Source organism: Falco rusticolus, chromosome 6, assembly GCF_015220075.1.
Source record: "Falco rusticolus isolate bFalRus1 chromosome 6, bFalRus1.pri, whole genome shotgun sequence".
Taxonomy (NCBI): Eukaryota; Metazoa; Chordata; class Aves; order Falconiformes; family Falconidae; genus Falco; species Falco rusticolus.
Window position 1 is genome coordinate 6,822,811 of NC_051192.1, and position 112,012 is coordinate 6,934,822.

A 112,012-nucleotide genomic window follows, 5' to 3' on the forward strand; every position below is an offset into this window, starting at 1 on the left:
CGTGCATCTCTCTTTATGTACATGCACAGTACTACATTATACATATGTTATCCTTCCGAGATATACGTAGTGCATAGAGATGTATAGGTACAATATGCATACCTCATGATACATGTTGGAATACGCCATGTAATAAGTAGCACTTGTCTTAATGTTTTCCTGTGTTACCTGTACTCCTTCCATCAAACAATCTCTGTCAGGGCTAACTGAAACTCCCCTGAGCCATTTGAATATTTAAAATTAAGCTAAAAATCCTCAAGCACATCTAGGAAGGTTTTTGAAAAGAACTACCATAATCTTGCTTGAGAAAAGAATTTACAATCTATGTTATATTTTGAACATGCAATGTGGGTGGTGAAATGTAGTCAAAGTCCTGAATGCCAGTTGCCACACTTCATGAGTTTGCCAATGAGACGGTGAAGACCCATCAGTGACATCGAATACTGTGATGGCCAATCTCAGCCAACTGTGATGCCACAATGTATGAAACAGACTAAACATAGCGTATAGCTCCAAACATCCCTATTCATACTGAACATCTTTCCAACAAATAGCACGGTTGGATTAGCTACCCTCTGCCTGCTTACTTTAAAAGCTGAAGTACAAGAATACTCAAAGATCAGACATTACAAATTAGTATTTTCCCTAATATCTGTCTGGCCGCTCCGAAAAGTAGAAGGAGGAAAGTGCAGAACCTACAAATGATCTATGCCCGATACAAGGAAGAAAATCCTAATTAAGTACGGTTTTTAATACTATGAAAACCTGAATGTCATACATGCTTTAGCTAATCTTCCAAATAGAAGTGCTTGGGTATCACGAGAGACCAGTATGTGAGACAGAAAAGACAGCGTTATTATGAATGCCTCAGCTCTACCAGACGTCTGTACGTACCCTTTGGGACATCGTGAAGCAATCTACAAGTACGTATCACTTTGACCTGCTCCCAGAAGCAAGTGCAGTGGTATTTGCATGGGCAAATACATAAAAGGAATATAAAAAATAGAAAATGACAGAAGTTGGAAGCAAGTTGTGAAAAGCGATGGTTTACATGGGTCAAAGAATATTCAGAGTTACCACAATGAATATGTATGTTTTTAGAATTTTTCAGATGCATTAAAATAGGTGATGATTCATGAACTGGATGAAGGTCAAGCTAGTGGAGGCTTGGCAGAATGTCCTTCAGGGCAGGTCATGCCCAAATGCCCCAAGGGTCAGGCTTGGTGAACAGCCAGCTTGTGGGAGCGACTGCTTCTGCCCGTAAGGACCTGGAATACGTGGATCCTGCTTCAGTTCCTTTTGATAAGCCTTTAGAAAAGAAAGTATCAGACCTCAGCAATACAACTGCTGGAGGTTGTAATGCGCCTTCTGACAGTCTAAGAGCAGATTAACTTTGCAATGGAACATTTTGAAAGGAAAGATAAAGCCTGATACCAAGACAGGCTGGTAAAGTACATTTTATGAAAAGAATCTGGGAGCCATTTGGAGAATGAGGGTTTGGAATCTCAAATATAAATTTGAGTAAGGACGCGTACATAGTCAGATCGTCACAGGGACAAGTGAAATGCAGTTTATAAATAGCTTAGCATGACACTCCATGACCATCCTCACTGCGTATATAGCAGCATGATGATAACTGTGTATTCAAAATCACTGATGCTGCTGATCAGGGGAAAAAAAGATTAAAATTTCCTTTTGCTTTGATGTTTGCATTCTGTAGAGGCAAACCGAGCACACTTTGGGACTTGTATTCACTTCTTATATATAGAAGTTTGCTAATGAGCCAAGACTTTTTAGAATATTCTTGCAGAAGAAGTAAGGAAATACAATAATCAAGACAGCAAAATCAGAAAGTGAAGTTGTACATAACTGAGAAAGGTCACCAACTGCCTCAGGACATGTCTGGATATCCTCACAAAACTGCCAGATTCCCTTAGGTCATTCATTGTTCAGGATATATCGATCCACAGGTTTAGATCCTGGGAACTGCTCAGGCCTTTCCCACATCTGTTTGGCTGTAGAACAGCAGCACACGGACCTGCAGTTTGCGTTTGTAGGAAGTGGGTTATGCTGGGGTAGGGTAAAGTACTTCATGCGCCGTGACACCTGGCCCTGGATCGTTGGATCAGACATTCCTCACAGCCTATATTGGTGCAGAACCAATAAAATTCTATTACAACTTTACATCCAGAAAGCCAAGCATATATGTTATAAAGTATTTTGTTCTCTTAGAGCCATTCAGAGGCTGACAGTGACTGGGGCCTTCTACAAAGCTTTCTCCAGACCACCCAATGGCTCCCGTCTGGCTATTGCTTCTGATTTTTTGATCCTCTTTCTATGGAGTCTAATCTTGTATTATCGCAATTAACGGGGATGATGCCTGGTCTCTGAAAAGCCAGCTTCCCATGTGAGGCGTGCTAATGGGGCTGAGCAGTTTGTCTGCCCTCAGGATGCTGCTTTCTATCATGTTTCTGACTTAATCTTTCCCAAAACAGATGAAATATTACATCATTCGTACTTCTTAAAAGTAGTGCTGTGTCAGATTGTACCTTTTGGTCTGGCATTGTTCTTCTGCAACCTATCGTGTGCGCCTGTGTTCATAAATAATATATCCACTTATGCATATAGCTAACATTTCTGTGTGTGCATGGGTTTAAAGCAAACACATAGACATGTAAAATACAAATCAATTTGATCCCCACTGTACTTGTAACACAGTCAAGTTCTTAATATTTTACAGTGCATATTCCATTAAATAACTAACTAAATTGATCTATGCTACAATATGTGTATACGTACACATTTCATGATGCCTGTAAATAATATTGTAAAGCCTGCTCACGCATCAAAAGACAGGTTGTTTATTTGTCTGTTTAAACAATCCAACGGTTTAACTCTTCCTATTATGTAAACAGTGGTGACAGCCGCTTTCAAGGAAGCTTAACTTCATTAAAAATAATAGTTTCCCATTCTAAAATCAATACTAATATATCGTAAATCCCCCTGATGACTCTGGCTTCCTTACATGCTCTCACATTTTGTGTATTAGGGGCACAGCACTAATCTAGATATCAGAAGATAATAATATGGCAATATATATAGATATAGATATATATTTAAATGTTAAAATGCTAGGTCAACTTGAGTAATGAATGTATTTCTAATATATGCTTCTTTCTATAAATAAAGGTCATTAATTTTCTTTGCAACATGGGTGCCTTATAAGACTTTGGTTGTATGTTGTTACCAAACTGGTAAACCGATTCTGGTTATCTTTAGCTCTAAATGCACTTGCGACTTATAGATGAAGCTTTGACTTTTTTGTGTTTTATACTGAACTCGTATTTGCAGTAAACTTGCAATATAATTTACCTTTAGGTAGACATTTTGAACAACTCATACGAAAGAAAGAATATTTGTTTTAGTGACAAGAAGGCTAGGTATACTCTATTCATTTCTCAAGCAGACCTTTATGAATCACTTTAGAAGGACACTACCGCTGAAGACTGAAGAGCAATATTTATCAACATTAAATAAAACATTTGGTGAAGTATGTATAAATATTTTTTCATATGAACATAACACAAAATTAAATAGTTCAGATACACAGACACCATTTAATATATTTCCACTGTTGTCAAAATCATCTGTAAACACCATCTCACACTGAATACAAAAGCAGCTTTAACATCAGTTCTGTGTTCACAACACTGATGCCCCTTTGTAAAAGAAGGTATTTGTTTTATTTTCAGCAAAATAAGAGTCTAAGCAATAAAAAAAGTTTTGGTCAGTTCAAAGGAGAATACAAAATTATCTTTCAACATGTAACTAAATCAGATCTAGAACAATAGTTTAAAGTACAATCCTTTCCCCAGGGGATCTCTGACTTTTATAAATCACGTTTGGTGTAGACCACGTCACAAATACCAGGAAATACTGGTCATGTCTAAGCTATAAATATTAAAGCCCTTTTAAATTTTTCTTTATCAAAACCTGCCAGGTTATAAATTGGCAATATCAAGTTTTTCACAACACCAAATAACCTGGCATTCAATAGATTTAGGTGCACTTCTCCTGATGATTTTTAAAACAGGTTCTGGAAAAGAAACGCTTTTTAGTGAGCATCCTTCATGTGCAAAACTCAAGCATTTCTTTTACACAAGTATCTTTTGCATCTGAAGATCACTTGGGCAGACAGTGCAAGCGGGGGGGTGGGGGGGTGGGGGGAGCTTCGCTGAGTTTAGACAGAAAATTACAACAAAAACTCTCATTGGAACCTGTGCCCAATGCTACGCATCAGATCTGAGCTGGCTCTGAGAAGGGTGCTGCATCCACATGGTGCAACTCAGACCAAGGTGTTGCAGCAGCTGTGCGTGCGCCGACAGCAGCGTAGCCTCCCGAGTGTGAAACAGGATTTCTGCTAATGCTTCTGCCCACCTAGTGCCTGAGCAACTCCCTTTGAGCATCAGCCCTGACAGCCCAGATGTGGGCTCTCGTCATCCTGCACCCTACCAGGTTAGCTTCATACTCTACCCTGAAGGTAGCCTTCCTTTCACCTTCGCATCTTTTAAAGAGGCGTGATCCCTTTGGGGAGAGTTACTGTGCTCAAGATTAAGGTTTTACTGGGTGTGTGCCCCATTATGAAACTCTGAAGACTGTTAGGTTCCCAGGCTATGCTTTGGTTCTCTCCGTTTGAAATGTGGACGTTATGTTTTGGTATCAAAGATGAATTTGAACTTCAGGTGGCAAATAAAAAAGGCATACATTTATAATACGATTTTCTGATTATGGTTTTTTTTTTCACTCACATGTAATCGTGATGGGGGGCCCTGTAAAACCTAGAAAAACAGATCACCTCTTTCCTGGTATGTGTGTATTTTAGAAGTGTGAATGTATGTTATGCATACATACACACTCACACACACACATAAGCATAACATGAGCTGCACACGTAGACACTCAGCAATCAGGAATCAGGGGTACAAGTAACAACACACCAGAAGAGTAGACAGGAAGCTCTACCTGGACAACAAGAAGCAATTTTGCAACCTATACAGTGTCTCAAATAATTTCATAATCCTGTTTTGCTAGCTTGCTACATCTGTATGTGACAAATTGAAAGCTGTTGGATTCCTCGGAAACAGAAGAGTTGGGCTAGCTAGATGTGCTTACCTGAGATCCCAGAGCTGATTATAATCAAAGAGCTGGGCAGATCAGTAATGGGTTTATAATTGCTATACAGCTTCTTGCAAATTTGTAGGAAAACTTTATTAAGTCTTTCATTCCTTAGTAAAAACATTGAAGTTTGTTAGTTTTTGCTGAATGCAAGACTTGACTTTTATAATAAACTGGATTTATTAAAAGGATACATAAGCCTGGCAGCTGCTTTTCATGTCTTGATGTTTAAATATTTGAATCAGCACCCTGGAACCACCCTCCCACCCCACCCCACCCCACCCCATCCCATCCCATCTCGTCCCATCCCATCCCATCCCATCCCATCCCGTCCCATCCCATCCCATCCCATCCCGTCCCGTCCCGTCCTGTGCCATCCTGTCCCATCCTACCCTGTCCCATCCCATCCCATCACATCCTGTTTCATCCCGCCCCATCCCATCCCTGCCTTGTTTGCTTTTTTTTTTTAATTGGTTAAAAAATACTACTCTATGAAGCCTCCCTAGGGATCCGCTTATGAAAAATGACGGACTGCCTTTGCTGATACTGCTGTTTACGTCGTTTTCGTTTGTCACACTGGCACAGCAGTAGCATCTTGAAAGTGTTTCTGAATGTTTTGTTACACAGTGCATAGCACATGGGGTTCACCGTGCTATTGATGTAGCAAAGCCAGTACCCCAGGTTCCAGAAAGTCTTGGGGATACATTTGCAAAAGGTGTTCACCAGAACCATGATGTTATATGGGGTCCAGGTAATGATGAAGGCAAACAAAATGGCACTGAGTGTCTGTGCCGCTTTCTTTTCTTTGATAAGTGACATTCGTTTTCGCTTTGTGATCTGACTTCTGGTCTTCAAGGCAAACTTTTTTGCGAGGGTTGCTTCCTTGAAGGACAAGGGCAGGGCTGCAGATGTCTTGGTCACTGATGAGATGCCATCAGAAGCTGTGGTTGTCTCTGCTGACCCTGGCTGAATTGGAAGCTTAGGAAAACTCTTTTGGAAATTTCCATCATCCTGAACACTTTTGGGAGGATGTAATTTTTTAGGTTTCTTTTCCTTCGATTCTGTGTCGGATTTCTGCAGTTCATCCCCTGACTCATGCAGATCTTCCGAGGAGGGTAGTTTAGTCGAATTGAGGATAGCGCTGTGACCAGGGAGCTTCAGCACAATTGAATAGATGGCTCTGGTCTCTGCAGCAATGTCTTCTTCATCAGAGGAGGCGGAATTTTCAAGGGAGGCAGCAGCATCATTGTTGTTCCAGCTGTCGCTGCTGCTGTGCTCTTGGTCCCCTTGGTCTGTGTTGGGTTCCCAGCTCTTCATTGTGAGCCAGAAGTGGCAGCGTCTGTATTTCCTTCGGGTGGAGCGTTTCATACTCTGCCGTTGCAGCTCGTAGCTGCTGCAGCTCCGGGAGCTGCCTGTCTGGTGTACGAAGCGAGCTGCCTCTGCTTCACTGCCCGAAGCCTGTAGCCCTGCTAACTCTTTGGTGCGTTTCTCGGTCTCCTTGTAGATCCTCCAATACAAAATACTCATAATGGTGACTGGCAAGTAAAAGGCAGCTATGGCAGTGCCAAAAGTGATGACAGGTTCACTTAGAAACTGGATGAAACATTCACCAGGAGGCACAGTCCTCTCCCCAACGAAATACTGCCAGAACAAGATGGCAGGGGCCCAAAGAACAAAAGAGATGATCCACGCTAAACCAATCATCACCCCAGCCCTTTTGGTTGTTCGTTTGGCTCTGTACGTTAGTGGCCTAGTGATGGAAAAATACCTGTCAAAACTTATGACAAGGAGATTCATGACAGAGGCATTACTGGCGACGTAGTCAATGGAGAGCCAAAGATCACAGGCCAAATTTCCTAAAGCCCAGTGGTCCATGATGATGTATGTGGTGAAAAGATTCATGGAAATAACACCAATGATCAAATCTGCACAAGCAAGACTCAACAAGAAGTAGTTGTTGACCGTTTTCAGTTGTTTGTTGACCTTAAATGCAACAATCACTAGGATGTTTCCTATGATGGTCACCAGTGCAAGGATCCCAGTGAGGAAAGCAATCAAAACTACTTGCCAGACAGCGTGTCCGCCCAGAGGGTCTTTGCTTGTGGCATTTAGGGACATGTTTGTTGAGTCCACAGTGGAGAAGGGAAAACTCTCTGTGGTCTGAGGGAAATCATAGCTGCCAATGAGTGACGCTGCTTCATCAAGGAGTCTCGGTCCATGCGAATCTCTCTTCCAGAAGGAGCTCACATTTGAAAACAGGGGCGAGGCTGAACTGTTGTTTTGCATGATCATTGTGGCTCTCTGACATAGTCTGCAGCAGGCAAAAAACAAACAAAAATCAAGTGAACGGGTGAAGATGGTACATATATAATCACCCTCATACGCACACACGAAATCCCTTTAGCACTTCGAAAGTGGTCTTTAAAAGCCAAGTTGTTTGTGACACATTCCAAGTCAAATACATACGTGGTAGGACTCAGCTTACAGCTGTGATTAATCTGAGCTCTTTGTAGTCATCACATAGTGTTTCCTTGAAAACATTCAGTCAGAGAAGAGCCAAAAGCCCAGAAGAATTTGAACCTGCAGTATATTAAATACCCACTAACTCTAATTCTTAATTAAAACACTCCCCGATGGATCTGCCCTGAACTTTAAATCTCAACAGGCCACTATCCTGGAGCATTCAAAAGCTAAATGCCAGACACATACAGCCACACATCCTCCAAGTTCGATTCGATGCTGGTCCCCAGTGCCACCCTGGCACTAGTAGAAAAGAGCCCCAGCCTCTGCTGCTTCTAGCTACAGTCAGTGACAAAAAATATTCTCTCTTCTCTCAAACTATGGCATCGGGGGGGGGTTGTGTTTTTTGTTGTTTTTTTTTTTTCTCAAACGAAAGCGTCATTTCATGAGTCAAGCTACTATAACCTGTGAGGCTGCAAAGATCTTTTCATTTTAATCTACATTTTGGCTACCTGATAAAGGCACTAAAAGTTCTCATTAGCACTTTTTTGCACATGCCACTATTCATTTTTCATGCACATTTTTATACTTGGACTAAAGATTTTGTGCATCTAATTACTTCAAAATGTCTTTGAGGCAACACGTTAAAATTTCCTTTGAAAACAGTCTCTAGAGTCAGGAAAAAATGTTTGGCTGATGTATGTCAAAGCAATCATTAAACACTTCAGGAAAAGAGGAAAGAAGTGTGAAAAGGATTCATGATTAAGCCTTCATACTTTTCCCCAAGTACTTACGTAAAATGAAGACATGCTTAGAAAGAGAATTTTGCATTTCCCTTATTTTATTAATTTTGGTGTTCAACTGAGTAGATTCATTGTAATAAACCTATTATATCATCAGGATGCAAGAATTCTAATTAAAAAGTCCATCACTGACTGTAAATTTTGATGCTGTCAAAGAAACGTACATTTGTTTTGTAACTGTGAATCCTTCGGGAGTCAATCTGTTATGGCATGAAATAATAACAAGGATCAAAATGCACTGGTGTTACACAAAATATTTATTCAAAAGAGGAGGGTTTGGGTTTGATTCCTTAATTAAATTCTAGATTCTGTTTTCCCTTGAACTGTACTTGGCTTTGTTAGTAAGCCATAAGACACTATGTGATTTTAAATGGAGCAGTGCCTTTGGCGTATGCAGTAAACAGACCAACAATCTCTTCCCTTAGCTCGTGCACAGAAACTAACACAACCCCCTCCCATATTTTGATATCTAGCATAAACGAGATATTATTTTTTCTATTTATTAATAGGAAGACAGGGTTACAATGATGCTGCCTTATTGTAATCTAATTCAATTTTATTGCATTCATCATCATATCACACAGGATGTGACCATAATAATAACATAATAATGACAACAGTAAATATAGCTCTGGGAAATCACACAGTTAAATTTAACTCTTTTCCTTATAGAAAGATGGAAAATTTGGAGCAACTCAAACCATTTATAAAAAGACAAATGGTAAGTAAACTGCAAACCAACACGGATAACTTTGATTTTCTTAAAAATGAAATTTTTATTTTCTTAAAATCCAAGTAGGTTGAAATTAAAACTACCTTTTATGAAAAAAACTTTTGACACTCCAAGTTTTCTTTTCTTTGCAAAGTTCATATGACAGAAATGTGCAGTTTTGCATAAAATTTTGGGCAAAAAAGACATTCTGAAAATTTGTCAAGCTGCTCCTCTAAGACGCTTCATATTTATTACCATTTTAATTGTTCCTTTCCCAAGAAAATCTAAATGAACTTTTCTCACAGAATTTCAGTCCTTGCCATCTATTAGAGAAGCTGTGGGACACAGCATTTTTATTTTTTTTCTTCCTCAAGATATACTACTTTTGACTATGGTGCTGGTGTAGCTCAGGTTACCCAGCATACAGCAACATGCCTTCACTGTTCCCTACCTTACTGTTTCAAAGAAGCTGAAGAGGTCAAATCTGCCCTGCGTGAGAGGGAGGCTCATCCCGCCCACACTATACAAAATGAAAGTCTGCAGAAAGTCGTTTGCAACAAGGCAGCAGAGGTCTGGATGAGAAGCACGGTCACTTGGTTTTTTATTCACACCCCCTCAGGCACACTCCTACAGCTCACTCCCTTGACTTGACCAAAGATGACTATAAAAACGCCTACAAAAATGGAGATCCCACATACTCAAATACTACAAATGAAGGCCCCTGGAAACCCTGGAAACAATAATGTTCTCCTTTGACAAAGACAGCACAGCAGTATTCAATTTTGGCTTGCCCCTTCCAATGCATGGGTGAAACAAACACACAGGTGGCTTGTGAGCAACCACATAAGCAAATGTGGACAACGCTCTTGCCAGCTCTTCATGGGCCAGGGTGGTTACTCACACCGGGGAAAAAATCTTTGACCCAAACAGGATTGCTGGAAACCATTGTCTTGCAATGTTTTACTGTCTTACTGGCATCTTCTCCAGAGCTGTCACACAGAAGGAGGTCAAAACCAGAAGAGTATGAAAGAAATCTGAAATAATTATATTTGTTAAATATATGCTGTAAATGATTAATGTTATAGGGTGCAGGCCTTCCTTCACTGACGTTAGGGACAGAGAACAGAGGATGAAATCCAGGAAGCAACTCCTCCACTGACATGTAAAACTTGTAAAACCCCTACAAGGCAACAGCCACCATAGTCAAGCATGGAATGAGAAGTCTGCCCGGTAAGTTTAAATGGCGATGATATCAAAATGCTGCTTTTTCATAAAAAAAGGCAAGCTGGTATCTTCTAATACACAAGAAAGTACCAGGCAGAAGATACTGATGAAGGGAATGAAATTTTCACTACAGGACACAGAATAAAAAAAAAAGTATCACTTTGAAGTGATGGTAGAAATAACAGTATTACTAAGGAATATAAATAGTTGACAATTTGGTAGTACATCTCATTTTCGTTGCATAACACAACCATAAACTAACCTGTTAGCCTTGCAAGTCCAAAAAAACCTACCGCATAAAAGACAGAAATATTCTTGCAAAATTAATATGTAAATGCTGCACTATCTATCGCTATGTCCATAAAACAATTGTGAATTCTGTTTAATTGCAGACTTTGAAATGGAGTTTCAATGTAAATTAACCAATAAATCCTTTCAGAAAAGCTGTGCTTCAAAAGACTTATCATGAGGGAGCCTGGGCAAGCAGTACTTCAGCTGCAGTCTTTCAGATGCCGAGCAAGTGCTGGAACTAAACTTTTATTTCTCAGGTCAGTTCTCCCATTCCTGGACTTCAAAGGAACTCCTCTGAAAGCCAATGTTTCAAGGAAAACCTGCACAGTCCTTAGTAGTCCGGTAACTGAGGAAGAGGAGAGACTGAGAGCAACCCACCAACAGCTCCCTACTGCCCAGCGCCATCCTGCAAAGCTGGAACTCCGCTTTTGAAACAATTCAGGCATTAAAGGGACCCCTGAACCTGCATTGACTGGAGAATCTGATAAAACAGAAGTGCTAGCAGGATGAAGGGACCAGTCTTTGTTATTCTGGCTCTTCTACAAGCCCCTGTAATTAAACCATTTCATTCAATAAAAAGTGTCCTCCATACGTTCATCTGCATGTAAAAAAAAAAACCAAAAAAACAAACACTGCCACCATCTTAACACACCAGAGCAGCGCAACTACATTTTCTTTCCTTTAGGAAGCCAAAGCAAACAAAGTTATCCATCATCTCCAAAACTGCCATGCCAAAAAATGTGTAGATGCGGTGCTTAGAGGCATGGTTCAGTGGTGGACTGGCAGCCCTGGGTTAACGGTTGGACTTGACGATCTTCGAGGTCTTTTCCAACCAAAATGTTTCTGTGACTCTGTGCATTTTCTGCTCTCTCTCTAATGAGTGCTACAGGGAAAGTGTCCTGAGTTCAAGACGAGGACAGCGTGATCTGCAGTGCAGCCGGCCAGCACCTGCCCAGCCCACCACGCGCAGCGGCAGAATGACGCGCGGGCGAGTGGGAGAGCAGCCACAAACGTCTCAGTAAAGCAAACAGTGCAGCACAGCCTGAGCGAGGCAAACAAGCCAAACTGTGAGATGATTATAGGTTTATATACCAGGATAAGAGTTTACAAATCACTGGTATGATATGCTACATTACAATTTCAAGCCAGGAAGTAACAAAAGAGAATTTTTTTAGCCCAAGAATATATAATTACTTACCTAAGATTACTGCTATGCTACTAAACTGTGGTTTGCGGGTATTTTGGTTCTTGTTTCTGCTTTATAGCAAGAGCTTATGAAAGGTACAGACGAGGGAATGGCTGTACAAACTTCCACATACAACCCGCCTGATGTACCTCTGCCCCCTGCCTCACTGGAGGGTCCGAGATATTAGGCATCCCACTGAGACCCATTGGAAAGGAAGGAGAAAGAAGCTGCAGAATGGTCACTAATTTCAATACATGGATAAACCACAGATTTGAAAGCCTGAATTTTTGCAATGGTCTAATTCATTGCATATTGCTCTAAATAGAAAGTAGGAAAAGCATTTCCTTTCTCTCTGCATATATATTTCAGCAGTTTTGTGAATACTTCACATTTCTGTTTATCAGTGTTTTTCCTTTCCTTAAACCTTCCTATTCACAAACCCTCAACCTCCATTTTTGCAGAGAAATCCATTTTCTTGCTGTCTTTAAAGACTTCCCAGATGTGTTTTCCAGGAAGTCAGATGGCACACTACGGGCTTGGCTACAGGTGGGCTCAAATGCAGTAACTCTTTACAACTGAAGAATTTCGCACCCCATCCATTTGCACAGACAAGAAAATGGCTTACCTTATATTTCCAATTTTTCCATTTTCCTCTGCACTGCTATTGCATACACATTAGCCTGAACATCAGAGAACTCCATGCAGTGAATTATTAAAATGTTTTCTAACATAAAGAATCCAAGCCTTTACCTAAACTAGCACATGTGCTTTGTTCCAAAAGTAGTATTTGGTAAAATAAAAATATGTATGAATTTTAAAGTTCTGCTGAAATTATTCCCAAGATTACATATAATGAATTTTCAAATAACAGTTTTTGTGTTTGTTTTTTTTTTTAAATACAATAAAGAATTCTAAAAACTTGAAACAAAGAAAAGAAGATGCAAGTATCCACGCTAGCCTTCATGGTTTTACATTTATTATATAGCAGATCACATCAGTTGCAGCTAGTGTAGCACAAGATACAGGATTCCTTATTAATGTGTATGTGATAACAGCAAGCACAGTGTTATTATCTGTGAACAGCAGCTCAGATTTATCATGACTTACTTATACTGAAGATTAAATATATTACACTGAATGCAGTTTTGCATCTTTGCAGAATGAGAGTCCTGAGGCACAGAAATCAATCCCATTATGAAATTCCTGGCCATTGTCTTACACATTCACATTAGACACACACAAGTAACTGATACACTTTTATACTTTTATATGTATGTACATATACACATAAGAATATATACATACAAATATATTTATCACATAATGTGAAAAAGTATGCACATATATAGTTGCAGATGAAAGTATATGTATATATAGATATATGTGTATATACACACACACACATATATCTGCGCAAATATATACACATACTTTTGTCACATTATTCCAAACACTGTTATAAGGAAAGACTGTATCTTTCACTAATTAGATACCAACTCGATATAGATAAAGCTCGGTCAAACATACCCCACTAACACTTCAACCCAAGCTCTTCCATTTTCCATGCATAAAGATGTTTTGCTTATGCTTACTAAAATTACTTAAGATCTAATGTCCATGCTTTAAAATTGCTTTTGTAGTTAATGAATTAGATTTGCTTAATATTTTCTTACTGTGTTGCTGCTGTTAGCGTGTGAAGCCTAGCATGGGCAAACTAGGAACTTGTTTCTTTAATCTTACGTGCTGTTTTTGTTACTTTGGAGGGGGTCTAGAGCACCTAATGAACAGCACCAAGCTCTGTGCCCTGTCTCCCTTGCTGCCCTGCAGTCAGCAGAGGGGAGCATCCCTCCGGGAGGAGAGGCAGGGGGATGGTAACTCAGGTGTTCCTACTGGGAGGCGTAAGGATGGCACACTGGGAGCACCTGTGACTGCCCACCTGACACAGCCAGCAAGTTCGGTATCTAAAGCTGGGCCATGCAACGAGCCTCTTTTATGCCTTAATTTGCCAGGTAGTTTTTGCCAAATATCTACCGTCTCCTTTACCTGGACTGAGACACTGCCCAGCTGTACCTGCAGCACCCACGGCAGACCTGGCTTGCTTACACTGAATTTGCTTTCACAACACTTGCTCTTCCAAACACCTTACTTATGTAGTATTAACCCTTCACTGAGGATTTTTATATTATGACAGAAATGTAGCTTTGAATACTAATGTGCGCTAATGGCCGGTGATTTCCGTGGAAAGATCTGCTTATTTACACAGCTACAAAAGAAAGAATAAATACTGTTACCACTGGGACCAGAAAAGCAAAAAAATCTCAGACACGCTGCATCTGTTCAAAAATCCAGATGTGTAATGCTGATCCCTTGCACATAAGACTCCCATTTAAGACTGAATTTGTTACATGAACGGTAAAACTCTCTTGCATAATTTTTCCAAACATGCCGTATATGACATACATCCTAGGCTGCACAGTTAAAAGGACAGTGACTTTAACAGATATCCACATTTACCAAGTAAAGTTCTTTTGTGCTATTTATGATTTACTTCTTTAGCTTCAGTGACCCGATACTCATTCACTCCATGGCTTTCAGTTTCAAAATAATCCTGTCTTGAAATCCTCTAAAATGATTCCAGGGAGAAGTTTCCAAAATGAGCTACTAATCTCAGTAGTGATATGGCCTAAGGGCAGCGAAGGTTTATCACGTGTAGGAGCAGCAGAGTTGCTGAAGGAGTAGCACTTTTCTCGCTCGGGCACGTGTGCTGGGCGGTTATTGTCTGAACATCTCACACAGAACAAAGTGAAACCTTCAAAAGCCTGAGCTTGGATGCTTCTACAATTTTTGAATGCTTGAAAAGCAGAGCAAATCAGGTCCTGCTGATTACAGTAAATACTGACTATCACCTAGAACAGTTAAATCTACGAGGTGTGCTCTTATGAAGAGATTATTTAAATTCCAGGCAGTTTCTCTTTCAGAGAGCTTTATTAGAATTACATCGCGTTTGTCCAACTGACACTGGAGGAAACGGACATGTGCTCTGAAATGTAGTGGGAATTCCAAACAGTTATGGAGAGTTTCACTCACGTTGAGCAACCCACTGGCTCTGCTGTGGGAGGCTGGGCTGAAGGGTTGGTTGCTACATTGAATTTAAACATGATATTAGACTGAGATGGAAGAACACCACCACCCACTGAATAATCTTGTTTATGCATGAGGGGTGCATAATTTATCCTTTGATTAAAACCTACCCATCTTAAAGACATCATTTCAATTTTTTATTATACATACACTTTTCAACATAATACTACTTCATATTTTGTTATATATTACAATGTTGCATTGAAGTCACGATCTAAAATTTCACCGTGCACTCTGCTATCTCTGTATGAAATACTGTCCATTGACTCCACAGATAATCCTCCCAATGAGGCATTTCAAAATCACATTAACATGTTGATCATGTGAAATAAAGTAATGGGAATTCTTACACTTAACTATGTTGTCTTCCTAGGTATTGATAACTGCCAGAACACCTTGAGTAGACATGGAAAAATACGTGCCTAGATAGAGAGAAAAAGATTTCAAGCCCTCTAAATGAATTTATCCTCTTTTACTAAAATGGCATCCTTCACTAAAAAATTAATCATGTTTGAGAAAATTAATATCAAGAAGAGCTTGTAACCAATGCTAGATAAACCAAGAAAATTTTAACTATCTTTGTAATCCAGCCTTACTTTCAGTAATCCTTGCATGCATTTAAAATCCATATTTAATGTGGATATTTGCCTTTAAGAACCTTTACAGGGAACAACAGCCCTCGTCAGAAGACCTCTTTACTATCTTTAACTAAACTGCTTTAAGAGAAAGTAATTAATTGTTTATGCTATGAAATTGACACATTTTTGCTTTTACTGTTTGCTCACTGACACAATATACCACCAGGGTAAAACAGAAAACAGTACAAACATTTTTCAAGTATCAAAGAAGACAGAGAGCCCAGACACTGAGCTCTAAAGAGGTTCACCTGGAACACTCTTCTTGATTTCATTTGTCTGCAAGAAGAAAAGGAAATGACAAAACGTTGTCAAGCCTTGAAACCTGAAAATGGAAAATATCCTCTTTCTGGAAATCCTTTCCATGGAGGGAAAACAAATAGCCCAAACTAAAAAACATAAATAAAACCTCAAACCACAGTTTTGATTTTCTACCTTTTCAAAAACAGGTTTTTTTTTTTTTTCTTTTGGAAAGTCATTTCATTTTCCGTCAACTTCAAGCTGAATCTCAGACATATTTTGACAAACTCTGCTGAAAGCAGATGAACTCTGCTTTGTTATTTATTTAGGGAAAATAATAAAAAATATTTGTCATTGCATCAAGGTCTGGCAAAGAGCTATCAAAGCCTCTGGTCCAGATGTCATGTTCATCTGCAGTCAGGTCCCATTATATGAAAGTTCTCTAATTTACATCATTTAAATGTATTAAATATCATGAGTTGAAAGTTCTCTTGAGTCTAGGTGAATCCTAAAAGGTTCTAAATTATACTATCGCTGACCACTGCGTTTTCTACCGTAACTAAGGCTTTGCATGCAGGTGCTATAAATGCAGACCACTTACTATAGCTGTTGGTGATGGATAGTTTGGCAATTTTACATAAGATGCAATAAAGTGACTTGAACACTGTTAGGAAACACTTATTAAGGGAAATTTATTGTTATTGGCTCTGGTGACTGAAATATTATTGCTATCTACTGTGGCAAAACCAACACTCCCACACTGGACAGATGGTTTACTTAAAAAGCTGAAAGAAAAAAAACACAAAACAACACACCAACCTGCTGAGAGGTTTCAGCTAGAAGAGAAAAACTGATCAGAAATAGCTATTAGCTAATTAAATCTATATATATATATTTGGACACTGGAACTATTTATACGGAAAAGAAAATTTTATGAGAGAAACTTTGTGTCAGAATACTACATTTTTAATCACATTACTATTTTTTTTTCTACATAATGCTTTAAATCATGCAATCATAATAATGCTTTAAAGCATTTTTGTTTGGTGTCAAATGAAGATTGGCACAGTTGGTCAGAAAATAATATTTTCATTGTATATATTTGTTCAATTGTTTTACTGAATAGAAATTCCTAACGTCTGAGATTTGGGGATATCCTTTCATACTGACAATTTAATCAAAGCATATGTGCTAGTAATTTATTAAGGAATGAAGCTACTGCCAGGGAATTAAAGAGGTCTGTGTGTGCCCTTTTTATAGATTACATTCCTTTAATAGTTATAAACAAAATGCTATGATATAATTGAAATGGAATATTTTTTACCTCAATGGAACACCTTGGTAAATATTATTTTAAAAAGGGAAAATTGTTTGTTTCAACGTGTCACTGGAAATATTTGCGCAAATACTGTTTCATTACTCACTGGTGTATTTTAAGTCCCTTCCCATCTGTCTAAAGGTGGATTTTAATCCCCACTAGGTGGCACAAGGGTTATTCAGAAGCAAAAGTCTGGACTGTAACAAAAGCTTAACCAGTCTTCCATAAATCCTGTGTCTTATACATGGAAATTATAACCAACCAATTTATATCTATTCCTTGATAGGGATAACAGCTAAAAGCAATGCAATCATCCAAATATTGGTCTGAATCAAAATAGTAGCCAAATTACCAAAAACTGTTTTGTGCTGTAGCTTAACATATCTTCTTGGGCGGTTTTTTTTTTTGGTTTTTTTTTGTTTGTTTTTTTTTTTTTTTCCCCTGGACTAGACATATCTGAAAGTCCTGGGGGAATTCTGTAACTTAATCAAAACGGCCCGTTCCAAACTGCGACCTCCTGTAGGCATGTTGCCAGGAATTTGTAAAGTCTCTGGGAAATTAGTGGTAGAAGGCACTGCAGATTTTAATGCCTGCAAGCAATTGCTTTTCACTCCAATACAAGTAAGTAAATAATGCTCCAATGTTATAATATTTTTTAGGTTTTTTTTTCAGGATTTGTTCTTTTCTTTTTTTGGTTGTTTGCTTTTCTAGAGTTACACAGCAAGATAAATGGAGACATGCGCAATGAAAATAGTCCTGACAGAAAGGGAGGAGGTGGTAATGAAAAAATTATTTTAAGTTATTCTACCCAAATGCCTGTTGGCAACCCCCGTGACAGTGCCCTCTTCCTACCAGCATTTCACTAGGTTGCTCTGTATTTATTTGCTTGAATATCTGCCTTTTCTGCCTACTTGAAATATATCCCAAGAGTTTGAAGCTACAGTCTTAAAAAAGACATTCTAATATAAAGAACACACATTCACAAAGCAGTGATTTTATTCAGTGTCCAGCATGGACCTGCCCCAGCGGTTAATCACAGTTGCACAGCAGTGCATGCGTTTCTGTAACACCTCCTGCCTTATGGCTGTAGTAGTTATGTAGTAAAGGGGGCACAAGGCTGAGGAAGAAAAAGGAAGGTCGCTTAAGTAAGTTAAATGAGGTACTCAAGTGTATTCCTAATTCTATCGCAGGGTTTCCACACACTGTAGGAGGAGTGACTTATGCAGATCTTTAAAATAATATCACCTTACCTTAAAAAGATACTGCAAAGCTGAATTTAGTAACTCACAGGCATTCCTCAACTTTATATATCTGCAGTTTTGCAAAATGAACACTCTTGAACTGTATCTTTGCAAGTTTTCATCTCAATGCTTCTAATTAAAATAATTCCACCAACAAAAAAAGCCATTTTTCAATTCAGCCACTATATATTCATCTACTACACTACAAGTTTTCTTCTCGCTATCTAGCTAACACACTCATGATACTCTGCACTCCCTCTTTGTTGCTGCTTCTGAGAATTCATGCATTATGACACGGCAAATAGAAAGACATGGAGATACAATTACATTAGCTGTAAAGGTTGCTATCTAAGTAACAGGATTTTGCTTCTAAAATAAGAAGGTAAAGTGGACTCACGATTATTTGCATTTGCTCTTTCAAGCCTGTAAAACCTGCATTTTGCAAACACATTAGAGTCCAGGATAATCAACAAAAAACTTAAAATCAGGAGTCCCAGATAAATTAGAAGGAAAATATTTCTCCCAGCTTTGACAGGGTTGCTCAAATGGCAAGTATTGAATACGTTACTTCCACAAAAGAAGTGGAAAGCTAGTAGAAAGAGAAGAATCTGCACCTAGAAAAAATGCCTCCTTCCCTGAAAGGTCAAAGGAATTTTAATGCTTGAACTATGAACAGGGATGCATGCTTTCTGTGGTTTCACCGAGTCCCATTGCCCTAAAAAAAGAATTATTAATGATTCATTAAGTATTTCCTTCATTCACCTGCCTTTATCTTCCAGCTGACCCAGTTTTGTGCTTTTGTTTGCCAGTGGTCTGTACTTCCAGGTTGCTGTGGGTCTATCTGGCCACCTATTCCTATTTGGTTACCATTCAGGAAGTTATTTTGTTTGTTGTTTTTTTAACCTTTCTTGGCAGCCCTACAGTGATCCACGTGGGTAAAAGCTCCTAGGACTGAGAAGTCTTAATTAGGTAAGTATCTGCAGCAAACCCCAGACAGACTTCAGATGAGGTAAATGGATTTGGGAGTTCTGCTGGTGGACATCACAGCAAGGGACAAATGGAAATGTCAGTTGCTGCTCTTGGTACCGTCCCCTCCCATTTCTTGCAGGATGGGAGGTTTGCTGTAGCAGGCCCAGTGTAGGCTCTGCCTCTTGCTTGCCTACGTGACCTGAGCAACAGCTCCCAGTGCTGGTTTCAATTCATTATTCCCATCCCAGTTTGCAAGACTTGTGAGCTGGTTCCCTGTGTCGTGCTCAGAAAGGAGCTGGTACTGCAGTGCCGCTGTGTTCTTCTAAAAAACCTGCCCTGTGGGGCAGGGGTTGGAGGGGAAGAGGTGCAGCTAGGGTTTGTACCCAGGGCTGGTGTACTGAAAAGGGGAAAAACAAATGATCAGTGTAAACTGCACTGTGCCGGTGAATGCTTGTGTGTTAAAAGCTCCCGGAGCCCTGCACGAAATTTCACTGTACAAACAACAACAATCTGGATAAAGATAAAAGGAACACAGATTATAAAACACAGAGGAAGGAATGACAGAAGGTAAAACAACTGGATAGGTAGGGCATGGTAAAAAGCTTATTAAGATGCAATTTGATAACCCTTTATGGGAACCTGAAGTTAGCATGGAAGGCAGGAAGGGCATGCAGGCAATCATTTCTTTTGGGATAAGGATTCCCATATCTAAAAGTAGCAACAAAATCACTTGAATAAAAAGACATTTCCATTTGTTGGAGCAGTGATTCTCTGTCATCAGTCTTCCCTCTTCCTATGGTAGCCCTCGCAGCTTACTCTCGAAGAAAGCGAGGCTGGTATAACCGCAGCTATAGTTAGGAGTCCAGGTATAATGGAATGAATAAGTCAAGAACAGCTAGGGCTCGTAACCCTCTTCTACAGAAATAAGCATGTTCAGTAATTAATTATTCAAAATTAAGCAAGAAAAAGAATTGTTTGAGAGCTGCTGGAAAAAAAAATGCCTCCATCCTAAGGAACCTAAACTTTTGTTTGACACAGCAGAAATACAAATTCAAAGAGTAGGAAGGGAAGAACAAGGTTTCTGTTAATAATACCAGAATTTTACAGAGCAAGATGAGTGCACAGAGTTGTTTTGGCATACATTATAAACAGATCAATGTTTATCTCTCATATGTGTGACAGCAAAAATACCAGCAATAACCTTGGTGAAGACAAGTTAGAAGCCACACAGCCACCCAGACTTTCAGGAAACCCACACCTTCTGTTAAAAAAAATGCATTATTTTCAAAATCCCTCACCCAGTTGCTTCAGTTTTACACCATTTCAGCTGAGGCTGAGATTTAATCACAGATGCTTGGTACAATAGAATGAAGAACACAGCTAAAAAGAGAATCAGGTTCCCAAAGAGACCAGGCGTTATGGAGGAGCCAGTGACTTGGCACAGCGAGCTGAGGCCAGGTGAAGGCAGACAAACATGTGAGCCTCTGAGTCAAGTCCTTCTTCTTGCCCCTCCGGCTGCCGCAAGTATCCCAGCAAATCCACCATGCTTGCTCCTGAAATACTCATTGCATGGGACCTCTTTGATACAGTATTGTTTTATGAAACAAAGGAGGCGGGGAAAACTCAGTTTCCACAAAGCAAGAAGACATTAAAAACGACAGATGAGAAGAAGAAAAGCAACTTGTTCCCATGCCTATTCTCTCACAGTGAATTGCTGTAGCAGAAGAAAGGCACAGATAAGCAGTGGCCCATCTGATAAAACGATCTCCCCCAGTGATAGCAGGAGGCAGCTAAGGGACCGGCTCTGGTGCCGGCTCAGCTGGGAGCCCTGGTGGCTCCTTGCTGCTTGGGGAGCAGCTGTTGCAGAAAGGGAGCGAGTGTACAGTATCCGAAACTCATGGGCACCAGGAAAATGCACCGCCTGGAATTATCCGTATGTGCATGAAATACAGAGGGAGAGGGCATGTGGAAGGAAAACTGGAGCTGGCTCCTCAAGTGGCTCTGTGCTGACATGTATGAGACTAGAGTTCACATCCTGACTGGCTTCTTTATCTTTACTCTTTAAGTGACATTCATATTTTAGTAATAACTAGTAATTTTCATGGGTCAGCCCAGAAGTGATGTGCAAGGCATAAACCATGTTATTATGAAAGAGAACATGTGGCTATTGTGTTACATTTACAAAAACCTTGGACTTCAAGAAGTCAAACACTGTTGCATCGTATGATTATTTCCAGCAATAGCCGGGCAAGACTGAACAGTGTCGGAATGTGCTGGAGCCGCTATATTTATGCACAGTGTTTCCAGCAAAGTAGGTTTTGATTTTTTTATAATCCTTGTAGCTACAAGGATTCTGCATCCTGAGCTCTTCTGTGCACTTCAATGTATTGTTCTCAGATGTACAAAAAAAAAAAATAATAATACACCATTCCCTGCTTTGCTTCCTTTGGTAGTGCTGCAGCAGAGCTCAACATTGCTTATATACAAAAACGTCTATGTCATAAATCCCTCATGACTCTACAGATCATGAGAAATTTCACATCAGTGGCCAGTTAAAACAACACGTACCCCTAGTCTCCCAGGAAGGAAGTAGTTCTTAGCATTTTAGGTTTATGGTCCAAGAGAGCTCTTGGTATTTCTTTCTAAAAACATTAAGGAGATATTTGAGGGCATAAAATACAACATGATGCTCAAGCTCCACCGAAATAAATAACAGTGTAAACATGGTGTCCAACCTGCCTCTGCCCTAAAGGCTTATCTCCTCTTCAATATTGGTTATATTGCCAGTTCAACTCTGTTCAGACTGTTTCAACAGTATGAGCTTTCAAAGAAGACATATTAGGACAAGTTCACTTACATGAGGAGGATGGATCGTTTTCCCTGTAGCACAAGGTAACTAGTTTGAATTTGTAACCGTAAACTGAACCGTAGCTGTGAATAGGAATGCAGGACCCACATCGCTGTAGTATAGTCTGACCAGAGAGGGCAAACAATGACATGGTGGTGCGGTGGTGTAACAGCTGAAAGTCATGTTTAAGAGCTTTTCAAAGTTGAGGCAGCTCAGTATTCCTGTCCTGCTTGTAGGTGGATCCATAACCACTGGCTGCTGGCTCCCTTCAGAGACCAAGTACTTACACCAGATGGACCTCTGCTTCTTAAGTCTGCACAGCCAAAATAATGTTTTGGGGAGACATAAAACTAATTTTGCATCAAACGGGTAGCAACTCTGAGCAGAGAGCGAACAAACAACACTGCTCTGGTCCCTGAATACAATTGTTTTAAAACAATAATGTACATTACTTAGCATCATCAAAGCATGCATTATTTATCGATTTATTTATGTTTTAAAGGTGCATTTGGTCTACATTAGGTCAGAACCAGCTATCATGTGTATGGGCACCTCCAGTAGTGACAAACTCCATCATATCAGATTTGAAACATTATCGGGGGAAAAAGTAAGGGGGATCAGCCCAGGTGAATGGCATATGAGGGAGCTTTTATAATTTACTTTGTGTCTGCACCACTGAAGGATTTAATTGAAATGCTCTATCATCAATATAGCACACAGCAGGATTTTCTGGATTTTTTGTTGTACTTATCATCAAAATGCTGGATTTCCCAGCCATTCTCAATAGTATGTGCCAAAAAATATAATTTCTACCTAAATGCTTAATGAAAATTAAAGCATTGGGGTACCTAGCCATCACTGAAAATGATCTATTGATTTGAACAGGCATTTAGCATCCAGTGTCGTAGCTTTTTAAAAAATCCTACCCTTAATCACAAAACATGGCCCAGTTTCTGAGATTCAGATTATCTGCATTCCTACTGTAGTAAGAAATTATGAATGCATACAGGAATTCCAAGATCTTGAAGGAAGTAACACTAACTTAATTATTGACACTTAACAATACTAATTGTTGCCAGAGAACTGGTAAGAGCTTCAAAAGGCAAAATGTGTCCACAAGGGACAGTTCTGGATCGCAGTCACTCTGCTATGTATTAATATTTACCTTCGCTTTTGAAATGGAGAACATTCAATGTAGCCTGTTTTGATCTGAGCTTGCTTTTCCAAATGTCTCTGTTTCCCCACCTATCCCTCTCATTAACCTTTATTGCTGTTTCATGATGTTTTCAGCTGAAAACATACTCATAGAGTCAGTATCCTCCAAGCTCCAGTTTATTAGTGAATACAACTAAGCTGCAACTCTTTAGGTTCCACGTAAACCTATCAATATTCCCATGCTGGCTGTGCTTTCAGCTGCAGGAGAAATGTTCTACGTCTGCAGCTGCAGCGTATTAAAACTAAAAAATGAGGGGTTTGATGGCACTTGCACATTTCTGCCCTTTCATCTGTCCTTTATCACTCATTTACTCACAGGAGGAAGTGACTTTTCCTGCCAAGGTAGAGGTAAATTGTGTCAGACGAGGGCAAAAAAGGAAAAAGATTCATTAGTGTACCAGAGGAAACAATTTCTGAGATGCAAAGTGTCAGCAGAAATCAGGGCTTCTACTGTTTCACTCCCATGACCTTATTCAAAATGGCATAATAAACCACATGCTTTTTGCTATTAGAAATAATTTTCAAATTATAGGACCTAGATGAATTACTGTTTCACTAGAGCCTCTCTACTCATCAACACTTGTTTTTCTTTTCATAAAGCAGAGGAAAAGCTTTTCTGAGAAGTAGAAATAAAAATGCGTGTTCTACTTGTAAAAATGTGAGAGTTGGGCAATAATAAATGCTGATGTAATTGGAAGTACTGTCCTTAATTCCAACGCTGCAAGATTTCACACTCAGTTTATTTCAACACACTTTATAATTTCAACTTTTTTTTTTCCATTTGAGTAATTTAGCACATTTGAAATGCTTCTTGCCTCTCTTATTTTGTAATGCAAAAAATAATTTTAAAAAATAATAAAAAGTAAGATTGAAACAAACCTAAATATTATTTAGACTGCAAAGACAAACTGGAGACATGAATGCACATGCAAGTTTGCTGGCATGGGCAAAGAGAAGGTCAGCTGGAAACGGGGTGCACACCTAACCCCTGACATAAAAAGGAAGAAAGAAGTTACCAGTATCAGAGAAGGGAAACGGAAGACATTTAAACTGCCAGCCATAATAGTCTCTAATACAGCAGAGTTCGAGGGAATGACGGGGATGTGGCTTACAGGGCGCTCACCATCAGAGATTCAGGAATATTGTGCCTTATACAGTGCACAAAATGTCTAGAGGTAATACGCCGTTTGTGAGCCCTTGTTACCCCAAGGAGACGAAAGGCTGGGATTTTACTCTTCGCTCCTGCCAAAAAGAACCAGGTATGACAAGCCAGCGTGGCAGGGTCTCAGGTGTGCAGTCTGAACTCCCGGGTGCTAACGTCACTGCTTTCAGCTGGCTGCGCTGCTGGGAGGGATGCTGTGCGGTAATTGTCACAAAGGAACTTCCAGCAACGGGCCTCATGATACGGCGGGTCAGAATTCACTCGAGACTGTCAGAGATGTTTGCTAGGGTTTTTTTTTATTTATTCACTGAAACTTCTGGGCAGAAATCAAGGCAACCAGAAGAACAGGAGATGAGACCTGGAAGCCACGAATCTGAGTAACCACATCTCAGCTGATTGCACTTAGAGCGTCTTAATCTCTCTGTCGGAGGCAGGGAGCACCAGATAGCCTAAAGCCATAGGTGCAGAGAAAACCAGCACTGCTAACAAAACACAGGGGGGTAATGGATATGCACGCACACGGAGCAGGGTTCTGGGATGCCTCATTTCAGCCATAACTGGAGAAAAATTCCATGTGTCTTTCCCTTTACTACCCTTTCCCTTTAATATATATCATTCATTTTCCTGGCTGCATCAAGTACTTGATCCTCTCCAATCTGATTTGTATCAATACTATAATCTTCACTCAAAACTGTTTTTCAAAAAAAGCAGATACATCAGTATCAAATAAAAATGTCTTATTGCAAACCTAGGGAGTTTAAAAAAAAAAAAAAAACTCTAGCAGAAGGTCTCTTCAAGGCAGATTTTTCCATCAAGTAATATTCACTTTAATTGAAACACATGAAATGCAAGCAAATTCATATTACTTAACTGTCTAGTAGGTGCATATTATAAGTGGGTGGCAACAGTTCTTTCTCTAGAAGTTACTTTTTTTCTTCTAACATGTAAAGAAATTTCCAAATAACTCAACAAACCATTTTGGTTTCCTTGAACTTGCAAAAAACCCCAACACTTTCCAATAAAAAGACCTGTTGGAACATCTTTCCCTGTACATATTTAAGAACAGAGCCCCTTGTGTGTGCATGTACACACAGACAGATTCAGTGCTGTGTGGTTAGAGAAGTCAATACGCTGCTCTGGGCTCTGTTCCTAATGGAAGTCACCGGTGTGTCATTCTGTAAGTCACATTAATCCCTCATTTTTATAAATGGGTATAAAATCCATTTACCTAATTGTGATGTCCAAGTCCCAACTGAATTACTCTGTATGACATATTCATGCCTTCGAAAGAAAACTCCTTAGAGCTTATAGGAAATAGCTAATATAATTTGACCTTTTCCCTAAAGCCAGGTAAATATCAAACCTTACTTTGCATGTCTAGATGAAATCTGACTTGAGAAATCCAGGTGGAATAGCGATACTTTCATGACTCTTGAATGATGTTCTCCCACCTGATTAGAACAGCCACCCCGCGGGACCCCAGTTCTGCTCCCTTTGCTCATGTTCAGCGCCGCGGACATGGAGAGTGCAAGCAAACTTCATGGGGAAATCCAGATCATTCAGGGTTGTGAAAAGTTGCCATCAGCTGGATTAATAAATTGCTAGTTATCAGCTCAGTTTCATTTCAAGATGTCTCTATATGTGCCTGCTGTTAACCGATACAGCCTGAAATTTAATCTGCAAGGGGTGTTGCACGGGGACTCCCATGGGCTCTGAGTGCAGACAGTCAGTCCCCTGTCTTCAAAGGCTGTCAGGACTGACCCTTCTGTCCTCATCCGGCTTCTGTTAGACAACTCAAGTTCTCCACTTCCAGGCTGCTACGCACTATCATGCTCTTAATATTTGGATTTAGCCTTTTAAAAAACAAACAATCCTGGTTTCTTCGCAATCATTTTCTTCTTCTGTTTGCCGTAAGATCTTCACCCTAATCTCTTACAAACATACACAAACTTGGGAGCTTCCTTATATCTGTGTTAATATGATTTTTCTGCAAATTCGTATCAATCCCTCATTTCTCTTTCCGCTCATTTCCATCCACACAAAACAGGAATAAAACCCTACTGTTCTTATTTGTGACTTATTCCAATAGCACACAGATGCAAGCATGTTCATAAAGCGTAAAGTGGCAAAGGGGGATTATTTTTCAATTGTTTCTTTTCTGCAAAAATGATATTAAGCCTGACTCATAGTAAATGAAGGACAGCATTTATGTCTTCATTCAAAATGCACTCAACAGGAAACAATCATTTTCAAATATGCTTGCTTATGTAGAAGTGTTTGCTTCCCTACCAGTTTAGAATTGTAGCTTATGGAATGGATTCTGAAAAAATCATTAATAAACTAAACCAAAACGGCACAAAATATATAATGCATCAAAAAGGTTTGCTATATTTTCAACAATTTAACTGCCCAGCAGGAACATAATGTTGCAAAGTTTGTTATTTTCTATATGCTTGATTGATATTTGACCTTCTGTGCAAGCCAATATATGAGTGAATGGGGCATATACATAAAAAAATTATTTTCTTTTCCTTAAAAGAACCAGCCGCATATCTCCATTAGCTTTTTTGCAATCAGAGAAGGATAAGGACAACCAGTCATGTAGCAATTCACCACTGGACAAATAGAGATGGTTTAATCCTGAACTATGTGTAGCAGTCAGGGAGTGGATGGATGACACCAGCTGGGCCACTGGGAAACATTTAGCTCCTCAGTGCTCTGCGGCTCAGCCCTATACACACCTTCTGCACTGGCCTGTGGACTCAGGTAGTTGCATCTTCACTGCTATTTATACATCCTCTGCGGGTCAGCAGGATTTTGTTCGATATGTTAAAACTCATAATTCCTTTATTATTTTTTATAGAATGTGTAAGTCATTTGCAAGCAGAAGTTTGCACGGAGGTCTGTTACACAGCTATACCATAAACAAACAAACAAACAAACAGACAGACAGACAGACAGACAGATAGATAGATAGATAGATAGATAGATAGATAGATAGATAAAAAAGCAAACCGGAAGTTGACTTATTTCTTGCCCGGACCTGCCAGGTATCTCAAGTATTGTTAAAAAATAAATTCTGGTGTACGGCTTGACAGGTGTTTCCTACATGTTTTTGCCTATATGCAGGATTAACACATATTTTTCTTTCTGTAGTCATGTTTAATAGTCCTCTTCCAAGATTTTGATATGTCTTCCTTCAGCAACAGTTGTACAAAATTACTATTGCCAACTGATCTGCTGAATTCTTATTCAAATTATCACCCAATGTTATATATTGCTGTAGGTTGGCCAAGAATAAGGTTTCACTGGAGATCAAACCAAACCACATCGTGGCAAACCAAACCAAATCAAATCACTGTCCAAACCAGAGCCGCAGTGATACCACCATAAAGCCTTTAAAACTTCAGAGGGGAGCACAATGCATTCCTGAAGAGAATTCTCTGATGGAAACAGGAATGTGGATTAGATAATCCATGATGTGACCTTCAGACTTGTGATCTTAATTAAAATATGGTCTTCACTCAGAAAAAACATTTAAATTCTCAGTCCACACATGTTCTTAAATCGAGTTAGGCCTGCTATAGATTTAATGTGCCTAAATCTACTGTGTTTGTAGAGAGTGTAGAGACCACACACAGAGTCATGACTAATAGGCCTGAAAAATAAAGAAACCTGAATGTAATGTTACGCAATTTTAAAACTAAACAAAAGTTACTTTGATTGACATGTTGTTTTTACACAGGTGCTTTTAAGAGTCCAAGGAAATAAATCCTGCTGATACTCTATTTTACTGTTGATGTCCATCAGAGTGTGTTTAAAACATTGTTCTTAATAAATTATTGGAAATATATTATATAAAGATCCCAACAGTGGGGTGTAACATATACATTTTTTCACTATCAACTAATATTTGGATTTTTCGCCTAACTACAGAAACACTATACCTCCCACCCCTGAAACGGTAAAAAACCCCAGTGAAATAATAACTTTTATCATTCATAACATCACATATATCCACCAGCCTATGGCACAACTGATCCTAATCTCATTCATTAGATTTTATGTTTTTCTTTCTTAACCTCTCCTGTAGTTGATTAGGGACTGGAAAAGAGTACTAGAGGAAAAGGTAACTGCTGAAAAAAGAATTGAAAAAATTACTTCTTTTTGCTGAGAAGCAAACTGTGCCCTGACAGCAAATACGTCCCGTGGATCACTTTGCCCTTTCAGCTCTGTGAATGGCCAGCCAATATGTACACATCAAGGAGCCATTCCTCTGCGCCACATCCTTTCCTGACTATCTGATGGTAGTTTGCTCAAAAAAAGCAAATGGCAGGAGCCAAATACAGCTGCTGCTTATATACCCACTGCACAAATCCTGGTGGAGGTCCTTCAGACTCCTGGGCCATCATGTGGTCGCAGGATAACAAGATATACTGAACAGAGAATTCAACAAATCATATTAAGTCAATGATTGCTTCCTTGAATACCACAAAAAGACCTCTCCCTCATCATTTCGGTAGCTTATCTGAAAGGTATTGCTCCCACATCTCCCATGTAATTGATGTCTCTGATGCAATAAATCCCTTGAACTTACAGGAAGTCCCACTGCTTCCAGAATTTCACCGTGCAAAATGTTTTCTCTCTGACTTTCAGTATTGCCGGTTTCTACTGAAGCTTTTTAGAATCTACAATCTAACTTACATACAATTTTGTGATTGATGGCAGAGTTTCAAAATGGTGCTCTATGAACTACAGAAAAAATGCTGGCTACATCTAAAGACAGTTGTCATTTTCTCAGCTCACTGAAAGCAGATTTGGTTTCCAGGTATCCCTGAGGCCATAATTAAAACAAATGTCTTCAGGCAAAGGGATGGTAAAATGCATCTGGACTTCTGAAACTGTAGTTCAGCAAACAACTTTCCAGTTGCAGAGTTTTCCCCACTACTCTTCATGAAACTGCAAAAAAGTGTATGGACTTATCAGTGTAAAAATGGTATGAAACCCATGATTTTAAGTAGAGAAAGCTTTGAAGAAGACTCATTTGTTAGAATGGTGTCTTGGTTTAGGCTGGGATAGAGTTAATTTTCTTCCTAGAAGCTGGTACGCTGCTGTGTTTTGGGTTTAGTATGAGAATTAATGTTAACACACCAATGATTTAGCTGTTGCCAAGCCGTGCTGACCCTACCTCAAGGACTCTCCAGTTTCCCAGGCTCTGCCAGTGAGCAGGTCCACAAGGAGCCGGGAGGGAGCAGGGCCAGGACAGCTGACCCCAACTAGCCAAAGGGCTATGCCATACCATAGAGCGTCATGCCCAGTATATAAACTGGAGGCGGCTGGCCGGGAGGGGCCCTTTGCTGCTCGGGGGCTGGCTGGGCATCAGTCAGCAGGCGGTGAACAATTGTATTGCACATCACTTGTGTTATTTTTTTTCCCCTTAAGTTTTATTCCTTTCTCACCCTCTCCTCTTTATTACAATTATTATTGTTGTTATTACTTTATTTCAATTACATAACTGTTCTTATCTCAACCCATGGGCTTTACCTTTATCTGATTCTCCTCCCTATCCCACCGGGGCTGGGTGGGGGCGAGCAAGAGACTGTGGTGCTTAGTTGCTGGCTGGCGTTAAACCACAACAAATGGTTGGAGCAGCTCTGCACAGACCATGGGCAAAACTGGGCATGTGAAGATCTCAATTTCTGTTCAGAGGAACTGTTCCTTTTTTTCCATTGGAATGAAAAGACAATAGTTCAGATTCAGAAGGGGATTTTTGGTTGTGATCATCATTATTACTATTATTACTATTACTACTACTATTATTATTATTATTATTACTATTATCATCATCATAATCATCATTATTATCATTATCATCACCATTATTTGGAATACAAGCAGGTCTTCCTTTTGGCAATGTAGAAAAATCATTTCAGCATCAAAATATTTTGCTTTGACAATGTCATAAAGGGGTTTAAATATTTAAATTTTAAAAATATAACTAGTTAATTAATTAGTAGTCTACATAATACATTCAGGCATTTTCACATCTAAAATGTCAGTAGGATTGCTATATTCCAGGGAAAGTATTCCATTTCCTCAAAAATGTGTTTAGCTGTAGAAATTGCTGTACCTAACGCTTTCTGGCCAGGTCTATCCGTAATGCTTATAGATGTGAAGTTATCTGTTACTCTGCCAAGGTGCAGACATAATCTCATTAGAAAAGTTCAAAGTAAAGAGTTTTTCTGAGTTTCCTTTTTAAAAGGCTTTTTATGAAGCATCAGAGATTTTTCCATCAACCACTATTGCAGTATTGACCTAAAAGGCTTTGCACGAGGCTCAGCAGAACAAACGGCATTACAAGAAGACAGTGGGTATCCCTTGGTCCTCTAAATGGTATACATGCACAAAGTGAAGGATTGATCCAATAGCACTCATTTTTGATCCATCTGAAGAATTAGAACCATTTCCAAAGGAATTAAAGCATCGACACTCCAAAGATGTGAAATAAACCTCTGACATGATATAGAGGATTAAACCATTAGAGACAATATCAGGATGCTGTCCAGTGCCAGATTCAGATAGAAGGTTATGTGAATTATACAGGTTTGTCTTTAGAAACCATTAAGATGTGGTAAATGTCATTCAAGTATTGTCCTACAACCATAATTCATACTCACTCACATCATTCTCATTTGGATTATAATTAAACCCAAAGCTTTCAAATATCAGATAACTAGTTGGAGCTGAAGTTCCTCCAAAGTCCCAGGTTTTGGGGAAATGAATTCATCAACTTTTAAGGAGAAAGAAATTGCAATGATAATTTTAGGGCTAAGCTTACAATACTTCAAAAGATGTGATTCTGCCACAAGACCTTTTGAGAAGGGAGGGAGTGGTCTCAGCTGACATCCCCAGCACTGCTGAGGCTCAGGTCAATCATTTAGTCTAGCAGTCAACATTTTTATTTTCTCTCTAGTTCTGACAGTGATTATATGACTTTGAAATCAAGTTCCTCATGATAGAATTGTAAAAGGTGCTACAGCTGGTTTTCACCCTGAGCTACTGACTGTCATATATGAAAAGTGCTTAGAAGTCCAGAAATTCAAAACCAAAGATGGCTCTAAACACTGCAAACTATTATTTCCAAGCAAACATAAAAAAAAAAAAAAAAAAAATAGTTCCATACAGATTGAAAATCTTATTATAGAATCCAGCAGAGTTATAACAAGCACCATCATAGAAGTCACGGATCACCTTTTGTAATGAAACAAGGCATGACATGGCTAACCTTTTAAAGTAAGTTAATGCTGCATAAAGTAAGTTAATGCTGCAAATATTGTGGCACAGTTGTTCTGTGGGTGGTTTTTTATTTTTTTTTACAGAATACATTTCTTACCAAGGTCCTTGAATTCTCTAGTCACCCATCCTTGGCAACCTTGCCAGCTTGATAGCTTATGGTGTTGGAGCCCTGCTTTATATCCAGGAGGAAACCTTTCCCTCAGAGTGCCACATCTGTTACCCCACTGCTGCAAGGCAACCCTGTGCTGGTGGCTGGCCACCGCTGCTGGTGGCCGGCAGACAACCCAGAATTGCTCCCTTATGGCTGCTGAGTTGCAGAAATAAGGACTTGAAGTGAAACAGGCATATTTTCACCTAAAGGATGAAGGTGTAACTCCAGCATGTTCTGGAACATATCATGGACCTCTAAGCATGGTTCTGCAGATGCTAGCGCTGAAGCGACATGAGTCTTTGCAGGTGGGAAGGGGCGTAAGTGGGACAACCACAGCCACACTCATGGCAGCAGTGCCTGGCCCCGTTTCCATCACCCAGAATAATTTGATGGGAAAGCATCAGATTTGGGCAGCCTTATATGCAGGTAGGATGTGGGTCCAGTCCAAATGGCACTTTCGGAAGGTCAGAGCAGAGAGTCAGTTACAACTGACTGTGGTTAGATATGTGCCCACATACCTTTTTTTTTTTTTTTTTTTTTTTCCCCCTTAAATCTTTGGGTTTAGGTTTACTTTCTAAGTTTAAATAAATGGGAACAAATGTACTCAGCATGTCCAAAAATTTGAACATGTATTACTCACCTCGAAATTTATTTTGAAGCCTTATTTTTACACATTTAAGTTTTAAAAAGTGCCAGTCCATCTCCAGGAACTGCAGATTTAGTATTAAAGCCCCTCATTGCACCCACTGTCTTAGTTCATGGCCTTCATGAAACAAACTCTGGCACACTGTCAGTCCATAGTTTTTAAAAAAACAAACTTGCTTAAGTCTAAACCAGCTTGTTCCTAAGCAGTGAAAGACATAATTCCTCAGTAAGACCTACCCCTCTGCCAAACTTATCTTTCACTTTTCCAATTTGGCAGTAGATATCTACAAAACAGATCGCTAGCTTGAGCCTTGCCAGGGACCAATATATTGTGCATTTATGTGTTTATACAAACACATACACACACTCCAACTTAACTAAAACAAATAGGATTGGGAAAGTTAAAAGTACATCATAACAGGAAGAAAGAGAAGACAGCTTAATATATTGATTATGGGCATTGTTACTACTGATGCTACTATAACGTATATGTGCATTTGCAGAGACTGCTGGCAAGATTGCCTCTTTTCTCTCAGACTATGTCTTCAACTCCTGCTGATGGCAGTTTGTTATCAGGGATAGGTTAATCAAGGCTGGGCGTATCAGTTAGGAGTGAAGAAGTTGTGAGAGTATGTGTATTCACAGGCACACATAGTTACACAACTCTTCTAGAATGTCTCCTTAGTGATTATGCAATATTCATGAAACCAGAACAGAATGGTTATCAATTTTTTTATGCCTGGCATAATTTTCTTATACTATTTATACACACCAGATTTTGTTTTTTCACAGCCATTTTTTGTAAGAAATGAGTCAAATAGGAAATAACTATGAAGAGGAATCAAGTACTCCAAAGATCTACTACATGTAGTCATCCAACTACAACTCTGTGAGCAACACAAGATATATATATAGAGATATATATATATATACCCGTATCAGCGAGTTCCTACTACAACGTTTATTAGGTTTTTTGTGTCTTTAAATGAGACAAAGTCTTTGAAATGTGTTTTCCTGTAGCACACAGTTAGCTGCTTCCCCTCCCGAGGAGGCAAGCTGCACCGAGATTCCTTATTTGCTCCCTGAAAAATTATCCCAGAGCACACCCCACCCAGGCACAAGAGGTGCACTGGCTGTTGAGCAATAACTGACTTTGCTCAGGTGACTTTTCAAGCGATTGGTACCACTCTCAGCACCGGTGTTGCACACATCTGTCTCAGAGCAGCAGCTGGAACCACATCCCTCTGCACAAACAGGGAGGCAGCAGCAGATTTTTGCAGTTTCTGTCCTTTCTGCTTTGAGCACCTGCACAAGATTAATAATAATCTAACACTGACCACAACTTCAGCACAGCTCTGAGGAATTTACATCCCCAAGTTCCCCCTTCACATTTATGCTTGCGGTTGCCCGAGTTGCCTCTTTTTATCGCACCAGCTGTACTACACTAAGAAGTACCTGTAATTCCCAAACACCTACTACTCTGAGTAAACTTAGGAGTTAGGCTGGGGTTGATTTCCAACCATCTTCTTTCATGGATACTAATTTAACTGATGAGGATTTTCTAGGTGGTACTGGAGTACCCATATACAAAGGCTAGCAGCTTCTTGTTGCTTTTAGAGTGCCAAACGCCAAGCATGTTTGCTGGAAACACACACATAAACCAAGCAACAACAGAAGTGCTGAGGGTGGCTTGCCCCCTCCGTGTGAACGCTCCTCTTGGTTTGCTGCCAATCCCGTTTACTTTTTCCTCTGCCTCTGTATCTCCATCTGAGATCCCCAAGGGCTCCTCAGCAGAACCCCTGAAGATTCTCAGATCTTTTCCAACCACGTGGACTTGGACACAGGATTCCGTAGCACAAAAGGGAACCAGTCATGTGTAGCAAGATCAGCTGTTTTTTTCCTGCTAACAGTTCTCTTTTACACACATAACTGTCAGACTGATGTACGCATAAGTGAAATGGTTGGTTGGGCTGAAAAGAGTTACTGATGTTTCACAATATTCTAGGAAAAAGTTCTTTCGACATAGGTTTATATTTTGATCACAGTAGCATACATGATTTAACTTAGCCTGCAAATCCTACTTGTATCAAACAATGTTGATTAAGCAACCAAAACCCAAAGGTAAGTAAAATGTGACCTCTCCCGTCCTGCAGGAGCTTCTGACATTTTAATCCTTAATTCTGGCCCACCTTTAGAAGTGGACTGCAATGACTTACAACTCTTGGCATCTATAGAGGAGAGTGTTAAGCCATGCATTGTCTCTGCTTGTTCTTTTTTTATTTCTTAATTTCTTTATTTTCCATTTATTATTAATTTCTGGCTAAGTACAGCTGTCTCAATATTCAGAGGCAAGAAACTTCCAGGACATACCGAGTCCAGGTGAAAATGAAATTAACTCACTGCCTATAAAGCCTACCTGAAAAATTCATACTGATTTTTGCCAAGAGAATACTGCTACAGAAAGTTTTAATGCAGGTATTTCTACTCCTTTGAAATTGTATGTTTTCAGAAAAAAAATAAATAAAATTTCTGCATCTAAGTTTCCAGCCAGTCAGAACACAACCCCAGATATTATGTATTTGAATTAGAAACCTCTTCAATCCAAACAGGTATTCTTGCATATTTCATATATAAAATGCAGACACTTATAAAAATGTATCAGATCTAGTTTTGACAGATAACCTGGAACTGAATTTCATAGCAAAACATGGTTCACTAGAAATATTAAGGTTCTTTTGTCCCATTTGTTAATAAATCAATATCCTCAAGGCCAGACAGCAAGTGAATTATGGGCAAGAGCTAAAATAATGGGAAAAAAATGGATATTGAACCATTGCCAATGGACACTCATTGGCTGCCCTCTACCATATTTGTGCAGAAACAACAGGGAGTCCCTGCGCACTACCAAACTGCTTTCCAGTAGCATCTTTTGGAAAAACTAATGGTGCTGATCAGAAAAATTTACTATGCAAGTACATTGCAATTGTCTATGCAATTGATTTTGACCTCCCTAATAAAATATCACTTTCTAATCTGAGCCTAAAGAATCAGGGTATATATAAAAAGAAAATTAGTGGAATAAAGTAGTTAAGAATTATAAACATCATCCTTCTGAGACACTTATTTTTACAATATTGTTATATTCATTTGAAATATTAACTATCCAAATTAACTTGTGAGTTCATAATATTAACTCTGAATTTTGGACAAGTTACAGAAATAAATTGCTTTCGACAGACATCTTTTGATGTCTTTCCTTTAATCTTGATTTAATCTTATTTGAGTAGTTGTTTAACAGGTGAACTGAAAACTTCACAAGCAGGAAAAGATCTCAGGCTTGAGGTTTCATAACTGATTCTATAGCAGTTGATATCCTTAACACTGTAAGCCTGCTTGGGAGCTATATGCCTCACTACTTCAGCAGCAGTAATACTCTATGTTGCAGCAAAGGTACAAAGCTCTTCCAAGGTTCTGAAGTTTTGCCATCTGAACAAAAGAAAAAAAAATACATGATTTAAAGATTTATTTTTTTTTTCATACAAGTATGTTTTTATCCTTTAGTTAAAAAAGAATTTTGGTTTATCTTAGACATCTTCATGACCCACAGCCTTTTGTGGATTTCTGTCATACTTCATATTGAGAAGACAGAAGGCTGAAAGACACGTCAGTCAGACCACAGAGTTTTGTTCCAGCCAACTTGATCTGTACTAGATATTTACAAACTAAAGGAAAATATAAAATTTTGAAGAATAGGAGGCCTTGATTTATGGGAAGAGAGTGAGGAAACACATTGTTTAAGCAAAATGACAAGTACAGGCAAAACACTTAAAATGTTGAAGGGCAGCAAGTAATTTTGGTAATCATATCAGAACCAGTGTGACATTCTTATTCTCACAGGTTGTGCTTATATCTTCAATGAAATTACTCCCAGCAATGAAGTCCAAGTGTTCATTAATTAACACACAGTCTGACAGTGGGGGCAAAAAATCACAGCATAGCTCCAAAAAAGGGAGGATTATATATGGTGTTATAAGAAGGGTACACAATTTTGTATGAACAGGAGGGAAGATTTCCTGGCACTATGAACTATCAGCCTTTAGCATATGCCTGAAGCGATGAAGGAGGTTCTTAAAATGCTAAACTGCAAAAAAACTGAACACACTAAACTGGCAAAGTGAGAGAAAAAGTACCATAAGGAGGAAACTCATATTAGCAGGGAGATGGGCTACAGGGTCCAATGAGTTTTAGCTGTCTACAGTTTTTATAAGTCTATGAAAATGTGAATATATATTTTTTAAAATTTAATCTGAGAAGAGTTTATTTGGCACCTAAATGATTTCCAATGGAAGAATCCGGTTAGAGAAATGAAAAACTTTTGTTCTCTGCTATTATAGACTCTGAGAACATATTTTCCTTTCCAGATCAAATGCAATGTGCATCAGGAAGAACTGTAACGGAAAAAGCTCACTTCACAACATTCAAACCTGAAATTCAATAAAAATGTGATTACAGGTTTTAAAGTTTTCATCTTCTGAAGGTCTCTTATATACAATAAAAAAGGTTTACAATGTCTTTTGACACATGGATCACATTTTTTGTGCCCTTTTGTGCTTGTAGGATCTTGTCAGTTTTCAGTTCCCATGAAAAAAACTACTTTTTTTTTTTTTGAGTCAATTATGGTTTGCTAGCATTCATGCAAAAAATACTAATAACAGTAATTTGAGTAATTGTTCCCACCAATGATGACTTACTGCTCATGGATTCCATCCAGCCTAAAAATTCCTGTTGCTTCGAAAGCTACAGATGCAGCCTGTGCCATGGGATGACCAGGCTGAAACATGCAGCTATGCTGAAACAAGAGCTCAACGACGATGATAATGGAGCTAAAGCACTCCTGTACCAGCAGTAGGGACACTTAGGTGCTATTATTTTAGACTATGTCTACTGATGAAGATCTGTGCTGAGTGATCTTTTAACCCCACACTCCCTCATATTTTTTATTCTGAGTCTGTCCTTTCGTCTCAACTGGCCCCAAACAACAAAACTGCCGTGTAAACTTTAGGAAAGTAACCAGAAAAAATATATTCCTTTAACTGACTATGGAAGGGTGAGAACTCTGCTTCTACATCAGCTCAGTCAAACGTAGCCCTCATGCCACAGTGGAACACAGACATAAAGGCCGGAATTCTGGGTGATGCAGCTCACTTGTAATGTCTCCTGTGAATACGGGAAATCCAGACTACGCGGGTAGGACGTGCATCAGAGATGTGATTCCACATCTGAAAACAAACTTGTGGAACAATCCAGTAAGATCAAATGTTCTTACCCTGAGTTATACTTCAGTTAGTCTGTCAAGACAAAGATTTAGACTATAGACTAATTTTAATTACTAGTTTTTGAATTTTCTTTTGGAGAATGGTTCTTTAAATGACCTTTGCAAATTCAGTGAAGAAAGAAACTACCACGTTAGTGAGAACTTTAGGAACTATGGTACTCTGTTGTAAATCACATTTGAATAAAACTGTTAGCAACTGCAGTAAGTAAATACAAAGGGTTTTTTTTGAGTTCATACTGATTACAATAAAGAAAACAGTCTACTCATAGGGATTACCTACAATTGCTCACAGTACATCTTTTTCTAAACACTAAACGGAGCTAAATTTGGAAACTAAGAAGGAAATGTGTTGGGTGTCAAGGTAAAGCCTCTATTGTGTTTTCTATGTGAAAAATATACATGCTGGAAATAGATGATTGTAGTAATGACTCATTTTAAGCAAAATACATTCATCCTTAAAAAAACGCTATGAACAAGTGATTTACTGTACTAGCATACCCACAGACAAAATTCTTAGTGTCTGGTAATCTTTGTTACCCCTCACTCCTACCTGCCTTTCCCCCCAGTATTAGAAGTGTGACATTACAGTGTATAATTGTATCCTTAATTGTGGTTCTTCACAGTAAAATAGCTGGTATCATCTAACAAAAACAATTATTCCTACTTTTCACGCTGCATTTCTTCTCAGTATATACAAACCAATAATCAGAAATGTATTTGCAGATCCATTTTTTTACTTTGGAGGCTGTGTACTGAGGGCTTTGTATTTATGACCAAAACCTTACAAAGATTTTCTTTTCTGTAGAAAGACATTTTTTTTCATTCGTGACAATCTTTGTTGTCAGTTTGGTTAAAAACTTTGATCTTAGACATCCTTGACATATTTTCTTTACAAAGTAAAAATGGATTTATTCTACTGAAAATGACATGCTTCTTTTATCCTAGCATCTAAACAAACTGCCAGCCAAACTGGAAAATCTTTTAAAAAGTAAGTTTGAGATACAAAATCCCTGCAGGAATCAATTACAAGAGCAAGCTATTCACAAACAGAAGAAGAATAAAAAATGAAAGATCCTGCTGCAAATAGTGATGGCTGCAGAACAGTAGAATTCACTTGTGGATAATAGTTACAAAAAACGTTCAGTGCTGTTACATTTCTAATCCTCTCTGTTAAATCAGACTTTCTTAAAATATATTGTTTATTTATTTTAAAGTTTATTTGTGAAACAAAGAAAGATGAATGTATTTGGTTTGCTACCAACAGTGCAGGGTGTTAAACCGTATGCAGGTTAGTCTATAGGGTTATGTCTGTTTTTCTCAAAGACAGAAAGAGTGAAAAAAATTGGTAGTAAATTACTTCTAAGAAATCAACTGGCACTGTCACAGGGCAGTCTAACCTGTAATGGAAAAAATCATGACAAGTAGACTGACTAAATGACATTTACTTCCAAAGATTTACCAAGAGATAAAAATTGATGTGAACTGCATGTGAACATTGATCGGCCTGTTTCTAAGTGCAGCTGCTGATTATTTGTGAGTACAAATGCAATACACATGATCTGGATCTGCAACATCTCCCACAGTACGGTCAACCACTTCACTGAATTTTCAGAAAGAAAAGCTGGAAACCATTGATGCCTCACGGCAGGAGTGCCTCTCTTCCCTGTGACTCTTCTGCAATTCACAACCAGTGTCATTGACAATAAAGGGTAAAAACACATATTGCAAAATGCTACTTATTGCTGAAAGAGTTACTAGAAGATTTAAAGTGGTGTTTCATCACAGCAAGGTATTAGAAAAGCAGGAAGAGGCCTTCAGGATATGAAATGTATTAGGAAACAGCTCACAGCCTAAGCTGGAGGGTCTGCTTCACAACACCTCACCATCTCACATGAAGTATGGCATGGTTTTGATAGCTTTGAACATTCACAAACCAAGCACACATGCTTTGTCCTGCAGTCCTCTCCACCCAGCCTTGTATCACGTTGGAAAGCTAGGCCTGAACATGAGCTACAAGCACCTGAAGAAAGCTTTCTGCTTTTTCTTCAGGCCTCGTTGCCCTCCCTACACAGTCTCTTCTTGTGAGCCAAGGCTGGATATTGTGTTTTACAAGTCCACAATCCCTCAGAATAACACAAATCCATGTACTGAACTGACACTCAGTTGCCTTTCAAGTGGATGTGGCATCTGCAACAGATTTCACCACACTGCGCATAGCAAATGGTAATTTTCCATCTGTGAATGGTGTTGATCAAGCAGCTACCAGCCTTGCATCCAGGTCCAACTCTACATTGTGCCTACCCAAAAGCAATGGAAACTAAAGAAGTTAGTGCCGCAGAACTTCTGTCCATTTACAGTCTCCAGTCAGTCTCAGAAAGACATGTTCTGCACTGATTCATATTGGCTCAGAGCATACATACATACATACATACATACATGCATACATACATACATATATATATATATATATGCATCTCCAATGCCAGAACACAGACAGCATAGTAGAGGTGCCACTTTTGGATGTCACTGGCATCTTATCTGCAAAAGTTGGCAAATGCACAAGAAGTGAGGAATTATGGGATTCTATAATTGAATGGACAGAATGAAATGAAAATTCTGAAATATCAATAGATATATATTTTGTCAGTCTTTGACAGGATTTTCAGGAAAAAAAGAAATATGAGAAACTTAAAGAGTGAAAGCAAACCAAGGGAAATGCTTCTTCTAGACCTAATGAAATAGTAATTTATGTGGTTATGAAATATACATTCAGGAAACACCCACACTGGACAGTCTTCAGCCTTACTATTGAATTTATATAGAGCCTCTATATGGGGCACCATAAACCTTATTCTTTATAATAGATAAAACTAGCAATTGTTCATTTGAGAGTTCCAGATGGATTTGGCTTGGTATGAAGTTTCTTTGTATATGTTTTCCTGAAAGGGACTTGAATTCAAACATAGAATCTCTTTTCTGGCTATTTTAGTGAATCACTGATGGTAGTACATGTTATTTAGTATGGCTTGCTAGATTTTCTGGGTGAGGTCTGTACCCAGAACCAGGCTAAAGGCTTTTCATTAGTGTCAGCAAAATGAAGTTAAGAGAAGAAAGCTGCTGGGGATGAGGGCCAGAAACAGTTGCAAGATTTCAGGGCAAACTTCTCTACCTCTCCCTTCAAGCTAATTTGACCTCAGTGGGGACCCACGGATTTTTCCTATGGACTTTAGCCTATATTATGGCACAAGGTGGCTGAGACTCTACCACAAGGTATGGGCTGGCTTAAATTTTCCCCTACTTTGCAAATAGGTGACATAAATCATGAGCACCATATCAGGGGCTTACCAGGGACTGCTCCCACAAGCAGCATGGAGGTGGGCATCCCACCTGCACAGAAGGTGTATTATGACGTGGAGGGCGCTTAAAAAGAGAAGAAGGGAAGATGCTTCCGCATCCATCCACCTTTAAATCTAGATCTGTGTATTGAAGTCAGGGAGGAAAAAATGGCCAAGGGGACTTGTAGAAACGGCTGAAATACCCCAGGCAGCCAGTGCGAGATTAATTCGTGACCTGTGGAGAGTAGAGTTGGGGAAGTGAGTGTCACAGCTTCAGGAAGGCCAAAGCCTGTGGTTGTCTTTCAGCACTGTGCTGACCATGGGCTTTAAGAGGCTGTAGAGCCTAGAGCAGTAAGGAGCAACTGAGCTCCAGCAGACCTAGAACATCTATTTTGGTAAAAGTGGAAACTGATAGCAGCCAAATTCTATTCCCTAAGGCCTCATGCAGGTCCTAACACAGTAAAGCTAATTGCAAAATAATAACTGTAGAAGTATACTAAGGTATACATCAAGGGTATTAAAGATAATGTCCTTTATACACCTAAGATTGTCCTTGCAAAAAATACATTCAAGAAATCTTGTTTACACAGTGATATTCCACACATCAGGGACTTCTCCACTTCCTGAGTTTAAAATACAAAAGAAAACCAGCAGTAGATACATACAATTTCAATTTTAAGCTTTCTTCATTTTCACACTCAGTTTTAAAACTCAAGCACTTTATGGTATGTTTTCAAACTGGAAAAACATTCCTATGCAGAAAGGTATCACGAAGTTTATGCAGCAGTTAGGTCCCAAAGGTCATCATACTTTGACTTAAATGTCATCCTAAAGCTGTATTAATCTTCTCAACAGAACTCTATTTCATCCTAAATGAATACTTTTAAAAAATCATTACCCAAATATGTGTTAATGAAAAAGCAGTTAATCTAAAAGAGTACTAAAAAAGTACCAAAATAGTATCAGTCCTTCCAATAATAGATTTTACTTTTATGAAGTGCCTTCACCTTAGGCACTATTTAGGCAGTTTATGTATGTCTGCAGAGCATACAGGGGGTGATACAAGGCAACTGCAGTTTATTTACTATATGTTACAAAGAGAATCAAACTAAGTATCATTATAATCTTGTAAAAGATAAAATAAAAACAAGCAAAAAATTACCAAACTTTGCTCAGCTTCCAAATATTTTATCTTACAGTAATAAAGAGCAATTGGAAATAAAAAAATAAAAAAAAAACCAAAACAAGAAAAACAAGAAAAAAGAAAATAATCAGAAACATGATTGCTAAAAATGAGAGTAATACTTCAATTTTGTTAGGAGCAGAAATTTCTGTAGTAACTTTAATGAATTATGATTTTTAATTATGTGTCCAAATTATGTCTACCATTTTATGAATTTTGCTTCATGAAACTGTAGTTATCGTTTCCTCTTAACTGATAAGACTGGTTTGTTTCATATCCAGCCATGTTTGCTTGGAAATTCACAGCTTCATTGCATTTGACTGGTCTGAGCTTTTCTGTAGGATTTTCATTATTTACATAAGACAGGCAAAATGATCTTAGAAACACTGGATCACACAGCTAAATTGCTGTATATTAAATAAAAAAAGAGCAGGAACAGCTGTGATCGATAGTGCTGTTGTATTAGGTATTCTGACTGTAACCAGGTCGTAGTGAGATCCCATCCCATCCCTTCCTTTCGTGTTTCTACAGTAGCTCCCTACAGTGACGGGTTGCCCTACCACTGGTGTCTGCAGTAACTCCAGGCACAGTTATGCATTCAATGTACAACGGACCTAACACTTCTAGTCAAAGAAAAAAGCTTCCTGAATCCTCCTGGTGCTCCTCCAAGACAGAAGGTGGTCAAACCTGTCATCTCTGCTTTTGTCTGAAGTGCAGGGAAGGCAGAGTTACACATTTCTGAGTTCAGGTTTCAGATGTGGAAAAACAAAGTCTCCTGAACTGTGATTAAAACCAATTAATCAGTTTAACCTCCTGAGAAACACATATTTCATCTCTTGCCGCCTACATCCCCCCTCCCTCTTCTCCTCCCTAGGAGATTCCCATGCCTCTATAGAAGCAACAGAACATTAAAAAAGCAACCAATTTTCTAAAAAAACTTTTAAAATACTTATGTTCTGGCTTCATTTCCCATCGATTATAATTATTAATGGCCACGACATTTAGGTCTTTTTCTAAATCAGAAACAGGTAGTTCAAACTTTACTGTAAGAGTTGTTATTTCATTACTCTTCATCTGGTTATTAGCAGGATGTGCTAAATAATCCAGAAGTTCCTTTATTACCATTCAATGTCAAATCTTACTTTGCAATCACAAACAGATCCTCCAATAAATCAGATCTTAAAATACATCACTTACTTTAACTACCATGACCTAGGCTATCTCATAGCCATGACACAAAGACATTTTTCATTAAAAGAAAGCAGCAAGTTGTTTTTATATGAAAAAATGACGTCTTCTATATACCTACAGTAAGTACACAATGAACACAGTGGTCCCAATGTAAATGGCATATAGCAATCCACAATCCACTTGTGCTTGACGGTCAAAGCCCAGTAATATGTTCAAAATATTTAATATTCTCTTGACTACTGTCAGTTGAACTGACTGCATGCTTTCAGAGAAATTTAGGAATTGGATTTACAGAACATCTGGTTAGTTTGCTGCAAAGTGGTCCCTGCAAGTCTTGGTACCTGATCACTGAAATTGAAATAACATGGGCTGAAATTGTGATTCCAAAACCAAAGTGCAATACAAAACTAACCAAAAAATAATGCACTTCTAAACAGAGTTGAAATCACCTTCAAGGAAGCCTAGAAGCAGCTATTGTAACATTCACATTAATTGCTTTGAATTACATTTTACATTTCAGGGTAATGCGCAGAGAATCTTTGGAATATTAAAATAATTTTTAGGAATTGAAAATCGTGTAGATCAATTTATTTTCTCATTTATATCAGTGTCAACTTAGAGGAACCCCACTAGAAAGTAAGAAGTCACTCCAAGCGTATGCTGATGTGAACTAGGGTAAAATATAGTCCCATTAACCTTTCCTTTCCTTGATTTGTCCCTAAAGAGCAGCAAAAACTAGAGGAAACTAAAGAACTTATCCAGTGGATGATATTCCCATAAACCCCTGCAAACATGTAATTTTCAAAAGAAAGGGAGCTCCCGTTAATTTTCTGATCTGTCTAGAGATCACTCAGAAGATGATTATTAGGAGCTGAAGAATAAACATTTTTCTAAGGCTATCAGCCCTGGAACTCTCCAGATAAGCATAAATAATCACAACTAAGGACATACGCGTATATGTATAGCTGCGGATATATCCACATATATGGTATTTTGGAAGATGGAGCTAGAAGACTATAACCCTGCTTAGCGTGGCCTGGTTTGATGTTCATGTTGGGTGATAAGATGTTCACTTCTATCTCCCGTACAAATACTGCAACTTGCAACAGCTCTGATTTATTTTGAATAGTTCAAAACACTGCTCCCTCCAGTCTAAATTCATTTTCCTCAGTGTCAAGCCTTGTCTGCATCATCAAGTAAAAACCTACATTTTACAGTTGCCATGACAAACCAATAATTAGTTTTGTTTCATTATCAGAATTATTCATCAGTAATTTATTAAGGTACAACTGCTGCCTACAGCTCCTTCAGTCTAACCACATCCTAAACAGTCTCCTGCCTGGCATTATGCTAGAATTTGCTTTCCAGACTCATACTCCTAAATCCTTTTAATTGAAGTGATTTGCAAGGAAGGACACCCATACAAACCCTACCATCTTCTTCATATGCCCTTCCTTCCTCTCACTCACACAGTTATATCAAATGTCCTGGGAAGTCAACATTTTAAAGCTACTATATGGAGGTGAATAGCTTTTTGTCATATACTTATGTCAACAGTTTGTGAAACATAAAGTTTGAGACAAAACAGCATTTCTTTCCTAATTTTAATGGGTCATCCAATCACCATTGAGTAATATATGGTACATGGATGCCTTTAACTACTCTTCTGACTCTAGACAACAACCAGGAACATGGGCCTTGGATTGTTACGACTTCCTTCATTTCTAAAACTATCCACTCCTAGATCTGGTGATAAAGAAGGACTGATTGGTATTAACATTTTTCTCTTCTTTTCTGTCTGCAAAAAGAACTAGGCAGTATATGCTGGATATTTTTATCGACACACAGACCTTCTGTCATAGTGTAGCTTTCATAAACTATGACAGCTATTTCTACAGGTTGGCAAAGTGAACGGAATAGAATATAGCAACTGTAATTGAGTTTTGTAAAGAAACCTGGTGGAGTGGTGTTCAAATAAAGAAAGGTCCTATGGTTATTTTCACTGGCTTATTCCAAGAAGAGTTATTTTTTCACTTTTAGTTACGAATTCTCCTTGGGAACACAATAGAAAATTTGGTTGGTTTTTTGTTGGTTTTTTCCTTATTTCCATAAGGGTCATATACAAAATTGAGAATGACAGCCCAGACTTTTATATAATTTGCATTTATTAAATGGAAAAGCTACACACAAAGAGTCTGCCACACAGAGAATACTAATCTCATTATTCATACCCTAGGCAATAGCCTCCTGGTCACAAAAAGAGACATTTACAACATATTTAAAAGTTGTACTGATAGATATATTAATGGCTGTTAAATTAACAAAAAAGTATATATTAATGGCTGTTAAATTAACAAAAAGTTTCCTGACATGACACATGCAACTCTTGCCTCTTCTGGCAATGGTACTGAAGTGTTCAGTACAAATACTGCTTCTGGAAACAGAGACTGTCACTTTCTAGTGCAAATATGGGTTTTGTGCTTCTAAAAAAGAAATCTAAAATGACCCTATGGATGACTTTGACGTATTTAACTGCGCTGCAGAGATTCCCACCTCCTTGCCCCTGTTTACCAGATTCCCGTATAATGTCCTAAGGACCCACACTTGTAGGTTAGTTTGCCACCAACAGCCATGTAAATTCTTTGGAATGCCCCAGGAGATCAGCTGAAGGATCTGCAGGCACCACTCCTCCCTTGCTGCTGCCTTGCTTCTTTTCTTGCCCTCCTCTTCCCCAGAGCCTTCTGGTGAAGGTGGGGCGAAGTTTACGAGCACCCTGGCAGCATTGCATTTCTGAACGTGCATGACAGCTGATGAAACCCGCATCTCTGATACTGCAGGACCTGCCTGGTGCCTCTATAACCAAATGCTGATCTGTTATCTCAGATGCATTGATCTCAATTTTAAGTATGTTGCCAGGTTTTCATGGTCACCACCCTCAGAATAAATACTAAATTTGGAAAGCAGAGTCAGCTGCTTTTAAAATGCCTAAAATAAAAGCCAGATTTTGTTTTTTAAAAAAATTCACTCCACACAGAGTGCCAGTGTTGCTTCAGTGCTTGGGTGATGTGGTTCACATGCAAATGTTGCAAAAGTCCTGTAAAAAACAACGCTTATTCTCTGTTTTATCCTTCTGAACAGGAGAATAGAGAGTTTCATACTGTGATTAGCTGGAGCACCACGTAGGAAAATGAAACGATCCTGAAGTTTGGAAGTGAGTGTGTTACAGGGTGACCCTGGCAGACTGCATCGCGGTTGCACAAGCACTGTCAGTCTGAGCTGACTGCTCCTCTCCTCCATCTCTTGAAACATTACCTTGACAGGAAATTTTTGGTTTTCTTTCAAAACAAATTGAAAAGTTAAAGCAGAACAAGAAGCAATGTGGAGAGGGCACACTGGAAGATGAGGCTACAGGAGAAAAAAGGGAATGAGAGCAGAAAAGGTGAGAAAGAGTTTAACATTTCAAAGGAAATATTCTTGTCACCCTTCCTCGAGCTGTTCTTTGCACTGGGGTTGTCAAGGATCAAGGCTATATATCAACATGTGCAAGTCACCTCAGTTTTGACATTTCATATTTTTGGAGAGCTTTAGATATTGGAACACTAATAATGGACCTTTTAACATGGAGTTCAGCATGTAATTCTGATTTCTAGCTCTTCAAAGATCTGAAGTCTGTGTTGTTTCGAGGAATCCTTTCGTTAAGGATTCTTTCCTGGTTTGTCCATACTAAAATGTATTTATATTTATATGCTGTATTTTCTACATGCTGCTAGTCTGAGCATATTGACCTATTTTCTGTTTTTGCTAGACTCAAGATAGTCATACATTGTGATTTTAATTTACTGTAAACATAATCACAAACTTAATTGACAACAAAGAAATATATATATATATAAATAAACAGTGGGAGTCAAGGACTCCAGGGATCAAAAAGCCTGTGAGAAACCAATGCTCAGAATACTGATATCTGATAAACAGTAATAGCATTAAAATATCTCTCAGTCTGACATTTGGCTGGAAGTTGGTATTGATTGTACTGAAGTGATTCCACAAAACCTTGCTGCGACAGGCAGTGCTAATCAAAAAGCAAATGAAAATCTTCAACAGGAATGTCATCTTTTCAGAAAATGAACAGTAGGATGAATGTTTCTTGTACAAGCTTTTAATTATTTCTAAATTATCAGCAGTCTTTTGACAATGAAGGAGGTGGATTATAATGGTTGCTCTAAATGCAAAGGAAAACATCTTTGCCAAATGAAGGAAATGTGCATTATTGCAAGCCTGTATTGACCATGTAAGATGAAGAACATGTTGTTAAAAATGACAGAGCAAATTAACCAGTTTGATAAAACATGTGACAGCTCCCTGGATTTGCTGACTACTTTACATAATTACAATAGCTCCTCAACAATGTCACCCTCCATAGATCATTTTAGTTGTTTTCCCAAGGCACATTAATTCTTGCCACTTTTCCAATTTAACTCATTTACTTCATTCTTATTTACTCCAGTTTACTTTTTGTTGTTGTTACCCTTGATCATTAGCTGCTGTTTAAAGTAAGCCAGCCCTATGAATTCATGGCAGTCATTTCAGGAAAACAGAAACGTGAACCTCCACTTATGTAAACATCATAAGCAAACCAGCAGACCTGCTGCTGTGCTCCTGTTTGCTAAGGAAGTAAAGCCCTGTGCCATTGTCTCCAAAACTCGATACCTAAACCCATGTACTGAAATGTATGAGTATAAATTCCAGCTTTCTCAGCAGCCCTGAGTCAGTCCCTAATCTCCTGGTCTCCCAGGGCACACAGAAAGCACATGGACCTGACCTCTTCATCCAGCCCAGCCGAGAGACACTGCTGCCCTCTCTGCCAGCTCTGCGTCCCCTGGCTACTCTGGATTTATCTTCTGCCTGCAGGGAAACAGGGCTGAAGGTGCTGCATGTCGTGTAGCAGCAGCATCCGTCATGATGGGGACGTACCTCCCCATGAATTCCCAGGAAATCTCATGGGAATACCCAAATCTCTTTTTGCAGTACTTCTGCCACACAGCCTCAGGACACCTACTTCCAGCCTGGTGACAGTCATTTAACACCCCAGGTTCTCAACCCGGTACGAATTCCTTTCAGGTTATCATTACTTTGCAGCTGGATTTGTTTCCATCTATCTCAAAGAAAAGGCAGCTTTTTAAAAAAGAGTCATTATTCACAGCAATGCTGTGTGCTGGGCGACTTCTGTCCTGCTCGCCTGGCACTGTGCACAAAACAGAAACGAGAAGCTGTGGCAGAACTCCACAGCTTGGAAGATGTCACATACGTGGTACAAGCAAATACCGAAATTTGTTAAGCCCGAATGCAGTATTACCTCAAGAACAATCTCCATACCACTCACCTAGATTTATCACAAATTCCCTTTTCATTCAAATGCCACATTTTTTTTTTCAAATTCACAAACTATTGGCTAAATTTTCTTTCCTAGTTTGCAGTGTTCCTTAGGCTGCGAACTTTATAAAGTAAAATCAAGCAAAATGTTCTAGTTCAGAAAAGACAAGTTAGCCCCACAATTCCACACATTAAATGACAAAAAGCCTGAAAGCAGAGAAAGACAAAGAAAAGAGTAAACAGAAGCAGCTTTCCAAGAAATCCCTCAGTATTCTTCTTATACATTATCTGGGATACAATCTGAATTGTTTGGCACCACCTGTGACATGGTTGGCTTTCCTGACAGAAATCCCAGGGCTCAGGGACCCTGCCAGTTAAGAATTTGTTATATGAATTGCTGCTTGAAAATTATCTTTATTAAAGAAATAATAATGGTGTAGCAAGCTAAGAAAACGTGTTAAGAACGGTGTAACGCTGAAGACACTTGTAGTTTTTGTCACTGCAACAACATGGATTCAGAAACTATAACCAACCTGTGCTGCAGTGTCAGTGTCCTCCTGCTATGGCTGATCTTTGTAATTCCTCAATAATATGTTCCAAATATATTGATTTTATATACAAATAAATAAATATATATATAATATATATAATAAATATAATATATATATATATATAATTCCAAAATAACTTGTGGGCAGGGCACATCATAAAAGAACTTGCACCAAGTGATACATTTTTATCACTGAAACTACCACATAAGTAATGACATATGGGGTGATCATTTAGAACACAATACAACCTGAAAATGGTAAGAAAGTTCTAAATTATTTTTAAATAGACTGAAAAAGTTCATCTTCTACCTTTAAAGTTCTATGCAAAAATTGTGCATAATGTTTTCTGATGTGACTGCTAGATTTATAAGCTGCCCATAACAGGCAATTTTGATAATCTAATTTGCTTGTTAGAATCTGTTTTGCTTATTTTAGTGTGAAATTGTGATTATTTTTTTCCTTAAACTACAAATCCTATTGCTGTATCTCACTCCTTTCCATCATTTTATTCTTTTGCTACTTAAATAAATTAGATGTACAATTATGACATGAATTTTGGCTGAACATTTCAACATTTCCACCGAACTGTTAACTTCCTGGCAGTATTTCTTTCTGGCTCAGGGAACTATTCAGATTCACTAACCCTCCTATCTCCAAATTAATAAGACCTTACTCACCTGTTTTCCAGCAACAGTCAGAAGAATAATGTTGGTTTGCTCAACAGGCACAACATTGACACTTGCTTAAATTCTGCCATCACACATAAATAGCTCTGAGGAGCCTCTGATGTTTTATTGAAAAGGCACATGCCTGTGCTCATCTAAAGTACTTTACACTTCAAAACAACAAACAGATCCATTCAAAGTGAAAATGTGTATGTTAATGTAATACAAATGTAACATACTGCACTATCCATGTTATCATTATTGTTTTCTCAGAAACTTATTTTATATATATATATGTGTGTGTGTGTGTTTGGTTTTTGGGTTTTGTTTTGGTTTGGTTTTGTTTGTTTGTTTTTTTAAATAGCAATCAGAGGCTTGCACTGAAAAATAAAAGCCTTATTCTTACAGGTATGCTGGTAAATAAAACAGAAAAGCTAAGCAAAAAAAAAGTATTTGCATTTTATGTAAAGAGAACTGTTTTGAAATGGGCTTTCATAACGTATAAGTGATTTGCTAAGGGGATCTACTGTCAGCGCATTTTGGCTTTCAGCTGTTCTCACCATGTTTAAGTTTTATATTTAGTTCTCATCTAATAGCACAAACTGTACAATTCAGATTTACAAGGAAATTAAATGTGGGAAAATAAACAAGAAATGGTAAAGAAAGCACATCCATCTGCAGAAGGAATCTGCCTCTCAGAATGTGTTTGTTTAGAAATAAATAAATGGATATCACAAAACATGATAATGTAATTTGTATTGCAAGATAGTTTAAAAAGGGAGATAAAAAACAGGTGGGTTTTGTGTTTGGTTTTTTTTTTTTTTTTAATATATATATATATATATATATATGGTTCTTTCCTTTGAGTCTTCACTGATTCTATGAACAAAAGTTAATCTGAATTTACTCAGACATCACCAATCCTGCCTTTGGTGGGAGTTTTGTATCACTTAAGTCTCATCAAGTGGCCACCCACTAACAAACAAACAGCTGCTGCTCAGAAGGGTGGACAGTCATGATCTAGCATGACATTAGATGCAAACTCAAACAGTGGAAAGGGGATTGAGCAAACAGAGAAGAAGGAGAAGTGTCAGTACAATAAAAGGACAGGAAGCAATCTGGAAGGATATGTCCTAGAGAAGATGAAACCTGAAAGGCTGGGGGCAGGAAAAGGGTCCAGAGCAATGTGCATTTGAAAACTGTTCACATAGGAAGAGTAGGGTCATTCATGCAAAAGAGAAGACCATCAAGTTGATAGACTTTACTTTTGGACATTCCTGTATATTCCTTTATCATTTCTTGATTTTGCTCTGAGATTTGCCTTGTATCTGCTTACTTCATAGCACACCCAACTCCTTCTGACAACAAACTTGAGATGACGTCCCGTGACATATTTAATCTCACAGTGCAGCTATGCAGCTCAACAGCACTTGCTCCCGGGCCAGGCTCTTTCAGCCTATGCCTCCATGAACAAACTAGTCCTGGGACTGCCCAGGGGCTCTGGAGTGGTGACCTGGGGATGTACCCTCTGAACCCCACAGCACACTGAAGGAAAAAGAAGGCTCTGACTAACACACTTATCTTTAGGACATTGACCTCCCTCATACAATCATCCAAAACCAGAAACCTGGATGATTAGAGTTAGCCCTTCTTAAGGATGGATGGCTTAAGACACTAGGTAGGACAGCAAGGGGCTCTTTTTATTCATCACACCTCATTTCAGTCTCTGTTGTGCACATTTTGTCATTTTGTATTCATAGGTACTGAAACTGTATAAAAAAGCTCATTCAAAAATGGAAAATAATTTTGCTCGATGTTACCCAGAAAGTATCGCTGGCCTTATTCTCTTGCATTTTACCACCCAGTGTCTTTATCGAGGTAGATAATACTTCTTAGTTCAATACTGCAAGCATTACAAACATCAGAATAAAAAATAAAAAGTTAAAAACATCAAATATAAACTTTGCCTGAGATCATGCTAAAATATACTATTAATGATTAAACTATTGCAGTACTTCTAGACTCAGTAAACTGCTTGTGGAAGTCCATTACCATTTTCCTTTTTATTTCTTCTGGCACTTTGTCATTTATTAGCACAGTAAAAGTTCCTGGAAGATCTAACTGTTATTACCCATATCTTAACATGTTTGATTTATGACTTTTAGCCTGGACTTGGAACATTTTTCTAGTTCTTATCCTAAGTTCTAAGTTAATGACAACTCAGTTGCAACTTCACCTCAGTTTTGTGTGCGAGCGTGTGTCTGGAAAGTTAGTGCTTTCAAGCTTCAATGGCACACTCAGAGTTAATAACCCCTCCCTTGCATCCGAACACTGCAACCTACATAAAACAACACTGAGTCAAACTTCAACCCACCAAGGCAAGAATTACGGCTGCATTCATAACCCTGGGGAGGCCATGCCCCATTGCGGCAGCCTTCAGAGGTGGCTGCATAACGCTTATTTTCTGAACCCTGAGGAGGGAATGCGGGACGTGAGGCACTTGAAAGAACAAACCTTCACAGTCACAGCTAAAACAAAACCGCAGCAGAGCAGCATAGGAGTGGTTCTAAAATCCTGTCAAATGCTGATTGGCATGCTGCGGTGCTTAAAAAAATAAATGGTTAAGTCAGAGCTGGAAGAGAAGCAAATAATCTTGTTCTTCAGTTTGATCTATCAGATTTATGGGAAAACGTGAGGATTTCTTCTTCCCCCACCCCCCCACGCCCCCTTCCAGAACTACTGTCTGGGTGGAATTTGCCAAACTCATCCATTTGTCTTAGCCACTAACTAGCTCCAACTGTACTGACTATACTGGGCCGAGTTGGTCTGGAAAACTAAGCTATACTACTGTCGTGGTGGGTACACACCATAAAACCGGGGCCTGGCTTGTGACTGGAGAACAGGCTGCGTGCTGAGGCTGCAGGAACTTGTCCCTGCATGAGGACGCGTCCCACCGAGGTGGAAAGCTGGCTGTCGGACAGCTGGTTGCAGCCAGCCAGCCTTCAGCTGTGCAGCCCCAGAACGAGCTCCTCCACCTGCCCGTCTGTGCGCATCTCAGTCTGCAGCTGAGGGATCTCGGTTGCTTCAGCCAGCCTAAGCGTGAGCTGCTGACAGCCTGCCCCTTCACTCCCAGCTATGCCTTCAGCCTCCGCCTTGTGCCGCCATTAGGATTGGAGCTGCGGCAGATAAACTCCGTGTATCTACCTGTGAGGTGAATCTATGGCTGGACCAGGTTTGCTGAGCCACTGGGGTTTGGCCACAGGAGGGAGAGGGAGGGATGGCCAGGGCTAGGAGGGCAGTATTGCCCCTTGCAGCTCCACCTGACACTTCGAGCATTGAATGTGTCAATGCTGAGAGTGGAGACCTGCAGGCTGCTCTGTCCTGCTGCACGGGCTTCTCTGACCCTGGGATCACCTCAGCAAACAGCATCATGGCATAGGTAGGAGTGCTACCTGCCATCAAAGAATAGGAACAGTGCAGGCCAGTGCTTGACAGAAAACTGTAGAACATAGCAGGGAACACAACGCAGGCTCTCTCTCAAGCCTTTCAGTGGATCAGTCATTAATGCGATCTACCTAAAGCCTTATGTGCACGGCATTTGCTTTAAAACAAACTCCTCAAGAAACATCCAGATCAGGGACTTGGTAAAGTCCTGAAATCATTTATCTTGTTTCAAGCTGAATAATAAAATTAAATATACTCTGTAAAACAAGAGAGATGACTACTTCTGTCCAAAGGTTAGAGATGTTAGATACGCTAAAGCAGCTCTTCCAAATTCAGCTACATTAGCAGACTCCCAGGCTCCTGATAGATGAAAACCAGTGATATGACAATTGCATACACAAACAAGACAGCACCTGAAATTCCAGTAAGAAGCAGCTAAATCAGATGCATGCTATTGTAACTTCCATTCTGTGCAAGTCCTTCAGGGTATCATAGTCAGAGAATTTTAAAGGTTAGATGCTGGGACCTTCAATCCCCTGCCTAAAAATAAATGCTTACAAGTTTACTGTGTTAGATTAAGATGGTACCATAATTCTAAAGTACTGCAGGAGAAAAAAAGCACACTTGTAGCTAAGTCATCAAGCAGTAAAGTTAGGAATTACATTAACTTTGGCTTCTTCCATATATTTATCTTGCAACAGATAAGTAGGGGCCTGACGCAGCCACAAAGGTGACATGGGTGTGGTAGTCTCTCCCCTTGGATGTGACTGTTCCCTATCCCTTTACCCTGAATACAGCCACAGTGGGACTCCAGTGAAGGATGCCCAGTGTGAGCATTAGAAGACTTCTAAAGCAAAGTCGTATCAACAGCAAGGACAACAGCAAGACAAAAAAATGTACTGCAAGATAAGGTTACACAGAGGCACAGTGGTACATCACTTACTAATAGCACTGACAAGACAATGACCGTTCCCAGAAAAAATCTGGGGGTTTTGTATTTGCTTCATCCTACGCTAATGCAAGCACAAAAGCTTTCCAGCTCTTTTTATAGGAAGGATGAAGTGTGAGAAACTATCCCGTGCTTGACTATAGGTCACTACAGGATAATGGAAACTGGAAACGTTCTGCCTTTGTCCTTCTTTGCAACTTGGTTTGCAAGTTTGGAACATGCCCTATCTCTCTTTAAGAAGACTTTCCATACTGAACAAAATTAATGACCACATTTCCGATCTGCTTTGATTTGCCATTCCCTAACCCTGCAGACACAGCAAAGAACTTTAGGTATGGAAAGTGAAACCTAAAACTTGCGGAGTTTGGGTTTTTTTTTTCGCCCATGTAGTTCTCCTTAGTTGCTTTAAGGGCGTTATACAGCTCTTTGGAGTGCTTCTACCTCCTTACTCCTAATGGATTCACTCCACATTTCCCTATGGGCACTTCCATCTAAACATGCCACTGCTTCAGTTTTTCCTTACATCAATGACATTGAACCAATGGCTCACTCCTCAAGTAATCCTCCACCTTCAAAAAGTACTTGTATTACAGAATAAATCCTTAGCTTACTTCACCCTCAGCTAGCCCTCCCCCCCCGCGCCCCCCCCCCCCCCCCCCTCCAGCAGGCAGGAAGGGGCTGCTGGAACACTGCGTGCAGCCCTCGGGCAACAGAAGCTGTGGGATTTCTGCATCAGAAGGGTGCTGTGGCATATTTCTCCTCATAATTTATTCCTTCATTTTGATCACACATCCCCTGCATCACAGTCTATTTTCCTGGAATTTTGTTTGTTTGAATTTGTTTTTTAAACAATTCTCAGGGTATAGTCTTAGAATAAGGTATAATCTATACAAGTGTTTCTCTGACTTTTTGAAATACTGAGTCCTCTTTTCTTGGTTGTCTGCACTGCTCCTGTAGAAGGCCTGAGTTGTCTTTGAAGAAAGTATTTCCCAAGCTTTTCCTAAAGTTTTTCAGTCAATCTCAAAGCTTTTGTGATCCTCCAGAAAGGTAACAGCTCAATGCTTGAAAAAGACCATTCTGCAGCCAAATATACTCCCAAATCTTCCTTATCAAGGAAGTGAATTTAAAATCTGATAATGCAAGAAGAATGTGGCAAATTAACTACAGGACAAGTTAAGGAAATCCTCCAAGAAACCACTCTGATTGGTACTCAGGTTACTCTGGCCTTTATTAATTGCCTATTCATCCCCCTAATTAAAACACTTTCCTGAAATGGCAATGACCAAGCATTACAGAAAATTCTATTTTAGTCTCACATTTCCATTTCAAAAATGGTCAGCCTTTCATCCAACGTTAAATAGGATAGATTCATAAAGTACAGTGATATAGAAAACTCAGCGGAGACCATTTGATTTTTAACAGCTTGTTCCCCTGTATCTAAGAGCTTAAATAGTCCTCTATTTCAGCTTTTTGATTACTTTGATATGTACTGCTCTATCCTCTTGGAACCATCTTCTAGGAAGCTTATTGATTTTGTGAGAAATCCATTTTCTGGTTTTCCAACAGGCTATTAAAACTGTCATTGTCCATATGATTAAATTCTTAATGGCACTTTACATATTGGCCTTGTTTCTCCTTCCTCCATTCCCCTTTACACGGCACCAGAAATTTCCCCGAAGGTACACAGACATTTTTATCTCTGTACAACCCTGAAGCTCCTTCTGCATCGACTGTTGGCGGTGCTGGGACGTGACCCTATTGCAGGTGTGAATGGGAGCAGGCGTTTTTCATTGCACCGTTTAACTTCATGTGGGAATTTCTCCACACAAACAATTTCTCCTGTTGCTAAGATGGACAGCTAAAGGCAAATGCGCTCTGAGAGAGGAACAACCTTTCCTACATTTAAAATGAAACCAAAGGCTAGGAACCATTGTATTCAAACTCTTAATAAAAGCCTGACAATTCAGATAGCAAAATGGGCCCAACTGACCCACAAAAGTGAGACAAAATCTTGTTTTCTCAGCATTTCGTACCCCAGCCCAGGCAGCCTGCAGCAGCTCCAGCTGTTAGAGAGGGACCTGAATAGTTTCCAGTTGCTCCAACCAGCTCAGTTCACCACTGGTTACTGCTGAGGCTGCACTTCACCTGAGAAAGTTTATAGTAATAAATAAAGTGTTATGACCTATAAAACGAGGATTGTACAAAGTGCATAGATTTTGGATGTCACCTGACAACACACACAGTAAGCATTTCTTACTCTCTAGTGCATATCACATGCATAATGCATATGCATATCATATACCCATCTCTCTTGGGTATATGCAGTACAAGGTGATCTCTAGTATTAAAGCTCGGGAAGAGTACTTAGCCAAAAAAGGGAGAACAAACTTCTGAGTCTGCTGAAATATTCACAACTTCATGCTGAACTTCCACCATTTTCAATCCAAAGAAAAGCTAGGGAGAAAACATGAAAAACTCAAAAACACGTGGGAAAATACGTCCTGTCCCAGGAAATCTGGGTGCCCTAGTTCCAGCTAATTTGGAGAAAATCCACAGGTTGCCATCTGTGCTCCCTGCCCAGTGAGGATAGGGACCTGGCCAAGTGGAGTTGGCTGGGAGTGGAACAGATGGAGAAGAAAGGATCATCTTTCCAAAGGACAGTGCAGCTGCCTCTCCTGTGTGTACTCACTCCAGACCCTCGAAGGGAATTCAGCCAGAACTTCTGCCATGGACCTCACCGCAGTAACTGCAACCCCTCACATAAAGACCATTGCATTAAGCAATTATCTAATCCTAACTGCAGTTTGGATGACTGTCTAAGGGAAATTGTTTACAACGCTAGAAATAGAATAGTTTAAAAGAAACTGTGTGGGAATTTGAGTCCATGCAAGTCAGCATGAATTTCCTTAACAGTTGAACTTAACAGATTCCTCTTGCTATGATTCTAGTTCAGTTTTTTCATATGAATAAAATAATTTTTGCAATTCTTGTTCTTTTTATACTGTCCTTCTAGCTGGCAAAAGTTGGAAGGCATTCAGAAACCAGATTTCCCACAGTTTCTAACTGCTGTCCAGCTTCTGCTAGTGAAAAAAACCCCAACAGTTAGTGCTGAAAGTACTGTTTTCAGAAATATGGATTAAAAAAAAAAAAAAAAAAGAGTGCCAGACAAACATTTAAGAAGGATTGTTGTAAATTGTTCTAAACATTTGAGGAACCTCGATGAAGTGTGAAAAATTATTAATTTATAAACTAAAAATTCCTTATTTATATTTTATATTTGAAAACTTAACAGAGAATGAAATTCTGCATGAAAAATTTAGTTTAGCATAAAACTTTAATTTTAGAAGAAGCCCCTCAGCTGCCTCTATCCATGAGCAGAAGGCTGGCTGCATTCTGTACCTGTTCGAGAAGCAGCATGCATTGAAAAATGCCTCTTCTGATTTTGGTAAATGTTAGAAATGGATTCTATAGTGGCTGACAATACTATCACTTTTTCTTAAAACGTGTGAACAGGCAGTCTCGGTGCTCTTTTTAAAAGTAAAGTTTCAATTCAGGTTTGATAAATGCAGCATTGTTTCTTCTATGTACTTATCACATCAGTGGAGTATTGAGGGCAGGATATACCTTCTGCCTGGGACTATATAAATCTGATTCATACAAGTCTGATTGTTCTATGCTCCAGTTGAAAGAAACAGAAGAAGTTTGAATGCTTTTTTCCCTTAAGCCTTATTTCTAAGCACTCTAGGGGCATCCCACAGATGCTGCAAGCCTGTACGTGTTGACATTAACACTAAATAAAGGTGCTGTTATATGCACATTTGCAGCCTGAAGTGTCAGAACCACTCATGTACAGAGAAAACAAAATGTGAATTTCCTTGAGCTACATCGATCCTAGCAATAGCAACAAGAAATACAGACTCTGAAACAAAGCCCCGTAAGTATGTTTATGACTGCTTGTTTCTTTTTTATGTTCTTATTTATTAACCAGTTATATAATCAGGGGTCGAATCTCAGCTTTGTTTTTAACCTCCTGCAAGGCACAGCACAAAGAGGAGCTGCCCTTGGAACTGCAGAAAAATGTCACATAGTTAATCCCATCACCCTTGGTCTCCCTGGGGCAGGGGTAAGAGGCAATGCAGGGCAGCAAATACCTAGCACAAACAGTGGATCAAAGGCCCCAGGCAGCCCTGGAAGAGATCCTCTCTGTCCATTCTGTTTTTTGACTAGACAGGTTGGTCTTCTTTTCATGCAATATGCAATTCAGACAATAAATGTAAATGATGTACCCTTGTTCCTATGCAGGGATGTAGTTGCTGACTTATAGGACAGTCTCCTGATTTAAAAAAAAAAAAAACAACCCACAACATTTTTCTTATTTGGCTTTAATAGCAGCTCAGTTAGACAAAACTGAGCAGCAATATACATCAGTCACTTAAAAGCATGGTTGATTTAAAAAATATAACACAGCTGACTTCTCTAGGAGTTATAGGCTTTCGTAACATGTTCCCTCACCCCATGTAGATGACCAGTTTAACTATACAACCATAATTTTCAGATTTTAAGCCAATTAGGAACTATATTAGGAAACATAACAAGGATCTAGCTGACTAATCTGCAACCATCCTAATAATTCCTGAACAGTAAGAGTAAACATTCTTATACAGAGAGAACATTTCACCATTTTAAAAGCCCCTATGGAATAATCCAAGAATAAGATGCTAGACCTCCAAGGCACCTACCACCATGCAGATGACTTACAGAAATCCCTTCCTAAAGAAATTTAATAACTGAATATTAGAATTAGGAAGTCTGGTAAATTTATGCACCTTTATTTCACCCCTCCAGGCACAGAATCAACATATTTCCCCAGCATTTTGATTAAAAATATTTTCAGATTTCTTTCTTATGCGTTTATGTGGAGACCATGACTGTAGCCTCTGAACCTCTTCTAGACAAAATTGTTTGTGAGATGGAGAAATGCTAATGCACCCAGTTAGCAAAGGGGGGTGGATTAAATTGTTTGCTGATGGTTATATGACCACGTTTACAACAGAACAGGGAGTTAAGTGTTCAGAGCCTCCTGCGGTCGCGCACTGACCAGGGCACAGACCTACCCCTCTGACTGCAGCACAGATTTATCCCTGGGTTTGGATATCAGTGTTTATTTCAGTGACCTCCTGGAAGAAACTTGGGCCCAACCGGAAAAAAAAAAAAACCCAACAACTTGCTGTGAGCTTTGGAGCCTAACAATTTTCTGTAATTGTTTATGCACAGCTTCTTTATAAATGTATGACATTGTTTAAGTTGCAACATTATGAATTTTTCTACCCATACATACTATTTTCTCTTCAACAACTCCAAGGATGTGGCTAGCAACCTCTTTCATAGACAATACTAAGCAAAGTTGAGTTGAACCCAGAACAGAACAGAGGCATTGCTTGCTTAATCCAGATGGGAGAAAAAATTCTTCTGATCCAACGTTGACCAAATAGAAGAAGAATGCATCATATAATGCCTTCTTTTTTTGAAGAGGGAGAAAAACAATATTAATCAAAATTCCTTTCATGGTATCATGGAGACTCCTATCATTAAAGCAACACCACTGTAAAGAAAAATTTAAAGCCCGCCCCCCAACCCCCGCAAAACAAACAAACAAAACCACAAAAAAAACATCCCCCACAAAACAAACAAAAAAAACCCTAAGGAAATTAGGAATGACTGTAGAAACCCTAACTTAAGTAGGTATTTTCTTATGTTGTAACATGGACAAAATACAATGGATTATTTGTGTGCCTATTAGGAAACATCGATGTATGACACCGAGCAGAGGTGTAAATAATAAAGATTTTGGTTGTTGTAAACCTACAAGTTGTTCCCCTACTAAACGGGATAGAGGAACTCACTTTTAACAGTTGAAAAAAAGTACTGCCAGCATCGTTCACCACTCTCAGATATTTTGCTACAGGAAGAGAGGCCAAAAAGCCCCAGCAGAGGTACGCTGGATATAACATCTCCTTCCCTTCCAAAATACTTACTCACACATTCCTGTTTTCCAGAGACTCTGGCTGCCCTTTCCCTACTGATGGGCAGTTGACCATGAAGGGTCTATTCACTTTCCTTTCGATAGCAACAGACTGTTTCTTGATTTAAAAAGAACATAGATGTTACATAGTCTACACTATGTAGAGTAGCCTACACTACAGAATGTAGCGTAACTACATTGTTAAACACTGCTTGTCCATTTACTTTATTATATAAGACGACATGAATACCAGGATTTTTCAGCTGTAAAACGTTCCCTTCGGGAAAGACTAGACAGAATAGTGGCAGCTTTGTGTCACACAGGGTGACATCCTCCCTGAAGACATCGGCAATGATACAGTTGCAGAAGTGCATACGGCCAGGAAGGAGGGAAATGAAGGGGTGCTGCAGCTATGTGACATGGGGAAGCTGACGGGAGCAGACTGTTTTCCAGGGAAAAAAAAGTTAAAAGGAAAAATCAAACATCTGAAATAGAAATAAAGTTTAAAAGAAATCGAGGGGATGGTCAAGAAAAGATGTGATATTAGAGATAGAAAATATGCTCAAAACTGAAGTAAGGTTATTCCTATACAACAGGAGAAATAGCTGTATTTTTGCTAAGCAAGACATCTCTATGAGGCTGCACCTTGAACCTGTGTTCAGCTTTGGGCCCCTCACTGCAGGGGGACGTGGAGGGGCTGGAGCGTGTCCAGAGCCGGGCAGGGGGCTGGGGCAGGGGCTGGGGCACCAGCCTTGTGAGGGGCAGCTGAGGGACCTGGGGGGGTTGGCCTGGAGAGGAGGGGGCTCAGGGGGGGCCTGATCGCTCTCCGCAGCCACCTGACAGGGGCTGTAGGCGGAGGGGTCGGTTGGTCTCTTCTCTTGGATAACGAGCGACAGGACAAGAGGAGATGGCCTCAGGTTGCACCAGGGGAGGTTTACATTGGGTATCAGGAGAGATTTCTTCAAGGGAAGGGTGGTGAAGCATTGGAACAGGCTGCCCAGGGCGTAGGTGCAATCACCATACTTGGAGGTGTTTAAAAAACACATAGATGCATTGCTTAGGGGCATAGTTTAGTGGTGGACTAGGCAGTGCTGGGTTAACAGTTGAACTCAATGATCTTAAAGGTCTTTTCCAACCTAAAGGATGCTTCGATTCTAGCCCAGATGGTCTGGAATACCTAGTGCCATTCTGGCCTCCTGTGCTCAAGCAGGAGGAACCACAGACCACAGCAGGAGCAGAGATGACCTATGAGGACAACAAGGGGGACTCATCCTGGAGGTGGATCATGCTGGAGGCTGAGGAACATGAATTCTGCTAATAAATGTAGCAACAGACAACTTGTTCCCCTTCCCCGAAAAGGGAGGGTAGCTATGAACAAAAGCAAATGCACAGTACAATAGTGCAAAGACAGGTGTAAAGGGAGTTACAGTAGGATTTGAATGTAACTGTAAAGAGGTCAAAATGCAGTTTAACTACAGCCGAAGACAGATGGAAAATGGGACATGACTTAATTTGTTGCTGCCTGTTTTGCATGGTACATTTCACTTGAGTTTCTCAACATACATTGTACTAGATTTACATTCTTAGTTAAAGGAGTTGGAACTTCAGAGTGAAGAAGCATCAACTGCCTACCATGAATACATGCAATGATGTGCTCTTTTAAGATAAAAAAAAAGCATGAAACGCCCTCGAGTTGAAAGCAGTTGAAAATCAGTGTGGCTATCCATTAAAACCACTATCCTGTTTACAAGTAATACAGCAATGTAGGAGAATATAATTTTAGTTCGCAAATGTCCTGTAATTACAATGGGAAAGAAGAGTTAATATTCAGTCAAGGTTTTGTCTCATGATGCTTGTCCAGGCAGTCGTGTCCACAGCATGTGAGCATACGGGTGAACGTTCTGCACCCAGCGCAGCTGCCGGTGCAGCCCTGCACTCTTACCCTGACAGGGTCTCTGCTATTTTGACGAATTTTCATTCAGCAAAACGAAGTGTGTTTCTGGGGTGAAACACAGCAACTGTTGAATGGCACATAACGGTGCTCTGCAACAGCATAGGATAAAGTGCAGGAAGGAATATGATACTGTCGTTAACATTTCCTCATGGGTATTTCCCTGTAGCTGTATCTCTTGTTAAGTAGGAGGAGGACTCTAAGCTGCACCTTTCATCCTATTTTCCATGTGCAATACTGCAGCTTGTAAAACAAAACACAGCTAAGCATGTATGAATTCATATAGAAACATATAGGGGTAGGATAGAAGCACAAATATAACCTGGACATTTCTATTACTTATGTCACTTGACTAGCTAACTGTTTTCCCTGGGAGACAATCAATTAAATAACTGTTCAAAATTATGTTCTGAATCTTGCCTTTCTCAGACTCTTTCTCTTAATCTCCAGAATTTCAGGCATATAAAAGGGCTATAAAACTGCAGAACTGAAATAAAACAGCTAGGACTTTATCCTCTGCTAGTAAACCAAGATGAATCTGACAATTTGTAAAACGTGACCATCTAGGGAGATGAGAAAGGTCTTATGATGTTTGAAGTCTTATCATGTCATACTTTAAAAATGCTTTGAAACCTCAGTAGCTTGGAACTGAGTTAATTCACACCCACAAGGACAGAGGTTACACTTCATTTAAAGCTGTAAATCCTTTTAATGGTATTTAACTATTTGAGATATTGGACAATTTCCACTCCGGGCTGACAAGGGCAGTAAACAAAAACCACAACTAAAATGGCAGAACTATCAAAAAAATTAAAGATGCCTTTGGCTGTGCTCTGGAGGCATGTCCTAGCATCCTGTCTCAGTGCAGGATCGAGCACACAATGTTAGGGCAGGACACCAGTCGCACAGCAATTTTGTGCGTATATGTTTACGTATAAACAAATACACAGACAAAAGGGGGCAATGCAACCGATGGTCTGGGGTGCTTTTTAGGATCTTTTGATGACTGATCACAGAAATGCAAAAAATGTTGCAAATATTGACGCTAAATTATAATTTAGTGAAGAGAATTAGTTGAGAAAAAAGCAATCTCTTTTTTTAGGTGAATAATCAATAGCCCCTGGAACTGCCTTTCTATAAATGCTGAAGCTTCTTTTAAAGAGTGCCTCTTTCTGAAAATTAGAACTGCACATTATTTTCCCACTGTGCTGGGGTGGTATCAAAACTCACAATGGAGGAAGGAAGCCCTGACTCCTCTCTTTATCCAGAATTACTCAGATGGAGGACTCTGACTTGGATCTAGGCCACAAGTAAACTTTGATCTGGCCAAGGCCACGTGTATGTGATGGCTCCTGTGTTTCTAAGGGAGATGTTGCCATTTTCCCAGTCTGACTAAGAGCAGCTATGGCTTGCCATCACGCTTGCCAACTATGAAAGTGGTTTGCTGTGCCTGGTTTGCTCCACAGTTGGGGCCAGTACTCTGCTTCATGCAGAACAGCTCTTGGCAAAAATGTCCATTAGACTTTGCTAGAAATTGGCAAGAGGAATAGCTAAAAATCTGTTGAGTAACCCCATCCTTCAGCCTTCCTCTGCTAATTCAACACATCAACTAATACCTATTTAAAATACAGCCAATAAAAGTTATTAAAAATACAACCAATAAAGACTCTTAGCTTGCATGCAAAATCACATGCATAAGTCTGAAAAATTGATGTTCAAAGTTGCAATTTTATCACAGACATGCCCCTCTATTCAATCCTCAACAGAGGAAAGAGCCTCAAATGAGAAATATGGTTGGCGGTCTGAAGCTTGGGTTTGGTGAACTAGAGAAAAATGGTCACTCCTTTCCAAAGAACTTTCTACTACCATGTTCTTTCTGTATTAGCTAAAGAGCTCCTGCCTTGTAATGTTTTTGCAAGTAAAATTACTGCAAGGCGTCACACTGACAGAGACAAACATTACAGTATGCAGCTCATAGCTGAGGCATCACACATTAATTGAAGTTATCTCTTGGTATTGTATCCCCTGGAAAGCAGGATGAATTATGCAAAACAAATGTCATGTTCTCCTTACAAGAAACAATGCTTAATAGCCAGAGCTGGTTAGAGAGAAAATAATTGATGGAAGACTTTTTCATTAGAAAATGTTATGTCAGACTTGAAATGTTTTGCTGGAATATAACTCTTTGATTACATCATTGAAAACATTTCAAAACAATTCTGTTCCAACATACAGTATTTCCTTTTGATCACACTTGCATTCAACTGAAGTAATATATGTGATAAAGTATATGTATGATATACCTATAATTTATATGTTCTATGTATGTTATTATTTATTAAAGTTGCATATTACAGTAAGGCCACATTAATCTCATGCAATAAAATAATTTAATGCAGGTTTTGGTTTTTTAGATATGGAAGCCAAATATCAAAATACCAGACTCCCAGAAATCACATTTGCCTAACAGTTCCTCTGAGAACACAAGACCTGACAGGTAGTACCTTTGGCTTCCCCTTGTCTTGAGAGCTCAAATTTCCAAAGGAGAGGAGGGGAAGGAAAGAGGAGGTGGGAATGACCCACGGCTAGTTTGAGACCTGAAGCCTGTGAGGCTTTATAGCTGAACCTCACACCCTACCAGCTCTCAGTGGCTCTTGGTCAGTGTGCATCCTGCACCCCTGCGCTGGAGCCACATGAGAAGTGGGGTACCAGTGGGGCAGAGGGAGTTTCTGAGGTAGGACTTGATGGTCCCCGTCCTCAAACCCCGGTAAGTTAATCCAAAATAAGCCTTTTCAAGTAAACTCTCTCTTGGAAGAAGCCACCGTGCCTCTGGGGGATAGAACATTGCACATCAAGCTAACACAGGACGTCTCAGTGACTGTCTGGAACAATGTACATTTTGCCTTCATGTCAGTAGATTTCAACACCCATTCAGCATATGGCTGCTGAGTCTTCGATGTGAAGCATCAGGCTGTCTTTCAATTCCACTTTAATTTTAGATATTGAATTTCAGTTTTCATTTTCACTTTGGTTTCACCAGAATGAAAACACTACAGAAACTGAAATTATTGTCTTAATAATACAAGCTCAGAATTTTTGCAGTGGAAAGAGCTGCCACTATATTGAGGAAGCAAGTCCCGAAAGAAAAACATTTCAATTAAGATTGAGATGTTAATTTTCCTGCTTCCTAAGCCCATTTTTTTTGGTTTTAGGAGTGACTGGAGAAAGACAGAAAGAAAGATTTGACTTTAAAGACCTCACTGCCGGCCTTCCCCTGCACTGTGGCAGAGATGTGTGCGCGGCAGGCGGGTGAGGAACATGGGTGACAGTAAGGGCTAGGTGATACAGTGGAGCTGAACGAATAACAGAGGTCCGATGGATGTAAGGACCCTTGTGTGTGAGGGTAAGGAAGCTGGCTTATTGCACCGCCACCCTGCACTGCGGCTACACCCTGCTGAGTAAGGATGCAGGCCTGAGACCAAAGCCTGCGTGACACAATGCTTTAATTGATTAGACAAATAGAAGCATCACATCATTTCCATAGTTCTTCTAATTTCTGGACTTCGTGCTTAATAGGCACAACCAACAGTTGGGGATTGAAAAGGATTTTATAAAAATTAACCTCCCTGGACTTGTTTTCTAGTTATGTTTGGGCTGAATACTGTAATACACGCAACTTTGCAGTGATGAAATAACAATGTCTGCATCATTTAGATGCTGTCTGTACTTTCTCAAGGTACTTACTCTTGCCTCAGTAATGAACAGATATGACAATCATTTGTAGTTAAGTATTCCACTTGTTTTTCTTATGTCTCTTTAACATTTTTCTCTAAGCACATAGGAAAAATAAATACATTGAGGAGAGAACTAGATTTGCAAGGATCAAAGGCACTTAAGAATTGTTTGGAGGTTTTGTAGTGTCATTTCTAGCCTTCCTTCCGACACAGACATGGCTTAAGTATCAAACTGTATCTATGTGTATGTATATGCACTTTTTATGTCCTCCTCTTACAAGACTTTGAGTTATCTGCCAACGTAATTCACATTTGATATGGAAGATAAGACCACAGAAATATGAAAAGCCTACAAGTTTCATGAAACATTAGTGTCTGTGTGAAAGAGAGAGACTCTATCTACATGGTAGTCTGGGGAAATATGACCCTAAACTTTGATAGCAAAGAGGTGCTAAAAATATCTCAACTGTAGGAAAAGCATCAGAATCTCTATGTTATTAAAGGCCACAGAATCTCATCTGAACACATAGATAAATTGGGTAAAAGCTTCATTCATTTCACTTCTCATATATTTTTTTCCCCTTTTCTTGCTAATACTATATACCATAGTCTCTTTGTTCAGTTGGATAGTGTATAACTACAAGTAAAGCATGTATTTACCATGCAGTATCAGTTCCCAGATCCCCAGAAATTTAAAATCAGACTCATATACAATAGTGGAGCTTATTTTAATTTGGTATTATTTGGTACTATGCTGAGGTACAGGTACAATCTCAAGGAAGAAGGCAGTCAAGTATAAAACTTTGCTTTGCATTTTTAATATTCCATTGTACAGAGATATTGTGAAAAGTGATCATAAAGCATTAATAAACCTGAAGTCTTGAAGAATCAAAAGTATTAATTTTAAAATCAGGGGGAGGAAATGCAAAAGACTGCTTAGCAACTTGAGAACAGTTAGCAAATGTGATGGACCAAACATGGAGCTGTCAGAATAAATTTTCATAGAAAGATCTGAAAAAACTCAAAAATCTGCCACAGTGGAAAAGCTGTCTCACTGACGTAATATGATACAGGAAGGCATGCTTTGGCAATAAGAACAAATAATGAGTTTTTTCAATTTTAATATATTTTTATATATATATTTTATATATATATACACTCAATATTAAATATATTAGCACTAAGTGCCTACTTAAAAAGAACAATGTCATCTGTAATTATTATTTTCCCTTTTTTCTCAGGAAAAGGAAATTGTCTGACTCTCCATTAACTTGTATCAGAATAAGTGAGGATGGAATATGACAATCTCAAGAAAATTAAAATGCTTTAAGTGTAAATGATGAACAAGAGGTTATTAGTCAGTGAGTCAGCTCTCTTAACCTCAATTTTTGTCCAACCTTGAAAGTAGCTACAAGTGCCCTCTCTGAGCTGAGAGCTCTCTTGGATTTTAACTTCAGACAGATATTTAGTTAATTAAAAAATTAAAATACACTTACATGGATAAATGCCTGCCTGTCTCTATCCTAACACAACATGGAGACCCAGGCTTTTTCAGGTGAACCAAGGTAACAGCTGTGCACCTTGTTTTTCCACAGTGTCCTGGTGCTGATTCAGGGACAAGGAGAACTGGGCTCTGGGTCCTTCTCATGCTTACATGGTTCGGACCTAAATCTCCTTTATTTTGACTCCTCTGAACTCACAGGGCTGTTCTAGCACCTCCAGACACAGGTCATGAGCCCTCATAAGGAAAATTATATTCTGATTATGCAGGAGTTAATTAATCAGGGATGTAATACTATTAGAAAATAATCTAATTTCTCCTCTGCCTATATAAAATTAATCCCCTAACGTGTTTTTTACTTTGATTCAAAACTTACATGACAAAGCTCCTATTATTTGTATAAGCAGGCTGTTAAACAGCTGAAAGATCTCATAGCTACCAAACTTCCCTTCCCTGTCAAATTCCAGTCCTTTTCATATAACCCATCTTATCTAGCTACATCCATCTAGAGTATTCTGATCAGTTCTTTTTCTGCTTACATACCTCAAATGCTTGCAGATCTTATCTTCCTCTTAGAAAGCAGATCTGTGATTTTAATCTTTGTAAACCAGTTCCTTGGTGCCCCAGTTGTATTGGTTCTTTTGTTACCCTTTCCCAATGCCTTACTTGGACGTTCCCAGTGTTGGCAGCACTTGGAACATCCAGTCATCCAGATTCAAGCTTCAGGTGTAGATTCACAGTATTCCTGTTATGTTAAAAGTTTGCACACAAGCAAGTCACACTACATCTTTGCAAACTCACATCACTAGTGCTTTTTCTATTAATTTGTTTCAGTGTTAATTCCCATATTTGGTGCCAGCACCTTTCTTTTGTTCTGTATTTTGTAAAGCAGTTGGAACAAATTGGTCCAGGTGCTTAAGTGTCAAAGAGTCCTAAATGACACAGAAATAGAAAAAAAATAGTCTGTGTTCAAGATAATTTTCATTGTTGTGTTTGCCTCCAATACCCTATAGCAAAATCTTAGATTTCAGTTTTTCCCAATAAAATAAATTTTCAATACCTAAATCCATCTTTTTGTTTGAGGTCCTTAACTTAGTATGAAGTGTGACCTTTTGGTATGCTTTTTGAGGGTTGCAAGGAACAGGTAACTAGCATCATCACCAGAAACAGTGTTTCGAAGGAGCAGGTGATGTGCAGAGTATTGCTACTGCCACAAAAGCATAGTATATTAACTTTCCTGACCTTAAATATATGTGCCATGTCTATAATTTCAAATGATAAGTAGATTTCACATCTTCATTTTTTAGAAAGGGTTACATATGAAAGGAAAGATCCTCCCTGACTGGGAGGTCACCAAAGTGCCAATGGGGAAAAAAAAAAAAAAAAAAAAAGTGGAAAATGAAGGTTAATACAAAGAGTGGTGGAAGTGGTATTCCAAACACCCTGATAAATGTGAGAAACTCCTTAGTCGATGATTCATACTCTGTACCTGCTGTATATGACTGATGTATATTGACAGAAAATAGGAAGCTATCAACTGTGGGTGGCTCCATGGGACAAAGTATTTCCATGATTCTATTTAAATAAATATTTAAATTCGAGCTAAATACCACAGGTTGGTAATCCCCTTTTAATTATTGTGATTTTGATTACTAAATACCTCTAGAAAGTTTGCAAAGGTGTTGGCAAAATATTTAAGACATCGGTAACCGATGAAATAGTGATACAAACCAAAATGTAAATAGATAGCAAATAATGTCAGATTAAAACAGAAAGAAAACATGTATAGTTAGGAAAAAAACCTGCAAAACAGAGACACATAATGTCTACATTTTTAGAAAAGCAAGTATATACAGCTGAGAAAAAACAATCTGAATATAGGCACGTGGGAAGTGCGTCTATCATCATCTACAAAGCTCTGTTCTATTACAGCATTTTTGTTAGATGACTTCATCTGCTCAGTTTTATGGAAATTTCAGTTTTAACAAGAATTTTACTTTTGCAAAATACATTTCTTCTATATAAAATCATCAGACAGAGACTTTCAGAAGACCACTTAACATCTGCGAGTTGCTTTGCTGTGTGTGACAGGAATTCAACTACCATGATGCTTAAGATATTTTTTAAATTCACAAATATGAAAATAAACTGTAAAAATACGCTTGAGATTAATTTTTTATTCATGCAGTGCAGCATCTATCACTTTACACATATGGTACTCAAAGTTGCTATTGTTATCCTCTAAACTGAAAAAAATGAGTTGAGAGATGAGCCTTTTAAACTGGTCTGCTGGGTGGAAAGAGACACTGTATCTCAGTAAAATTATTTTCTCTAGAAAAAAACAGAACACTGAAGCTGAGGAAAAGACACGCAGACCCCCTCTACTCTTTGAGCCAAAGTACAGCCAAGAATAATGTGTGATAGTATCAGCAAGTACTACTGCGGTTCTCTGTAGGTGGCAAACATAATACAAGCATTGGCAACTCAGCAAATAAATTAATGGCAATTTTCAAATGCTGTAATGGAAATGCCAGGGCAATTAAAGAAAGGTCAGAAAAACATAGACACACTGGCAAGGATCCTAACACTTAAAAAAGAACCTGAGAAAGAAATTAGAGGGGTTCTATTCTCTCTCTGAATATGTAATTCCTGAAGGACAATCATAAATTAGATTTTTTTCATTTAAGTATATTTCATTTAAGCATATGCTTATCTATATGTCACAGGAACGTTTCAAGGATCTGATTATTGGTTGGATTTTCAAAAATAAAAGGCTCTTGACATGAAACCATTTGTGAACTATTTTTATTTTTCAGGCCTTATATGGTTCTCACTGTTGTCTGCAACCTGCCAACAATAAAGCTGGGCAAAGCTAAAATTAACAGAGCCTCAGCTCTCCTTTAATTGTGGATCTTAGGATGGTACTATGAGATTTTATACTGATTAAAGTACACTTTGCTAGAGCAGGTTTTGAATCAAATCCATCCCCTCTGGTTCCTCACACAGAGCTCATGAAGCCTTTTTCCGCCAGGGACTGACACATTGCCTCTTTTGCTGAGTTCCCCACAGGTGTGAAGCAAAAAGGGCACAGGAGAAACACCCAACTCCCCTTTGGGTTTGCAGGCTTTGGGAAATGGGTAGCAGCATTTTCCTTCGGTCCTTCTGTCCCTGGCATCCCACCCCATGCGCTGGAAACCCTCCGCCCTTCCTCACTCAGTGGATGAAGCATCTCCCTCATCACCACAAGTGCAAACACTCCTCCTGGCTTGGCTTCTCCCTTTACCATGGGTTTCTCCAGCAGGCAGTAACACTCAAACACTGCTTTTAATAAAAAGTGACACCCTTCACTCTTTTGTATGTAAAGCATAAAGCAGAAACTGCCAGAGGAAACCCCCAAACCTCAAACACCCCTGTTCCAATCATTCAATTCAGGGAGTATACTATACTTCGGAGCACAGGCCTCATGAAAGACACTATAATAAAATAAACATATGACTTCACATTTAAAAAAACCTGGAGAAGTCCCCAGTAATAGCATTGCCGTGAGAAAATGAAACCATTTTCTTCCTCATTGCTCCTTCTGAAGTTTCAGATTTTCTGTAATATCTCTGTGTATAGCTGAGGGACTCCATACACTTGTTAGAAGGGAAACCTCCCCAATTTTGCATGTCTGATAGATGTGCACTAAAATATAGTTACACCGAGTAAGAAAAGTAAGGATCCTGGATGTAAATTAATACCTAAGACACGTGTTGTGTACAGAGTACATAGACCATGAAGACATGAGGGCTCCCAAAGTTGCAAGCAAAAAGAACAGTTAGAAATACTAAAGAAACCATTTTCATCAACTGAAAAAATCTATCAAATTACATTTCATACAGATCTATCAGATCTACTAAATGAATTTTCAAAAATGTTTCTGAATGCATTCCACTGTTACCAACATTTCCAATTAATACTAAGAAAAATGCATGGAAAGTACTGAAACATACAGTTATAACATAACGTGAATTAAATGCAGCGATCCTCTATTTGGCCTTATATCTGGTTTTGACGTTTTCATTACATGCTAAAGTAGAAACATCAGAGACTCAACCAAAAATTTCAGATAAGTTGCTGAATCATTTCAAAGCAGATTTTATTTTTACCAGGTTATATGAAGAATTTAGAGGCTCAGTTCTGATAGAAAATGAAACTACATTTCAAAGCACTCAGAGTTCTTCAGAAACATATTTTTTATGCTTTCATATAGCGGTATTTAAACTTTGCAGTCGTCTTTGGACTAGTGTTCAATCACAGATAAATTTTTAGAATTCTAGTATGTATAAATATGAACTGTCTTACCAAACAAATGTTGGTTTCAAATGACTATTAAAAAGGAAGAACTATGAATCAGGAAAGGAAAAGAAATGGAGAATGATATGGAGTATGAGGAAAGGACATCAATGGAAACAAATGAAGGACAATGTAGAAAACGTTTAGAACACAAAAATGGAATTTAACTGGGATTTTCAAAATTGTTCATTTTTAAAAGTCAAGTCCAACATAAAAGAACTCAGTAACGAAGCTATTTTTGTAACTAATGAGAGCAATTAAAAAACATTTTCATTTTTATTAACTGTTTTTTTAAGCATTGTGATAACAAAATAATTTAATTTACCCTTGCATAATCTTTAAGGAAAGAGGGCTGACACCACTGAGGGTAGTGCATGTGGAAATCAGATTTGGTTTCTACATATCTGCATATACCAGATAATCTGCCAGACAGGGACAGCTGCAGCTCGGGGGGGAAAGGGGAACCAGCCTTCATGTGGAGCCGCACAGCAAGGAGCCCCAGCTGCTCCCCTGCCTGCCACCCGGATGGTGCTCAGCAGTCTAACCTAAACTTTGCCTTCTACTCAGTCCCTGCTGTATTTGCTGTGTCTCTATTTCTAATAGAAAAAAAAAAAAAGAGACAAATAAATCATAGACCAGACACACAAAAATGCATCAATAAAAGAATTTGATTAGTGACTGCTGATAGGAAAACTAATTAATTTCATATTATTAACCTTACGTTAAGAACTGAACCAATCCTAACACGAAGTAAACTGCACCAAATGTACCTACTACCAAGCTAAATATCCACAATATGGGAACACAGCTCCAACCTCCTGTGAGTTTATTTGTGATGAGAAATACAAATAAGGATTATGAGTAAGCACAACACATTTTGAAACTAAGAGTTTGCAAGACAGATTTAGTGTATCTGCACACCTTTATACATGCAGATCGATAACGGGTAAGGTACTACTGAAGGAAAGCACAACAGATTTTGTATCTGTAAATCTCAAGCCACATGAAAAATTGTGTTTTGAGGCTAGAACTAAAATATAACACTGATGTTTCCAATTTGGATTGAGAATGAATAGTCCTTCTGTATGAGAAAATATGGATTTGTAAATTTTCCAGCTTTTTATTCAACAGGTCTGGGGTTTTGCTATTCAAAGACCTATTCATTTTAAAACATAAGTTTTAATTTTGTTCTTTAAAATAGCTTTTCTGCAGCTGTGATGGTATAAATACAAAAGGAAAACCGCCTGAAGGCATAGGTAATCTACTAACCTCCTAATCTTCTGTTAGACAAATTGTGATAATTAGGAAAAGAAGATAACTTTTAGATTCAGGGTTATATGATACATTTTCTTTGTCAAGGAAGCCAGCACGAAAGATACGCTATCCCTATATTGCAGCTTCTCACACCACCACTGCTGCAATGCAAATGGTAATGGGCCACATGATGAATTTTATCATTGGTGTAATCCAGGTAAAAATAATCTCTTTTTAGGAAAGGTGGTGGTAGGGTTTTTGTTGGTTTTGGGTTTATTTCTTTTCTTTTTTTTTTTTTTTTGTTTTTGTTTTTGTTGTGTTTCAATTTCTATTGAACTAATACGGTTAAGACATTGTAAGCAGCTGTATCAGAAAAGCTGAGAGGATGGCAGAATACGGTGCTGGGGCAGGAATGAGTGAGCAGGAACACTTCAGCAGCTGAGGCTGTTCCCTTGTGGAAATGCAGTTTTGCAGTTCCCTCATCGAAGCTGTTATGAAGGAAAATGCCAGGGTGGAACAGGTCAGGCACAGGAATCCTTAGCTTGAATTTACAGTGTTCTTCAGTTACTGAGCTAAAACAGGTAGGTAGCACAACATAAGGCCATAAAAACTGACAGGCTAGGAGACTCTGGGACACAGAAAGGAGAGTTTTAAGTATTGGACGTTAAAAGATGTAGCAGCAGAATGATTGTAAGAAGACGTGAACCCGGGGTCTCTGCTGACTCCATTATTTTTGGCTACCTGGGAAATGTTGAATTTCACTTCACAGGCTCTTCTACTAAATACTTTCTCTATGTATCCCATAGTGATGACGGTTGGGTTTAACCTCAATAAAGGTGTTTATCTGGGGGGAATAAGCCTCCAACAGCAGCTTAGTGTTTCTATCCTTTATCGGTTGTCTGTGTAAGTCAATTGTCTGTACAAGACCATAGGTGGTCACAGTTGATGTTTTTCTAAAATCTCCAAGAGGGCATAGAATATGCTAGATATCGTGTCATCACTTTGTCTTGAGCATTCATAGGATCCACAGATTTTAAACTTTCCTTTGTAGGGAGCATATGTATTCACAGATTTTGTGTTCTGGCTCTGGTAGTTTAATTCACTATGTAAACAAATTAAGCAGCTAACTTACATCATTCTTTAGACTTCACTGACTACTGGCAATATCAGCATTGGCCATAGTAGAAGATTACCTGCTTCATTCATACGAAAACACCTACCCACAGGCACCTAAATTCTTAAACTGAATCTTACAGAAATCATGCATAATGTGCATATTAAGCATGCTTTTTCTTATCATTATAAGCATTATTGTCTTAAAGCATGAATGGGCATGCCTCTTGGAGAAGGACTGCACAACTGGAGCCCACCAGACTGGACACTGAACATCTGAGACACTCCCAGAGCACCATGTAGTGGTGAGGAGACCACAGGCTACCGATTCAGCTCTGCACATACTTGCAGGCAGGCAGCCGGCAGGATAAAAACACTTGAGGGATGATGAAAAAACTTCGCTCATTCTCACGCCTGTCAAACTGACATAATGTGCAGCTGTAACCCGGGGAACAGAACTACCCACTGTGCCATTCTGGGAAGGACTAGCAAGCAACCAAAGTACGTATGAGCTTTCAAACTTCATTTTTAAATCACAGGCTTGTATTGCAGAGTGAGGCTTTACAGGAGGAAGTTTATCTTTTCCTGATAGACTAGTTACTTTTGTTCTGAAATCACTGAGAGATAATGGAGGCTCATTATGCAATTTTTGAGTTCGCTTCAGTAAAAACCCTCATTTTAACTGGAAACGCATCTTTAATTAGCTTCTTGATTTGATATTTGGGATTTCTGTGAATTAGAAGAGAGATTAAGAATTGCAATGCTCTTGCATGTAACCTTCATTCTCAAATTTCAGTGGCCTCTCAAGGAAATGTGAAGGGGGGTTATGAATGCATTTGTGGGGATTCCTTTTGCTCTTTTTTAGAAAGAGTACATTTGATCTACCTACTTACAGTATTTATTTGCTAGAATTTCCCCATTACAGTTGTTCTGATTTCTAGATATAGTGCAACTTTATTTTAGGAACACAGAACTATAACACATCTTCTGCATCATGAAGGCAATGTTGAGAAATCAAATAATGTAATTCATAAACATATCAAGCTCCAACCCCATCTAATTCCCCCCTCCCCTCCCACTCCAAAAGGAAGGCTACACTAAAGCCCTTCATGTTTGCCAGCTATAGAATGGTCTTCCATCTAGTTCCAGCACCCTGGAAATCCTTCATGTGCACAGCCCCCTTCTGAAGCAGCCCCAGCTGCACCAGCCACCTCTGCAGAAGGACTTCTGCAACATCACCCACGTGCTAGCTAAAGAAACAGTCCAGAGTGTGCAGGCACCACACAAACAAATTTTTTGCATTTTTAATCTGTAATTAATTTTAAATCAAAGATGAAAATTACCGCCACTGCTATGAAAGGAGGTTCTGCTTCCCATTCCATTTCCAAGGTGCAGTGGGCAGGAAAAAAAGTTTAAGAGCTCCAGCAAGGCGAAAGTGAAACTAATGTACCACGGACAGCACTGTGCTGCAGGCAGAATGAGTTTCTCTGTAAACATGTTACAAAAATAATACAAGGTTCAATTTGATTAATCTTAAGGTCAAGTAAACTCCTTTTGAACTTAATAGGAACAGTTTCCCTTTGAAATCCCTGCGTATTTCTCAGTCGTCACACTCAGAATACCTCCTGAGCAATACGAAAAGCTCCACGTCCTCACAGCTTCTTACATGAAGTCAAACTGAGCATTTCACTGAAAGGATTAATTCAGCTTTTCTTAAAAGTAAGTTGTATTTGTTGGATTGTGCCCCTATGTTCTAGATATCTTGAGACTGTACAGCTTTAAATTTATTTTTTTTTTCCACCCACAAAACTATAAACAGAGGCTTTACTAAAGTCAAGCACACGAAAAACTTAGTACTGGGTACTGGTAGAGATGAAAACAAGTAATTCTATAAAGTGATGCATTTCAAAGCTGTTGAAATAATACAAAATAAAAAAAAACCTGCCATTGTTTAAAGCAGACTTTTTTCTGGGGCAATGAATCACTTCCATTAATATTTTTCATCTTATAAATTAATATATTGCTAAAAAGTCTAAAGTGAGCAAAACTGTCCAGGTAGCTAATTAAAAAAAATCTACTGTATAACTTATTCTTCTTTGGAGAATATGCAAGCAAGAATCAAATATTTAAAGATAAAATAAGTGAATGCACTGAATTCACAGGGATACTTTTAATGAAATTTAAAATTCTATCTATGAAAGGAGAATATTCTTTAAAGTTATGGGTAAGGCTTTCACTTTCTTATCAGTCAAATGTCTTTGGTTTTTTGCTTAAATGAGGTAATCCTATCTCCTCCTCTCCCTAAGGAGATATTAATGAACCTTTGTACTGTGAAGTATCAAAAGCATTCTGAAAATTAAACTATTGGATCACTATAGTTTTTGATTTCTTTAAAGATATTTAAAGGTATCTATTTAGATATTTTTATTAAAGATATTTGAAGATATATAAAGATATCCATAAAGCACTTTTTTTTCTAATGAAACAGATGTGTTATTTCATTAGCTTTCATTTCTTTAAGATAAATGATAGTTTACATAATAGCATGTTTGATTTTCCACCCCTGAACGTTCACAGCTTCCCGGGAACAACCTAGTTCCTGTGAATTTTACTGTTTTCTAAAATATGACCATCATTCCACTATTACTACCTTTACCAACTAAACATTGTATTGAATCTAAGAGTCATGAAAGTAACACATTTATTCATCTCGAGTAAAAACGAGCATGTACTCCATCACAGAGAACTTCAAAGCTGCCAAAGGTCCAAATACATCTGTATTGCCCGCCTGCTGTGAGGTGAAGCTTTGCAATACCCTACTCTCGGGCAAGGCTCTGAACCACAACACATCAGTTGTTTTCTACTCTGTCAGGGCTAGTCAAAATACAGGTGGATCTTCACTTTCGAAGTCACATGTGAACAGCAGATATAGTACATATATAAAGACACATTTACGTAGAAGTAACTTCCCCACGCACATCCACCAGAAGATTAACCAGTCTTTTGACTGTGAGAACTTTCCTTTACACCTGCCTGGTTATTTAAACTTGTGTTTTCTTGAATCTTTTCCTCTCCTTTCCTAGAATACTATCAGCTCTCCAGGGTTCTCTCAGAAACAGCTTTGCTTTGAACCTACTTGTTTTACCTCACTACACACTAAGCCGACATATTCATGGGATGAATACAAATTAAACACAGACTGAGTTCAAAGGAAAGGAACTGATTTTTGACACTGTATCACCAACCTAAATAAAATTGTATATAAATGTTAAATTTTAACAAGTGTTTTGAAAGCAGAGCATAGAAATACTACATGGAAACACAAAACAATACAATTAAGAACCTAAATTAGATAAACATTAGTTAGTGATATGTTCAGAACAGTACTTAGGCCAGAGAAGAAAGATGTTTCCATCAAATTATTGCCTGAATCCTTGTGTTTATAATTTTTGTGATCTTAACCCAACAAATGCACATGTACTGGAACATTTTAAGTAACCTGAGTGATACTTAGCGTCTCCTTTGCGAATGTGTAGATAAGAACAAAAAACTTTAAAATACGTCATTATTTTCTGAATCAAGGTTTAGTAAGTTTTCTTTTTGATTGTCCATACTAATGTTTTTTCCCCAGCAAAAAGACTTGGCACATTTCTATCATATTATATTTCCTAAGCCTACCACAGTGCACAATATTGCTCCTGCTATTAGCTGCTGTCCATGAATACCCTAGGTTGAGAAACACCCATAACAAGGGTGTGTCTATACTTAGAAATGTCTGTACTTATTTCACAGTGATAATGTTTTACAGTGTTTCATGCAGATTCAGTTTTCCAAAAATCATACTGAGCTACCCAAGGCTTCCTTCAGAAGGACCTTACCAACAAGATGCTCTGGCAGGGGAAAGTGAGGTGTAGTTTAGCCTCTCTGGTTCTAGCCTCTGATATACAAGCCATGTCAAACAGATGTGAAATAATTTTGGGCCAGGAAAATAATTCCCCTTCTGACTGCACGTACGTGCCTCTCGTGGCTCACACAGGCATGATCTCTTTGGCTGCTCACAGGGGAAGAGAGCAAAATTCTGCTCCTTCCTTGTGATTTATTCAAAGCCACAGTCAAGTTTTTAGCACATGATCTTCTCCCAGTATACTTTTACACGGCTAACTCCCATGCAAAGCCCCCTTACCTGGTGCCCAAAAGCAGTGCTGTCACCACCTTGGCCTCAGTTCCTTTGTTTGAGAAGTCCATGCAACAGCCAACTTGCCAGAGCACAGAGACTTATCTTCACAGGAAGATGAATACAATAGCTACAACTGACACTGTTATTCTTACTTGGTGACTTCTTTTTTTTTTTTTTTTTTCTGCTTTTAATGAGCCAGATTCCAACCTTGTTTGTAATAGGCATACAGTGATGGATACATTCCACTGCCACGTCCAGGCAGAGCCATTCAGAGACAGGTTGTACTGCCCAATCTAAACAGAACAAGTCAAGATTTTGGCCCTTTCAACACAGAAAAATAGGTGTAACATACACAGGAAATAATCACTTGTAAAATTTATGTTTCAGAAATATCTTTCTTTAGTAATTCCATAAAACAATAGCTACCCTAGCATAAATATTTTCAACTTAGAACAAGCATTTCTGTTTTTTCATATGCAACAGATATGCTTCCAATCAGAACAAATGCATTAAAATGTTTAAAAAAAAAAAAAAAAAAAAAAAGTATTTTCATTTATGAAGTAGCGCAAGGAAGTTCCCTGAGTATCCGTGGCAGGAAGTGATTGCTTTACTGAACACACAAAGCAAAGGAAGAAGGAACATTTTTATGGAAACACTGATGTGTAAACGAACTAATAAGACTCACCACCCCTTTTCAAATGGAGTGTAAATTATAAGCTTCAAGTAACCAAAAATGATTCCTGACCAGAATGTTTTCATCCTACCTGTACAGTGTAAGAGATGGACTGTGCCAGTCCTCAGCCACTCACAGGTGCAGTCCAAGATCCTTTGAAATGAGCTCTGCAGGAATGGTAGAGGGCTCAGATCAGAGTCTGTATCTACAACACAGTGAGCAGAGATCCTGAGGGTGATTTTCTTAAAGATATTGTTACTTCATACACACCTAACTGTATTTCACTATGTAACTGTGGTCTTAGCAACTGCAGTTTTTCAAGCATATCTTTACAAAATTATACACTATACAGTGGATTTCTGGTCCTATTTACTGAATAGGGAGTTAAGTTTTTAGGAGAATTAAAGTAAGACTTCACTGACAATCCCTAGACCTTGCTGGAGTCTTACATCAGGTTTACTTCCCTCTCTTAGCCCTTTTTAAATGAGTGTAATTGATTTTTATCCAATTCTAACCATGGTTCCAAAAGAGAGATTTTTTTAAAAAAATCAAGTAAGTTTTCTCTTGGGAAAGCATGGGGAGAGAAGCAGAGAAAAAAAAATGCTAATTGCTAATGCACAACATATTAGGACATAATACAAGCCTCATCAGAAGAGATGCAGCAAATGTGAAGACTATGGCACTAATTGTGATGCTTAGGCTGCATTTTCCCCAATCTGCTGCTCTGCCTGGCCTTTGCATTGTGCAAGTGGGTGGGAGAAGGACCATCGGGCCATGCCCACTACCGCGGCAGAACCCTGCAAGTGAGCTGTGGCCCACACCAACAGTGTTGCTCCCCCTGTTATCTCCTGATGCTTTCAACCTCCTTCAGAGTGCTCTGGTTTACTGGGAAGAGAATATGATTTACACTTTAGATTGCTTTTAAATCACTGAAAGCAAAATACCAGATAAATATAAATACAAATGAGCACACTGTCAAGAGATGTACTCTCCTCAGCATGACTTGTGTGCTGCTTGCTCTTCAGTGTAAGATCCTATACAGAATCAAAGTGTAAAACTGTTACAGGAGTTTTGAGCTCTAATACTGTGCTGGTTACCACAACAGGCACTCACAGAGACAACACTACTGGCACCACAGAAGTAGAAAATGAACTATTACAAAAGGTTTGACTTTAAGAGCTCTTTGCAGAGTTGCAGGACAATCATAACTGCGATCTTGAGCACATTCTTTCCATGACTGTAAATGAGGCAGCATGTCCTGGTTCACACAAATGAGGGGTATAAAACATCTAGAGTATTCCAAGTTACTGAGATGAAGCAAGACAACCTACGGCAACCACAAATTTGGAACAGAAAGTCATTGTTTTTTGGATGTTATTGTTGTTGCCTAGACTGCTTGGAACACTTCATTGGTCAGTGACTGTAGCCCTCAATTCCATTTAAGTGCAGGAGAATGAAGCAGCATTTTAATCTTATTGGCAGGGCAAGAAGAACTACCACTTCTGCCCCTTTTTTTGTGGTACATTTGGCACATTTTGGTACATGTGGTACTTTTGTGGTACAAATGGATATGTCCCCCAAATGGATAAAGCTGTCACTGAAGTGACCACAGCGAGGGCAGTTCTTGTGCAGTGACCCCAGCCCAGCTGTGCACAGGTTGGGCAGCCGTAAACGTGGCAGTGAAAGAACAGCACGCGGGATTTGGGTGCTCTCTCAGTCTGTTGGGTTCATAGGCTTGCACACAATTGGGCAGAGCTGTGTTTTAGGCTGTCACTTTGCCACAGTGCCCCGATGTCAGCAGGAAAATCACTAGATGTGAGTCTGAGCCTGTGGGGACTCTTCCACGTTGTTCTGAAATATTTTGGGGAAAGAACAGTGATCCCTATGTTGCTTAAAAGGAATAGACACTTGCGTAACTGCAATGCCTTGCAATCCCTCCGGGTGTTGTTTTCATTGCATCTTTAGCCAATCTCATTAGAGCTCTCAGAAGAGTTCCGTTCCTATCGACTGAGGAAACATTGTAAAGACAATTTATTAGGAATACCTATTCAAGCACGTCTCTGGCAGGAGTAGAGTTATTTCTACTGCGTATTTCTAAACCTCTTTTTCAGCACTAGTAGCACTTTGGTAGTGACGGCCAGGTAGCTGAAGTGATGGGTAGCTGATATAGGTGGGTTACACAGACTCCAAAGATTATTTGCGGGCTGGATAACAGAAATTGTGTACTTTTTCACTATTTCTTCAGTGAATGATTGTCCACAGTAACTTCAAGGCTCAGATTTTCCAGGATGGTATGGCAAGTTCAGACTGTTTTTCCCTCCTTAAAGGCTGACCATAACGGTCACTCAGCAAAAGTCTTTCAGCCAGCAAGCTTCCTTCCTTGATGTCTTATTATATAAATAATATTATTTATAACATTTATATAATAACTTTTATTGTGTTCACCTTCACTATAACAAACAAGTTAAAATAGGCTGTACTAGAAAACAAACAAAAAATCTCAGTCTGAAATGCGGTATAATGCAGCCTTGACAGTAACGGGCATTAATGATGCCCTACTTCAAAGCCTTCTGCCTGCCAAGATTCTTTCCCAAGATCTCACAAGAATTCAGTCAGGTCAGCTCAGTGCCCATGTTCAAGTCACTGCTGCTCCATGGGGATTTTCTGAGTGTTGAACCACAGTTACAGAAATCAGGTAGGGAAAAAAACCTCACGCAGCTTTTCATCATAACTTTTAATATATGGAACACTATCTCTACTGCCCTCAATAGTGTGAATCACGTTATTTTAAAGGTCAGCAGTTCTACTTGCTACTGCAAGGTTCTCCAAAGTACACATTCAGATTTGGTGTCTCTCCTGATCAAACAGAACATAATAAAGACACCGAACTTCAGTCACTCTAGCCAGTATACTCATCTATAAATCACCCAGCAAGCTGGCAAATATTAAAACGTTCTTTCATGCACAGCAGGGAATAACAGCATGACCCCCATCACAGGTTGAATATTCTCAGCAACTGGAAATTCACCCAGTTTTTTCAAAGCATCCTCCTGCCACTTTATGTAATCTTAATCAGCATATCCAGGACAAAGCAAAGCTCCGGAGGTAACGCTTCTCTGCCTCTCTGTTTGTGCCTAAGCCCACACACCTGTAGGATCCAGAAACTGTGGTTCTCTTGAGGTTTATTTTCTCCCCCTCACATATGTGCAAAGACTGCACAAGGTTCACTTGCAAGGCCAAGGTTCCTTCTTTAGCCTGAATTTGTCTTTCTGGACTTAGGCAAACTGAATTTTAAAAGGATCCTGGAAAGCCTTTACAGATCACCTCAAAACTACCTGAATTGAGAGCATTTGCCAGAGGGAGTGACTTGTTAAAAATGACTGAACAACTGGATGTGAGAGACCAGGAGGCTGAATATCAGTGTATGCCAGGTACTGCAACCAAGGAAAGATGTGTACTTTCAAGCAGAAGTGCCTGTGATAAAAACAGGTATAAAGCAGAAGACAATAGCAAACAGAGAGCAATTTTGTTCATGCTGATGAAGTTAAATTATGAGATTTGTGGTGGACAGCGTTGAATCCTGAAGGAGATTGAGAAATAAGAAGAGAGAGAAGAATTCATATATTATTTCTTCTCTTATGTTAAAAGTTCCTGTGCTACTGCTTAACGGATAGTCAACAATGTAGGGGACGAATTTTATCTGATTTCTCTGGCTGTGTTTGTAACATCACACTTAAAATATTCCAGTGATGGGAAACTTTCATTCCATTACTACTGACTGGGAGCTGAGAAGCAAGTTTATATTTACCGCACGTATCATACATTCGACTGAATGAAAAAAAGCAGGACAACTACAGTTATCCAAATGCTCACTAATTCTTACAAGCAATATCTTTATTTAGGATATAGAAGAAAGTGTTGACATATCATGTTATTCATCTCAGACAAATCCTGCCTGACCTTTTAGAACTGATAGCTTAGTAAGACTTGTCTATCCAGCTTTCCTTCCCAAATGGGCCTCGGCCAGACCGATACAGATGGATTACCTGGGAGGATGCCACCACGTGAGCTGGATGGTACGGGTGTACCGAACGGTGCACAGGCAAGGCTGAGCTGTGGACCAGGCTGTGCTGACAAATAGTGGGACACATAACACTTGGTGGGAGGATGTACCTGAGTGAGGCCTGGGCATGACCTCAGTGTAGTGACAAAAAAGATTTATGGTGCTGGATGCGTCTTTTCAGTACTGTTATGCAGACAGCACCGGACAGATGCTTCAGCCGGAGGTTTCTTAGCAGACATACAAGAGATGCATTTAGTCCGAACAGGAGAAGTAGAGCGTTAAGTGACATTATGTGCATAAGAGGCAAGGGACTGGATGAGAAGGTTTAGAAGCTATAAAATTTAGCAGACATTAAAGTGATTTTTTAAAGGGAATAAACTCTTTTGTCAGGGAAAAGGCTCCCATCCAGCGCAGCTCCGAGGAAGGGTGAGAGTTTGTTTGGTGTGTTTGTAATAAAATACAGTGAAGAGGGCAGAGATAAGGTGAAAAGCAGTGCACCTGAGGCTTGGCAAATAATGGACTGGATATTCTAGTAGATTTTCCCAGATCTTGTGCTAAGGATTTCTTTTTTTTCACTGAGTGCTTTAGTCAACTATCCAAAAAAGTGGTAAATGTAATAGTCATGTCTTATGTCTACATAGTTCTGTGTGGCACTGAATGCTATGGAAATACCATAGCATTAAATATGTGGAGATGAGGGCAAAAACCAGCATTCAGATACTATTTAACTTTCTACATAAGAAAATACTGTCTCACAGATTCCATTCTCACTGTAATGCAAATCAAAGATGGCTTAACACTGAGCTAATTGTGTCACACTAATGAAAAATGGCTTGAGAGGTCACTGGCACTTGGTTTTCAATGTTTAGCCTTTATAAAACCAATGAGCTCTTCCTGTTGTCGACTCTAAGACTCTGAAGCACTCAGAAAATGTTAGAGAAGGAATTCTGTGCTTGACAAAGATCACTCGTATGAACCATACCCTTTAGCGACTGCACCTGTTTGCCACTGTCTCATTTACGACATTTGTAAGGGGAACATTAAGCAAGAATTATGCAATGTACTGATTGCTTAGGTGTAAATTTCCATCCTTTTTTACCAAAGAGATGGCTATATGAAATGCATATTTCTTAATTAGAACTACTCAACTGAGGGCAATTTGAGTTATTTCTTGAAGAAAAAAAATAAATCGATTTTGAAAAAGAGGACTGAAGGAATGGCACCCTTAGGTTAGCCTGGCAGATGGAGGTTGTGAATATAAACTCTTAAGACATCAGAAGCTACATAAAATTCGAAGTTTAACATGAAAGCTCACTGAATTAAAAAACAGAAACAGGCTGCAGAAAATTAATTTCTAAAAGATATATGTGTGAATATGGACTGTACATGGTAACACAAGGAGATGGGCTAGTATGCCTAGAGAAATCAATCATTTTCAGGGTCTGTAAAAGCAGAGAGAAGAAAGAAAATAAGATAATGGCAGATTGTGAGCTTGAGCTGTATCTCAAATTAAAGTACCACAAAACTTCCTGGTAAACCCCAGGCGAGTTCAAGGCAAGATTTGTTTTCTCTCTTCGAATATATTCCTACTTCCTTAGAATATATTCCGATTCCAATGACCCATAAATGTTGTGGCAAATAGGTATTAGTGGAATACAACAAGCTCTGGCTACACATCCACTGCTGTTATCTGCTAACAAATATTTAAATTGATAAAAAGCCCAGAGACCCTGTATCCATATTGTTTTGGCTTTGAACTGCTACAAAGGGGAAGAGCTTGCAAAACAATGTCCCATTGCCTCCACTCCCCAAATCTTAGGTCCTAATGCTAATGTTGCTGAGGATGATTGCTGTGGAAGATTTACCTATGCCTTAATTTCAAAGAAACCATTTGAAACAATAAGCAACAACAACAAAACAAACAAACAAAAAACTACACAAAACCCAACCCCAAAACAAAACAAAGGATTAGAAGCAATTCCTGTTACTGCAAAACACACATTCCAATTTTGTTAGCAAAATAAAAATCCATCTATAGCAAAGACTGCAGTTGCTAAAGAGAGACATGGATTTCAGCTGTGGTCAGGTAAACATAATCAGTTGAATACAACAGAAACCAGTATCTCTTGAGGAGATGAGATTGCAGGAACATACGAACTTTATAAAAGGAGGCACACTGTTAGGCTTGGTCCTCTGAAGATAATGAGAATCAGAATCTCATCAAAAGTGTTATGATGGAATGGGAGAAAAATTCAACCTGATGTGGATTGCAGACAGAAGAGACGATTTGAGCTCAGAAACAAAGAAAAGTCTGCTCAGCAGCTAGATGCTTTAAAGAAGGGTAAATTGAATTTAGCAGTGGCATGGAGATAATCATATAAGAGATTATTTTTATGATATACACCAAGATGTTTTTCCATGCGGGAAATCAGAATGTCAGAGGGAAAACACAGCTAGATGATTTCAGTTTACTTTTCTCTTATTTTTCTCTTTACATTCACTTTGAATGCATTTCTTTTGTACCTCACACAGAAAAAAACCTCAAAATTGTATTTCTAGGCATGCTGCTTGCTATGTACCTGTCTCAGGGAGGTCAAGGTAAAACACAGCTGTCAGTTGATACAGAGGAAAAAGAAATTTCAACAAAATATTTGCAAGAAAACCTACAACAATTAAGAGACGGATACAAACTGAGTTATGCAGGTTTACTGGTATAACCACTTAGTTCAGTATTCTGCTCTTGCTCTGCTCATCTGGCATAAACCTTTTCTGTTAGCTCTTGGTGCTTCCTTCTGTGAGCAGGTACCTTTGTCACTCGCTCTCCACTGAGTCCACGTTACATAAACTCTAGTCCAGTGCCTTTCAGAGATTTGCCTTTATGAACAAAGAAAGTAAGATAAACTTCAGCTCAAAATTTCTGTTGATGCTGTTTCATTTTATTGAGCCTGTTGCTAGGATGACTACTGTGGGACTTCTGAGCCCACACCCTAGATTCTATCTTTTCGGGCAGCCACTTCCCCCTCTTATATCCAGAAGTTATGAGTCATCTGCCTCAGTGAGCCAATAAATGCCTCTTAACCTTTTCCAGGCCTGAGAGAATAATAGCAGAAGGAGGTGTTCAGTCAGATTCTAATGACCTTTTAAATCAGAAAGACTGTGTGGGACAGACTTTGGTCCTAAAGGTCTTTCAGAAAACACACATTAGAAATGAAATGCTAATTGAGCTGTCATTTCAGATCGCATGGCATACTGAAACATTGTCTGCTATCTACCAAGGAAAATAGTTGACAGGTCTAAACCAAGCTAAACAGAGAGATGGTTCTTAAGCACTGGTGGCAGTGATTTATTTTAGCATGCCAATATTTCTTTACAATTTTGCCATCAGACTGTGATCTTGCATTCCTCTTTTATAGATAAAGGCAAATCACTCACCCTTTAGAACACGTGAAGCCAAGTTAAGGCTTTGAACAGAGTATGTACTTTTATTTTGCTGAAACGCCTTTATTCTAGCACTTGCCGTAGTTCAGAACATTTCTTGTTAACCACAATAGCGCTGCTGCAAGAAGCAAGACCCCTTTAAGCTGTTCTGCGTACAGCCAGTCAGGGGTTCTCAAAAGCACCCCAGGCAGATCCTTTTTCAGAAGCTGTGACTGTCAGTATATCCGCACAGATGGAAGTTAGCAATATGCCAGAGACACAGTTTCAGGCTGCACTGGAAAGGGTTATTTCTCAACAGATAGATTACATGGAAATTTCTATTACCCCAGAGTATGATACACAGCTCTGAGGGTAAAAAAACTGTTGTCTTCCCATAGAGTATAAATAGAGGTTCAGCAGAAAAGGATATTAAGGAATGGATCCACGGTCTAATCAGCCAGACAGGTATGACACGTTCATTAAAGGAAGCATATTTAGTTCAGAACAGGTAAGCCAATAGGACCATCTGGCAGAAAGGTACTTCAGTTCTTTTGAGAAAACATACAAAATGTAGTAACAAGCATGTCAACTTGAAAAGAATACGATAGCCTATTCGTTAAAAAGCTTAGTTGCTAGAGTGCTTTCTTACATAAGGAGAAGGATGCCTATCCTAACAATTCCAGTTTTCTTAAGTAATTGTAAAATGCCTGTGAACTATTTAATGTTTATTTTATCCTCTCATTAACACTGAACATCACCCCAAACCTACTGAATAATCAGAGACAGGTCTCTTTTTTTACACAATAATTAGCACATTTTGGTGATGCCTGTACAATTTTAATCCATCAAATGCTACAAGAAGCAATACATTTGTCATGGGGCAGACCAATTAAGGTACCTGAACACCGCAGTTGTGCCTGTGACTTTCCATAATCTTGTTCTTCTACAGCCGTCATTTAGTGTGATTGACGACATGTTTGTGAGTGTTAAGACTCACAGAGTTTAATGATATCAGAGGCAGGAATTAGAGGACATAGGTCTCTCACATTTCAGCTCACAACATTTTTCATTTCAGAACATTTCCATAAGATAACAAACAATTTAATTTTTCCTGCATTATTGTAATGGAAAATAACTGTGAGGGGTTTTTCCATCTTCATCCCACCACAGTTCTAAGAGCAAAGTGCTGGCCACTTTGTTTAAAAGATGCAACAAAGCTGTCTCCTTCCCTGGTTCCCCCCTGCCCCATTCTGTATGTTCTGCCTGGAAGGGGGTTTATTCTCAGGACAATAGGGACATTATTTGCTGCTGTCAAAGAAATCTGCAGCAAAAGTTTTGTATCTTTTTCAAGCTATTTCACACTATTTGTGTTTAAAAGGTTAGAATAAAATTTGATCATTTTTTAAAAGTGTCCTGGCAAACAACAATGGTAATCAGCATTGTCAAAAAAAAAAAAAAAAAAGTTTTACCTGAATTATCTACAACATTTAAGTACAGCTGCATACAAGAACATACTTTAAGCCTATAAATGTTTCTAAATCTGATTAGTTTAAATTGGTGTGATTACTTCTATGTGTCAAAGTTAATACAGGAAGTATTTAGAAACTTACAGGGCGAGGGTTTTAAACTATTGAATATTATAAAGAGTATCTTCCCCCTCATGATTACAGGACTAAACTGAGACTGAACATACACAGGTTGCTTTTCTTAAGCCAGTAACCATCTGCATTACTTGGGAAAATCTTCACATCTACACTTCAGGTGCCTTATCGCTGAAATTAGAGCCAGGGACTTTCTTCAGTTTTGCAAACTGATATAAATCAGGCGAAAACACAATAGTTTATACATAGTGTTGTGATAGTTAATTGTACAAGACAACACAAGCATAGTAGCTTCAGAGCAGAAAGATAATTTTCCCTAACTGAAATTATGGAAGAATGTATTTAAGTACAAATAGAACAGGACACTGCAACAGACATAAATACTATTAATAGGAATCCAGTGAGACTGCTAATGTCTGGCCTTCGGCCTCAGAAGGAAATGGCTCACAGACAAAACCTTTTCCTGGAAAGTTATTCACCTCACCTGCCTTCACCACCACCCATTGCTGGATGAACCACCAGTTCCTGAAGCACTTCCCTCTAGGTTGTCTACTAGTTAAGACAAGTTGCCTAACTTTTATACGGGAAAACCCTGGGGATGTAAACTCTAGACTAAATGTATGTCAGAACAATCATGATGCAAATATCTTGGCTATACCTACCATTTACCGGGCTACCTAAATTTATCTTCTCAAATATATTAGCCACAGAAGACAACTGAACTCCCTAACCTGGTTTTAAGGGAGTTCTAGATGACATTTTATGAGTAAGCCTTGTGAGGTATGGTGTATCATTTGCTTTATTAGTTTAGACAGTATAAAGGTGGGATTATTGTTAAATATTAATTTCAGTATTTTCATTATGACAACACGGCAGTGTATGAGCTTAAAGGAAATTAATATTTTCCCTACTTTTCTCAAAAAACCCCCCTCCAGAGTAATATAAGAAATTAGTTCTGTAATGGCTTGTTGCACAAACCCACAACCAAGTAATTTTAACAATTAAAGACCAAAAATGCAATAAGTGAATGTGTGAGACTATCCTGATGCAAGAGGATCATTCGTGTGGGGAACAGACATAAAACTAGGACTGCTAATTCAGCATATAAAAGATAGGTTACCACGACACATTACATTCCCCAGCATTTGCAGAGGTACGCAGGTGTGGGTGGTATGTCTACAATGCTAGTAACGGTATTAGTGCATAGATTCTGCTGCCTTGTTCTCAACGAGAGGTACAGGCAACTGCTGAGGTATCTTGAAAGGGAGCCATGCTAGCTCCCTTAGTTTTGGGTTGGGTTTATGCTGGACCTTCTTTCATTATAATTTAGAGCACAAAGATGTGCTATATCATACAGTCTGTGCAAGCCCACAACTCTTTGGAAAGGAGCACAGAACATTTTTTTCTAGCTAACATTACAATTTCTTAAGGTTTCTGAAGCCAGTCTAGTACCCTGATAGATCAAGTCATCAAACGCTTAGGACAGCATAAAAGAAATCATAAAAACACCCCTGCTAAGGCTCCTTGAAATGTCTCCTTAAAGTTTTCCTCCACCATGATGACTTCCAAAACCACCAGATAATGTACATAGATTATGCCTCTGGTGTGGGCATAGTGAGTAAGTTTTCATTATTTACCTGTATTCAATTTTAAGCCAGTGGGACAGTTTATCTTCTTTTCTTTTTCTTTTCAGTATTTTTATTGTGCTTTGTGCAGGAAAGCTCCCAGGCATTGTCGCAATACTAACCATTAAATAACATTCTTATGATCAGACAAGTTATTCTACCTGATTCAGGGACCAACTGATGAACTTCAGTGAGGTAAAACTAGCTGGACTCACTGGGCTTAAAAGATCTAAGAAATAGATCAGTGTTAGAATTTTAGTCCAGAAAAAAATAGGCTATTAAACTATTTTATAGATGGAGACCTATATCTACAGTTGCAACAGACAAAATACAAAGTAGCTGGGTGAGGAAGTCACTTTCCTTTATGGTACAGTTATAAATGAAGTACATTACAGTAGGTGTTAGTATTATTAATCATGTTTACTACAGTAGTGCCTAAAACCATGCAAAAGATGAGCCTCCGAGGATTCTGTAGTATGCAGAGACACACAGCAAAAGCCCACAGCTATCCTGAAGAGTTTATAGAGGAGGTAAACAATACAGGTACCAGAGGGGAAAGTCACACAAAAAATGAGTGGCATGAGCAATGCAATCATGGCAAATGTTCATTTTGCAATGGCAAAGAGAGAACAAGAGGCTGAGATGGGACACGGGGGAAAAGAGGGCACTAGGAAAGGGACAACTCAAACAGAAAAGCGAAACGAAATGCAGGTGAGCATGACCAGTCTAGAAACACTTCGGACAGATGTGGAAGGGTGGTGACAGATTTAGAGTGGACGTCCACTAAGTAGAGGGGTAGAGAGAAGCCTGCCAACAGCGCAGAGATAGCTAGAGACCACAAGTAGCCTGCTACACCTGGTTGGGCTCCCAGACCCTCTGTTTGCCCACATGACAGCCCTGGAGCTGGTGGGAGCTTCCTCGACAGGCCTTTGTGACCAGGTTCTGCTGGATGCATCTGAGACAGATAACCCACTGATTTGTTCTTGTATTTGTGTTCTTACACCATTATATTTAGAAATGACCATGCCACAGAAAAGCACTCGTTGGCAATTTTAGACCATAGAACCAAAAAATAAAGCACATAAGACATCTGCCTTAAAAATGATACCAGCCATCACTCTTTGATTGAACCAAATCAGCTCTGCCATCAAAACAAAGTGAAATTAGGCACTTCATTCTTGAACAGACATTACTTTACTGATACCAGTGTATCTCAAAGAATTAGGAAAACTGTCAGTCATAATACAGCTTTGCTGTTCAATATTTACTGACACATTTTTTCTGCCCTGAGCACAGAGTGAGGAGGCAGTGAAAATCAGGCTGCACATAAAATCTTTTTAACAAACACCAATGACAACTGACAATGCAAAATTAAAAAAAAAAAATGGCATTAGTGGGTTTGATTTTTTTTTGTTTTGTTGGGTTTTTTTTGTTGATGTCACCAGATGAGTTTCACAGCAGAGAAGCAAAAGAGACATATTGTACATGGGACTGCATGCAAATTAAGGGTAAAGAACACATGGGTACATTTTCCTAGGACAAGACACGTTCCTGTAATCAGCTGCATGAAGGGAAATCCATGACCCCACAGTAAATCCACAGAAGTCTGTGGAACTCCTCTGGCGGAGCATATGGTCTGGAAAGCTCTGATTTCACAATCTGCATGACAAATTATTTTAAAGGTGGTCTTTATTTAGTGGGCAGGTATCCAACCTAGAAAGTAGTGAATATGAAGAAGACCTATTGGTTCCAGCAGACTAAGAGATGGTCCTAGAGCAATGCTTTCATAAAAGGGTTATAAGACCAATAAGCCATATGAACAAGGGATGTGTATACACACATATATAGGGAGGAGGTAATTTCATCTCTGCAGATAAAATTGGGACAACTTGTAATAAATAAATACATACAGTTCTGGTGGAAATTATGTAAAAGAAATAGAAAATTAAAAGTAGCTGCAGAATAGAGAGTTAGGGTTTTTTTTTTCAAACTCAGTTATCTCTACTTTACTCAAAAGAAAACTGACCTGTAATCTATTTAGTGTATATGTGCCATCAAAAAGAGAAAATACTACAAGGGTCTTCATTCTGTCAAAGGAGAGCACTGGAGTTAATGGCCTGAAGCTGAAATAAATGTCTGGAAACAACCAAAAATGCACAAAGTGTCACGGAATATAATAATCCTCTAGGAAAACCACTGAAAGAAGCAACAGATCTTCTATCACTTGGTGTCTTCTACATCATTCAGAAAATCACTTTTTAATTTGAAGTGTTCTAGATGAACACAAGAATAACTTGGTGAAATTTGATGATTTCTGAATGTTAAATGAGGACATATCTGTACTAGGTACAAAAAGAAACGAAGACACAGCTGTACACGACTAACTTCTCTCACAGCAGACGAAGGTTTGGCTCTGAGTGATGAAGGAACCCCAGCTCCTTGCAGCTATCTCCCTGAGACTTTCCAGCTTCTCAGGTTTTCACTGACCTTCCCTTTCAGTTCATCCTCCACATTTTTTTTTAATTTATTTTTTTTAGCTTTTTTAAAGGAGTTTCTTCAAAAATGACTGGCATATAGTTATTTAACAATCTCAGTAACCCATAGCCAGAACTGAGGAGTCTTCTCTCATTGCCATTCACCTGACTGTTTTGGTAGAAGACAATCCTCCTACCTAGATAGGAGTGTTTCTTTCTTTCTTCCTCTCTGTTCTTTGTTAACGATACCTTCATGGCCATCTTCAAATTTACCTTTCTTCTATCGAGGCAGGGTGTAATGCCAAGCTGAACAAGGAAACACTGCCTAGCTACAAAAATGCATGGCTTATTTTCTGAATTTGGTGCAAACCTCTGTGTTTTTGCAATCAAAGTAAACTGCTGTGGAATTAAATGTGACAGGTTTTCAGACAAAGAAAGAAAAGCAATGAAGGTGCTTAGGAGCACCCAGGCAAATAATAAACGCCAATCCAAGAGCCACATAGGAACAGCTCCTTGGCCCTCTCCAGTCCATGACATAAGTGCCAAGTTAGAGTACAGAGAGATGAGGAACTATTAAATCTTTTGGGGCTTTTGGAAACTGGTGGAGCCAGCAGCATAGTGAAGAGTTCAAGGCTTCCAGGGCAATGATAGCAACAACTGCCAGCGTGACCAGGGATAATGCAGGGAGTCTGAAAGCAGGAGAGGTCTTTTCTCCTTGTCATATATGGAGCTAATAAACTTGGGGGGAACTTATATTTTCTTACCAGCTTTTGCAAATAATTCACATGCACAAAGTCCTATTGTGGTGTGACCTTCTGCTTCCTTTGGAAGGTTAAGTAATAAGTAATGAATTATGAATAATTCATAATTAATGAATAAGTAATGATCCTTTCCGGAGTGACTGGGATTGACTTGCTGATCGCAGTATTTCAGAATGAAAAAGCTTGTAGTGAAAAAACAGGATCATTCCGTTTAAACAACACGAGGAAAAAACACATGGATAAAGGCTCTATCATAAAACTCTTCAGAAAGGGGTGGAGGAAACCAGGTTAAGTTCTAAGGACTGCCTGAGAAGCATTTCTATGGGAATGGAGTATTAGGTACATTTTCAACCTCCAAACTAAAAGTTCCTAAGTGCCAAGAGAGAGAAACTCTGTTCCTGTTTTCTTGGAAACCCTCCAAATAGGGAGTCCTGAAGAGATGCAGGTCCCAGCGTGCTTGCAGTGCACAAATCTGTGTAGGCTTAGCAACACCTCAGGCTGGCTATAGATGAACGGTACACAACGTCACTGTTTACTGGTATTATATTTCTGTAATGTTTACCTTCAAAATCAATACTTTTGAAAGGCTTGACTTCATTATATCAATAATGTGGTACTAGAGAAACTGCCACTAAATAAATATACTCTTCAGGACTGAGGACCTAGGACAAACATCCCTTGGTCAGGTCACAGAGAGGGCATTATCAAAATAAAATAGTATTTATTTTTCCTATTCCATTCTCTTCCCACCGATTCCTCCTACCATAATAGTTCTGCTGTACCCGTACCTCCCATCTTCTGCTCCGTATTACAGCTCTGATAATACCAACTGCCTTTCCTCCTGCAATAACAACCTGAATTTTTCATTTGCTCTAAAAGACATGCTATTTGCCCCCCCAGTGGACTGAGAAGCATTGCTTATCTCACAGTCAAGCAGCACACATTTATCTTCTGGATAGATGTTTCGACCTATTGGAAGTGCTGCTCTGGCCGGGCTTCACAGGGGACTCAGTGCATACCCGGTGGCTACTTCACTGACGAACTCTGAATCACATCAGTGGGCAAGCAGCATTCTGCTCTCCACGGCAAGTGGGCAAAACTTGGCTTCAGAAACATGGGCTTCATCAAGAGAGAAAATATTAAAACTAATCCGCATCTAGGTTACAGTTATAAGGAAAACAGCTGGGAGAGAACAAGAGGTGCTTAAAATGTGCTTATTTCCTACCTATATTAATTCTGTTTGTGCGAAAGAGTTGGGATTTTGAAGCATGAATTCAGGTAAGTTAAGAAGGGTCCTAAACTGCTGCAAACTCATGTAACTATATGTGTATTTACTTCAACAGTTTTGCCCGGTATCAGGAAGATGTAGTTAGGAAGGTTTGCTTGAGCAGCTCTTCATCTGAACCTGGAGATCCCTGCAATTCCTCTGCTACTGACTTCATTTTCCCTTGTTTTCACAGGTGCTGAATATCACCCGGTTGTCCACTGGATAGTTTGACAAGCAAGTCCTCTGCACCAGACACTAGAAAAGCTAGGAAGAATCCATAATCTCACATTTGATTTGATAAAGCTAAACAACGTGAACTTAGGACATACGAAAAATGACAAACAGGTCATGGATTTAACTGTGAAACAAAGTCCACAGGGGATGGTTTCAACAAAACATCTACTGCATATACAAAAGGCTATGTACTGCGTTTATTCATACCCTTTTTAGAGAAAAGCACACTTAGTCCAACAGATAAATTGTCTGAATTTTACACATGTGGTTTTAATTTTGGATTTACAGATTGCATCAATTTATCTCATTTTATTCACATCAAATAAGGGAAACTGAATATGTATTATGTTAGCGTGAAACACGTTTTCCTTAAAGCACTTTCTTCTGTCCACAGTGATTAGGGTGGCAGCGCCATTATTGTTTATTGTTCCCACAGTTTCTATTTTTCTACCAAAATCCTAATTTGTTTTTGTTGTTAACTCAATCACTCTAAGTAAGTTCCTTTGGAACTTATTTTCAAGAAATGTTCTTAAGAATAGAGCCAGAGTAATTTGCATTGCCCTGAAGGAGCTAATTCAAGGCATTTTAAAATAGATCATAATGTGGAGACATTTTCCCAATTCTGTTTTTTGTCAGCAGATTTGTTGTACCTTAATAGTTTCAGCAGAATGAAATATCACTAACTGTACTCCATCGAAACAAAAGAAAGCGTTACAATAGCCATCAGTTCTGAATGCAAAGCTTTAACAGAAACAGCATTTTATTTTAGCAAAATACTAAAATGCACACGTATATATACATACATATATATATGTATACACTATAAAGAAATTGACTGATAAGTTTGTTTATATTCCATTGCTGCACAGAGATCTACCAGTAGCAGAACTTGCTAAGACTCAGGGTGCCTGTCTGTAACCAAAAATGTACAGACTTAGGAAGAAAAAGCAGAAACTGAAGCAGGAGTAATGGGTAGCAAAAGCAGCTCTCTTGGCCATTTGATGTTAAAAATTCTAACTTTTTATGGTAACTATAACTAAAGTAGTATTAAATGTTATCCCTTTATTGCACATAAAAGAAAGGCATTATCTTTTGGGGGGAAAAAAAAAAAAACCCAAACCCTGAAGCTACACTGTTAAACATGTTCATCTCGGGTCACCAATTTCAAATTACAGCAGTATCAATAGCTTCATTATTTCATTGATTAACAATAAACAAAGGAATGCATGAAAGTTTCATTATTTGAACCTTTGTGAACTTATGTGTCTACTATATGATAAAAAATTAGGGTTTATATTTTTATAAATTGTTATGTATAGGATTTGTACTTTTTGCCTCCAAGTCCATATATTTTGGGAGTGTATCTTCCCACAATACAGGCTAACACTCAGAGGTAATCTTTTTATTTTTCTAGACGGATAGAAGAAACAATTTTCCCATTAGTTGCCTTTATTAGAGACACTGAGAACAAAACCTCCTCCAAGATGACTGCATGCCCATCTGGCACAGCGGTCCATGCTGAGAGGAAGGCAGTAATGCTTCCCCCGCATCAGCAGCCCAGAGTCCTGGGAGGACGAGGAGAGCCACACACCTATCACAGACACAGCACTGCATAGATACGATGGCCATGTCCTCCCAGGGGTTGCCAGAAACCTTTGCACATGGTTACTGATTTCTTTTTGCCACTGTGTGCATGTTAAATGCTAAAATGCCATCACTGCAAGCTATGTGCTCTGGCATTTTCTTGCCATGTCTCTCAGCTGTAACCACCGGCCTCGCGAATGCCTTCTGTCTTTGGGTGAAAGTGCTCAGGACATGTCTCCTCCTCTTGTCTGATAGAGCCCAAAGTCAAAAATCCTACTTTCAGAGACACATCAATAGTTCTTACATAGTAAATGTACATTTGTCTCTCAAACTGTGTTTCACAAAGTGGTGCTGAGCTTACATCTTGGGATACAAGGGAAAGGAGCAGCACATTTTATCAAGTGGATGTCAGCTGAAACACATGGCTACAACCAAAGAAATGTGTAATAAAGGGGTTTGGAAGTGATCTCACCATTTTTATGTTTAATCACTGCTTCAATGCAATTCAGTAAGTAACAATCCATCATAAAAATACACTAAATACAGTTAATTGACATCTATTTCACTCTCATACATAGTGTGCTTCTGTATCTTAAGAAAGCTCCTAGATGATTAATGATTTTTTCCCCTCTCTCAGGCTAAACGATCTAGGGCATTTTACTTTCTGGAGCTCTAAGTGATATTGCATGGTTTATATAATCATACCATAACTGATATTAGCCGTAACGCTCGACCTGAAGACACATAAGATAGTCCTTCCTCAAAACGTCATACAAAGGAAGTACATTGCAGATCTTGTCCTAAGTGTTTTTATTACTCTAAAAGAGAACTAAACTGTCATTTAAGCATTGCCTTTAATAATCCAGCCAATGTCTTGGGAGGGTGTTTTGCACTGCTTCACCTGCAATTACCTCATCAGTTTTTTGCAGGGTGTTTGATATACCAAGAGATAAAGTCACACATCAGTGAACAAACTTAATTCACTTGAAGGACTAAATTCACTTCAGACGCTAACAGTGAACTTCAGGCAGCAAGAGCTGAAGAGGCGGGGATAACGTGCACAAGACACCCACGCACTAAGCACAAAGTATACTCTGATTAGAAAACAAAACGTAAGGAAGATTTTTATTGTTGGTTGTGTGTATCAGAGAGGAGTATCTAGTATAAATTCAACCTGTACTCTTCTGAATACCAAGTGAGCCTCACATTTTAATAGACAGTATTTTCAGGACTGGAAGCTCCTGGATTAATCTATGTGGCATTATTTAAAAACATACCCATCTTAGAAAACGTACAGAAGAAATATTGATTGCATCAACCTAACAATTATAAAGAGATTAAAAAAGAAGATGGAAAGAACTTAAGGACCCAAATTTCAAAAACTTCTACTTCTTTGGAAAGAAGTTCATGCACTGCACTCAGGGTTGTGAGAGCTGTATGTTTTGGTTTTTTTTTCTTCTCCATCTCTTTCTCATGTTAGGAGGTCAGAATATCCCATCAGAATACCCCTAACAAGACTGACATAACTAGCAATCAGTGCTGTTTAGCCATTCTTCCTCTGAACTGGTGACTGTCACACAGCTTACATGAAAAAAAAAAATTACACGGAATATCCACAGTAAGCACATTAGAACTACACAGAAGTCCAGTGAAGCTTGAAAAACACCTTGTTTTACTGTTTTGTTTTTTTTTATTCTCAACACTACCTAAACTCTGTGTTTCCACTTGAAGCTTTACAAATAATTAAAAGAAGCATAAATTTCAGCAAAATTTACAGCTACAGAAATGTAAGATACATCCAATCATATATAACTGAGGAAAACAAAAAGGCAGCTGCCAAAAAGCCTTTTCAAAACTCCACCGGTCACAGAGTATTCAATTATTTTTGAATAATTTACTGAAAACACCCAAAATTTCTGCTGCTCTAATTCTGATGTTATTGAATGCTCTACAGAAGGCAATGGATAATTGAACTAACTTTACTCTTACTTCACCAGTAACCAAAACGGACTCTTCAAAAAGAAGGAAGAATCCAGAACTTCATAATTAAAAGAAAATGCTGTATTTTTTGTGTATTGTTGTTGTGTCGGTATCTGCATATCTATAAGATCATCCAAATATCTTTGTCATTAGCAATTTTACACCAAGAAACCATTGAATAATAACTTCATTTTCAGTCCAGTTGTATGAGAGTCAACCAGGCTCAGTGCCGGGTCCTGCACGTGGGTCACAGCAACCCCACACAGCGCTACAGGCTGGGGCAGGGGGCTGGGAACCACCTGGTGGGAAAGGGCCTGGGGGTGCTGGTCAGGAGCCGGCTGAACAGGAGCCAGCAGTGTGCCCAGGTGGCCAAGGCGGCCAACAGCCCCCTGGCTTGTAGCAGACACGGCGTGGCCAGCAGGACCAGGGCAGTGCCCGTCCCCCTGCGCTGGGCACCGGTGAGGCCGCCCCTGGACCCCTGTGTTCAGCTTTGGGCCCCTCACTGCAGGGGGACGTGGAGGGGCTGGAGCGTGTCCAGAGCCGGGCAGGGGGCTGGGGCAGGGGCTGGGGCACCAGCCTTGTGAGGGGCGGCTGAGGGACCTGGGGGGGTTGGCCTGGAGAGGAGGGGGCTCAGGGGGGGCCTGATCGCTCTCCGCAGCCGCCTGACAGGGGCCGTAGGCAGCGGGGGTCGGTCTCTTCTCCCGGATAACGAGCGACAGGACGAGAGGAAACGGCCTCAGGTTGCGCCGGGGGAGGTTTAGGTTGGGTATTGGGGAAAAATTAGTAAAGGGTGGTGAAGCGTTGGGACAGGCTGCCCAGGGAGGTGGTGGAATCACCCCTGGAGGTGTTTAAAAAACGCATGGGTGCATTGCTTAGGGGCATGGTTTAGTGGTAGACTTCACAGTCCTGGGATAATGGTTGAAGTCAATGATCTTAAAAGTCTTTTCCAACCTAAACGATTCTGTGACTATGATTTTAGAATATGACAACTAAAAGAAGAAATATAATAATTAGCAAGTTAATATATTAATTTTGTTTTCTTTTTGCATTTTTTTGCTAAAAACTGAAAAGCATTTTGCAAATATTAAGTATCCTTCTAAGTTGACTGTTTCCATTATTGACATATTTAGAAGAACCGAAGCAAGAAAAGTAGCAACGACTGCTGAAAGTCAAACAGAAAGTCATGGCAAAAAAAAAGTATTGCAAATTCTACAGTCCTGATTACCCACCCACAGTCTTCATCACACAACGACACTCCTCTTTCTTTGGAAAGACAAGATGATTTACCACTGCCTTCTCCATAATTGGAATATTCATAAGCAATTATAGCTGTGTTCAAAGAATGTTCTTGGACTCAAGCTCTTGAATAAAACTATTATCAAGGATTAAAAAAACATTTTCATAGAAAATAGCAGATATTCATTTTATCAGGTTGTTTAAACTCTGTGAAATCCACAGAGTCGTACAGCAAATTTAGGACTGCTTCTCTACTTTTAGAGACCTTAGGGCTGGTAACCACCTGTGACAACTTTGACTCCAAATAAAAAATGAAGTCATTATGATCCTGTTAATGCAGAGCCACAAACTGAACTACCTATCAAAGTATCTTCACGGTTTACAGTGCAAGTCCTGCAATAAACATCAAGGGAAAAAAAACAACATCTCTTCAGATTTACCTGACAAAATGTAAACAATTCACAATACCAGAGCAAGTAGAAAGGGTCATACATGAGAAACCAGGCAACTTTTCAACTTCAGAAGTTATTCTTTTAAAAGGTGTATTTTGGCAGTCATTCCTTCCTCCAGAACTGAAAAGCAAGATATTGCTTATTTTACTTCAGCCTAAACCCACAAAGCCTCCAAGGGGCTTCACTAGGTTTCGAGGCTGGCACCTGGAGAACTAGAATTGAAAATGGAAATTAAAATAAATACCATAAACAAGCTGCCACTGCCCTAATATCTCTGCTCAGTGCAAATTAGACTGCTTTGTGTTGGCTTAGTGGATCAGGACCCTTTCCCGCACCAGTAAGGAGCTTGGATTTCACCTTGCAGCACTGGGTGCTGTACCTCACGCAGAGAAGGAGATACCAGGGCAGCTTTATGCCAGTTCCACACATGTCCTGGAGCTGTTAAGTGAACACTCAACTGCAAAGTGTCTTGACAGCCTGGGTGAAAGCAGTGGCACAGGCTGGTGCCTCTGCAGCCACCTGCCAGCACGGCGCTTCCTAGCAGGCCAGCCGCTTCGCCGTGAGGGAAAGCAGGAGCTGTCAATGAATGGGTGCTTTCTGTACCCAGAGACTGCAGCTTTATTGAATAAATATGTTTAAAAATTCCACCCACACACTCAAACCTGGCTCTAAAGCAAACCTGGAAGGCTTTGTGTCAGTAATGCTCAGGCTGAAAGTATTTTGTTTAAAACCCAGTGGCACACTCTCAGCCTCGGAGCAGCCACACAACACCCCCCTTCCCAGCCCGCTGGCCTGGCAGCACTGGGGGCTCACTGGCAGCCATGCAACCCTCTCACCTTCACAACATCCCCCAAACCACGCCGGTGAGACCCAGTGAAATGCAGGTGCTGAGGCTTCCCCAGGGCAGAGCCAGGAGAGATGGACAGCACCCACTCCTGGGATGGGCAATGTGGAAAAGCTGATGCCGAGAACCCAGAGGCAGAGCAAGTTCACTGAGGAGGGAACTGAAAAGCAAAATAGGAGGGGATATTCCAGCTTCAAAGAAGTAGGGGGGCAAAACCCACACCGGCTATCTCTAAAGCCTCCTTACTTTTCTTTAAGCAAATAAGAAACTTGTTGATTGTAAGCAAGCTAAACTGAGCTAAACTTTATTACTACAAATAAAGTGATATTTCTGTGTCCATGGGTACAAACTAATAAACTTTACTATGAAATGACTGGCACTAACTTACAGAAAATGACATGAAATTGCAAGGCCGCAATACACAAACACATTCTAAAATTTGCACGGATTCTTCTAAAGTCATCAAGGGTGCCTTTTCTCTAAGAACTCAAAATGATGCGTTCTTTAAAACAAACTTTAATGACACTCTAAGCAGTAGCACATGATAAAAATGGAATGGTATTAGGATGTTTCTCCAGATGTGTTTATTCACTGGCGGTTTTAAGAAAAATCAGATTTGCTGGGTGGATTTATTTCAGATGTTTGCAATAATATGACTTAGAAAAAATATTTCAAATGGGAAAATAGAACTTATTGGTACCTGCTTAATGAAGCGACGGGATTACTGTTTCAATGTCAGAATGCAAAAATGGGCTTATTTCCCATTAGAATTTGCTCTAAATAACTAAATTGATAACCACAGACACCAAAAGCCAGGAAATCCAAATTTCAATTTAAGGTCAATGTTTTCAATATGAATAAGCTCTATTTAAATGAAAATCACATTTTAAAAATCCACAGGCAATAAACAGGGTACAACTTCCTTTAGCTGTTCTGAAAAAAATCAGTGCAACTTGATTTCTGGCAGAGAATATATGGCTTTTTTTTGAGCTATGTGATTTCTGCTCTGTTCCCCCTGCAAACACTGCATATCCATCCGTCTGTGCATTCTGGAGCACGGTGCATTGGAGTAAAGCAGCCGCCATACAAGAGCCCCTGAGCTGGCCACTCTGTTTTGTGGAAAGACCTTGAAAGACAGATATACGTCGAGTTCTCTTTGTTGGATGGGAGAATGGTTCATAACACTGCAGGGTAATGTCTATGGACCTTTCTTTGGCAATAAAGGGAGACTGGCTCTGGCTGTAAGTTTTAAGAGAAATGATGAAGACAGACCCTTCCTTGAATTTCATTGGGATTGTGAAGCTGTCTCTAGGGAAAAAAATACTTGCTATATCATCAGAAATTGTATTTTACCAAATTTCTTTGCATTTCAGTTTTAGGTGCTTATGATCCTAAGTTTTTCCTTTAAAACTGGCTGAAAATGAATAAACATAGCCGCTGTAAATTGTCAGGGGGTAGAGACAAAGTCTTTCCATTTGAACACAAACATGTGAAGCCCATCTTTAAACTTTTCGCTTGTAAAGCTACTGCCTTTGAAAACTACTAATCAAATACAATCAAGAAGAGAGATGCTCTAGATTTAGCTGCCATTTTTGCTAAAAGAAGTAGTGGAGCAATAAATGTAATAAAAAGGAAAATGCCAAACTCTTTGGCCCAAGAGAAGATCTGCACTGAACCAAAACTTTCTAAGAAGCTACTCAAGAATCCAACTAATAATTTTCACCACACTTTAAGATTTCATTTCCACAGTTAAAATTGCTAAAGTCACCTTTGAACTCAATGGAAAATCTAGTTTTTGGCAGGATTCACAACACTGTTAACCCTAAGTTTCTCTGTCATCAGCAGAGTCTGTCTGCTGAACTGATCCGATATGCTATGCTAAGTTACAGTTCAGTGTACACACAGAAAAATATGTAGAGGATATCCGAGGTAAAGCGGAGATACAAAAGAAGACAACACACAGTAATTATAACTGCACATGGTGATGACTACTTCTACTGCATTGTTCTTCCTTTCTTTTTGTTTAATGCATTTGTTCTTTACTGCCTCATCTTTAAGGAGTATGTAAAGTGACTTTTAGCCCTAGGGAGTTCAGCTCAGGGGAAATGACACACACACTACCCTGAGAAACGATAACGAGGAATGAGTCTCAAGAGATTCACAATTCAAATGTAGTTTAATTGAAAAAGTTGAAGAAGATGAGAGGAAAACATCTTTTTTCTCAAATTATTCTAGCTTCCGCTGTAAACAAAGATGAATGTTTCTCAAGTTTTAGCCATTAATAATGTTGCTGTAAAGCTCAAGTATGCAAAACAAAATTAAACAAACAGGACTGCTATATCATTAAACTCCAGTTGTTTCGTACTGCTCTGGTGAAGCAGTAAATCCAGAAAAAACATGTTGTTAAACCAGCTTTACGGCTGTTCTGCATCACCAAAGTGACACAGAGCAACTCATCACAGACATGTAGCACAAACTACTTTGAAAAAAAACTCCTCCTATTCTTCATATCTCTGTCCTCTCTGGTCTTTGAGCCATTGTTTAGGTGCATTTTGTGAAAATTAGCTTGAGGTAGGCATCTGAACAAACCCACTGGAGGAGCAGCTGTAGATTGGCTGTAGTCAGGCACACAATCTCCCCTGCCAATTTCACTGGATTAAGCTCACTAGTTGCCCTCCTGCTCCTTTGACCCATCCTGTACTTAAAGCCTATACTTCCTTTCATGTTGTTACTCACCCCTGAAGCTGCTCCACAACATAAAGCTGGTGTGTAGCAAAGATGATCACTAACCCCGACTCCTGTCCTACAACAGCGCCTGGCTGCAATCCAGCACAGAGCCCAGGCAGGACTGGGATCTGCGAATATAAGCTGTACAGATAAACAAATCTAATGAAGTGTTACCAAGAGCTGTAACAAAAGGGGGGGGGGGGGAAAACCCCACCAAAACAAAACACAAAAACTCTGGAAAACAAATGGGCCCATGATGCATAGCTGCAATTTGTAAAATACTGCTTAGCAAAGCACTTACACTGCCATCGCTGAAGCTGGAGTTCTCTGCAGCACCTCAGCACACTTGGGTTTCAGATGAAATACTTCTTACAAAAAACTTCATGACCGTTCCTGGGTGGTGAGAAAGGGGCACCCGCTTCAGCACTCTGCACCCAGGGGTGAGAAAAGCAGGACAGGCAGCAAAGGTGGTGGGAGCATAGCAAAGGTGCTAAACACACTTCAGACTCCTTTCACCTGTGAGAAACTAATCCACAGCTGCTCAGTGGCATGCAAGTGGTTTCCCAGGCTATACTGGTGCCTGGCTGGCTGCCAGCCCACTTCAGAGGTGGGAAGTGAAAGTGAACTTCCTTACCCATTCATTTCCTTTAGAACAGAGAAATAACTTAGGACCTGTTATCCAGGTCGGGAGATAACAAGGTGGCCTCCCCCACTGCAGCTCTGCACTTTCACCAGCTCACACCCCTTTCACACCCCCAGTCTCACCACCCTCTCTCTGTTTTGGCACTGCTGTTCATGGCCATGTCCACGGTGGAACTGCAAAGCCCACATTTCCTTACACCAAGATAATTTTTCTTTCCCAGTACCAAACCAGTTTAATTCCTGAAGTCAAATGAATTAAAATTCATCTTTTCCTGATATGCAGGGAAAAGGAGGAAATGCTTTGCATATGTTTTATCCCTTTGATTTCCAAAAGACCACCACGAAAGTTCCATTCCTAGGAGAGTCCAGGGGAGACAAAAAGGTGTGGACAAATATATTGTTAATCAAAGTTCACCTGTAATTGCACCACTGTGTATTATTCCTAAGATTTAGATGCAAATGATGGCCTAGAAACCCACATAAAGAAAGAGTTCAAATGCACTGGCATAAGGACAAAGAAGACATCCACTTAGGTGATACTCACTGCTCACTCAAGTGGATAATTTGCAAAAAACACCTTTGATATATTTACCAGCTAACACTTTAACTCACAAGAGGACCTCCGCAGACACCCACGGCGTAAAGTTAGACTAAAACTCTCCAACATTTTAAACCTACAGGACAAACTGTAGGTGGAAGGATGAAGAATATTGATACAGAAATGTATGAACTATGAAGGCTGATGCTGACAAATTTTGAACAGCCCAGCTCTCACTTATGTCACCACAGGTCACATGATATGTGCTTGATACTCCTGGAGATTTCTCGGAGGCTTTTAGCCATTCAGGCAGCATTTTCATTAGATTAAAAAAACCTGATTCTCTGTTCAGTTACTGGCAGTATTTTCAGCTCAACTGGTAGATGAATCTACAGCATTTAAAAAATCTGAAAGGCATTTACATGTTTTTTAAGAAAATTATGCACACACATTGAATCATTCCCTCCTGCCCTCCTTCCATTGGCTGTGATCACACTCCTTTGAAATGAGATAAGATTACAAGTGTGCATTCATGATTAACTTTAATTAGCAAATACCTACAAATCAATTATTAAATTGTCACCTAATTAGCAGGAATAGTAAGCTGTGAGCGGTAACCAGTGAGAGAAGCTTCAGAGGGATGAGAAAATAGTGCTGAGTGAGCATACGCTCAGAGCCAAGAGGAACTGAGACAGGGTCTAGGAAGCTCTGACCAGTCTTCCAGTTCAAGCCATGAGGATATTCTATAGACTCTATAAATCTGCAGGTCCCCCAGCTTCACTGTGAGCACAAGAACAAATGAATGAAGCTATGGTACTAGGTGTTTTGTTACTGCACTGTGCTCCTCCACAGCACGTAAGCTTAGGAGTTTAGGCAATTTTATTTCCTATGTATTTTAATAACATTATATTATTTGGAAGACTCTTTTAGCCATTTTCTAGCATGCCACAGAGGCAGGAACAGGTTTCACCATCCATCCCTCTCTATTCTTTCCCTGTGTCATCTCCCTTCCAAATCTTGGCTCAGACATAGAAGTATCAAGAAGATTTGGTGGCCAGGGTGGCCGGGCTACTGACACAACTGCAGTTTCTTTTTTTTGAAATGGATGGGATCTTTGCAAGAATTCCTAGGGCCATAATTTTGGCTGGTAATATCGTCATTCATAGGCACTATGACAAAGAGGCTCTGAACTGTGCTTCATAGTGACCATACATTTTAATATTAGAGAATGCACATCATAAATCATTCCAGAGAAGGAGGAAAAAAATTGATTAGAATTTGCATTTCCTGAACCAGCTTACTGCACGAGCCTATGCATCATATGCTGCCAGGGTGAAGGGGAGGTGCTGGGTTTGGAGCAGAGTAGTTAAACTCAAGTACCATTCAGGTGTTTTGGTCCAGACAGGAGGTATCTTGCTCAGTTTCTGGAGGTAAAAAATAACAGATCATTCCCTTGGTGGGTAGGGCAGTAAAGGAATTGCACTTGTTTTGCTTTTAAAGTAGTTTATTTTAAAATAATAATGCAGTAATGCAATTAAACCTGTAAACATCTAATGAGGAGGAAAAAACCCCAAACTAACAAACATATTCCCTTTCCTTTTGCCTTTCTCAAATTAAATACCTTGCAGGAAGATCTTTATTCATCTTCTCTTCAATACCACTATTTAAAACATTAAATCTTTCTTTACAAAAGGAAAAGCACTGCTCATGTAAGTGGGAGTTCTAAAACTTAAAACATACAGTACTCTTTATATGAAAAATCATTTATTCTTTTAATATGCAGTGCATGGAACAATTCCCTTAGGCATTAGCATTTCTGACTGAATATGAATTTGTCTTTCCCTCTCCTCAGTCTTACTCGTCTAACAAAATCATATCAGCACAAATGGCATTACGCAATGTTCCTTATAATGCTCCTAATGTAAAAGCCTGTCTTAGTCTGCTTTCACCAGAGACTTCTGCCTATGCTTTAACAAACATAAATGAAAGGAAAATTTGGATCTTTGAAAATTTTTTATGTAAAAGAGCTTAATATGGCGTATCTTCATAACAGAGAGAAGTGATTTTTTTTTTTTTTTTTTTAAATACCAAGTACCTACAAATGCTTGGCCTAAAATACAAGTTTTAGAATGGACCCAAAGCCTGTCAGCTGTTGTTATCAAGGCCATCAGGCACTGAAGACAAACACTGAGGTAGCTGAACTAGTGAGCTGGCAATTTCAGTACCACTTACACTTTCTCCTTGCTGAACTGTGCAGCGAACTTGGCTCTCAGGTAGAGGAAGAAATTTTATTTCGCTTTATTCTTTCAGAAGGCTACTCAGAAAAGACCAAAAGCTAAAGGCTCTAATGAACTCAGAATGAGATATGAGGGTTACTGTGAATATTTCAAAGTATTCCCAATATGCTCTGCATTTCCCAGGCTACAGAGCTTACAAAAAAATATCTAGAATTTGTAAAACTAAGCGTCCTGCTTTGTGGAAATGAGTGCTTTTTCCTGAGAGAGGAGCATCCCAAGAACAACAATCATTTACACAAACTGTATCTTAAGTTTTGAATCCTATTTTTTACTTACATCTTTACCAAGGCATACAGTAAGGAGATCTCTAATGCAAAAGCCAACTGATTAACTTACTACCTTAGTCTCTAACTGGAAAGGATAGCCATTGTGAGTTTCCTGGATGATGCAATGCCTATTTAAGAGCATACGTTTGTGCCAGAGCAGTTTTCAACAATCTGGTTTTCCTTATGAAATGATGCTTCCTACAGAGGACATTATTTTTTCACAGGAGGAGAATGATTCATAATCACATTGTTGCCTTGATCAGAACTTACTGTTTTTCTTGCTGTATCTTACACCTAACTGACAGGTCAGCCAGCCAGAATGTCTGTCATGCTAGACAAAAAATACCCTTCTGTTGTACTGATAGTACAAACTGTTTATGGAAAAGAATACTAAAACCAAAAAAGAAAACAGGTGGAGCAAAGAAAAGATCCTTTTGCTAAAGACAAGCAGCTGAAATCCCTTTCAGGCTTATCAACCTGAATTAAGGATTATCTACTCCTCACGCAACACGAAGTATGACAAAGAAAAACATACTGCCTTGTTTCAGCACTCATACTAAGAGAAAATGCTAGTCTAAGCTGAAATAAAAGCACGAAGAACATACTGAGCACCACTGCTGCTAAGTATTTTGTACAGACAAAACCCCTTAATACAGGGAATTCACAGTTCTGTCCCACTAAAATATTACATTCACAGTAGCATAACAGATTTCAGAAAGAACGTGTCACAATTTTGTTGTCTGGATCGAAGAAGAACAGTGCAATGACAATAGCATGTTTTCTACACAAAAACAATGTGATGCCACGACAGACCCACATGGATGCCTCCTTCAAAGCCTTGACAAACCCAGAATGTAAGCAGAGCTCATCCCTTAATTCCATGTAACAGTTGTTACATTTTTCATACGCAGAAAGCAAGTGTGTCCTTCTCTTACCTTTAACAGGCATGTGCCGAAAGAATGTTGCAAGACATTTTTCAGTATGCTGGTGACAGAGGAATCCCTGACTTACATAGTTCATTTGGCATGGCACAGTACTAAAATTGACAGATGAAGTGGTCAGAATTACCCAGTGGCTTGATAAAAATCAGCTTACTTCAGATCTAATCTAGAGACCGCATACAGACAGCTATGTGTTAGAGAAATGACAAATATTACAAGACAAAAAGGACAACGGAGGAACAAGCCTATCTTTACTAGTATAGGAAAAGTAATGTTACTGTTTCTGAGCCATATAAATGAGTACTATGACATTTAAAACATCCAGAGTTTTCATTTGAACAATTCTATAAAAGCATAAGGTGTATGCAAATGTAATTCAAATTATTATGAAAGGATTGGCATAACTTCTCAAACATTCTCTCATGACAGAAATCTCCCAAATGGACTTCAAATTCTTAAAATGAAAACAAAATCCATTTACTGTTTGCCATTTTCCCACCTCTTAAATTTATTAAAATAATGAAAACACCGTCCATGAAAAGGAATACTAAAGAAATACCTCTGTCATTTAGCCTATGAATCAGTGAAAACCTTAGCAATCTCAATGAATAAACATCAAGATTTCTCAGATGAGTGAAATAATGACATCTTACAGGAAATTCCATCCATGCCCATTTGAGTCTTGTGGACAGTCAGCAAAAACTCTGGATCAAGAGCAGATGGATCCAGCAAAACTCCAAGCTTTATTTTGCAAGAATTATGTATACAATCAACCAAAGCACCTAGTCCTGCCTTCTGCACCTTCCTGCAAAGTCATGAAGCTTCTGCTTCTGAATGTAGCCATGCCTGTTTTGACCTTTTGGACAGCTTCCCTTTTTGAACTGTACCATTTTGCATTACCTATTGCATTTGGGAAAGGTTTGCATTTTAGGAACCATTAATACTACACTAGGGAAAAAAAAAGATATCTAATATTACCTTCATATCGTGTCGCAGCAATCAGTAACTGAGACAATGGTTATTTTTCAGACTACATTAAGTGCATTACCTTTAAGTCAGGAAAAGTAGCCGCAGAAAAAAAAACTTTTTAAAAAAGTAGTAATGCTGACCAGTATTTCACAAAATTAAAATAAAGCTTTTGGATATACAAGCATAGGATTTGAGTGCCAACATTTACGGAAATATAACATCGACAAAAATAGAGTAAACATATTGCCTTTGTCTCATGAGAAATAAAGTTTAGGAGATAAATAACATACACTGCAATACAGCTAAATCATCTGCCATGTTTGCGTAAAGAGAGTTGAATCCTTGTGATAAGTACTAAGGTGCAGCAGTAAAATAAATTATCCTGGCATTGATGTAGAAGCACAAGTGAGTTTATGGTTGCTCTTTATTACCACTTGTAGCATTGCTAAGATCAGTAGTTAGGGGTAAATAGATGCATTTACCTTCATCTGAGAAGTAATCTCTCTGCTAAGTACAAGGAATAAATTCAGAACACAGCAAATACCACAATAAAGTGTTTCATTAAGTAGGCTCTTTCTGGAACAGCCAGGAGGTCATGAAAGATTTAACTTCTTTCTGTCAACCTGAACACCACTACAAATTCAACCAGCATAAGCTCTATCTAAATTCTCAGTCACATGCATTAAACGTGGGTACTATTGCTTTTACTACACGTTGAAGACTAAACTGATGTCTATCTCTGGAAACTTTGCTAACCAATGATACAAAACAGTAGGGCTGGTACTAATGAAACATACTTACCTATATACACACGCACACACACACACACATCTTATGACAACAAGCAACAGCACACAACAGCAAGTTCTCTGTGGTAAACAGATGAGCTGCATCACTTCGCTGGCAGAGAGAGAAAATGAAGACGGAATATCCTCTCATGGTCTCTGCTGAGAAATCTGGCTAATACTCAGTCTCTGCTGTGGAATCTTTACTATTTCGTATTAGCAATCTTATAACATGAAGTGGTTCTGCAGATATTTATCAACCAATACAAAAATGGTGATGAAATTCTGTTCTGCCACAAAGTCTTCTTCTAAATAGAAAATGAAGACAATTTAAATTTTCCCACAGATTTTGTATATACAAGTCAGGCTGCAAATCAAACACAACAAACTGCAGAGTTACACACATTCCCAGAGTCGTATAAATACTTTGAATTGACACAGACACGTGCAGTGTAGGTACCATCACTTTTACTCTATATTCACATGTAAACCAATATTTGCCTCTGGAACCTCTGCAGCCATACTACTAACAGTCCTCAGTGAAAGCCCAGATCTGCACTCAGCCCAGAGCTTCATTCAGTCATTCATTCAGCCTCAGCACTCAGGATTTATCAGGAACAAGGGATGCTTCGTTCTTTCTGGAGCGTAAAAAAGAAATGGTGACACACCGCTTTATCGCTGTGCTCTGTGATATGTCCTGTGCAAGGGAAATCTATCTCTTAGATACTCTCTTTAGACATAAGGCAGGGCACAAATTATGGCACATTGCTTTGAACCTTGGAAACAGGGAAGCAGAAATGGGGCTTCTCTTCAGCAGCAGATTGCATGGCCTGTCAGCTTTCTGTGACTTCAGAATATAAATTTCCAATGTGGATGCAGAGCAGCTACAATTTATTTAAATCAAGGCAACCACAGGCTTGCTGTTCCTCAAGTCACTAGCCACATTCTCTAGCTCTCTCACTGTACCAGCACTCCTGTGAAACCAGAAAAATCATTGTTTGTAGAACTGCACTATTTCCACTTGAATATATTTCCACTTGAAAATAATTCCCAGCTTACTTTTGGAGGCTGGCATTAAACATAGTTTAAGTATTAAAGATTTGATCATCAAGTTTTAACGCAGGGGGGAAAAGGCCATGGGCTCACGTAGAGGAGTTGATTGCACAGGGACTGTAAAAGCAGCACCCTCTTGAAGTTGAAATGTGGTCTCTGAGCATAATGTGACATATTCCTGAAGGTGAAAGAGTAGAACCAGGGGAAAAGCACCCCGAGATCCCAACAGTATGTCACGGATGATCTTAGGGTGGCTTAAGAACTAGTCCTTGCACATTATGCACATTTTATGGCCTGTGACTCATAAAATACTCTGGCATTCATGTAAACACTGTAGCAACCAGAATTCACTTAAAGTAAACAACAATAAAAAAATATTGCTTTAGAATATAGTAACTATGTAAATATAGAGACAACCTCCTGGAAAAGGGAAAGCTCCTGATTTTATAACCCAGTTTAGGGAGCACAAGTAGGTGGAAGAGTAAATACCACAGGCACAGCTATAGTCGAATACACCTCTCAGGCATGAAAGGACCAAGAAGAGTCTTCAAGAAACACACACGTGGGAGAGGAGAGGGAGTGCCCTTTCACATGAGCAGCTACAGCTCGAATTATGGAGTAGAGTACGTTGGTGCAGCCACCCTCACCCCCCACCCCCCAGGCCTGCAGGGGTTCGTGTTCAGCCTGGTCAGACTGTTGCAGCCTCCTACGGTCTCACAAATGGCAGGGCCAAGGCAAGAGCAGGGAGCACAGCCCAG

General features: G+C 39.2%; 1 protein-coding gene across 1 annotated transcript; it reads right to left on the reverse strand.

Moving 5' to 3' along the window:
* Positions 1–5,638: 5,638 nt before the first annotated feature.
* On the reverse strand, positions 5,639–79,697 carry CHRM3 (cholinergic receptor muscarinic 3). Its single transcript, XM_037393120.1, has 2 exons — positions 79,590–79,697; positions 5,639–7,486 (listed from the first exon to the last, which is right to left on the reverse strand). The coding sequence occupies exon 2, from the start codon at positions 7,465–7,467 to the stop codon at positions 5,665–5,667; it is 1,803 nt and encodes a 600-aa protein (XP_037249017.1). The 5' UTR covers positions 7,468–7,486; positions 79,590–79,697; the 3' UTR covers positions 5,639–5,664.
* Positions 79,698–112,012: the final 32,315 nt, after the last annotated feature.

Excerpts from the sequence above, each read along its gene's own strand:
- CHRM3 (XM_037393120.1), bottom strand. The coding sequence starts at position 7,467 with ATGATCATGCAAAACAACAGTTCAGCCTCGCCCCTGTTTTCAAATGTG.